The sequence below is a fragment of the Haliotis rubra genome, unplaced genomic scaffold, assembly GCF_003918875.1.
Source record: "Haliotis rubra isolate DU_JTF1 unplaced genomic scaffold, ASM391887v1 Scf70, whole genome shotgun sequence".
Classification (NCBI taxonomy): domain Eukaryota; kingdom Metazoa; phylum Mollusca; class Gastropoda; order Lepetellida; family Haliotidae; genus Haliotis; species Haliotis rubra.
In genome coordinates, this window is record NW_025767413.1 from 143752 (window position 1) to 287930 (window position 144179).

General features: G+C 39.7%; 4 protein-coding genes and 1 long non-coding RNA gene across 7 annotated transcripts; all 5 read left to right on the top strand.

The window, feature by feature from the left end:
• Positions 1-7402: 7402 nt before the first annotated feature.
• On the top strand, positions 7403-23425 carry LOC124258837 (cubilin-like). Of its 2 annotated transcripts, none has more exons than XM_046692927.1 (17): positions 7403-7578; positions 8322-8397; positions 8689-8825; positions 9597-9737; positions 10374-10455; positions 12335-12471; positions 13940-14101; positions 14271-14370; positions 14662-14798; positions 15156-15305; positions 16121-16208; positions 16605-16714; positions 17180-17335; positions 18885-18966; positions 19786-19907; positions 20205-20372; positions 21737-23425. In XM_046692927.1, exons 1-17 carry the CDS (start codon positions 7509-7511, stop codon positions 21991-21993), a joined length of 2175 nt encoding a protein of 724 aa, XP_046548883.1. In that variant the 5' UTR covers positions 7403-7508; the 3' UTR covers positions 21994-23425. The 2 variants fall into 2 exon arrangements, with proteins under 2 accessions (XP_046548883.1, XP_046548884.1); XM_046692928.1 differs by having other exon boundaries at positions 18891-18966.
• A 14129-nt stretch (positions 23426-37554) lies between these two features.
• Positions 37555-57080, top strand: LOC124258808 (cubilin-like). Its single transcript, XM_046692900.1, has 20 exons — positions 37555-37708; positions 40005-40083; positions 40935-41056; positions 41562-41723; positions 42040-42112; positions 42402-42541; positions 45137-45265; positions 45710-45791; positions 46186-46313; positions 46866-47033; positions 47645-47741; positions 48133-48269; positions 48833-48982; positions 49125-49197; positions 49670-49788; positions 51031-51186; positions 51657-51735; positions 52051-52172; positions 54135-54293; positions 54674-57080. Exons 1-20 carry the CDS (start codon positions 37642-37644, stop codon positions 54916-54918), a joined length of 2487 nt encoding a protein of 828 aa, XP_046548856.1. The 5' UTR covers positions 37555-37641; the 3' UTR covers positions 54919-57080.
• Positions 57081-60941: 3861 nt separating this feature from the next.
• LOC124258807 (cubilin-like) lies at positions 60942-80871 on the top strand. Of its 2 annotated transcripts, none has more exons than XM_046692898.1 (20): positions 60942-61118; positions 63713-63791; positions 64358-64479; positions 65667-65822; positions 66104-66179; positions 66465-66616; positions 66895-67023; positions 67439-67520; positions 67928-68055; positions 68745-68912; positions 69668-69767; positions 70258-70394; positions 70895-71044; positions 71192-71264; positions 75897-76024; positions 76464-76622; positions 77248-77326; positions 77681-77802; positions 78737-78895; positions 79100-80871. In XM_046692898.1, exons 1-20 carry the CDS (start codon positions 60977-60979, stop codon positions 79348-79350), a joined length of 2592 nt encoding a protein of 863 aa, XP_046548854.1. In that variant the 5' UTR covers positions 60942-60976; the 3' UTR covers positions 79351-80871. The 2 variants fall into 2 exon arrangements, with proteins under 2 accessions (XP_046548854.1, XP_046548855.1); XM_046692899.1 differs by having other exon boundaries at positions 65673-65822.
• A 26831-nt stretch (positions 80872-107702) lies between these two features.
• LOC124258737 (cubilin-like) lies at positions 107703-121638 on the top strand. Its single transcript, XM_046692819.1, has 17 exons — positions 107703-107779; positions 108297-108418; positions 110003-110158; positions 110600-110675; positions 111698-111849; positions 112137-112265; positions 112704-112785; positions 113173-113300; positions 113980-114147; positions 116252-116351; positions 116891-117027; positions 118237-118386; positions 118536-118608; positions 119586-119710; positions 120252-120410; positions 121037-121115; positions 121473-121638. Exons 1-17 carry the CDS (start codon positions 107736-107738, stop codon positions 121636-121638), a joined length of 2046 nt encoding a protein of 681 aa, XP_046548775.1. The 5' UTR covers positions 107703-107735.
• A 15776-nt stretch (positions 121639-137414) lies between these two features.
• On the top strand, positions 137415-138949 carry LOC124258778. The gene is made up of 3 exons (XR_006893672.1): positions 137415-137576; positions 138267-138366; positions 138901-138949. It is a non-coding gene; the product is annotated as an uncharacterized LOC124258778 (long non-coding RNA).
• Positions 138950-144179: the final 5230 nt, after the last annotated feature.

A 144179-nucleotide genomic window follows, 5' to 3' on the forward strand; every position in this document is an offset into this window, starting at 1 on the left:
CAGTGTATACAAAATGTTGCTATGACTTTGAGGTAAAATGAACCTATTGTCTTGTGGAATTAATTACTCAGTGATAAATATACACCATCCTAAGACTATGCAATTGCAACGTTGTTCGCCTTGACGAGCAATAACTGTCGATATTACAAATAGAGAAGAATCACAAAATGACTGATAATGGTGGGCCGAAACACCGTTTCTGTTTTCAATTTACGAATTGCTCAAACGACCACAACAAACGCACTGCCGGTTGATAACGTCTCGCTGTCATTTGTGACAATACCACACAGAAGAATTGACTCAAATGTTCGCACTATACATGTTGACATTGACACCGTCTTGCCAGGGTCCATCTTTCAGAACATTTGGCCAAAATAATATACAGATTACTCTGTTGATTTAATACCGCCATGATCAACCTTTTACCTCATGTTTGATAACTGGAATTGGTACTGTCAGGGTTGCATCTTACTTCTGAACAGCCAGATTCATTAGCAACGGACAGAGGTTAATATCGTTACCATACCGAGAATTCAAAACAACACAGACAAGCGTTCTCAGACAGCGTTCTGTCAATATTGCAGACCCCAGGCAATGGGTATATTGAAAAGAGCTTCTACAGAATCCAGTGGTGGTTGGGTAGCCTTATGGTGAAAGTGGTAAAACTCACGCTGAAGACCCAGGAATCGATCCCCAATTGGGAACAATGTGTGAGACCATTATTGTTGGAATATTGCCAAAAGCCTTGCCGACAATAAAACCATACTCACTGACTTAGTACCCTGTTGTCACTCACTTACTACCATGCTACCATGCTTTCCAGTGACCAATTCTGAAAGAGTGGAAATACATTGAACGAACGGCAATATCCTTATTGGGTCCACAAAACTCACATTGTAAAACACCGTTGTATTGGGTTTTTATATGGCGAAATTACTCGAAGTTGTCTCGAACTTGACCCCAGCGTAGTCCTTGTTGAGTCATCCCTTTGCAGTCATGTCAAACCGCTGATAACCAAAAGTATTTTCGTAGGTCCCATTTATGTTATTGAAGTAGAAGGTTGGTTATATGTCATCGTATTCGAGGAATTGACTAATTGCATGACACCTTACTGAAGATATAGGCTTACTGACAGTGATCGTACACAGAGTATAGGCTGATTACGTGTCATGGTAACCAAGGGATAGGCTGAGTGCACGTCATCGTAGTCAAGCGTAGGCTGATGACGTGTCAACGTACTCAAGGGAAAGGCTGATTGCATGTCAAGGTACTCAGAGGGAGTTGGGGGTTGTTACCAACTAGCAGTCCAGAGCTCCAGATAAGATTTAGCTCATGTGGGTACTGTACCCACTGTATTTTTTCGGAGTGGGTATTATGAATGTTGAGTGGGTATTTCATTTTCCGTTGCTTTCAAATATGTGCGTATTTCAGTCATATTACTCACCTAAGTATTATGTCATTGAGCAAGTTTACTAAGCAGGTATGTTCTGCCTTATGTCATACCTAATCAAAACCAAGTTAAATATAATGGAAATGATTTCATAAAAATCACTCATCCCATACTGACAGTACAACACTTGTCCTATAAAACAGTACAACTTGGTAGCAATCGATGTCTTTTCATTACGCAACCGATTTTTATAAATATATTCCGTAGGCATTTGTTTTAAACTTTTGCGTATCTAACATTTTAAATGCGTAAATGATACGCAACAATTATTTTTCAGTGCGTAATTGAAAAATTTTCTAAGCGTATTTTACCCGGATACGCAGCTTATCTGGTCCTCTGGACTAGCATTTAATTTGCTCGTTTGTTTGGCCCTGCTTCAGATATTTACTGACTGTCTTCATATAGCTGATCTCCAGTAACCCATGCTTGTCGTAACAGGCGACTAACGGGATCGGGTGGCCAGGCTCACTGGCTTGGTTGACAGATGTCGTCGTATCCCAATTGCGTAAATTGATGCTCATGCTGTTGATCACGGGATTGTCTGGTCCAGACACCATTATTTACAGACCGACGAAGTATAGCTGGAATATTGTTGCGTGCGACGTAAACCTAAACTCACTTACTCACTCATATAGCTGATACATAGCTTTGACGTACACACAGTCATTGAAATCACTCTGTGCAAACTTCAGTAACATACATGTATGTGTACGCGCGCGAGGGTGCGTGCGTATGCGTGTGTGTGTGTGTGTATCCGTATACTGTATTAGATCAGCATGTAATCATGAAACATCTATTGCTGGTGACGTTTCATATTTCAGCTGATCAATATCTTGGTCAATCCCGCCGTTCAGACCATAATGCCGGGTACCAAAGTTCGAATAAGTCACTGTTAGCCCGGTTTACCACCACTTGTAGCAAGGTTCCATGCTTCCATATATTGCACGAAAAAGTATTTGGTTGACATCAACATTTCTAACCTTCTATTTCACGTGTAGATTCTAATTTAGTACTGTAACAGTAAAGAGTTGTTGTCAGGATCTCAGTTGCTTGAATGTAACTGTGTAACATCACATAGATCCACAGAAGTGTCCAAATAATGTATAATCTTTGCACATACATTTCAGCGTTAAATCCATTCATCCATTATCAGAATACAATGCTTGTTTGGATACATTTGATATCTTACTTTATGATACTTTGTCTTATAACAGATCTTGAAAAAGATAAGATAAAGCATGAAATAATAATGACGTAGATGTAAGATAACGTAGATATCTACTTCATATTGTCTATATGTGAGTGAGTGAGTGAATGGGTGAGTTAAGATTTTACGTCACATCGGCAATTTTTCGGCCATATAGTGACGAGAAACATTTGGTTTAACTATGAGAAATATCTGTCTCAAAGGACAGTAAAACATTAGAAAGTTATCACAATTTGAATCTAAAAACTTACCATTTCAATTGATAAAATACTATATTCAACACAAAGATCAACATTACATGTAATACCAATACAATACGAGCTATATACCACCAGTCACAAAAGCCACCACCTTACTGGGGATCATGGGGACTTACAGTACTTTCGCTTCCTCATATTGTCTATAGACATGCGAGCTAACGTTCCATTATACATTATAGTTAACTGTAATCGTACTATATTTCAACATGGTGTCCTCGACAAATTACCCAGTGGGCGAGATGTTAGGAACGTTTATCTACCAGATAGATTGCCAGTGTTGTTGACCTCGATACGGGTGTTACTAAGGCGTGATTCACGTTTTTTCTCCAATATCAAGCTACTAAGTCATTGCACAAGATACGACTGTTCATGTGATTTTCCATATATCCTTCACGAACAGATTAGTGTACACGGTGTGAGATAAATTGGTATGTAACATTGACGCATTATGTTATTGCATAATGAAAAAATGCGTAACGTTCTGTGCATGGTGTGTTTGGTTTTTGCTCAGGTGCTTAATACATGTTGACTGTGTTGATTTTTCCATCACAATGGATAAATACTTCAGTGTTAAAACGGTCAAAGATCTTTTAGTAATGTAAATTATCATTTTATTATTGAGTTTTCAAAAGAAATAGAATTGTTGCATAAATTTTGAAACATGTTAAGTTACTATCGTCGTTGAAGCAGGATGACTATAGATGAAACATTACCAACACGTATATGATGTTTTATCAGTCGCATGACAATTAGTGACGTAACTACCTTCTTTTATGAAATGAGTTTAAAGTTTCAAGGAAAACACGTGAAAAACACAATAAGTGACAAAACGTATGTCCTATGCAATTTCCTATTGATCTATGGCATACGTGCAACACGTTTGGGCCGCTATGATATGGCGTCCAATACAAGCACACGCAGCTGTGGAGCGTGAAGCTAATAACGTTCATATTTATTTTTATTATTTATGTGTATGTATACGTATGTCGTTGTATGTAAATATCCGTTTGAAAATGTACATTGTGCCTACATCATCCTAAAACAATGCAATTACAAGGACACATGAGCAAATATATAATATAATATAATGAATGTGTAGACATGTTAACATTTACGCTATGAATGAGTAAGACAAGCATGTCAGTTTTATAATCATTTAACAGTTATGTTACACTACTTATCTTAATGGGGCGGTGGGGTAGCCAAGTGGGTAAAGTGTTGGCTCGTCACGCCGAAGACCCGGGTTCGATTCCCCACATGGGCACAATGTGTTAAGCCCATTTCTGGTGTCCCCCGCCGTGATGTTGCTGGAATATTGCTTAAGGCGGCGTAAATCCAAACTCGCTCACTAATCTTAATCGGATCATAGCTCAAGTCCGCTACTTGTTGAAACAGTTGTGTTTTAATTTGCACGTGTATCCGACATGTATCACCGGTGAGGCATATGCCGTCTGTTTGCAAACACCGAGTATCCTCACTGTTTCAAAGTCATTAATAACACATGCCTATGATATACTTGGAATCTCATGGTAGAGACGTTTAAATTTTTTTTGAAAGAGTTGTATCACTTATATTTTTCATCACCATGTAACTGTCGAGTCACACTATATTGACAAACAAATGTATAAGAGAGACAGGGTTATTTGCAAAGGTTTCCTTATGCCTATAACGTTTAAATTGTTTTAGTAACTTGGAATGCGTCATAACCATGATCAATGCAGATAGGAGAGGCATTTTGAAACTGAATATCGGCGACCTGGATTTCGATAGCTACCACTCGCACTGCGATAATGACTCGGTTACTATTTATCCTGGTACAGTTACTGACCTCACAAAAATCAATGCTACACGACCTCTGCGTGGTCTACTCATAGTTAGTGGCACGCACGTTTCTCTACTACCCAGCGCACAGTTATTAATCATGCTACGATGTCCTGGCAACAGAAAAATGTAAATGACGACTGCGATGCAGATAAATGGTCTATAAACAAACCTTAAGCTTTTGTATGTCATTGAAAAAAGCTATTTTAGATGGAGTTCTGTCCTATTAAAAAGTAATCGAGATAAATTGTACCATTCGTAAGTACTCAGCTGAATGTACAGCTATATATTCGTAAATCGTCATTATCATTATTATTCATCCTCAGTTAATAGATATAATGACAATTATGTTTGCCTGTCGGTACAAGCGTTCTTAGAATAGCTTGATGATAATGGGGTCACGGTGTGAAGGTCGATGTGAGTCGTTCGAATCACTGCAACTCTTCTTATCAATTATGATCAATTGTCATTCTACCATGGCTACGTGAAATACTCGAATTTGATTGGACAATCAATAAAATTAGACGCTATCAATTAGGATTGAAAATGCGTCTGATTTCACCACCGCTTCACTGCGCACGTATTCTCACGTTACGCGTTCGGTTTCAAATGAAATTTAGAGACTACCAATTCGGTGTAACATTCATCTAGTCTCCAAACACAGCACGATTATCTCCTAAATTATCTCCGTGTTCATTGGTGGCAAGGAGGTTCTTAATAAACGTTGACTGTAAAATAACATCAAATAACTGAAATACTGTTCAAAGGTTGAGTTTAACTAATTCGATTACTCAATGCCATTTAGAAAGTGGTCAAATGCAACATATGTAGTTATATTTGGGATAACACTTTCTTATGATGTCTTTCAGTGGCATTTAGAAGTTGTACATTGATGTCCAAGATATTTTTATGGATTAGTGAGAGAGAATTAAAAGAAGTTTAATCCATAAAATATCTTGGACAACACTTTCTTAGTAAAGTACAAATTCTAGTACTTATTTTGGGTTGAGTCCCATCCGGGATTCGAACCCACACCCTCAGAGTCAGGCATCTAATCGCCTAACCCGCTCAGGAACCGCGACTTCCACAAAAATGGAAGTCGGACAACTGGTAGTCTAGACTGTGGACTTTGTGTACCCCTCTGATAAGTGAAAATTCGCACGGCTCCCACGGCCGAAAGCTGTGATTACATAATGCCACTAAGAAAGTGTTATCCCAAATATAACATATGTTGCATTTGACCACTTTCTAAATGGCATTGTGTAATCATAGCTTTCGGGTACTTTGTGTACCCCTCTGATAAGTGTAAATTGGCACGGCTCCCACGACCGAAAGCTATGATTACACAATGCCACTAAGAAAGTGTTATCCCAAATATAACATATAATGCATTTGACCACTTTCTAAGTGACATACGCTACTTTCTACAAACCTGCCATGTACATGAGTACAATGTGTGAAGTCCATTTCTCCGCCGTGATAATGCTGGAATATTTGCTAAAAGCGGCGTAAAACTAAACTCACTCACTCAGTACTCAGTACAAATCAGTTTATATTGGAGTAGATCAATTTAAGTGATTATGTTCTTATTACAGTAACTCAAAGCAAACACTGTGTTATGCTGGTCACTTGATCCTAAAGAACAGGGGGACTATCTAATTAGGGCTTGGGTCTCGTCACTATATGGCTGAAATATTGCCGGTGTGACGTTAAATGTTAACTCACTCACTCTAATTAGGGGAGTGGTGGCCATGGTTTGGGCTGATTAGGACTGATTGGACTGATATGTTATTACTGATGGGGTGAGCCTTCTCCACCCTCATTCAAGTTTCTGCCAAATGGGGTGTCTGACAAATGGGGTAGCACCCTTACCGCGGTGTCGCTGTAAACACATTGAGTTCAGCATACACATTTAGTTAATGTTAAATATGTCCCGATTTATCAATAGTGCTAATGTCATTTCAAAGTTTCCTTGTCCATCAGGTCGACAAGATAACATATGACATTAGTGAGTGAGTGAGTGAGTTAATATTTAACGTCACATCGGCAATATCTCAGCCATATCGTATGACATTAGTATTTAACGAGCTTGTCGTAACTAGTTAATAAAATGAAACTTTATTGCACTCAAATAAAACAAAACCTCAAGACGAAAATATCAGAGTGCAAAGTAAACTTATGCATACTGAGATAGAATGTGCGATTTCAAATGACGCATCAAATAATATGATGTTTATCTCATCTGTTCACCTTTACCACGATTGGGAATATTACTTTTATCTGGTCACTGGATAAAATAAATTACAAACATGATGGTTATTGACAGAGACTAAACAAATACCCTCTGTATTATCGTAAATAATGGCAAAATAAATCATTAAGCCTGTTTATGCAACTAAATCCACAAAATATTGCATACATCCATTAGGCCTATACGTGACAAAAGCGGACAATATGATTGAATCAATCACTCAAAGATAAACGAAAAGAGGCTCTACGTATACGTTATTGAATTGTTGAAGTTCGAGATACTAAGCTTGTTACTGTATGTTGGTTGAGTGTGTATCTTTGACGGAACACTGTGTCCGTTTTAAGACATTGTCAATATGCGAGTCGCCAAAACGCCGATAACATGCAGCAACAGGACGCAATTGATAACGTATCGCCAACTTGACATTAGTACCGTCATTACAGATGAGGACAAATCGCCTTCACGCTTAGAACCTGTGTTTGTTGCATGTAGATGTAGCTGGAGTTGGGATTTGAACAAATGTTGGGGATATACAAAACGGTAACCATCCTTCTCGGTACCCTGCCACCAATACTTGCCTCAAATACAGGTAATTTTGCACGTTTCTACATGTAGATATTGCCAATGACTGACATTTAATTTACACTGACGACGTGATTGTTCTGTTTGTCTGTTGATAACTCCATCATTTGAGCCATACGACGTGCTGTCGACGTCACGCAGCTACGTACCAGATTCGTTCATGTCTATGGCTCACGTCTGTCATTTTACCAGCATGCTAAAATTCCTTCGCTCTAGTATCTACACGTCCGCATTCCCTTGGACTGGCAACGATATGAGATTATATATCAGGCCTTATATACTGAACAGCTGAACTTATTACTGCGGACAAACATACAATGCAAGTGACATTTGGGTAGTTACGTTTCGTCATGTATGTTCCCGGTTCAAATTCCCTAAGCAACATAGTATTGTAAATGTTTGAGTGTACATAATTCACTCTGGTCACTGCCACGCCTGAAACGTCGCATTTGCTGGCAGAAATGAATAACTGATATTATATTTTCTGCAAAATAAACAAACTTCAGCTTCTCAAATGTACTTCATTTCGAACCACAGATGTAAGATATAAGTGTACTATCAACTTTGGGAAACAAATTGATACAGTGAGAACGTAGCTTTCTTGTATAATACACTCGACAACCCAATGTCTTTATAACTTATCATATCGCTGTTGTAATACCTTTTCAGGTACAAGTATGAAGTGAAATGTAGTTTCTATGGTATTCATACAATCAATCTACCTATAGTTCCAAACTATTGCCTTTATAGAATGCGGCGGAATTCTCACAGCAACATCAGAACTGACAAACCTCACCTTCCCGGATCAACCTCGCTCATTCGGAAAGTAAGTACGTGGCATTGCTCTACTCGAACTCTTTATGGAATCAGTAGTTATATTTTAACTTCAAATATTCTGTTTAAACGTTTCCAACTGTACACTTGCGACGACGAAGTAAGCTTTGAGACGAAATACGTAGACTGGCGCACGTTGTCCAAATAATCCCTTGTGTCTAAAAGGGAAACTTGCTTATGATATTTTATAATATTTGCATTTATATCATAAACAAAGAGATGAACGCGTCCATTATTCCATGCAATACTCAACATTAATAACATGTATTGATCTTGTTTTCAGGCTTTTCTGGTGCTCGTTGATCATTACAGCTGAAAATGAAAACGACACAGTTCAACTGACATCTCGATATTTCAATCGTTACGGATATATCGCAGGCAATGAGTACCTTGAAGTGTATAACGGTAACACCAGTGACGGTACGTACCTACATACATACATATTCCTATCATGTACAACATTATGCCCAATCGTATCATATATCTACACCACTGAAATCCCTTTAAAACACTGTGAGAATTTCAGGATGTGGCATGTCTCATAACATCAACATTGTGTTATCTGTTCCACACTAATTTACGGTTGGAAAAACACTTAGCGGGGTCGTTAAACTCCCACATGCAGACGTTATTTCCCCCAGTTGATAAAAAGTGATCATGATGTATAAACAAATGAAAAATTACAAAGACAGGTCGAGAACTTCCTAATTAACATGCCTTTGAATGTATTGGTCTGTGTCGGATGTCGCCGATGAAGCACGATACACATACCTTTTGGAGAGCGCCTGGTGTCATGACAACTCAATAGTAAGTCATAAAGACAAGGTTACGTGGACAGTGGTAGCATTATGCTATGCAATCCGTTCGACTTTCAGGAACTGTCTGTCCGATGCTAGTCAATTTCCCACTTGTCTGATCCAACTCCATTATTTACAGACCGCTGTCATATAACGAGGATATTGAATAGCAATGACTGAAACTGTTACATATTAGATATCAAATTACATTCATATTTGGATGTATGTAATGGACAATGAAATATTTACGTGCTTTAGGTTGTTTATGCAAATGTATGTCTGTATGTATTTTGCTGTCTGATTACTAATAGTAAATCACCTTTTATTAAATAACAATACATATATAAATAACTAAATGACTAACGTTTAACTTTTGAATCATTTTATCTTTCAGCGGATCAGTATCTTGGGATTTCCTATTTAAAGCAGACAGTGAACTACCAAAGTTCGACGAATTCGCTGTTCATAAAGTTCTACACAACTAATAATAACGAAAACTGGGATGTCTTCATGCTACAATATATTGCACGAAATGGTATTTGACTTACACCTACAATTCCTGCTACATGTACCCATATGTATATCTTAATCCTCGGTAAAATATTGTTAACTCAATTCGTGTATAGGCATTTTGAATTGATGCACATAAGGAAGAGAATTTAAGAATGTCAACTTCTATGTCACGAGGAACATGCTTACATGTACTGCTTCATCAGGTGATTGAATGGAAGAATGCAGAGAGTGAGTGAGTGAGGTGGATTGTACACTGCTTTTCAAAATGTCTTCCAGTAATATCCCCGTGGTGAACCCAAGAAACAGGCTTCACACATACTGGGAATCAAAATCAATTTTTATCGTGATGAGCCAAAGCCTTTACCACACGGCTATTCAAAGTGGTACGTGTTTTGAACACGTGTTTTGAACATTTTTGACAAGAACTGAATTGATTTGATTTATCGTCATACATAACATCTGCTCACAGAACAAGACATGCATGTGACATGGACTGTGATGATACAGTGTACAAAGAATAGGTGATTTACTGCATTTATATGAATGACCACGAACTGTTTTGATTTTGTGATTTTATTGATTTTATTGGACTGTGATGTCGACAGAATGAAACAATGTCAGAATAACCAAACTATATATATTTTTCACATCGATACAGCTGACGACTGCAATAATACGTATGTGGTGTATTACACACCCATGTTCATTCTGTCACCTGGATACCCCGACGCTTATCAGAGGTATGTAAATGTTATACCTACTAATCGTATACAGTGATATCTTGTTTATCTGGACACTGCCTTTCCGTGTTAAATAGTCCTGATTAAAGATGTTGGATTAACGGAAGCGTTGTGCTTGATGTTGTGTTTCTTATTTAAGATGTAAAAAGTAATCAACAAAGGTTTGGTCCAAAGTCCTTGAGTCCAGACAATTTTTAATAACACGGTTTTACTGTATCATAAAGATACCTGGCTATGAAATTCTCGCTACTCGTGGAAGAATATAAATGTGGTATTGGCTGACTACCATCTTGTAAAATCCGATGTCAATCGGTTGGTTGATGTTGCCGTGCCATTAACGTGATGATAAGATTTAAGTCACATGGTGAAATTTTGTAAGAAAAGTCTTGTAACTCGGGAAGTCACTCGCTTGTTACCAGCGGGGTGTATGCGATGTTGTGAGCTGCACGGTCGAGCACACGTACAACGTTGTACACATCCCCAGTGACACACGTACAGCGTGATATCTTACATGTTGTTCACCAATCGCGATTGAGGCATGGGAAGATATACAAGCTAGTTATATCAACGACTACCTAAGGTTACATCGACATATGTCACCAGTGGGACAACTGGATAACAAATGTACGTGACCCACCCCTATTAATACATTATCTAGGTATGTCTTATCCTCGAGTGCTTCTGTCCGAATTTTGATCATTAGAAAAATTATAGATTTATAGCCTTAGAACGTGGTCTTACATTATCATTTCGAAATACCAAATAGCAGTTGCTACGTTGCAAATATAATGACAATAGTTAGGCAATCCGAACAAGGGACATAAGAAACATACCTTAAACACTTGATTGTCTCCTGTGTTTATGTGTGCCAATCACATGCCAGATGTACCTGTATATGGCTTCAGGTACTGAATACATACATTTATGCAAATTGTTTGAATTTCGGCTGCTACCAATTCGGCCGGAGATGCTTACCATAATAACCTTTAATCTGGTGGCGTCACCGAATTCCAGGGGACATTCATATAATTAAAACAGCTGTTGACTTTTACATCATATGGAATCGTCTGAAGACGGGTTATTTTTATTCATAAAAGTCAACAGTTTGTTTAGAGGGTACGTTTAAACATAATAGAAAGGGCATATCAGAATCCGTCAAAGTTAACATGCTTGATATACCTGCACAACCGTAGGCTATTCAAGGAGGGTAAGCTAGTCTTATCCTGATAGGTCAGAGGGAACCAACCCCACTGCATCATCCAACGGATAAGCGCAGCATCAAATTAGTATTAGTTCTTGAGAGGACATTTATGATATCCGCAATTACGGTTTATCAGTCCAGAGTAAATACATTTAGGAGATAGATAAACTGTGTTTGGAAATCAGAGGTATATCACGAAATCATAATAGCTCTAAATTTGATTTAAAACCGAACGCGTAGCGTAGCATTCTACCATAACCGCGTTATTAAGATTATAAAGAGATACACACAGTGTTGGAAAATCAGAGGTATAATACCTGGTTATGTACCTCTGAATGACTTTAATTAACCAATCACAATCCAGTATGTACTGAAGTCATGGTAGAATTTCAATGTATATTACGTCTCGAGTGACTGACAGATGGCAAATAACCAAAGAAAGAAGTTGGTTTCTCGATAACAAGTGCATGTCAACTCTATTGTTGAAACAATGTTACATTATGACTGCAAAGTCATGAACAATGGACGTTGCTGTTTTTCAGCATTTGAGTGTATTTGTCAATATGAGTCGCGGTGCTATGGATTTGCAAACAATTATATTTGCAGTAATTATAGTAACTGCTTCTTTGCAATTACTGAAATTAATAGTTGCCAAGACTATATTTTGAATTGTTTCAGTAACCTGGAATGCTTTATAGTACTGCTACACTGGATAGAGCCGTCAATGCAACCACAACTAGAAGTGGACATCGTAAACTCTGACTTAGATGGAGAATACCCGCACTGCGATAATGCATCGGTTACTCTTTATCAAGGTATGTGACTAAAGTTCACACACATCCGTGACACAAACCCAAGGTGTGGTCTACACAGCGCGATACATTTTTCATTGCAACCAGGAATACCTTGAAAACACATTTTGACATATTCCTATGCTGCATAGTTGACTCGTCATGTTGTACTATGCCGTAGACGATATCTCAGAACTCAGACTATAACTAATGAAGTAGTACCGCTGTTCAATTGTGCTGAAGAGGAATCTAAGCATTGTGATTTTTTTATGAACAATACATATTCGAAACAATATTGGACATCAAAGATATATATTTACACACACACTCAAAAGTGAGTGAGTAAGTTCAATTTTACGCCGCACTCAGCAATATTCCAGCTATATGGCGGCGGTCTGTAAATAATCGAGTCTGGACCAGACAATCCAATGATCAACAATAGAAGCATCGATCTGCGCAGTTAGGAACCGATGACATGTGTCAACCAAGTCATCGAGCCTGACCACCCGATCCCGTTAGTCGCCTCTTACGACAAGCATGGGTTACTGAAGGCCAATATTCTAACCCGGACCTTCACGGGTACACATACTTAAGACACATCTTTGATGTACAATATTGTTTCGTAATAAATGGTTTCTTGTAGGTATGGAAATGGTTTTGCCGCTCTTTGTTGCACAGTTTCTGATGCACAGAATTTGGTATGTGAAGGAAAGTGAAGGCTAAACGCTATTCTACCAATATTAAATCGTCATCATGTTGATGTGTTGAACAGCCTGAAGTAAATATTATTATTCACATTATATACCGACAGTAGTAAAAAATGTGCATACTCTATCACAACACGTGTCTGTTGGTGTGGCATTTAAATGAGAATTGGTGTCTCGATGCCGGATGCTGTCCAGCTACTGAAATGTACCAAATGAAGTAACTTCATTTATCTATCTTCAATTTCTGAGGGTGGTCACGGCTATGTTTGCCTTTGAATGTTTACAATTGTGAAAAATTGCTTCCTGTCGTTCGATTCACATTTGCGGTTAAAAACCTTCGACCTTCTTTCCTATCATGTTGAGCCGACACCCCGTTCACATTTTACCGTTCATCCTTTACATTTCAAATTGTGAAATGAAATACACAATGCCATTTTAGAAAGTTTACTAAGAAAGTGTAATCCCAAATATAGCATATGTTTCATTTCAAAGTGGCTTTAAACCAAACACATTCACAGTTCAGGTTACGCCTGGGGGAATCTTCCATAGTTTTAATAGTTTACAAATTTTGTAATATAGCCCATAAAAATAAACAAAAAAGGTGCCTTACATTTGTGGAAAATTTATTCATGAACTAAGAGCTCAGAAGCGTTTAAACAGCGGTAAGAAATGTGAGCATCTAAATTTCCCGAAAACAATTAACTGTACAGTTAATTTCGAGGAATGATAAACTTTTCAACAACGTAAACTATAGTTTGTGAGGAGTATATATTTTCTGCATCTAGGTGGAACTGGACAGCAGATTGGACAGTTTTGTGGTGATTCTTCAACAACCCCAATTGGTCCGTACTACTCCAACGGATATGTAATGACAATGGTGTTCCAAACCAACGGTGACACAAGTAGTCAGAGCTTCCGAATCCGCGTTTCACACAGTTCACGGAGAGGTTGGTAAATATACCTCAATCACAAAAGTAAACATTACAAACAAAACTAAAACTCACTTCTTAACAGCAAAATATTTGCAATTTAGTTCATGAAAAGTGACACATCTTTGTATCTTTTTATATCGTATATCTTTCTGGCATAATGTGATTGAGTACGTCCATGTTTCAGTGATATATCCCAAATCAAGGGATTGTGGCTCTCAGTTCCTCAGTGCATCCATAAATAGACAGTTCCTACAGTCACCTGGATACCCTGTACGATATAAAGCGTATGTATGCTCCTTTTACCTGCATGCGTACATGTGTATCCTTTCGTTTCAAGAGTGCATGGATACATACTTGCACAAATAACGCATGACTTGTAGCAATCTCGAGTTTACAAAACACATCTGCACTATCAACAAATTAATTTTATAATAGTATAATAATATATATTTTCGCCGTAAAAGCACATACCTGCACATACATCTTCCAGTGTCGTATATGGGGTATAGACGTGGAAGTCAATGTGTTCATGTTCATGTCGATGGTGATCCTACTCAACTTAATTGTTGTTGAAGCAATGAAAACTGTCGGTGGACAATAACGGCTTCGCATCCTAACAAGACCGTGCGCATCGTCGTCATTGACTCGGATATATACACATCAGATGCAACATATATAACCTGCAAACACGACTATGCTTCGGCTTACGACGGCAAGTAATTCTGATATCTATTGCATTTTAAACCATTACTTGGTGGTAATGCCGAAATATGTTCAAAAACAAACACTTTCGAACGTTATGTAAATATATACGAATGAAAGGGTTACCATTCCTCGGTGATCAGACTGCCTATACATCTGTATAAGCGATTGATATTCCCATAATGTTTAAGTATATTCCATCCCAATCTCTTTGTCAAATCAGGGATTCGCAAACATTATGATATTAACATATGTACCTCTTAATTGTCAATCTCTGTCTTCATGCGTTCCTCTCATAGTAACTGGTCATGACAATGACCAATAATTATTCTTTTTACTCTAATATTTAAGTAATTATTCCTTCCAGGACCTTCGATCTTAAATGACACGATTGTTTCGTGGTGTGGCCCATCACTACCGACTCTGCAAAGCACTGGATCAGCTATAACCATTCAGTTCCACACAGAATCGTTTGATAAGCGGAAAGGCTTCAAGCTAGCATATTTTGAAACGGCTGGTATTATGTTTTTTTCATAATTATCAACATTAAAGTAGTCATAATAGATGAAGGAAACGTATTACCTGCGGTTATTTATGATAACAATACAGAACTTTAAGGCAAGTGAGTGGGTAAGTGAGTCTGGTTTTACGCCGCTTTTAGCAATATTCCAGCAACATCACGGCGGATGTAAGGCAAGAAACAACACTAGTGTAATGATATTTTGGGCATCATTATGGTAATGAAAACCAGCCTTTTGAATATCTACGTCAGTGCATAATGTTTGGGAAAGGAAATTGTATTTTTTTGGAAAAAGTAAAAAGTAAAAGGTGGAATTGGAAGAAACCTATTCTGACTCAGCCATCTGTTATCCAAAGTATGGCTATCCAATAGGAAATGTTTGCATGTGTTAACTCTGTCGAAACTCAGCACCCCTTTATGAAATCATCACGGAATTAGTTGTTCCCCAAAAGAAATAATTTACATTTGTATAGTCAACATATCAAATTATACCAATATCTCAGGGCAGTATGATAAAATCAATAAGGGAAAGACCTACCCAGACTGCATCACTAATCTGAATATTGCCTCTCACATTCGTGACACAATGAGATCTTATTAATGTGAACGAAGTAGTTTCATGAGTAGGATAGTAGAGTGGAGTAATATTATCTTAATTCTTCAATAGATCATCAGGGAGGTTTCCAGTATAACGAGGTCCGGTAAAACGAGATTTCACCGTATTGTTCATTGACGCAAAGACACTATGTCACTCATACCAACTGCTTGTCTAGATCCACATCAACTTACTTGATTCACTTACTGTCTTTCAGAACTACGCCAATGTGGCGGGACACTGAATATCAGTATTAATGAAAATGCAACATTGACATCGCCTAACTACCCTGGGCCATACCCAAAGTAAGAAAATATATAGACAAGACAGACGCCATATGATGCTGAACATATTTTAATTTGGAAAGGAACGTATTTTGTCTTTGTTTCAAGTTGTAAACACGAGTAAAACCACCTCTTCCCCAACAAAATCAGAGAAGCAGACTGTCTTCAGGCCAGGGCTTAATGTATGAAGGAATATGGGCAAAGTAACACGTCTCTTGGACCTTCTTGATTATACATCATAGCTACTGTGATGTTGTATGTATTATCATACATAATGCTACCACTACTATCAATCGTAGAGCAATGATGCTTTTGCATGAATTCATTGATGAACGTTTGTAAACATCCTTGCATTCTCTTAAAGTGTTATATTTTTAATGTGCGTTGAATATGGTTACAATGTAATAACAATTTCAGCAACCAGGATTGCAACTGGATCATATATGCGCCAACAACCATGATTATTGAAGCTAGAGTCTGGCATAAAATGTCTGAAACATGCACAGATTATCTGGAAATATACGAAGGTGATTATCATTGTGTCTGATAATAGCACGTCATATTGTTCCAATGTGTGAATTTGTATTTTAACACATGGGTGTACAAATGATAACATGATGTATAATAGAAGCATTTTCATTTTCCACATTCAAGGTTATACAACAGGTGGTTATAAAATTGATATTGCTGCAGGTCTACTGTAATTCATAATGCTTCGTTAGCCCGAGAAACGCTCGTGTGTTAAGATACGAGGCTCATCTGATAATGCTTCTGGTTTTGTATGGATCATATCCGTGCTTATTGGTGTCTCCATTATGACAAAAGTCTCCCACTGATATTTCGGGATGTTTAATCGGTAATAAGCAGACACAGTTCTTATATTTACATTTCGAAGCAGTGATAATGCTTATTCATGAACATATATGTTACGATATCATTCATTTGGTTGGTATTGTTCATCATTGATCTTTGTTAACCGTTTATGATCCAAGGCTTGAAATCCAGTTCATCAAGCTCCGGGAAATTGTGTGGGCATGGGTACCTCAACTACCTTAGTAACGGCCACATCATCACCGTCAGGTTCCACTCTGACACATATTCCCGAAGTCAAGGATTTCAAATGCTTGTCAAGGCGGTACACTTAAGAGGTAATGTGTAATCTCAATTCTAAATGCTGGAAACATTTTATCTATATTTGACAAAGTTTAAAATTGGTAATGATGATGTTACAACAGTATCTAATTAGGAGATAATCCTATTGTGTTTACATTCTGGAAGTGATTATAGTTGGTTGAACGCTGCTAAATGTCAATCACTTCCAAAATGTAAACACAATAGGATTATCTCCATTCTACCGTGACATATGCACCATGAATAAAACGCGTTTTAAATATGCACTCATTACCCTTGCGTAGTGTTTTGACACTACGAGCAGTGAACCGGCTCTCAGAATTAGAAGTGAACAATTTTCAATAACCACTTTTGACTTATGGATCAGACGTTTGGGGATTTCATTCATCGCCTGATGTCGAAAATATACACACTAAATTCTGTAAATTAACTCTGGGGCTGAGTAGAAAAACTCCAAATAATTTTGCAAAATCTATTTTGGCTAGAAATTCTGTCGAGGTGCCACATTATTTAAAAATTGAAACTTTTGGCTTAGATTAATAACTCACGAAAACAACTTGCTATTGAAGAAAACGTATACTTTGCAATATAAAAGGGCAGAGAATGGTAGTGCTTGCTGGGCACTCAATGTTAAATCATGTTGTTTTCTTACGGATTCGCAGAGGTTTGGATTCAAGTACAGAGTGTTGGATGGGCTGATTTACTCTTACATCAGTTCAGGCAAATATGTGTAGACATTGAGAATCAAATCTGGCATGAAAATATTCAATCCTGCTCCAAACTGGAACTGTTCTTTGCTGTGAAAGATCATTTTCAATACCATAACTGGGTTCAATTTATCGATGTAAAATTATTTCAAATAAATATTTTAAATTTTCTTGGATCTAATCACAGTCTTCTAAGAGAAATGGGCAGATATTATAAAATTCAACGAAATGTACGTGTTTGCCCTTTTTGTATTACACCAGTTGTCAAGGATGAATTTCACTTTTGCCTCGTGTGGCCATTTTACCTTCATCTGCGATCCAATCTCCTACCTCAATATCATCACATGTTCCCAACTCGCGAGAAAATGGTCTTGTTATTTTGCTCCACTGATCAAAACATATGCAAGAATCTGACAAAATATATATTTCTCGCTGCTAAGAAACGTGATTCCTTTTCCAAAGGGATATCTGTGAAATAATATCTTAGTTACACTAATGTTCTCAATGTTCGTGTATTATATACAGCGCTCCTGTTACAATTGTACTTATCAGTACCCTGTACCTGTATAATGGGCCGGTGGCCCCTTTACCAGAATAAAATCAACACAATCTATATTTGACAAGTTGACTGATGACCAGTCTCGATTAGCTGACGAAAGATATTTCAGAGATTTGTTCATCCATTCAACGTGGTGAACGCATTCATACACTCACTGGATCAATCACTTTTTGCTTATACAGTTTGCTGATCGTTACTTCTGAAGAGTATCCTAGATTATGTCATCATAATCCTTGCAAAGGCAGATTAGGTTACAAGGCCTTTATTTTCAGAGTGACATCCTGTCATTTGTCTCTTAAGTTTCAGATAAAAGGGAACTTTCATCTATCGTTGGCGAGGACAATAATCTATATTCACCGAATTACCCACTTAATTACCCGACGTAAGTATTCGACGACCTTGCATGTAAATCATCAGTGACATATTACATAATGGAAACATATCGTATGTTCACACTAATGGGTGTGGTTACAGGTTATTGCTGTGCACTTTGCTCACACTTATCCTTCTGGTGATTCACTTTGTTAAGCATTTCAAGGCTGATGGTATTCCAACAAGGTGGGCGGTGGGGTAGCCTAGTGGTTAAAGCGTTGGTTCGTCACGCCGAAGACCCGGGTTCGAATCCCCACATAGGTACAATGTGTGAAGCCCATATCTGGTGTCCCCCGCCGTGATGTTGCTGGAATATTGTTAAAAGCGGCGTAAAACCAAACTCAGTCAGTCAGTCAGTCCAACAAGGTATTCCACGGAGGTATTAAACCATTCAAGGATGATGATGACTATCCCAGTGTCCATTTTGATTTTGTTGATGAATGTTAATATGAAATGTAGGTAAATATGTAATGAATTTAACCCGACTGTCCTTCACCATATCAGTGTATTCCCAGCTTTAGCATAGACACAGTAGTGAGTACGTAAGTGTGGTTTTACGGCGTTTGTAACAATATTCCAGCAATATCACGGATGGGGACAGCATAAATGGGCTTCACGCATTGCACCCATGTGGCAAAATGAACCCTGATCTTCGGCATGGTGCTTTAACCACTAGACTACCCCACCGTTCCACACAGACGCAACATGCTTGTGCTTGTGGCTCATGGGTCCTTCCATGGTATGACCCTGAAAATAGGAGGGAAAATTAGCTGTCATTTTTTTTAGAAGATAAAGAGACCCTACATGTATGTTTTGTTTTTCATTCAAGCAACACTGCGGTAAGCTGGAAGATCACCACTCACCCAAATAACACGATCAAGATCAACGTTCTTGAGTCAAGTATTGAAAAGTCTAATGGTTGTTTCCATGACTACGTGGAGGCGTTTGATGGTAAGTGGCGTGATATCTTTCCACTATATTCTATGCGGTACACATTGCTTACAACGGTAAATGGACAGGTTGCCACTATTGAGAATGAAAGTATGTGATTGCGTGCGTTCGCGCGTGTGTATGAGCCTGTGTCTGTGTTTGCGTTCATGTCTTTGTATTCATTACGGAGATCCATATACAAAAATACTGATTGCACTATGTTTAGGTTACATCCTAACTCCAAGGTAATTCTCCAAAATTACTGAAGGAACATTTGCATTTGATGGAGGAGACCAAACGATATTTGTTCTTTTAAAGGTTCTGACTCTAACGCCAAGTCACTTGGTCGCTGGTGTGGAAAGAGTGAACCAACGAAAACAAGTTCTGGATCAGTTATGTTCCTGAACTTCAAGTCAGACGCATCCAATGTTGATCGTGGGTTCATGATCACGTACACAAACCTAAATAATCATCACAAAAAACCTGGTAAGTTTTCGTCTGTCTAAACACATGTTTGACCTTTGATATCAGGCGACAGATGGGATTTCGACTATGATAGACATTGACGCGAAATTAGTATTCAATATTTAGAGGCAAACAGCTGAGGATGAAATGAAATATCAATATCTTTATCCAACAGCTCTAAATTGGTAAATTATTCCTGGGTGAAACTTGCTGTACAGGTAATTTCGGTAGTAAACTGGTGCCCTTGGATCATTTGGGATGAATATACATCATTTACCACAGAACGCAGGTACAATTTTATTGTAAATACACTCCTGATTTCACGTTCAGTGGAACGTTTCCGATCATAAGGTTATTTGTGAATGACATGATCATTTTACTCCATGTTGGGAGAAAACTCGAGGTGGAAAGAAATAGAAAGAACATTGGCACCATGCCAAAAGGAGGCCGTCAAGTATATACTTACGTATCTAGGCCCTATGAGTGAGTGAGTAAGTTAAAATTGTACATCTCATCGGCAATATTACAGCTATATGGCGATGAAAACAAGGTAATCATTATAATAAAAAATATCTGTCGATTAAGGACAGTAAAACCAACAAGAATATCACAGTATCAAGAATTAAAACTAGCATCTCTCTCTTAAATAGGACAATACATTATATAAACGGGCTGAGTATCGCCAACACCTGAAGGTAGGTCACCATACTAGGGACCATGCATGAGGACTTACAGTACCTTTGCTACCTGCATGGACCCCAGCTGGAGTTACACCATTCCTTCAGCCACTGGCGATTCTAATAATACTTAGCCATTATAAAAACAACAAATATTCTACGATTGAAAAGCTTGGTAGAGCTAAATTGACTTTGAAAGTTTGGGGACTTACTTACCCTCTAAGGAGGACTCTAGGTCCTATGACATGTACCGAAATTACTCCATTTGTACAGTGATTTCCAAAAAGTAGTATCGGCACATTTCAGCGACGTCACAACAAGAGATTTCAAACCTGTTAGAACTAGAGATGTAAATGCAGTTACTGAATATAATGACCCAACGTCGTCAGGGATAACCAACATTTGTTTAGATAAAGGTATACAGATAACGGTATGCACAAGAACTATCTTTGAGAAAAATACTCGTTTATAAATCAGGCATATGATACTTAAGTTGTCCGTAATTATTACTCCTTATAAGGACCTGTTACAAGAAAAGAGACCTTCTATAACTGATCATAGTTGTTACGAAACAATCATGTATTCGGTCGGGTCTCGGAATGGCACTGACAAAACAAGAATCATTATCACTGTGAATATGAGAGTCTCTTATTCATTATTATTTCTCTTATACATTTCTCTTATCTATGCATTATCGATTTATATCAGATAAGAGGCCATCTAAAGATGCAAATGTTGGGGACATCGTTGGAGGTTCGATTGGTGGCGCGTGTCTGCTGACTCTCATACTAAGTGGAATCGGTGTTTGCGTCTACAAACGAGGCCAGCGAAGCGATACAAAAGACGTACCCAGCAAAATTGACAAAGAACCTATCATCGACGCCAAGTCCCCAACCAGAAAGGCGACGAGTTTTACTGCGTCTCCGGAGTACATTAACATGGAAACAGCGTTCTGCAGACTTTAAAAATCACCTCCCCAAAAAACAAAAACAAAAAACAAAAAATAGTTACAAAAATCAACAAACAAACAAAAAGCCAATAACAAAACAAACAAAAACAAATAAAAACAAAACAAAAACCATACCATGGATTCTCCTGTTTATCACAGAACATTTCTGATATGAAGATTATGTTGACAGATTCGTCAAGACACTCTCGGTCTGAGTCCAATGTGAATAGTACAACTACACAAAAAGAGGTGTTAATCAAATGCTTCTATGAACGAGATATAATCTCTGTTTTGTAGAGAATGGTGGGATGGAGCTGGTGAGGATTGTGTCTCGAGTATTTGTCATTAACAAATGGAAATACAGTATAAAAGATATTTACTTTTCAGGAACGCTATCATGCATGCATACAAACATATATATTACTGACATTTATTTTTCTAGTAAACAACAAACACTTTTTTATATACTTTGAGTAAATACGTGCGCTGATTATCGGTCATTCTTTCATATATCTGTCATCGTCTTTACTTTGTCGTTCACGTCCAAATGGAATCGGATGATGTTATGACATCTGATAATCGAGAGCTTTGTGTGATATATATTGAAATGCAAGCTGACAATAACCAGTGATCGTGGTATTTCTATCAAAACCCAAGATAATATACTTTCATGGTTGATTTGAGTTGATTATAATAATCAGGTCAAATGATTAATTCTTTTAATCTCTGTTATCTCTTTTGCTTTTTGCTTCGAAAGCGTAAATGTTATAATTATTATATTTGCATCATTATCGTCAAATTACGTGTTTTCGAACATCCTATGTGTTTGGGCGCCAGTGTTTACTCTGTAACAAGGGATGTTGCCAAGACATTGTCAATACTAGGATAGTGGATACTCAATGCATTATGTGCTGGCGATAAGGCGCCTCACTCTGAGAGTGTGGGTTCGAATCCTGGATGAGACTGAATCCTAAAACGCTCTAGAATCTGCACTTTAATGAGAAACTAGAATCCCAAGTATGACACAAGTCACTTGAATTTCGGCTTGCGTTTAAAATATTGTTGTCCTTTTTAAGCTAGTGAGATGTTTAAAGTTGTTGATGTGGTTGTCGGAAAACACGCAAACGAGGAGACACAGTGTTTAACTTTGTAATAAAGTGATCAGTGAAGAACAACACAGTTTTGATTTGGTTATCAAAGGTTGATGACGTGTAATCATTTATTTATTAAATACAGAACTGCCCATTAACCATTTCTCTATGTATGTGATGTCTGTATAATATGGATACCTTGACGGTGAAAGATTATATTTAAACACACCACAAATGTCTGTTGAATCACAAATGCCACTTCGATCTTTGACATGAACATAATTTGCTGTGATGTATTGGGGCGTTGCTGATATCATTATCCAGATTATATCAGTAAATAAATACAATGTCGTGCAAGAGTGTGTATGTTGCTGCTTGTATTCACGGAAAAGTCATTCCCCAAATTCAGCATGGATACCCCACTTAAACCCATTACACCAGTCCCTACGGGATCTGTCCCGTTCTCTCATTAATGCCATCCGCCCGGCAAGGTAAAACCAACTACCGTTTTTAGTATATCGCAGGCACGGGATCGAACTAGGGAAACACAGCCACCCTATCCAATGCACCACGTACTCTCTTCATTTAGTAACAAGTAAAACCAGAATCGTTGAACTCAGTTGGAACGTTATACATGAATGGCGACATGCGTTTATTCCTTAGATGTATGATACTCACAAGGGATTGCGTATTCTCTTGGGAGACAGACATAATTCCTAGGACACAAACGCCCACTTTGTACAACTTTGTGGCTTCTCTGGCACAGTCACACTTGTTAGAATATGGTAGAAGGAATTCTGCGGAAGAGACATTCGACATCTTTTTGCCACATTTTAGTGAATAATATTCAGCTGTTAGACAATTTATGAAACTATTTTAACGATTGATAATTAAAGTTGACGCGCCATCTTGCTTGACAGTAATAAAAGAACGATTTTAAAATAGATGCTGGGGCAAATGGCGGAAAATATTTTAACAGCCTTCTGACGGCGGCCGGTTATGACCTCTACGCCCCACCCCTCTCTCTCTCAAAATGCAAACTCCTACGATAAGGTGTGCCGTGTGTTCCATGTAAGTCTAACGTTGTGAGAGCGGTTGCTGCCACCCACGTATTACTCCTTTCGTACAGTCAGGCTTTAACTATGTCGCAAACGGGTAATTATTCAAGGCGATAACAGGTATTATCTCTATGCTCCGTGTGGTTGGACAACAGAAACAACGACACAATGTAAACTGTGGCTTAGGAACTAAGATCAATAAAATTCAAAGGGTTTCGGGGTGGGTAGGTATGTGGAAAGCCTAGTAGCCACGTGGTTAAAGCATTCGCTCGTCACGCCGAATGCCCGGGTTCGAAACCCCACATGGGTACAATGTGTGAAGCCCTTTTGTGGAGTGCCTCTCTATGATACTGCTGGAATATTCCTAAAAGCAGTGTTAAACTCACTCATGGATATCTGTCCGGCACATGGGTTGATAGCGATATTAAAATAAGCAACATCACTTCATTGCAAATTTGACTACAGTTTCTAATAAAACAAATCTGCAGGTGAGTGGCAAACATCTGCAATGATGACGATAACAAGCACATTATCTGTCGCATAGTCACGCGCCATATACTACGACAGATTAGTCATCAAGTTCTGTGATATTGTTGCGACAAGTTTACGAAATTAAGACTCTTAAAAGGACATATTTGATGCTTGTTTGTGCACGTTAATGAAACATCCCTGGAATATTTGCCGATTAGTTATTTGCATAATTTCGTAGAGTCTAGACTGAACAGCAAGCTCAGGTTGAAATACGAAATTGATACCAGAAGAAACATAATGGAATAGTGAGTCAGTTTAATTTTACGCCGCACTCAACAATCTTCCAGTGGAATGGCCGCGGTCTGTAAATCATCGAGTCTCGACCGGACATTATCAAGTGATCAACAGCATGAACATCGATCATACGAACAAGTCAGCGAGCCTGACCACCCGATCCCGTTGGTCGCCTCTCACGACAAGCATGGGTTACTGAAGGTCAGTTCTAACCCGGATCTATAGTAGATAATGGAATAGATATGGGGGGTTTCAGAAGGAATGCAAGCTCCAACAGAAAACAAACGTTTAACGTTTCCACTTGTTTCTGTTTTCTGTACATGTACGCATCGCACCAACGCAGTACCGTTATCAAAACACATAGGTTGCCGATAACATACTACAGTCGCTAGGTCGGTATGTCACAATTTTCGCCCCATGAACAACTCCGTGTAAGACATGAACATCGTAATGGTGCTGTACACTGGGCAGAGCTGACGAGGATACATACGATGGCATCACAATTCACTGCAGTCGTGCTCTTGGGTATTCTGTCTCCTGTACTTACCACAAATACACATAAATATACATACATGTAAATTTATATTGACAGCTCAGCCTGTTGCGTAGAGGTCAGGTACACATCATACGTCATGCGACAGCACCAGGACATGCCATCAGCAGATGAACAGTCCTTCGACGTCTTGGTATGGCTGGCATACGAGCCCACAACCCCTTCCCTGGAATGACCTTGACCCGTCTAGACCGTCAACGCAGACTGCAATGGGCACGAGTGCTCTTTACATATTTCAGGCGGTTCGGAGTTCAAATTATTCGACGTAGGTTAGAGCGAGGTTGGCGCCATCATGCGTTCAAGTAGTTCCTCCGTTCGATGGAGGAGGTGCCATGGTATGTGGCCAGAGAACAACAAGACTGATGATCATCCAAGGAAATGAGAATGCAGAGTGTTGAGACCTACTGTGCTGCCCTTTACTCGACAACAGCCAAGTGGAGTAATTTGATGAAATAAACATAAGTTATATTTGAGATTACACTTTCGCAGTAAAGAAGATATTCTAGTACTTTTGTTGGAATGAGTCCCACCCGGGTTTCGAACCCACACCCTCAGAGTCAGGCACCTAAGTGCCAGCACGCAAAGTCAGCCGTCTGAACCCGCTCAGCCACTGAGCCTTCCACTAAGAAAATGTAGTACAGATCACGGTCTTTGTGCACCCCTGTGATAAGTGTAAGTTGGCACGGCTCCCACGGCCAAAAGCTACGAATACACAATTACATAATATTATGATGTGGTCAAATGTAACATATGTTATATTTGGGATTACACTTTCCCAGTAAAGTACAGACTCTCCTGTCTCATTGTGTGACTCTTTATGCACTTTGTGAATGAACTCTGATTTGTGTAGTATTAATTTTAATCCCTTGACTTTCCTTAATGAATTCCTGCAATTGCAAGACCAGCATTATTATGGATTTTCCGTTAAATTATTGGAAAATGAGTTCTGTCCGTAAAACAATTATCATAAATCTCACATACTTCTTTGTTTCTATTATTTGGTCAAAAGAAGTTGGTGATAAGTTTCTTTTTCCCGGTAGTTTAAGTCACCTGGTTACCAATCCACGGAAGTTTTGTTTAAAACAGTTTGTGCATGTGTCCTTTCAGAGCAAGGCAATCACGAGCCAAACTATCCATCATATCTATCTTCAATCTGGTTGCTATGGGTAGAAATGGTTCTCCAGTATGTCTACAGATAATGTGACATAATACACATATAATAAAGGGTTTTGGATTGACACGATGGCACAACACATATATTGGATGAGACATGCGATTGCAAACATCTGAAAATTAAGTGTCCATAAATTTTATTAAAACATACCAGAATGTGAAGGATGTGAAGCAGCAACTTTCGTTGCCTACGCTCACTTTTATGTTGTTAATATGAAGATATGAACAGGAGGTGGTATCAGCCATTTTACCGTACTGCTCAGATTGCCTTACATAAAGAACATAGCAACAACAGGGAGTTTCTAAATGGTTTGATGGTCATGAGTTCACTGTTTTAATGTCGCAATGAAAAAAGGATTACATATTAGTCCATTATACATTTATTCACAGATAAATATTATGAACAATGTTCTCAGCTTTACAACTACAAAACAATTAGAAAAAAGTAAAATGGACTCACTTATATGTCTACTTACAGATCGGAATAAAGCACCATTGTTATATGTACACAGTTTTCCTTTAAGCTAGTTCATATCTTGTTTGACAGATGTTTGTAATTGTCATTAGTTGAGGAAATGTCGAACGCAGCGGTGGCATGGATGCATGCAGAGAGCCTGCTGTTACTTTCACCTTTATTGACACCAGCTACTCTCGCCGCAAATTTGCAGATTGCGGATAGAAGTAGCGGGGTACCCCCGCAATAGTACCCACAATAACAACTGCAACTTTCGGGAAACAGGTATTTGTATCTGTAGTGATAAGCAAAGGAATATCATGTATTAACATTGACCTTAAGGGGAATGCCATTACTATGTTCTGTTAGTTCAAACATAAACTGAAAGTGGCAAATATAGAAGTACATACGCGCCAAAGAGGTAAATAAAGGAAGTACAGAGTCGTGCAAAAAGTATTCGGACGAAATGGCGACCTCGTTTTATTGCGGAATCGCTTCGCAACTTTGAATTCGCGTTATCGGCAATCGCGATGAAAATGACACTGACATTATTTTTGGTAACAGTCATTCATGTGATCCGTCAGGTCACGTGGTTGTGTTGTCGTCTGTTGTCGTCGCGAGAGCATGAACTGAATATGGGTCGAAAAGGTAAGGAACTGACCCCCCCAACATAAAAAAGGTAGTGAAACAATTACTTTTGGAGGGAAAACCTATAAGATACATAAGTAACCTACTTGACGTTCCTCGGTTGGTGAAAGTGAATAGACGTGACACTTTGGCAGATATTACCCAAAATGTCATTGAAAATAGACCTGATCCAGTGGCAAAAAGAACTCTGCAATTTCATTTGCACAAAAAACGATTGTCACAGACGTGTTGCAAAGAAAAGGGTTTTTTGTGAGGGAGATTAACTGAAAGAAGCGGCTTGGGTGGTATAAAGAATAAAGACGATTGACAGTTGATAATTACTGGAGGAAAGTTATCTTTTCTGACGAGAGTAAGTTAATGATTGGACACGATGAGCGTGTTCACATCTGGAGAAAACGAGATGAAGGATGGATACCCGATCTTGTGTCACCCCGATATCACCACCCCGGTATTCAGTTATGATTTGGGGATGCATATCATGGCACGGAGTTGGGACCCTGACACCCTAGAAGATAATTTGTGGCCAGTTATCGCCCGGCATTGTCCTGACGGAGGATGCATTTTTCAACTTTGACAACTCCCCGGTGCACCGGGCGAGATCAACGTTAGTATACATGGCCAGAAATCACATAAATAACATGTCATGGCCTGCTCAAAGTTCAGACATCAATATCATCGAGAATGTGTGGTTATTTCTAAAAAGGAAACTGCAGGGAAGAGCACATCGTATCCATTCTTGTGAAAACCTTGTACACGAAATTCAAGACATTTGGACCTCTATCACGGCCGAATACGTGCAATCCTTGTACAACTTCATTCCAAGGCGGGTTATGAATGTTATCCGACTGAAGGGACACCTAACTAAATGTTAGGTAAGTTTCAGTTCATTGCTCGCATTCTTAGAGAAAATATCTTATGATTTTGAACTACCCACTTCCGGGACTAGCGATAAGACGACGCCATTTTGTCCGAATACTTTTTGCACGACTCTGTACATACACACCCAAAATGCAGATTCAGGAAGTACATATACCCGTGAAAGTCCGGGTTAGAATATTGATCTTCGGTAACCCAATGCTTGTCGTAAGAGGCGACTATCGGGATCGGGTGGTCAGGCTCGCTGACTTGGTTGACACATGTCATCGGTTCCCACTTGCGCAGATCGATGCTCATGCTCTTGAGCACTGTATTGTCTGGTCCAGACTCGATTATTTACAGACCGCCGCTATATAGCTGGAATATTGCTGAGTGCGGCGGAAACCTCAACTCACTCACGCACTCACTCACTCAGGAAGTATATACACACCCAAAAGACAGATACAGGAAGTACATACAGACCAAAGAGGTAGATACAGGAATTCTTTAAAAATCTATTAACTCTTTTGCTGTTTGCTTCGAAGGCGTAGTGGATAAAATGTATTGTGTGCTGGCGATATAGCGCCTCACTCTGAGAGTGTGGGTTCGAATCCTGGACCATAAAGCGTGCTAGAATCTGCACTTTGCTGAAAAACTGGAATCCAAAGTACATGTACAACACATTAGGTTACATTAGGATTTCGGTTTCCAAGATAATCTTGTCCTTTTTTAAGCTAGTGGGGGTTTTAAAGTTGTTCATGAGGTTATCGGAAAACAGAGAATGTTTCTTAAGCGTCCCAAAAACACTAAAAACGAGGAGACACGGTATATAACGTTGCAAAGAGATCAGTGGAGAACAGCACAGTTTTGATTTGGTTATCAAGGTTTAATGATTATGTAATCATTTATTTATTGAATACAAAACTGCCCAGTAACCATATTTGCATGTGATGTCTCTATAATATGAATACCTTGACGGTGAACATTTTGATTTAAGAAAATATCTGGTGTATAGATATGTGATACGGTCATCAGAAACGTCACTTCGATCGTTGAAAGGTACATAATTTGCTGTGATGAATTGTGATGTTGCTGATATCATTATCCAGATTATATCAGTGAATAAATACATGCAAGAGTGTGTACGTTGCTGCTTGTATTCACAGAGATGTGATTCCACAATTTAACATGGGTACCCCACTTACACACCGTAGGAACGCGTACGCCTGGACATCGTTACGCACCAGGAAGTGAACGAGTTGCTATGCTAACGGTGAGTTTGTTTCATGCATTCAGTGTAGCATTTTGTGTTAAAAACAAATTATTATAGACATTTAAGGTATTATATTTCAGGCTGTAAAAATGTAGACACAGAAGATATCCAGTGTCTTTTTATAGCTCTTGATGTGATCGACGAGGAATACATGGGCGACTTTTAGACACCATTCCTTCTAAGAAATAGCAAAATGTTAAACAAAATTATCTACAATTATCATAAAACTAAACAAACAATATGAACAAATGTACATTTTAAAAGATAAATATATGTTTTGATTATATCCAAAATTTCAAAAGATTATAGCAGACGGTTTTTGAGATATAAGCATTTGAAAACAAGTGGTATGATTGCCGTGGTGAACACATTACGCGACCACTCTTTTAGCGTTGGTGAACGATTTCATTGGCAGTGAACGCATTACGTCACAAAATATTAGGTGTTTTCTAAAGGATTTGCTCTTTTACGTTTCAGTTAAACCTCTACAATGCAACCATACACGTGTGACTATATTGTGGGCATGCTTCTCAAAGTTTGTGTGATATCATTACGCATATGAAAGACGAACGTTCATCAGAAAGAATCATTATCAGAAAACTGAAGCTTTGTGAGGTGACTGGGTCACTAAAAGTATGTGAGGAAAGATTACAAACACGTCCCATCTGAGCTTTTCATTGATTGATAAGGAAATAACTGTTGCTCATATCCCAGAGGCATTGAAAATTGTAGTTTAAAGGATGATAGTGAGTGTAAGCCTCCAAGAAAGAAAGACAAGGTTTCCTCGGAATCTGATGAATATGATGCGACCAACATCCATATTTCTCAAATAAGTATAATGTTGCCAGAGGTTTTGAAAGAATTAGATAAACATGGTTTGTCAGAACTTTATGTTAAGTTTAACGAACTGGTTGCACTGAATCAAATTTCAAATCGACAAATAACAAGAATTTAGTAAATTGAGAAATACATATAATACATATAAATCCTTATTTACAGATGGGTCCAAGGATGGTGGCGCAGTGGTTTGTGCCACTGTCATTAGATCCAAACAATATCTTCTCGATTACCAGATAACAGCTCTATTTTCATAGCAGAAGCAAACGCCATATTAACAGCTTTAAAATATATTCAAAAACACCCTAAATACAAACAATATATAATCTATTCAGATTCTCTTTCTTGTCTTCAGGCTATTAAAAATCTTTCTTGTAAGCATCCACCTTTAATTCAAATTGTTGAATTATATAATGATCTTGCTACTGGCCAATGCGATTTGGGTTGTCAGTCCAGATTTGAGGAGGTCATTATGCGACGATGTCGTATTGGCCACACTAGATACACTCATGCATACCTATTGAAAGGTGAGGATCCTCCGTTTTGTATCCCTTGCGATGAGAGAACCACGGTCAAGCATATCTTGCTTGACTGTGTTGAATTCTCCATGATAAGGGATAAATACTTCAATGTGAAAACAGTTAAGGATCTTTTTAACACTGTTAATTTTCATTTAATAATTGTTTTTTTAAAAGAAATTGATTTAATAGATGAATTTTGAAAAATATGTTCTGTAGATAGATGTATTTTAATGTTTGGTAGTTTAGATTAGTAACTTAGATTGTTAGTGGCTGTACCCTCAAAGGGGGTTAAAGTACCGTAAAATTATTGTCCTCCTGATGGGGTGCATAAGTCTCGAAACATTTAAAGTCAACCCCAACAATCGCCAGCGGCTGAAGGGATGATATAAATCCAGCTAGGGTCCATGCAGGTAGCCAAAGTAATATAAGTCCCCATGGTTCCTACTATGGTGATCTACCTTCAGTTGTTGGCGATTTATAGCCCTTGTTTTATACTGTATTGTCCTCTTTAATTGAAATGTGTTAGCTTTGCTTGCTAGTTTTATTCATATGTGTGATTCTCTAGTATGTTTACTGTCCATCGTCGACATGTTTTAATCTTCAAAATGTTTTCTCTCTATATTGTATAAATTGTTTTCGTCACGATATGGCTGGGATATTGCCGATGTGACGTTAAATTATAACTCACTCACTCACTCACTCAAATCCACAAATGCAATATAATGAGCAAATCAAAATGTTCTGGTTGACAGGGTATAAGCTATTTCATGGCAAATATATATCCGTTTCATGTCATGACAGGACAGAAACAAGCGATATGTCACTTACACCCAAAACTTCTGCCTTAAATTTCGTGGTTCCTGACATAAAGACTTTAGAGAGTAATAGTATACTTTCAAGTGAAATTTCACCTGGAATTCTGTCAGATTCTTTAGATATGGTTGCAGAACTACATGGTGGCGAAAATAAAAAGCGTATGATGTTATGTTTTGATGGTAAAACGACCAACAGATGCATCACTGAAGATGAAGGAGATGTTGACCTCTTTGGGTGTGAGCCATCACCAACAGTTGCAGAAATAAGGCAGAGAAGGAAGGAAGAACAGGATCTTTTACAGAATATCATAGAGAGAACCCAGTCGGCTTGGGACAATACTTAGGACGAGCATCAATTTGGTACATGTGTCACAGAGTTACAAGAAGTAATTCGCCTGTTAAGTATGAGAATTAAAGATATGAGGGAAACATTAGTCACAAAGAAACCCTGTTTGGAGAAGTTCAAGATGGTTGATTTGCAAAAGTCTAAGTATCAGTTTGTTGTAAGTAGTATTCAGATCCAAATATATTAAATCAATGAATGCATTTACCAATTGCTTGAACACGAGTTCACAAATTGGAGGAATGTGTGCAAACATGCAAGGAGCTTCTCATCTTTACTGTTCTGGATCAAAAGTTGACCTAGACTGTTTGCATAAATGCTGATGAATCCCTGCACACTTTCAAAAAGGGTTCAACGGGTATTGAGCAGCATATCCTTTTGCAAAGCTCACAGAAGTGGTTTTCAGAACGGGAGAAAGCAAAAGCTACAGGCAGTACCGTCTGTAAAGCGATTGGCTTGGACACGCTGAAGTCAAAGATCCAACACTTCGATAGAGTTATCAACCGTTCATCAAAGGTGGAGATTCCACTTTCAGACAAAAAACGTTTGCAATACGGTACAGACCACGGGCAGGATGCTTGTGCAACAACAGTTGGTGTAGTAATGCCAATATATTATCCACATCTATCCTTCATTGAGGAGGGGTGTTCAACACAACGAGAAGCGCTTCCTAGTTGTGAGTCTCGACGGGTCTATTCGGAAAAGTCACAAAGATAAAGCAGTTTTGGGTATTGAAATCAAATGCCCCTACCCCGACAAGAAATTTACTATTCAGCAAATGTATTTCCTGCAAAAGTACTATGTGGCGCAAGTTCTTGTTCTTGGTTGTACAAAACTTTTGTTCATATGCTACACTGAGGCCACGTCAACCATGTTGAGAATAAAGTTTTCACAGAAATTGTGGGATATCATATGGGATGAACTCCTCAATTTGTATGGAATTGAGCAACCGAAACGTCCAAACAAAGCGGAGTTTGAATATCGATAGGATCAAGACAGCTTTAGCTGAATTTCAGCGTGTAAATGTCACATTAATGTGTGAAGTACCGTCTGTCGTTGCTGAGCAGTGTTCACGTGATCTGATATTAACCATCAGGGCTGAAAAATACGCAGTATTGGGCTGTAAAACATATTTACCTAGTGGCGTAATTCGTACACTCTCAAAATGCAGAGGTCACTGTAACACGTTCACCACCCCTTGGCGTAAGGCGTTCACTAGGTTTTGATACCAGGCATATAAAAAGTCTTATAATTTCCTTATTTCACAATATTAAGTGCTAATATTCAGCAAGTTTGTTTAAATATTGTATGGTATATACATTTTTGTAAAATATTCTCATGAATTGTAATAAAAACGGAAACTAATCATATGTTGCCTCCGTTAGGTCAAGCTGATGCGGGAAATGTTGGCAGCAGAGGTTCGGATTAAGAGCTTATATGGCGTTCTTTCACCTACACCTTTAGAGATGTCTATATTTTTACAGCCTGAAATATAATATCTCAAATGTCTGAAATAATTTGTTTTTTTTACACAAAATGCTACACTGAATGCATGAAACAAACTCACCGTTAGCATAGCAACTCGTTCACTTCCTGGTGCGTAACGATGTCCAGGCGTACGCGTTCCTACGGTGTGACTTAAAAAACCTTACACCAATCCCTAGTGTTATCTCATTATTGCCATCCGCCTGGCTAGGTAAAACCAACTACCGTCTTTAAAGTATATCGCGGCCACAGGATCGAACTGGGAAACACAGCCGCTCTATCCACTACACCACGTACTCTCTTCATTTAGTAACAAGTAAAACCAGAATCGTTGAACAACGACATGAGTGTATTCTTTAGACGTATGAAACTCACTATGGAATGCCTTTTCCCTTGGGAGACCGACATACATGTAATTTGAAGAACACCAACGTCCACCTAGTACACATTGCTTCTTTGGCATGTTCTTATTTTCTTGAATATGGTCGAAGAAACTCTGCGGAATAGGGTTGACATCAATGAGTCACATTTCAGAGAATAATATCGTTCAACTGTTCGATGTGAAGAAACTATCAATTCGTAGAAAGTATTTTACGGATTGATAAGGACAGCCATCTCGCTTGACAGTAATGAAAGTATGACGTTGCCATGGGTGCGGGAGGAAAGATTTGAACAGTTTTCTGACGGCAGCTTGCTATGACGTAACTCAATATATATCACAAGAAAAAGAACAACCGTCGCCTTGATTCTCAACAAGGGATCTTAGAATTACATACACACAACGTACAGGTCAATACAGAAGTAACTGATAAATCACCCGTTTAGGTCCAATTGTAAAGAACCTAATAAGTCCAAAAGGGCTTCAAAATATCCCAAGAGACTAATTATGTCATAATTAAAAGAAACAAAATAACATTTTCTAATCATTTTAGTAAATGTGTTGTAAAGATATTTGGAATTAACGATCACAATATAATGATTAAATCAATGCAGATAAACAGATGTTTCAGTCAATAGCATTTTCCACACAAATGTTGTTTTTAAGTCTGAGTTTTAGTTTTCATAAAGTACATCATCGAGTCTTATACGAATCTTCGTTTGATGAAATGCATCCTGAAACACTGCCGGCAGATACGCATAGTTTCTTCATCAAACAGTGGGGGTACCACGTCCCGACCATATTATCAGCTGATGAATGTTGACACATGCATATGGAGGTGGCACGAGTTACGTCCCTTGTAGGGCACAGATCACTTGACGTTTTCATAAGCTATGGAATAAATCTACGAGTTTTACACAGAAGAAAATCTATAAGTTCAGTATTTTAGAAGAGGTGTCGGATCCAGAACCATGATAATATACCACTAAAAACAATATAAGGCGATATTGATATACATCAATGCATATGAAAGACATAAGCGACACATACATGTGGTACGTGAAGGATACCTCGCCATAAGAGCAGGGACTGTACTCACGTCTTCATGCGTCATTTGTTTGTCAGAATAAACAGTAAGTAGAGCGACTGTATGCCATTCGAAATGTAACTGGACTACCCTGTTCGAAAACGTTTCGAAATTGACAGTAAAATTGTGAAATAAGTATTTATCATGTTGTTCAGTTAATAAAAGTCCGACCTCACCGCCCCCACCTCAACCCATATCATATAGTGTGCCGGGTGTTTCGTGTCAGTCTCAATGTTGTGAGAGTGGTTGTTGCTGCCCACGTAATACTCCTTTGACATAGTCAGGCGTTAACTATGTCGCAAACGGGTAATCACTCAAGGCGATAACAGTTATTTCAGTGCTCAGTGTCGTTGGATAACTGAACCTGCTCTGGCTTAAGAATTAAGATAAATAAAGCTCAAGGGATTTCGGCGGCGGGTGGGTGGTTGGGTAGCATAGCGGTTGAAGCGTTCGCTCTACACGCCGAAGATCCGGGATTCATTCCCCATATAGGTACCATGTGTGAAGCCCATTTCTGACGTCCCCGCCATGATAAGCGGCGTTAAAAATACTCATGGATATCTCTGCGGCACAGGCCTGGATTTCTTGCGCTTTTAAAATAAGCAGCATCACTGAAGAACATCTACTGCAATTCGTTGGTTTCACATTACTTTTCAACTCGCTGTGCGCATGCTCAGAGCGTGTGAAAAATATCCACTGTCATGCTTCCGGTTTGGTCATAAGTTTATCGATAGTGTAAATGCACGCTAAATAAAAGCTGTTATGAATTTTTTTACGTTGTGACAACTGTTCACAGTTGAGTACATACATCCATTTGCCTATGGTTTTCAATAATTGATGTCCTAGTTTGGTTGTAATTCCATCAGGGATGTGTTTGTTCAGTTGTGAGAAGGGGGTGTGCAGGAAGGACGGTGGAGCTTGTTAACATAACTTAGCTATTTATTTAACTAATCCAGGCCTCTGTTTCATAAATCATTTGGGATCAATAATTGTATTCGACATAAAACTATATATTTGTTTTGATATTTGTTTTCTTTGGAGTGTTTACGCTATCGATGAAACATACGGCCTAAACCGGAAGCACGCCAGTGGATACTTTTCACACGCTCTGCGCATGCGCACAGCGAGTTGAAAAGTAATGTGAAACCAACGAATGATGACGATACTGACACAGGCACACTTATCTGACTCATATGCTGGTATGCTGCATACTTGATGCTTGAACGTACTAATCACCAGGTTCTATGATATTGTATATCCTAAGTGCGCATACTTGATGCTTGATTGTACTAATCACCAGGTTCTATGATATTGTATATCCTAAGTGCGTATACTTGATGCTTGATTGTACTAATCACCAGGTTCTATGATATTGTATATCCTTAGTGCGCATACTTGATGCTTGATTGTGCACTTTGATGAAACCTTCCTGGTATATTTGCCGATTAGTTATTTGTATAATGTCTGTGAAACAAGCAACAAGCTCAAATAGAAATTAAAATTTGATGCCGAGACTTTGAGTAAGAAAAACTGAAACACAAAGGAATAGATATAGTTTTCTTTTCAGAAGGAATGTCATTATCTTCCCACAAAGGTTACTTGTCATATCTTCCTAGGAACCTCTGTTCTAATACAGCCATATTCCTCGCTTGTCGTAAAATGCCCTAGCGGCAAAAGAATCGCAACACGAATTATCTCCCTTCCAATCAGAACACGTGTTACATCGACTTAGATCCAACTTGACTAATACAAGCAAATGTGTGGCCACAAATATCCCCTCTCTGTCGGGGACTTGTTTTGATGTGACAGACAAGGCATTTAATGGCTAGCTTGTCCATTGTAAGCGTGGGCGATGGAGACGCCATTGATCCGCTATTACATGACTGAGTTCTGTCTAGAAGAAACGTTTGCGCATCACTTTATTTCCAAGACCTTGCGAATGATCACTTTTGAAACAAAGTCGCTGATTGCACAACTAAATCTGATTGCAACCAATCACGAATCCTGAATACTCGCACAATGAATGGGCCGTATTAGAACAGAGGTTCGTAGGAATATATGACAAGTAACCTTTGTGGGAAGAGAATGAAGGAAAGTAAGGTCCAACAGAAATCAAGCTGTCAAGTTATGTTCAACGTTTCCACCTGTTTCTGTTTTCAGTACACGTACGTGTCGCCCCAACGCAGTACCTTTATCAACACGTGGGTTGGCAGATAACATACCACAGTTGTTAGGCCGATACGTCACAATTTTCGTCCTAATTTCGTATAAGACACAAACACTGTAATAGTTCTGCACATTGGGACGAACTGACGAGGATACACACGATGATATCGCAATTCACTGCAGTCCTGCTCTTGGGTATTCTGTCTCCAGTACTTAGCACAAATACAGGTAAATAGACATACATGTATATTGACAGGGCAGCCTGTTGACAAAGCCTAGAGGTCAGGTACACATCGTTCGTCACAGAACGTGAGTATGAAACCTTGCAATAATTATTATAAGAAAGTAGTGTATTTTCTTTTATCATTCTAAAGGTAATTGGGACAAGAGGAATTATTCTTTATTGTTTCAAAGTTTTATAAGATTGTGTTCATTTCAGCCAGCAAGTTGTGAGATAAGTCATGTGACTAGTAACCTTCTAACGCCTGTCAGGCAGCTTGGGTTATCCGGTTAATAATAATCAGTTTGTGATTACAGCGTCCAGTGAGCAACTAGTCAGATGGATACTAGGCGCTATGTAAATGACTTGATATTATTTGTTATTGTTAAGTTCAGTTTTGTCTCAACATTAACACCTACGTAACATTAGGAAATAAGATATCGAGACAATGACACTTGGTCCTGGGTTCTCCCTCCCCCCCCTGTGTGTAACTCCCCAATTACATGTGACACAAATCCATGGGAGACACTTTATCAGCCTCAACCTCAACCTCACTAACGTTATATACGGCGCAGAGCGGTCACAGGTCGTAAATGTTACACAACACCAAATGTTTTTCAATTGACTTTTATAGTAACCTCTTATTTTTTATCCCCGCCGCGCGTTTAGCGCGAAGCGGGGGTTATAGTATCAGGCTGCGTCCGTACGTACGTACGTACGAATTGGAATATCTTAAGAACCGTTGACTGGATTCTTTTCATATTTAGTACCTAGGTTCATCACAGTAAAAGAAAGGTCCAGTCAGGTTTGGTGACCTTGACCTTCATTTCAAGGTCACAGAGGGACTTTAACGTTTTACCCTTGTCAGCAAGATATCTCAAGAACCGTTCACTGGATTTTCTTCATATTCAACACCAAGCTTTATCTAGGGAAGACGCAGGACCCAGTCGATATTGGTCGATCTTGGTGACCTTCACCTAATTGTCAAGGTCATGGGGACACTCTGAAGATTTCAGCATGTTAAGCTTGTCAGCGAGATACCTCAAGAACGGTTCACTGGATTTTCTTCATATTCGACATCAAGTTTCATCGAGGGAAGCCACAGGGCCTAGTCGATTCCGGTGATCGTCCCTTAATTGTCAAGGTCACAGCGACACTTTAAAGATTTCAGCATGTTAACCTGCATGTAAAGATTGTAAGCGAGATATCTCAAGAACCATTAACTGGACCTTCTCCATATTTGACACCAAGCTTTATCTGGGGAAGGTGCAAGTTTCAGTCGATTTTGGTGACCGTCACATAATTTTCACTTACTTTGAAGATTTCAGCATCTTAAACTGCATGTTAAGATTGTCTCGAGATATCTCAAGAACAGTTCACTGGATTTTCTTCATAGACTTTCAAGACTTCCCTTGAATGGTTTTCAATAAGCAATTTCTTTATTACTATTTTTGCATATTTCATACACTAAGACATTCATGTCAAGGTCAAAGTGAGTCTTGAAAATATTCGTGCGTTTCAACAACTACAGAACAAGATATCAAGAGAGGTTGACTGGTCATGGTTTTGATTACATTTAACTTCATCTTAAATTACGACCTTCACTTTCATTACTTTTTAAGTTTGATTTGATAATTTGCGGCGGGGGATTATGTCACCTTAGTGACAATGCTTGTTTTAAATTATCCAGGCTATCAACAGCCAGTCCATGTACACATGGGTAAAGTCTGGCCTTTAAACTACAGTTAAACACAATTTCTGGCCAACCTGTCCGGCTAACTTTCCGAGCACAGGAAGCTGAACACATCAACCCCACCAAATGCCACCTACTTGAAAATATCTGCACACACATAAGCGTAAGTCATGGTGATAAGAGTGACAGCACTAAATACTTAAAATTGTGTTCAGTAATTACGGGATGGATGTGCTTGTAAAAAACGTAAACATCTCACACTATGTCATCCAGTCACAGCTGTCACATGTCTCTTGAGTTGTTTACACACAGTAGTCGCTCAGGGAACATGTGATTCTGATTTAGTGTAGTGGAACCTAAACGATGCTACTGTCTGTGCCGATTTGCGTCCCTTAGTCCTTGGGGTCCACCAGCCGTTGATGCGAATACCAGATTCATCCCTGTTGCGATCATAGGCCTCCCATACAGTCCATGCTCACTGATTAGTGAAGGCTTCCGGGTTGCTGTGGATTTTTTTAGTTCAAGGATTGAGATAATGCTTCTGTGAACAGTAAACATGGATAGGTTATTTACCAACTGTTTCAATTTTGATATTTTTTTCACTTTTACAGATGCATGTTTTACGGATATCCATCTTTCCAGCGTTATGGAAAATATAACTTCTCCGGGATTCCCGTCGTCGTATGGCCCGTAAGACACGATATTCACTAACTTACAATCGTATGGCCCTTAACGGTCCTTAACACGATATTCAATAACGTAAAGTGTGCAATGTATTTATTAATTGCACGTTCCCTGTGTTATTGGTGGCAAGGGAACGGTCTCTGTGGCCTAAGGGGGGTAAAGCATCTGCTCGATTCGGAAAAGCGTTGGCTGTCCAGATGCTCTCTACCCACAGAACGTGAAAGACGGTATCCTAGTGGTAAAGCAAATGACTGGGGTATTACTCCAGGGTAGTCAAAGCCACCCCACCCCACCCCCAAACCCACCGCACACCCACCCAGCCCTCCTGCAAACTCACATACACGCACGGACAAGATCTCCAAATTTTCAAATCGTCCCAAATCGAGTCGAGCAAGTGGTTGCAATTTGCATGATCAGGTAATATGAGACTAATAAGACTACACCTGACGGATAGTTTGTTTTTCGTACTGATAAATAAATAACCGGTACAAATAGGTAACTATTATCAATTGCTTCAAAAAGCGAAAATGTCTGTCTAAATGAAGTGAAAATGTCAAATAGTTCGAAATAACGTGGAAAAAAACACGATGTGCAAGGCAATATACATTACCAAATATCATGAAGATTTACCTTCATTTGAAAAGGTTTAGCAAGGCCATCAGGCCCAACTGAAACTGTATCGATACAATGGGAAGAAAGAAGACAATGATTAACGACAGGACGTGAAAATCATTACTTCGGTTTTTATTCACATATTTATTGCCAATACTTTACTGAATTTTAGCAGACTTTTATTGATACTTATACCATTTTATTTGCATCCTCATAATGAATATTCCTATTACGTGCTGTTTCAGTAATATATCTTGCGAATGGAGGATTCATGCATCGTCACCGGAACATCTTGTGGGCATAAACTATTTTGCATCCTTGGATTATTCGTATCTTTGCCAACGTGACATTTTGTCCTTCTATGATGGTAAGCATACGTTTTTTGCAAAATATTGCTCAGTAGAGAAGAGTTTTGTGAGATGACATTGTAATTTCGCTGTGTTTGGGAACGTTCAATGTCACCAGAAATCAGAGTAATAAGTATCCATTTTTTGGTTTATCCATCTTTGCAGGGGAGAGGGACTATGACGTACTCGATCCGTTTGAAGATGGAATTTTGAATGCACATTATCGCATAGAAACAAGCTCTCGTGATTCCTGTTGACTCGAAAATACAGATAACTCAAAAGCAATCCTGCAGTATCTGTGCACCTTCGAGTCGATGTGAGATTAGTCCATATTTGAATGTCTGTCTCGAACTAACAGCCTCAAACCAACATTTGGACAATATCCTATACATGCATTCTCTATGTATGCTTGACTCGCCTACATTAGGTAATACAGTGCATCCTCTCAAACAAATTCAAACCTAGTGATGACGGCAACTAAAAATAAGTGAGTTGATCTAATTAGAATACTATTTTCATGACCAGGACCAGATAATTCAAGTGAAATACTGCTGGAGCTGTGTGGCGATGACATTATGGCGAATGTGGGCAGTGTCATAAGCGGTGGACCCACCATGTACATCCATTTTACTACCGGTGCTGTAACTAATGGACTACTTTTTCTGCTAAACATCACTGACGTTGAAAGTGAGTATACCACGAGGAGGGGCATCAGAATAATGAAAAATTGTCTTCCTGGTGCACCAATTTGCGCAATTGAGATTTTAAGTTTCACACGTCGGTCAAACCAACGACTAAGAATCCGTCATAACTCTTGGTGCTTTCATCAGATTGATTCACGGCTCGCGTAATGTGGGGATATCTGCTCATATTTACTCTGAAATGCTGTGATGAAATTGTTAAAAGTGATTTCAGACAGTAGTAACAGTTTCAATTTCCTTTACTGCATATTACAAACTTAGACTGGCTCTGTAATCAAGAATCACATCAATGAACATTGCAGGATGTGACGGGAACTTAACGGCAACTGAGGAAGGAAACTTTACATCCCTTGGTTTGAATAACACCTACTTTACGTAAGTCACACATATTGGTTTGTTACAAATTCTAATAATTCTATAATAATTTTTATTTAAACTGTGTATAAATGTTACAATACCATGTACCCGTTATGTATGCAGATGTTATCTGTACACGGCACTGACAGCTTTTAAAGGCTGATGGCAAAATGCTTTTGGCGAACGATGGTATCTTTAGTGATTAATTAATTGATTGCAACATTCCCTTCTATTTATTCTGATTACGGTTTAAGTTGTTGCTCAATTGTTGTTGACCCGACATGTAAGGCTTATACTTTTGTTTCAGTAACCAAAAATGCACATGGATTATAACAGCGGAAAACGAAAATGATACAGTCAAAGTGACAAATAAAGAACAACTGCGGTCTCTTTCAACTCGGTGCATGCATGATGTCGTTAGTGTTTATGACGGTAACACAACTGAAGGTAAAGCAACATGGCATATAAAGGCATTTGTGTATTCTTAAAGTGTACACAGTGGTCCATTGTATACTGAGAGGTAATAAAAACGCATATGAGGAAGAAATGTCAGATATATTTCTCATATGTCCAAAAATTACATATGGCGGTACAGGAAAAGTCATTGTGATGACTTGTAATCAATACTGTAGTGTTTACAGAGGATTACGGATGCAACAATGTCTTTGCGAGCATCTCCAAAGCAAGTGGTATGAGAACACACAACTGTCAGATGACACATTTCAATACCGTGTGTGTCCTTGCGATTGGGCAACCATGCAAGCCCGGAGTCTGCCAGGCATTGACAAGCACAATCTCCGAATCAAAGCTTGTGGAATGGCTCTCCAGTGAAACTGCAAAGCTTGTGTCAACTTAGCTACAGTTTGGGGAGGATTCAACTGACGTCTCAAACGGCGCCCAAGTTCATCCCACAAATGTTCGATCGGATTAAAATCAGGTGATCGCGAGGGCCAGATCAAGACATCCACATTGTTCTGATGCAAAACGTCCTGTGTTATCCTAGCCGTATGTGGCCTGGCATTGTCGTGTTGGAACACGAGGCGATGTCGTCCGTGTCGACCCACCAATGGCAGAAGCACTGGTTGCAACACGTTGTCAATGTAACGTCGGGCGTTGAGGTTCCCTTGAACAATCAAGTCAGACCGGAAGTTGACGTTAAAATTCTGCCCATACCATAACTCTACCACCACCAAAGCGATCACGCTCAATGACACAAGGCTGAGCAAAACGTTATGATTACGGCGATAGACACGTAGCCGACCATCAGGTAAACTGACGTTGAAACGTGATTCATCTGTGAAGATGACATCTCGCCACTGTCTAGCACCAAGATAGCCTCCAGCAGCCGCCAAACGTTGTCGATTTAGGCGATGTGCATGTGTGAGGATCTGTCCACGATAGGGTCGACGACATCGGATGTGACGTGGAGCAAGGCTACGGCGTACTGTCCGGTCACTGATGGAACGTCCTCTCGTGGCATTTGCAGTCTGAAGCGATTCCGAAGATGGCTAACGACGGTGTACCGATCTTGCCTTTGTGACGTCACTCGAGGCGCTCCCGGACGTGGATGGTCTTGGACACGTCCTGTTGCCCTATGACGTTGCTGGAGCCTCGAAATGGTCATCTGGTGGACGTGGAAGTGATTAGCAACAACTCTCTGTGTTTGGCCAGCATGCAGCATTCCAATTGCTTGGTTTCTTTGGGCGTTGGTCAACCGTGGCATCGTGAATGTGAATGACAGCCATTTCTCAACCTGTGCTTTTATGGGAGCTGAGTGTGCACATTGCACGTGCACCATGGTTTTCTGTTCATCCAACTGCCTTGTCATCGCACATGCTCTTGGGTGCGTTTGAGATGTCACGTCCCTGTGATTTGAAAACGTGGGATTCGAACCTAAAAGTCAGAGCTGTGAATTTCTTAACCATATGTTTTCAGCATATTCTGGTTTTGGAAAGAGCAACATCTCTCAAACGGACGTAGAGTAGAAAGTCCAATATGCGTTTTTAACGCCTCTCAGTACGTCCTGGGGCAAGTACTTGTAGTAATCAGTCAATTAATCACAAACATTTTTAAAACTCATTACAATTACAGTGAAACCTGTCTAAACCGGCACCCCAAGGGACCGAAATAAAATGCCGGTTTTGACAGTGTGCCGGATTAGGCAGTGACGATCATTTTCCAACATGGCTGCCATTTATACTCGTCCATCTCTCATTGCTAAGTTCGACGCCATGGCCATGGGAAGTTGCATTGTCCATGAACAAGGCAATTTTCCTCTTTGTTTAATCATCTGCCTGTTTACCTGCTCCAACCAACCGAGTGGAGTGTATTGGACCTTGATTGGACTGCTCATACCCATGCCGGCTTAGAGCGTTTGATTCACAGCACAATCACTACTTCCTGATTATCTAGCGTGCCAAGATGATTAATTAGTGTATTGGATTATGGTTGCTTGATTGGACTGCTCATACCCATGCCGGTTTAGACAGTGTTAATTTCAGTTAAAATTGCTTGTTGGGACCGAATAGTCGTGCCGGAATACGGAATAGACAGGTGCCGGATAAGACAATGTGTTAATGACCATACTATCGTTGTAAACTGATTTCACTGATTATATTCCGGTGTTATTCATTCGAAATTCATTCTTATACACTCAATGTAATTTGTTTCGTCGGACAATCGAGATTGGTTATTCTTTGCATTTGACCTTAGATATGACTTTATCTTTGATTTTCTGTCAGTTGTGATAGTACAGATGCTGGTCACAAAAACCAAAAACAACAGGGAAATGTTGTTCGGTTCAGGCGTGAGCCACTTAAAATCAGAATGATTATGAGGTCTTCCCTATCACATATAGTATAGAAACAGATATGTGCACCACATTTCGTGTGCACATTATATGTGGTATGTACCCCACCATCACCACCCATCCTCCGAGATGCGCGCGTGCGCGTGCGTGCGTGCGTGTGTGTGTGTGTGCATGCGTGCGAGTGTTAAAGTCGACAACGGTAGCATAAATATAACTAACACATTATACTTCAGCTGGCCAGTTTCTTGGTGATTTGTGTTCAACCGTGAATTGGACATACTACAGCTCAGGTAACACACTGTCGGTGGTGTTTGAGAAATTGACCAGTGAGGGTGTACAGCTGGAGTATACAGCAATACCAGGTACGCTGAACCAGGGGTTGTAGCTACTTTTCCTAAACAATCCAGCGTACAGTGATTACCACTGAAAACTAGTAAATAGAATACGCGGTCGTGGTAACGTGGTTTTGCTCTTATTTTGCTTAAATGTTTGTGATTCCGTTAAACAATAACATTACCACTGATAACTTCAGTTTGAAATGAAAATAAGTGATACTTGTCTCAGACCATTGGTAAAACGAATGTGTTACTGAGGAAGCGAATAATTTGACCAAATAAGGCGGTCGAATTCACATACGATCTTAGTAGTCTATCACCAAAAGCACATTTTTATTAAATCCACAGTATCTTATTCTTCAACCATCTTTATTACAAATATATTACCAATTTTGATATCTCTGCCAGTTTCATATTTTTCGGCTGTAAATGTGGATATCTGATGTTAACATGGATGTATCTTTGTTACAGAAAGGGACTGTAATAGGACATATTACATACGTAACACTCCTATTTATATCCAGTCACCCGGATACCCTGATTCCTATGACAGGTATGTTGAAGCAAGATAGTGCACTTGCACATATACAGTATAGATGTTTCCACAGGAGATTGTTTGTTATGGCAATTTTGCAAAGCATCCTAGGGTTAAGATTGTATCCAAAAGTAATGGGGTTATGCTAACTGTGATAGGGGTTTTGTCTGTGAATTTATATAAAATCATTCATCACACGAATGACCAAAGGTTATGTTCAGCTTGTTATTTTCAAAAGCATTACGTTTAGACACACCTTTATTTGAAGCACGGTTATTTGTTCTGTAAACGTCTCCCCATGGTATACATATTACGACGTAATGTATAATGCTAGATATATGGTAAAGCAAATGCTTACTTATATATGATTACACAATTCGATTGCTGTTGAGTTGTCTTTATATTGTTTCAGCGACCTGGAATGTGTCATAGTAATCATCGACCAGATGTACACACCAAACTTGAAGCTTGATGTCGTTAATGTAGATCTAGAGGGAGACTACCCACTGTGCGATAATGACTCTGTAACCATTTTTGGAGGTACGTGGTCGTGATTTTAACCTTACAAACCATATACATACTTGTAGTTCACAGAACCTAACATTGCAGTGCTCTATAACCAATTATTGATGACTGACCAGGATGTGTTGCACATCTGGTCGTCAAAGTTGACAGATCCCGACCCTACAAACTGATGTGGCAGGCTGGTTTTACACATGTATCCCACGTGTGCATATCACTGTTTATGCCGTATATTCCACCGACTGGAGAAGTTGGTTAATTGCAAGGGTCAACAAAACGTTTAAAACGTGGCCTTCCTCATTTGTTACGTTTTCTGTTTTTGTGTCTGAATGATTCCTGATACCTAGTGTCCTCACTAGTAATTTGTGATTCATATATAATCGTGTCTTTTTCTACCAATTGAAAGTTTTTCAGCGGACCAACGAGTGTGATTAATTATTATCAGCCGTTAACGTTGTATATCTTATAATAAATGTTTCTCCTATACTGTATATGTTTGTCCTATAACATATGTTTCTGGCAGTAGATCTGACTAAAAAGTATATTTTCATGGGAAACTCTCGATCATAGGGGATCGTGGAAAGTATCACCATATTGGCGAGTTTTGTGGAAATTCATCACTTTCTCCGGTTGGTCCCTACTATTCTAACGGAATGATCATGAAACTGGTGTTCAAGTCCAACAGTGATACCAGCGGGGCGGGATTCCAAGCTGTTGTTTCTCATAGTTACAGACGAGGTAAGTTCAGAAGTTATATCAAAAGTGTCACGCTCCAGCAAATAAGCTGATATACGTAAAAAAGGTCAAACCTGGTGTTATTTTTATTATTTTGCAAAACAAAGAAGCGGTCGTAAATATTTTGATTGTGACTTGCAAGTATAATATTTTGTACGTGCGCCAAAACACCACACATATCGTACTCAGATACAACGCTGGCAGCTTGACGTTCCTTGCCAACGTCGACAATTCAGACCATGTTGACTGGTTCACGACATGCCCCGAAATGGTCGACGGGTCCGGATGCCCATAGCACGCAGTCGGTTCTTCATTATGTTCCTGCTGGTGCGGTGACCCAACTGTGTCGATGTTGATGCTGTCACTGAGCAGATGGAAAATGTGCAGGTCATGATTATCTTGTGGGGCCGTCTTCCAGCTTTGAGACTGTGAGATGTCTAGACAGTCTTACTGGCGCGTATCATTTCTCTGATGCTGCTGTTGCTTGTACTGCCGGACGTTCTGGAAATATTGCAACATTCAACAGTCTCGTGCTCCAATAGCATTGTGATGTGTGATTTCTGGATAACGATACTTTCAAGTTGCATAGTATGTAAATGTATTTACTGTTTCAGTGGTACCTTACCAGTCAGAAAATTGTGGGCCCAGATATCTCACTGCAGCCACACATCCAAAATTCCTCAGTTCCCCAGGATATCCTGTACTTCCAAGGTAAGTTCAGATTTCGTTACCTTTTCCGTTTAAAACTAATCAACAACATGTGCAACGTTCATACACAAATTATTTATGAACTGCATTGTGCTTTGAATATTTTAAATGATGTAAAATAGGCTGGTTTTGTTACTTTTTTTGCATTTATTGTCTTTCATAAGTGTCTTGTTCGTTCTCCTTCATTTTGCGATATTTTTTATACCGCATGTCAATACTTTTTCCCAAATTTAACATGCTATATTTCGAAGTAGTGAAGCTTATAAACAGTTTTACTCAGAGGTACTTTGGGGGAAATGTTCATTGACCAGGAAGCACTACCGTCCGAGACACCAAAATCTCCTTATCATGTAACCTACAATACAGTGCCACATTTACACGCTCTTTGTTGTAGCAACGCCGAATGTATCTGGATAATAAAGGCCTCGGACCCAAACATGACGGTGCGGATAGACGTAATTGACTCAAATATTCAGGCTGACGGTCCTTTTCAAATGTTCTGCTTCAGCAGTCGTGTCAGCGTCCACGATGGTAAGTACCTGCCGCCATCAGGAACAGAATAGAAACATTTCCACATAGCTAAAACTTACTTGAACCCTGAGATTTTCAGAGGAAAACATAAATCCAAACAACGTCGGACATGGGCGCGTCCCTCTCAAATATGTTTATATCATGTTACATGCGGATGTATGTTATCTGGTTGATATCACTGTTGTCATAACCTTTTAAGAAACATTAAACGAGGAGCATCTTACTCTGAATATCTGGAGCTACCAAATGTTGTGATTTATTTTTATCCCAGTTTTAATCATGCAAACTGTTTCAGCTCGTGGCGGAAAAGTTGCGTAACAGTGGCTTGAAAATGCTTGACTTTCAACTGTATCCATTTTCTAAAATCTAGATAATAACGTGGAAGTACTGCATTAATTATATATTCAGTGCGGTGCATAAACATCACAGTATAAATCTTCTTAATGAGCGGTTAAATGCTATAATATAATATTCTCCTTAACATGTATACACATTATAATCATACTACTGTTTTATTAAACGAAAAACATTTTTCATTGTCCACTTCCCTGAATGTTTTGCAGGACCTTCGATCTTTAATACTACTCTTATCTCCTGGTGCGGCAGTTCAAGACCGATTCTGCAGAGTAGCGGACCAGCCATAACGGTCGAATTCTATGCAGACAATACATACAATAAGAAAGGTTTCGAACTAAAATATTTTGCAACTAACGGTGAGTGTTTTGCAATTTTATTATGAGAAACCAAAAACGTGCACGTGGAAGACATTAAAATACATGTTGTACTTAAATTCGTTATGGGTTTCACGACGTCTGAAATATATAACATGGAAGTTGAATTGTTAATTCCTTTCAGAGACTGATAGATGTGGAGGTGCAGTCAATATCACGACGGATAAGGAAACGAATTTGACAGTGCCGTACAGACCGTAAGGACACGTATTAATTGTTTAAATCGTAAAGTTACTGCAAACGCGAACATATTACTCACGTTATATAGTGATTTGGTTTGACATACTGAAATATATTGACACGTCAGATTCACTGGACACATGGAACATATGTGTCACACGCTCCAGCGCCGTCTATAGACATTGTATATATGTGTTGGACTAATTAGTCAGTTCTCGTGTTTGCTGCTTTTTGGGGTAGAATCGATCCTTAAATTGGTTCAGTTCGTAGCTTCAATGATATCTTAGCCACACTGTATAAAAGTTAAAATAAAACAGTTAGTTTTGCAACACGTATATATGGTGTTTGATTGAATTTGCATTAGAAAAAATACAATTTGAGAAACTGCAATTTTGCATAGTCACAGTCAAACAGTTTAATAATGTTACTGATGCATATATCGCTGTATACTTATGGGCGTGAACAATGCTGAATGTTTTATATATTCAGTTCCCAAGACTGCGTTTGGACCATACGTGCCCCGACAAACACAAACATCCAGGTTACTGTGACTGTTTTGAATGGGATTACCTCGTCATGCAGCGTCAATTACCTGGAAATTTACGATGGTGAGATTTCATGTACACCTATTTCTTTCAAACAGACTTTGCCGTCAAGGAGTTTCATTCTTTTCAATTCGTCCACAGTAAACTTATCCTTTCTACGCCAGCCGACCCAATGAATCGAAATGATGGTCAGATTAATTGTGTGGATAGTTTCTCAGTATGCCGCATCACTGATAAGTATGTTCTTCAAGGTACTAGCAATTACGGCTCCGAAAACGCGACTAATGATACGTATGTCACCTGTAAACGAGATTGTAATTTGCACTTACATCTTTTTTCCTGTTCCAGCTAGGGTCCATGCAGGAAGCAAATGTACTGTAAGTTCCCATGGTCCCTAGTATGGTGATCTACCTTCAGTTGTTGGCAATCTATAGCCTGTTTTTATCCCCCGCCGCGCGTTTAGCGTACGAACTGGAATATCTTAAGAACTATTGACTAGATTCTTTTCATATTTAGTACCTAGGTTCATCACAGTATAAGAAAGGTCCCAGTCAGGTTTGGTGACCTTGACCTTCATTTCAAGGTCACAAGGGGACTTTAACGTTTTACCCTTGTCAGCGAGATATCTGAAGAACCGTTCACTGGCGTTTCTTCATATTCAACACCAAGCTTAACCTAGGGAAGGCGCAAGGCCCAGTCGATTTTGGTCACCTTCACGTAATTGTCAAGGTCATGGCGACACTTTGAAGATTTCAGCATGTTGAGCTGCACGTTAAGCTTGTCAGCGAGATACCTCAAGAACCGTTCACTGGATTTTCATCATATTCAACACCAAGCTTTACCTAGGGAAGGCGCAGGGCCCACACATACACTAAGACATTCGTGTCCAGGTCAAAGTCAGTCTTGAAAATATTTACGCGTTTGAACAACTACAGAACAAGATATCAAGAGAGGTTGACGGGTCATGTTTTTGTTGACATTAAACTTCATCTTAAAATACGACCTTCACTTTCATTACTTTTTAAGTTTGATTTCATAATTTGCGGCGGGGAATTAAGTCACCGTAGTGACAATCTTGTTTACATTGTATTGTCTTTCATAGTTCAGATGTTTTAGATTTTCATGCTAGTTTTACATTATAACTGTGTTTTACATTTTACTGTCCTTTGCAGACAGGTAAGTATATTCTTTAAATTTATTTTATTCATATGTAAATATACACCTTTCTCAGTCATGACATCATTGAAATACTGCTGATGTGACTTAATTTTTACTCACTCACACACTCTATTTACCTGTATTCAGGTAAATACGACAACAGCACTTCAACAACCCACGGGAAATGGTGTGGTGACTCCAACGTCGACTTCATCAGCTCCGGAAATGTCATCACCGCCAGGTTCCACACCCGCGCAGCTAACAGAGGATTACAAATGAATCTTAAGGCTGGTCACTTTAGTGGTACGTGGGTGTTCAGTGTCATGAATACGTGAGCGAACTAGGTTTGGCACCACTTTGAACAGTATTTTAAGTAATGTAAGATTCTGACAGGAATGCCGTAAGCAGCAGAGAATTCTGACAGTTAAAGGAAAGTATAACACCGATTGTTTTTTTCTGCATATTCAAATATGTCGATGTTAGCGCACGACGTCAATAGCTCTATGCTAGGAAAAGAGTGAGTGAATGGGTTTAGATTTACACCGCTTTTAGCAATATTCTAGCAATATCGGTGCGAAGGGACACCAGCAATGTGCCCATGTGTGGAATTGAACCCGGGTCCGTGGCATGACGAGCGAACGCTATAACCACTGGACTACCCCTTATCCCGCTAATACAAGTAATTGAATAAAAAGCAAATGTGGCAAAATATCTGGATACTGCTTACAGATACAAAACAAAATTAATGTATAATATTATAATTTATGTTTCAGCTTCAGTGAAGAAGAGTCTGTCAGCTGATTATTGGAACCAATACATTACTTCCCCAAATTATCCATTTAATTACCCGAGGTATGTATTTGCGTATAGTAAGCCACTGAAGTTGAAACGCAAGAGCTGAAAATATAGACGAAGGAAGAAGAATACATATGTAAATCAACATACAATTTCCAGTATTCTATACCGATCGCAATGGCAAACAATAACACCATAATTACATGATTCCTTCTTGCAAAACATCTTTACACGTGTGGCTTAACCAGACGAGAAACGAATGATTTTTATTTCGAAATTCCTATGAGTCTTATATGCATGAAAAGTCTGTTTCTCAACAAGTTCAATTTGATGATGAATGAATTTGACCTAAGTTCACATGCTTCTTTCAAGTAATGTCGAGTCAACGTGGAAGATTGACGCAGGTGCAGGTTATCACGTGTACATCAACGTTGTCGTCTCAACACTGGAATACTCTGATGGTTGTCAAAGTGACTACATGGAAGCGTTTAACGGTATGATTGCTATTTGCATTTGCTTGAGGTCACATTTGCTAAGTGTCTTATGTACACAGTAATGATCATATTACTTTTTAAGCCCATTGTGTGAATCAACGGTTATCAACATCTTACGAAAAAGACACATAATAAGTTCAATTGGAAAACGAGATTCATTTACAGTTGCGACCATTTTAAATGACACAGAGAACCTGGTTCAGGACGAAGCTTGTCCAATGCATCCAAATCTCGGGTTGAAGACAGGTGCTTAGTTTCTCGGGTAACAATGTTCCATTTCTAACGAATGACCAACCTGTTTCTTACGATGATCTAAGACACAGTTTTGTCAACTTACGTCGTCGTCCGTATAGTTGTGAACAAGTTGATATCCTGTGGCTGCAGGTTGTCAACACGATGAAGAACAGCAACATCATGTGGTAGTCTTTGGCCCAAACATCCTTCGGTTTTATATACGATGTCGTATTTGAAGAATAATGACAATTATTATGGTTATACAACTTTTTTATTCTGTGGAGGCGACGTTTCGACATAGGTTCGTATGTCGTTGATGCACTTGCTTGACAACGACATTAGAACCTTTGTCGAAACGTCGCCTCCACAGAATAAAAGAAGTCCAGCATCACTTGCTTGACAACGACATTAGAACCTATGTCGAAACGTCGCCTCCACAGAATAAAAAAGTTGTATAACCATAATAATTGTCACTATTCTTCATCAACTCAACTTCTAAAATGCCCATCAAAGAACATGTCGTATTTGGTGAAGATAACGTCATCTGTCACCTTTGCATTTACATTGTCACTTGCTTGTTTTGGCTTGTTGTTAACGTCGCCCTTAGCAATATTCCATCTGGGCAAGACAGTCCTGTGATCAACAGCATGAACATCGATCTACGTAATCGAGATACGATGACATGTGGTGACATCAGGTGTTCAGGAAAAGAGTGTAACAGTATCCTGCCCTACCGGTGGCAGCCGGAACAAAATCATACAAAAAGAAGTCTAATGTTCATCTGAAAATGTACACGGGTACATAGGTTACATAACAGTGAATGTTTAAGAATTGATAAAAATACCAAGGGTGAAATAGCACACTTTGCAATTAATGTTAGTTCCATACAGAAATGTCCATAATTACAGTCATTGTCTTGGAACAGGCCTCGGTTCTTGAATCTAGTATAATGTTGGAAGTTCGGTGGATATTCGGTGATTCAGACACAAACCGCACAAAACTAGTTGAATAGATACAGGTGAGGTCGATAGAGGGGTCGAATCTGTCCAACCCGAGCGCCCGATTTTATATATAGAGGGAGAGCGTTCTGGAACCTGCCCCACGCAGAAACGTTTCTAACGGTCAAACCACCAACGTTCGTGTAAACAACAAGGTGTGGAGATTTTCAAAATGATCGTAAAAACATCTGGAATGCTCTACTCACTTTTCGATCGAGCTCGGCAGTGATAAATATTTTTATATTTTGCTGTGACACTGACAATTACTATAATATATTCACACAAAATCTGTTTATAGATGTACGTGTGTGTATACATGTAACATGTAACAATGTATACATGTACGTGTGTGTGAGTGAGTGAGTGAGTGAGAGAATTCTTAAGAAGTACTCAGTCTGGTATTCTGTCATGGTCTCTTTATACAAATGTATAAATGTACGTGTAAGTTGGTCGGATGGGTGTGTGTGCGCGCGTGCGTGCGTGTGTGTGTGGAAGATCTGAAGAGTAAACACATCCTAAGAAACAAACACTGGGCTCTTACCCAATTGATAATATAAGTGCTGAAATGGAATTCATAAAGTGTACTCAGTCTGTAAGTCTGTCGTGAGCAGGACAATTCATTTTAAACTAACGTGACCATCGCCATTTCGTGCTGCATGTATTCAATGTTATAGCATTGCAAGACATTTGAACAAAACGTTATTTGGTGAATGTATTTCGAATCCTGTAGGCGCAGACTCCAGTGCCCCCTCTCTAGGACGCTGGTGTGGAAGCAGTGAACCAAGCAAAACGAGTTCAGGCTCTCTCATGTTCCTGAAATTCAAGTCGAATTCCCATACAGTCGACAGAGGTTTCAGGATCTCATATTCTGCAGAGATGGACCTTATTGGTACGTTCTCATCAAAGCGTAACTGATCACGCATTTGTTCACGTAGTTACGGCTAAACACGTTCATAAATAACAACATGTACAAAACAGTTCCGACGAACATGTACATCTATCCATGATTAAAATACCTGGCTGAAACGTTTCATTTGCTGAAATTGATTTTTAGGAATTCGATATGACCGTTTACAATTCGCGACTATATGCACTAGTAACTATGTAACTACTAACCTCGTTAGTCAAATATGTTCCCGTCACGATATGGCTGCAATATTGCCGATGTGACTTTAAATAATAACTCACTCACTCACTCACTAACATCGTGGGAAACTCACAAATATTATTATGAACTATTGCCTTATACGTTGCAACACTTCTTTCCAGACTTTTCAAGTCCCACAAGTACCTGGAGAGTGAAAGCTATAGTTGGAGCTTCCTTAGGGGGTCTAAGTGTTGTATTAAGCGTACTGGGCGCAATATGTAGAATTTGGGCGAGATCATCCGCTGCCAGCAGTCAACCGGTCGCCAGCAACAATACAGACCAGAGACCTATGGACGCAATCATTCCCCCAGCAACGTACTCCAGTCCATCAACGTTCAATATGGAACCTGCGTCAACCAAATTTTGAATACCCTCAGAGAGATTTGTATTTAAAATGTAGGGAAAAGGAAAGTATCAACCCATGCGTGGTGGTAGCTAATTTAAAATAACAAACAAACATTTCTTAGATGGCGATGTGTAGTATACAGTTACAATAAATGTGCATTCTATGTGAGTTATATCAACGAGTATCTCACAACAGATGACCTGCGCACGGCGTGCTTATATTCTTCAATTTCCAGGCACACAAAAATGAACGGAGTGTCCGTTTGAGTTGGGTTCACAGATACCAGTCATCCTTAATAGAGAATATACCTACCGCTAGCACCAATGAACGCCTCCTCAATGTCGGCAGCCTCGTTTTGACGTTAATAGGATTTCGTTGCGGCTCGTCCTTCCGTGCAATTGATGACTCGTCCTGTTCCGGCAGTTAGGACGATCCCAATGTTTATGGTTAGCGGGTGGGGTCGGAGAAGATGAAAAAGTCTATCCGGTGATCATGATGCTATGAAACGAAATCTTTGACCATTCTTGCAATATATGCAATAATGCAGTCGTGGTGGTTCTTCTTGTCGTTGGCGTACGACTGTAAAACCACGGGTTCAAGAACATCATCTCTATCGGATGCCCCGGACGATTGTACGTGCCCACAATTGGTTGCGACATATTCCGGCATCGTATGAATGCACTTCTTGAAAGCAGCTCGCTAATTCTTTCTACCCCAGAGGGACATACACCCGCGCACGACCATCATTACGGAGTGAGCCGAATATGTTGTGCAAGTAAATAGCACTGGATATGCCAGCTTTGAACTGTCCTTCGACATTGATGTTCATTTGGTCAAGACCATTCAAAGGAAAAAGCGGTAGGTCCGAATGCCTACGAAATGGAGTGGTGGAAGTGCCTTGACTTCGCCGTAACGCCGGTGTTGTTTCAATTGCTGTGACGAACATGCTGAGCAAATTCGTAGTGCGCGAGTTCCTGCCATTCCGTATCGGAGATATAACAGGACGCCAGAAATGGGCTTCACACATTGTACACATGTGGTGAATTGAACCCGGGTCTTCTGCGTGACGAGCGAACGCTTTCACCACTAGGCTACCCCACCGCCCCTACAAGCATAATAACGTATTGATAACGTTTGTAATATTTTAGTTCAATTCCATTTGCATATGTATACTTTCTCTTACCCGACAAGTTACAACAACCTCTTTGTTCCAATCCATTAGAAAATTTGAAATTGTAACAATTTGTCAATGTAAAATAATTCTGATTATGAACTGACTTGACACTTAACTTGAAACTGATTTGAAACTTTCTATTAGTAGTTGAGTCTAAAGATATTTTTATTTTAATTTGTATCTTGTCTGTGATTTTGGAAATAAACGGTGAGAATCTGTACTGCCGTATGCTTAAAATTATTTGATAAGGGCTGTGTCCTGTGATCCACAATTTCTTGATGGTGATATGAAAGGACAATTTACATACATCCATTCTGACTAGTTCATAATGCAGAAACAATATTTTGATTGACATCTGTGGCATTTATGTTTCTGAGAGTATTGAAGATCAATGTGCATAGTAACTGTAACATGTATCAGTGTTTTGTGTGAGCATTTTGTTGCAAGAAGACATGGTGACGATCTGTAAGTATGATCCCAGTCAGCTTCTGTAACTGACATTAGGAGCAATATCGGACGCAATGAAGTTATAAGCCAATGCATTTCGAGTCTTCGTAGAATTTTAGGGTACTGCAAAATCCTTACTGCGTGTATCGGAATTATAATGTTTAGTTGTGCACGTTGAGGTGCATTTACTTTATATTTGTATGTGTAACATTTTTACGCCAAACGCCTACTGATAGAGTTTCTATAACAACTGAAGTTAAGTCCATTCTAGCTTGGAACCCGATTCATAGGACTTCACATTTCAGTTTGCAGGGTCCAGTAACGTGTACCCTCTATCTCACGACAAAAACGTTTCTGATAACAATCAGGCAAGATGGCATCAGAGAATGCGATTACATAATGCAAGAGAAGTTAATCACAGTGAGATTCGGTCTTAAACATAATTCAATTGTAATAATCTGCTATATTGTATGGTCAAAAATTTGGACAGGATTCGCATTATTTTGCAAGAACATCAAGTTTGTATATATTGTATAAACAGATTAAACTTATTTAATTGTCATTTCTTACTTATATGTCAGTATGACCATGAAATGAAAAACTCATGGAACAGTTTACACTCAGATTTGACAAAAGCGGGTACCATAGGATTATAGGATTTTCCATCACCGATTATCATACAAGTATTTTGATCTGGACAAAGGATCGAGGATATGTCAAATAAAACACTCCGACTGGAATGTTGTGACATAAATGGCCTTGAGTGTATTGACATATTTCGAATACTGCTGATTATGTCCAATGTATTAGACTATAAAATCCAATTCGTATACCAGAAATGGGCTTCACACATTGATTCCATTTGGGGAATCGAACCCTCCGGTATGACGAGCGGACGCGTTGACCACTAGGCTACCCCATCGCCTCACACACAAAAAGAGTTCAGTTGATGACTAAAGTGTAGGTAGAGCTTATTACAACTATACGACACAACATCATATTCCAGTTGTTTTATTGACTTGTAATTTCTTTTGTGACTGCGTGCATTACCGGAGAGGTATTTATATAAACTACCGAGTAAAGGAATTCAAGTAATTGTATTAAAACCAAAACAACGCAACATGGTCCCGATAACAAGTAAGTTGTCTGAAAACTTCGTGCATCTTTCAAAACGTTAAACACGCAATTGTGGGACATTGGTCAAATGATTGTAGTATGTAGAAGCATGTAGTCACACACACACACACACACACACACACACACACACACACACACACACACACACACACACACACACACACACACACACACACACACACACACACACACACACACACACACCAAAAAAAACAAAAACAAAAAACACACTACGAATATGCAAAGACTTCCATAACGACACAGGGCGATGGGGATGGCCAATATTGGGACTTCACAGCAGCATCTGGCCACAACCTTTAACTGCAGCCAGGCCATAATCAGCAAACTGATAAATCGCTATGAGCAAACAGGTCAGATCCAAGACCACCTAAGATCGGGAAGACCAAAAGTCATGATTCCGGCGATACCACGAGAACGCTCCATGAAGCAGATCCATACCCGGAACAGATTCGTTTAAGACAACAGCCGTCTAACCTACTCAGGCACCGCGAGTCCATACCACGGACTTTGTGTACCCATCTAATGAATGTAAATTGACAACGTTCTCTCGGCCAAAAGTTATGAATACACAATGCCATTAATAAAATGTAACATATGTTATATTTGGGATTAAACATTCTAAGTAAAGAATCCCCTGTCTCATGGCTTGAGATGGCTTGTGAAGGTGTCATAACCTAATCCTTGACAATATATCCGTCGTAGGCACTGCAGTCCCGGAGGTTTCCCCTAAGGTTGTGAACAGCGCCTGGTGTGGCTGTGCCACCCAAGTCTGGAGTGACAGCCTTTGTTGCAGTTGGTGCAGACGAAGCAGGAAGACTGGGAAGACGTAGAGGCTGCTCACTGTTTGCGGCATGGTCGTTTCTCTGCTGCCGGCTGGGTTCTCTCCTCCTCCACTTGTCTGATTCCACTCTGCACCATTTGACGCCAACGGTGACGGTCGTCTTTCCCAGGCATTAGGGTCAATGATGCACCCTTTCATGTTGCGTTTGGACACATCCTTGAACCAGGCGTCCTGTACCAGTGGCAAGTTGGCCGTAGAGTAGGTCCATGGGAATGCACCCATCTTCCATGCGCCTTACATGACCGATCCACCGTCTCTGACTCAGCATGGCGAATGTGCTTGGGATTCCAGCCCCCGCCAGGGAGAGAGAGAGATGGCTTGTGAAGGTGGCAGGATTTTCGTCCAGCTCCTATTACTATGGAATAAATCTACGAGTTCAACACAGGAAAAGAGTTCTTTAGTCTAGAAGAGGTGTCACGATGAGCTTGATACCCAGGTTAGCAGGGTACGGAGCTCATCGTAGAAGTGGTCCTTGATGTCTTCTGAACTACTTAGAGTAGGAGCATTGATGCTGAAGATGTTGACAAAATCTGCAGCTGTAGCCAAGTGGATTGACAATATACGTTCTATGCCACCTGTTGGGGCTTCACTGAAGCCAGAAGGCTGTTCTTTACTGTAAAGTCAACTCCGTGTATTCGTGGTTCATTGGGTTCTTTCCCTTTCAACAAAACGTGTAGTTTTCTTCCCTGAGAGATCCACCAGGGGTTCTTGGAGGGCTGCAATGCTCACGTTGAGTCTTGTAAGCTCCCTGTCTATGATAGCAGTCTTCCTGGAGTCTTATACCTATGCAAGGTCGTCTGAGATTCCTGAGCACATGCTTCTCAAATTCCAGCTTGCAAAACGAAGTGCTGGAAACTTCTTTGGTTTTCTTCAGTTGCCTGGTGCGATGTTTCCGCCTGCTTGTCATGCCTAAACATTTGATCTCCAAGCACCCGTTGTAGCAGGCAGACATTGGCGAGTCAGCACCATACTGGCTGGGGGCTGCCCAGCTCGAGGTGGGCGGTAACTGACCAGTGGGACTGGATGGTCCCTCCCACCGTCGGAGACAACCCGTGGCGTAATCTCATCCAATCGAGTGTGGACTTATAACTCGTAACAGAAATGTTGTCTCCCGTGTTGGTGCTTCGCTGTATAAATAAAGCTGGAGTGACCTCTCCAGGGCGCAAGCCTGACCGAAAAATATTGAGGTGCTGTGTTGCCCATGCATAAATATCTCCCTCTTGGCCTCGCCAGTCGGCTCCAAAGGAGTCGAGGGCACGACGTTTGTCACTGGTTTGGCTGAAGGAGCTGCTGGAAAGAAGTAAGAAGCTGACGTCTGACCGCCTTAGGATTTTCAGGATTTCCCTCTGGGTTTACTCCCGTAGCCTTTCCTTCTCCTGAGGGTGTCCACAAGGCAGCGGAGCCATCGTCCTATGGCCGGGGCACGGATGCTGGATGCTAGAGGGTCCATGGACCCAGGGTCCTCGCGCCACCAGTCTATCCAGCACTCCTAGGCATTTCGTGGGTTATACATCAGACTTGTTCCTTGTCCTAGATGAACGGCCTGCCAAGGGTCCCATCCACCCGGGGTTTGGAATAAGAGATTTTCTTCTCCTTGGCAGATTCGCAACCAGGGTTGCCGGCTCAGCCCACCCGCCCAGTTATACCGATGGGTACTCGGTTGCGCCAAGACAGCATTTTTTTGTGGAAACAGGGACGCCACGGGAAGGCGTTGCTGTGGGCACTGTAAGGTAGGAGAAGCCATTGCAATAGCTTTACAGCCTGGCGACAAGACAGTGGCTATGCGGCGATGACTTCACCTGGAAAGGAGAGGTGATCGAGTTGCACATCACTTCCCTCTAGTGACCGGAACGTCTGGCACCAGACCGGTATGTATATGAATGACATAAGCGACACTTGTACGTGAATCACAATCTCTGTCGCCATGAGAGCAGGGACCGTCCTGAGGTCTTCATACGTCATTTGTTTGGCTGAATAAATAGACACTAGAGTGACAGTATGTATTGCGAAATTTAGGTGGACGTTCTGCTGATAAAACTGTCGACACTGGTAGTGATATTGCGAAATAACTATTTGTCATAGTCATAACTCTCTCGTACGAGCGATACTCACTCTCTTACGCAATCGATAAGGTGCGTTGGGAGTCTCATGTCAGTCTCGATGTTCTGAATGTGGTTGTTGCCGGCAACGTATTACTCTTTTCATTTTCCCAGACTCAGATGGAAATCTGAAACTGATGCCGAAACTGTGAGCCAGAAAAAATGAAACAAAATGAATAACATTGTTTTTCCCCCGAAAGAATGTTAGCACTAACAGAAAACTGTCATGTTATTTTTAACCTTTCCAACTGTTTCTGTTTTCAGTACATGTATGCATCGCACGAACACAGTATCTTTATAAATAAACACTTGAGTTGGCTGATAACATTTGCTAGGCCGATATGGGACAGATTTTGCCCCATGAACAACTCTGTAGAAGAGGAAAACACCTCAATATCATTTATACGGCGGGTAGAGCTGACGAGGATACACACGATGGCATCACAAATCACCGCATTCCTGCTTTTGGGTATTCTGTCTCCAGTACTTTCCAATTATACAGGTAAATCGACGTATCAGGCTGTTGATAATGCATAGGTGTCAGGGTGACATTGTTCGTAATAGAACAGGATGATTGTAATGATTATTAACCTTTTAATAATTGTTATTGAACCTTATGATCCTTAATACAACCATGTTGTGTATTTATAGCATTATTCTGGAGGTATTTTGGACAAGCGAAATTAACGTTTATTGTGAATTCTCAAAGTCCTATCGGACTGGTGTACATTTCACTTTGTTTGTTTGTTGTTTAACGCCTCACTCAGCAATATTCCAGCAATATGGCGATCTGTAAATAATCAAGCCTGGACAAAACAATCCAGACATCATGTATATTGCTCTACGTAGCTTGGATACGATGGCGTGTGTCAACAAAGTCCGCTAGCCTGACCATCCTATCCCGTTTGACGAGTTCAGTATTTGTAGATACGACAATAACTAAGACATGCCCTAGGTCCTCCCTCCGTGCTGTGCATAACTCCCCTTATACATGTGGCACAAATCCTCGAGATACAATTTATCAGCTTTATCAAATGTCTCCGATCACGTTCAATGGGGAACGGAGCGGGAACTAGCCCAAAGGCGATGTTAAGGCTTGTTCGGCTTGACCTGATCAAATGCATACTAATGAATTGCATGACCGTGTCACAGCTGGTTGTGTCTATTATTGTGAAGGGGTGCACCTTTGTCAGTTGATTGTCAACATGTCCGAACAGCCGAGACAAGGTCGCCGTTTCACACCTCAGTGTCGAGAAATCGTCAGCAATATCCCAACTTTCTTAAAATGAAGCTACGAACATATTGGAGTTGAACATTAAATAGAAAACGTAATAATTGAACTGGGTGTAGAGAGTGACAGTGAGAGTGAATTGGATTGTGAACGTACAGTACAACCAGAAATTATTGAGAATTTAAAGATTGTATTTTTTTATATTTCTTTCACTCATTACTCACGTTTGAAATGTGAATATTAGTAGAACACAACCCCAGATTCAAAGACAGGTGAACAGTTAGTATTTTGTCAAGTCACCATGGGCAGCAGTGGAGGCTTCAATGCGGCGGGGCATACTACTGATCAAAGAAGTTTGAAAGTCGTGGTCTATGCTGTCCCAATATCGGACCACCTCTTCTTTTATTTCAGCAATATTTGTCAGATTTTTCTTATTGACACTTTCCTTCATACGTCCCCAAACATTTTCTGTTGGATTTAGGTCAGGGCTATAGCTTGGCCAATCTAATAATGTCATATTTTGGGTCCGAAACCAGGCCTGTGAATGCTTTGAACGATGTTTTGGGTCGTTGTCCTGGAAAATTCAAACATTTCCAAAAAACACGTGAGCAGATAGAAGTAAAGTCGCTCGAAAATATCTGTGTACCGCTCACTGTTCATATTCCCCTCAAATACACAGAGGGGCGTTGCCCCTAACACAGATATGGCACCCCACACGTCAAATTTCGGACTGTACTTTGGGCGCTGATACAAAGGTTTTTCAGTTTGTTTGGTCCAGAATTTCAGTGTATTAGGAAACAGCAACAGAGAACTTTCATCTGAGAAAATCACATTGTCCCAGTTAAAATTTCTATGCTGTAAGCACTAGTTCAACCTTCGCTCCTTTTGTTCAGGTTTCATGATCGGTGATGGAATTCCTCGACTTTTCTGCCAAGCCATTGCATGCAGCTCAGCTCTAATTGTCTCCTTACAGACACCCACAGTTCCTCTATCAATCATATCCAGCCTTAAGTTTTCTAAACTCCTTCGTTTGTTTTAAGAAACTAGAATACCAAGCTGCCTTCTGTCACCGACAGTCAATTTTCTGGACCTACCTGCGCCTCCCTGGTGCTCAAGTGCCATATTCATTTGCAATATTCAAAACACGATAAACAGTGGACAAATGGATGCCTATTCTACTTGAAATCACTTTAGCTGATCTGATGTCATTGTTATAATACTCTAAAATCAACTTCCTCTTCTCTAAATCATCCATACTGAGGATCACTGAAAATGTCGTCTGCTAGCAAGTAAACAAAGGGGGATAACTCTTCACAAACTAATGAAAAAGGATTAACGGAGTTGTCTCTCTTGAATGAAACCAAGCACTTGATAGCTGGTCAAGGTTGTTTATACTAGAAATCCAATTAAACATATTCCTAAAATTCTCAATAATTTCTGGTCATACTATAACTGACGTCGGTACGTTGTAAAGTTAGTAAACCAAACTAGATAGCATATGACTGTATAAACAACTCAATAAAACATGAAATGATTGGGTTTTTTCAGAAGTGTTGTTTTCCGGGACAAGTTTTGTAACGAATCCATGCATGCATGTTTTGCACGAACGCAACATTAATAACCATCTTTGCTCCCCTATTTAATGAAGTTAACTCGACCTGCCGTTTGTGCAATTTGACCTGCCGGGTCATGCATATGTAGAGTAGCTCAGGTCAAGCTGAACGAGCTTGCATCACCTAGCCTTTTGGATACAACCAGTCGCTGATGCGAATTCCAGAGTTAGTTGTAATCATGCTTCTGTGTGCAGTAGACATGGAAAGGTAATTAAACCCAACTGAAAAAAGTGTTATCTTAATTTCATACAGATAGATGCTTTACTGACATCCATCTTTCCGGTGTTATGGAAACCGTAACATCTCCGGGATTCCCGACGTCGTATAGCAGGTGAGATAAGATATTGAATAACGAAGAGCATGCAATGGAAACAAGTCGCAAAAGATCCATCCTCTCACGTTTCCTATCACACTTGTTATTGGTGGCACGGGAACTGCCACAGTCACCTCGGGTATAGAGCATCTGCTCGGCATTGGTTATAACACAGGATGATCTATACCCAAAGAACTTGGAAAAGTGATATGACTCAGATGAAGTCAAATAGTCGTGTATGTCTGCGTAAACCGGACAAGCAAGATATTCCATCATTAAATGTGAAAAAACACTTTGTGCAAGGCATTGTATATTATGAAATGAAATAAAGACTTACATTCAATAGTAAAATCAAACTATAGCAAGGCCATCAGGCCCACCGTCATCCCAACTGAACTCCAATAAGTAAGAAATAGTGCAATGAGTTAGTTAGTGAGTTAATGTTTATCGTCACATTAATGCAATGAATAACGAGGGGACGTCCCAAACATTTATCCACATGATTGCATTTGAGGAGATCTCTGCATGAACGTAATGCCTGTTTATTTCGATCGTTGTGATGGTTAATCCTACTGTTGTTTCAGTTATGTAGCTTGCCTGTGGAGGATTCATGCATCGTCTCCGGAACATCTTGTAGGCATAAACTATTATGCATCCTTGGAAAAGTCAATTTATTGTCGAACTGGCATTCTGTCCTTCTATGATGGTAAGCATACCGTTTGCAAATGCGTTAACATTGGATTTTCTTGGGCTTAAGATACTGCAATACTGCTAAAATGTAATGAGTTTTCAAAAGGGACAGGGACTGATCCATGTGGGAGGTAGACTAATAATCTGATACAATATGATAAGAGGTCTTGTGTGATCATATTTATATTATTGTTTTCGAGAAAAATCAATGTCACCAGAAACCAAACAGCAATAAGTATCCATTTATTCTGTCAAGGTTAGTCGTGTATCAAAGGTCTACACAGAAGAGACGTTAACAAATGTAGGATAAACGTGGACCAGAGCATATATATTCTGGATTCTATCATGTTATCTATTAAATAAGGTCGATTGAATTTTACGTTAACATCTAAAATACATTCCTTACTCTTCCAAGACAAAGTCAAGAAAATCCAAAATGTCTGACAAAATATTCATTAGTTGACTTCACTTAAAAGTTAGGTCAGACCACTGCTCAAGTGGAATGCACGTTTATGATATGAATGAGTGAGTGGGGAATGTTTACCAGCAATAGTGCCACTACCCATGATATCCAAAATGGCCTTCACACATTGCACTTTTGTGGAAAACAGAACTCGGATATTCGACGTGACAAAAACAACCCTTCAACTTCTTGGCTATCAGTATGATCTCAACAACTCTAGATGGACAGACAGTTCACAAGTAACAATAGATGTTATAACGACATATTGCCATTCAGCTCACGCATAACAGTGTTGACAACAAAACTCAGAATAATGTACCTTGAAGAATGGTCCCGCATGTTCATGATGAAATCCCTCATTAGTCTAAACATTGAACAGACGCCCCCAATGTTCATCCTCCAATAGTTTGATTGTGTCGCAACAAATTGTCATGTTTTTTGTCATGATCGATGATGGTTGAACGCAGAAAAGCACTTTTCCAGAGACGATGCACTATGACGGACACATTCTGTTTGAATGTGGAACTTTGATACATGTTATCGCATAGAAACAAGCTCTCCTGGTTTCTTTTCGTTTTTATAAGCTTTTGAGATCATATCCTAACAATGTGTTTTTTTATATGTGTTGGATCGCCTACAAGATTTTATACAGTATAATCTCTCGAACAAATGCAAATATAGTGATGGCTGAGAATATACATGAGTGAGTTGGTCTAACTGCAATGCTATTTTATGACAAGGATCAGATAGTTCAAGTAAAATGCTGCTGCGGCTTTGTGGGAGTATACCGAAAATAGGCAGTATCATAAGCAATGGACCCACCATGGATGTACACCTGCTTACCGGTCCTGCAACTGGTGGAATGGGTTTTCTGCTGAACGTTACTGACGTTGAAAGTAAGTATACCACAAACAGAAATATTAGCGAGAAAAAGAGTGTTTCTGGTGTAGCACTATGCGCAACAGAGGCCTTAAACCATCGAGTGCTTTCGTGAGATTGGTTCACGGCTCGAATATTTTAGGGATACCTTCTCATTCTATGATAAACCTGTTAAAGGCGAACATAGAAATATACTGTAATAAAAGTTTCAATGTCCTTTACAATAAATGGCGAACTTTAACATTCCACTGGCTTTGTAATCCAATGATATTTAGAATCACATCAATGAACATTGCAGGATGTGACGGAAATTTAACGGCAACATCCGAGGAAGGAAACTTAACATCCCTTGATTTGACCCACTCCTACTTTTCGTAAGGCAAACACACTGTTTTGTTACAATTTCTATTATATATTAATTTTAATTGAAACTATACACAAATGTCAAGACACCATTTACCTGACGGCTGTAAAAGTTAACGGCAAATTTCATATTGTCAACGATGACATCTTTACTGATTAGCATAGTGTGCAACAATTTCTTGTGATTATTCTTAGTGTTATTCTCGTTATGCCACAGTCAGTAATACATTGCTATGTAGTTATACTATTGAGTTTATCTGCTGACCACACATGTAAGGCTTATACTTTTGTTTCAGTAATCAAAAGTGCACATGGATTATAACAGCGCAAAACGAGAATGAGACTGTCAAAGTGACCAATATATTCACAAAGGAAGGCGAATTTGGGGATTTTTCAACTCAGTGCAATCATGATGTCGTTCGTGTTTATGACGGAAACACAACAGAAGGTGATGTGGTGTAGAATAAACTGACATTTTATATATTCCACCAAGTGTACATAGGAGTCCATTGTAGCTTTCGTCAAGGAACACGTAGTTATCACATACACACTAGATTAATCAAAACCATTTGGAAACTGATTACATTTGGTAAGATTCCTGTATCACGCTAAAAGGATTCTTTTACGCGAAATTTGTAAAATTTCGTCGGACAACCGGTTATTCTTTCACTTTGACGTGTTAAAATTGACACTGAAGGCATATACAACTAACTCATCATACTTCAGCTGGCCAACTTCCTGGGGAATTATGTTCAACCGTGGGTCGGACATACTACAGCTCGGGTAACACACTGTCGGTGGTGTTTGAGAAATTGACCAGTGAGGGTGTACAGTTGCAGTATACTGCAATACCAGGTACGTTGAACCGGAGGTTATTGCCACTTTTCACCTATCCAGCCTACCACAACTACACATTAGCGGTAACGTGGTTTTCCTCCTGAAATGTAAATGAATTCGCTTAAATGTTTAAAATCTTTCAAATAATAACATTTCAGGCGACAAAAGCCTAAACTGAACCAGTATATATACCATTGGTAAAACGGATGTGTTACTGAGAAATCAATACATTTATCAAATCTACAGATGATCGTACTGGTAGTATTCTGTCAACAAAAGCAATTTCTTTTTTTTATCAAATCCACAATGCCTTATTCTTAAACCATCTTTATAACAGATACAATAATTATGAATTTTGACATCTCCGTCAGTTTCATTTTTTTCTCTTCAAATGAGGAGATCTGATGATAACATGAAGGTGTCTTTGTTACAGAAAGCGACTGTAACAGGACATATTACGTAGGTAACGATCCTGTTTATATCCAGTCACCTGGATACCCTGATACCTATGGCAGGTACGTTGAAGCGAGATAGTGTACTTTCACATGGATGTTACCAGAGAGTAATTTTTGTCATGCAGATTTGGCGTCCGAGGGTTCAATTTATATTTCTTGATCGAAAGGGAGCGGATTAGGATAATTGTAATAAGTGTCAATGAATTTGTTAACAATACATTCATCACAAGAATGACCAAATGGTATGTTGTTATTTTCAAAAGCAAAAGCATATGATTCAGACATCTTTCTTTGAGGCACAGTCAGTTTTCCCATGTAAAAATATCACGATAGTATATGAATTATGATGTCATGTATAAGACTACGTACATATATGGTACAATTATTCAAATCGTTGCATTTCCACTATATTCGTATATGTGAATTCACTCTTTCATTCCTTCTGAGTTATATTTATATTGCTTCAGTGACCTGAAATGTGTCATATTCATCTTCGACCTGATGGACACACCAAACTTGAAGCTTGATGTCGTTAATGCAGACATAGAGGGAGACTACCCACAGTGCGATAATGACTCTGTAACCGTGTTTGGATGTACGTGATCATGATTTTAATGTTACAAACTGTTTACATGCATGTAGAATTTAACATTATTGTATTATTCATGGTTGAGCAATTATTCATGGTTGACCAGGATGTGTTGTACACTTTTCTGAACAATATTACACCAGTCCATTGTACATCTGGGGTCGTTTCACAAAGCGATGGTAGCGCTAAGATGATCGTAACTCCCATACTTTAACAAAGGCTTACGACAATCGTAGCTCTACGATCGCTTTGTGAAACCGGGCCCTGGTTGTACAAGCCACCAAAAACGGACCCTAATAAGGGATGTGGCAGGCTGGTTTTCACATGTATCCCTAATATACATAATAATATGTAGGTCACTGAGTATGCCATATATTACATCCACTGGAAAAGCTGGTTCATTACAAGGGTCACAGCGTGATCTTTCACATTTGTTACGTTTGTTGTTTCTGTGTCTGAATGTTGACTGATACCTAGTGTCATCACTGATTATTAGTGATCCATTCATAAGATTTTCGGCATTGAATCTGTTTCGGCAGAGAACCGCAATTGATTAAATATTCACTGATGTCAACGTTTTGTATGAAGTCCTTTTCTCCAATATTATATAATGTATATTTCTCCCATATCATATAGATTTGTTCCTCATAACTTTCACTAAGAATGTTTCCTGAATCTTAATCTGTCGGTCCTAGGGAATTATGGAAGTTATCATCCTATTGGCAAATTTTGTGGAAATTCATCAATTTCTCCGGTTGGTCCCTACTATTCAAACGGAAGGAACCTGAAACTGGTATTCAAGTCCAATAGTGATACCAGCGGGGCGGGATTCCAAGTTGTCGTTTCTCATACTACACGACAAGGTAAGTTCAGAGGTATCATCAACAGTGACGCGATTCAACTAATACGCGGATATGCACAAGAAAGTTCACACCTTGTGCTTTGGGATTAATTTGCATAACAACGATAATATATTTTGTAAAGTGTATTGATTATGACTTACAAGTGCAACATTATGTACATGTTGCCAAATGCCAAAACACGACACATATCGCACCCAAATGCAACGCTGCCTGCGCCTCATGTTCCAAGCCTACGTAGACGATTCGATGCTGACGGGTTCATGACATGATGGGGCCGGATGCTCATAGCACGCAGTCGGTTCATCAGTGTGGTCCAACGGATTTGAAGTTGAAGACATCACTGGCCAGTCTTTTTGATACGTATCATTAGTATGGCAATATGGCTGTTTATAGCCCTCATTTGCTTGTTCTCTCTTCACTGCTGATAAGCGGGGCATTGTGATGATAGTCCACTCACAGCACTTTAAAAGGCTACATGTGTTTTGTGGCAACATGTACAAAATGTTTGGATGTCACAATCAAAGTACTTAACATTTACCTTCTTTTTTTAACATATTCCCCAACACCAGGGATGTATTTTCTTTCATATACATCACTTTCTGTCTGGGTGCTTTCTTCTTTGTTAGCGTTGAAAGAACAGTAATAGTAAATTTGAAATATTCATGTACAATTTAAGGACTCCGTTATATTCATAGCATTCTATAGTTTCAGCGAGATATTCAAGTCACATGTTTGGACTTGTATTAATGTTTCAGTGGTACCTGACCAATCAGAGAATTGTGGACGCAGATATCTCACTGCAACCGCATATCCAGAATTCCTCAGCTCCCCAGGATATCCTGTGCTTTCTCCAAGGTAAGTTCAGATTTCGTTACCTTTTCATTTTACAAAGTAATTAATACACACATTATTCTGCAAACTCCATTATGCTTTGACAAATCAAAACTGTTCAAAATTAACTGTGACTATTTTAACACTAGCATTTTCTGCACATAACCTTTGATAAGTGTCTTTTTTTGTTGACCATCATTTTGCACTCTCTTGTAATGCTTTTCAAAAATGTAGACTGACATATATATATGTTTATTTTGAAGTATGTTCAAGGACATTTCCATTGCCCATGAAGCATTAAAGGCTTAGACTCCACAGTTTAGAGTCCTCCATGCGTACCAGAATGTTATGAATCTGTGATTTTCCTGATTCTTGTTTTATCAGCACCACAACCATACTGCTCAGTCTTACAAAAGTAAACCTAAGTATACATCTGAAATCTTACTAGGTACTTTGTGCTGACGTTATATATTACCCTGCAATACAGTGGTTCGTTTACTCTTTTTTATTGTAGCAACGCCGATTGTATTTGGATAATAAAGGCCTCAGACCCAAACATGACGGTTCGGATTGACGTAATTGACTCAGATATTCCAAATGATCCTATTTTCATTAGACAGTGCGGTCAAAATCTTGGTCTTCTCTACGATGGTAGGTATCCGTTGTCATCATTAATTTAGTACACGGACTTTGTAGAACAATGTGAACAATTTGGGGTTTTCTTACTTCCCATACCAATTACTGAACTCAATAATTACCTCGTAGCTAAACCTTACTCAAACCCTGAGATTTATATGAGAAAACATAAATCCAAATAAAGCAGGACATGGGTGCCCCCTTTTCGAATATAAATCATGAAATGTTACATGGCCATGCGTGTTATGTGATCCATACCTGTTGTGATAACCGATTAAGACACATTTCATCAAAAGAAGCGTTTAACACTAAACGCCTGTATCTACCAAAAGCGTTAAAGCGTTTGCTCGCCACGCCGATGACCCGGGTTCGATTCCCCACATGGATACACTGTGTGAAGCCCATTTCTGATGTTCTCCGCCGTGAAATTGCTGGAATATTGCTAAAAGCGGCGTAAAAGCTGTCTTTATAGTGAAAAGTCATTTTCATTTTCAACCTGTCTTAATGTTTTGCAGGTCCTTCGATGTTTGATAAGTTTCTCCTCTCTTGGTGCGGCAAGACATTGCCGAGTCTGCAGAGTACTGGACCGGACATAACAGTTAGATTCAGAGCGCGCGATGCGCATAATATGACAGGCATCAAAGTGAAATATTTTGCGACGAATGGTGAGTGTGTTTATTCTGAGAATTCATACTTGGAAATGGAAGAAAATGAAATGATTAAACATATAATATGAGTCATAGCACTGGTGTACACTTAAGAATCTTTACTCAAATATATCAAATGGATATTGTATTGTTAATTCCTTTCAGAGCCGTGGAGCTGTGGAGGTGCAGTCGATATCACGACGGATAGGGAAAGAACTCTGACAGCGTCATATGAAGGGTAAAGACATGTAATAATAATTTGTTCTTATACCTTAAATAATTATAAACTCATATTGTAAATGTGACGTTATGTTTGCGTGAAAATATTGTTCCCATTATATAGTGATTGAGTTTTGATCTTCAGTAAACCATGCTTGCCGTAAGAGGTGACTACCGGGATCAGGTGGTCAGGCTCGCTGACTTGGTTGACACATGTCATCGGTTCCCTAATGCTTAGATCGATGCTCATGGCGTTGATCACTGTATTGTCTGGTCCAGAGTCGATTATTTACAGACCGCCGCCATATAGCTGGAATATTGTTAACTGCGGCGTAGAACTAAACTCACTTACTCAATTGAGTTTCGACCTAATGGAATATATTGAATCGTCGGGTTCACTTGACACATTAAAAATAATGACATCTTTCACATAAGAACGCCCTCTACAGAAATAGAAAGTGATGGACTAATGAGTCAGTTCAGGTGTATATCCTTTATCTTGGACTAGAGGAGTAATATTCCTATTCACAAGAAGGGTTATACAAGTGATGTTAGAAACTACAGAGGTGTCACATTAAATAGTTGTTTTTCGAAGCTCTTCAGGGCTGTGTTGACAAATCGTTTAAATGTTTGGGCTCAGAATAATAAGATTATATCGGATGTTCAGTTTGGTTTTAAAGGGGGCTCACTCTACAGTTGATGCAATGTTTATACTTAGTACACTCATCAGAAAGTTTATCTCAGAGAAGAAAAGATTTTACTTTCGAAGGCATTTGATAGTGCATATATAGAAATGGAATGTTATGTAAGCTATTTCAAAAAGGCGTGAAAGGTAAAATGCGGTTGATTATTAAATCTATGTATTCCGAGGGAAAGTCGTGTGTCAAGGCTAACTCTACACTATCTGAGTTCCTGAGTATTGGAGCAGGCATCAAACAGGGCGAGGTTATGTCACCTATTTTGTTTTCTTTCTTTTTGGAAGATCTTGATGATAAACTTAAGGCAAATACCGAGCACGGTATTACTGTTGACTTTGTTAATCTGTTTCTCATTTTATTTGCTGATGATATGGTTGTTGTCTTTGAAACTCCCGAAGGATTACAGTGTCATATAAATTGCTTGCAAGAGTATTGTGCAGAGTGGGGTTTGCATGTCAATATAAGTAAGACTAATGTTACGGGTTTCGCGCAAGGGTAAAATAAGAGATAATGAGTTTTGGACGATTAAAGGTCAGGACTTGGAAATTGTGGATCATTTTAACTATCTCGGTTATCATATTTCTTACTCTGGATCTTTTACATTTGTTCAGAAAACTCTTGCAGGGAAGGGCCTGAAGTCTATGAATGTTTTGTCTTCTCACTTAAAGGTCACATGCAACGTAAAACACAACTTTGCAGATTCTGATACCTTTCGGTATGGACTTACCGAAACAAATCATCAAAAATGCAAATTCAACTTATAAAGTTGAAAAATAACGTGATGAAAAACCCCGCGCGAAATCGTAGTTCAAACGATTCACTAATTTTCCCCCAGCGCTTGGGGGAATTGAAGTGGTTTCAACAGCTGGGCTGCGCTCATAGCACATGCGCAGTGAAATAGGTTCGCGGAGCTTGGAAGCGGGTTGTCCGGTGAATATTCGGTGAAGACTTTGGTGTGAGCTATTTTTCTAATGTTTTGTTGATATTTCACAGGCGCGAGCTTTTTATATGTTATTACAGTAAATTACCGATTTAACTGTTTATATAATTTAATTTGTCTATTTCACCACGAGTTTTTCTCAGTTCGATACTTAAAAGCAATGTCATTATTTAGCGTCGAAAGAATTTCTAACTGTGATATATACTGAAAGCCATTAAAAATGCAATTTGACATTCATACTTTCTTTACTCACACTAATTTCAACATATATAAACCTAACTGGCAGATATGTTTTAAGTGAACATCTGTGAATAATTTCATCTGAAAATGTCCAGTCAACAACAACATCAGTGACGCAACAACGAAATCACACAAAGGAGGGGTAACTTGCAGTCAATATCGGGTGTGTCCACCGTGCGCTGCAAGACATGCTCGCAGTCGTTGGGGCATTGAAAGACACACATTTCTAAGGAACAGCTGTTGGATGGTCTGCAGCCTCTGATGGTCTGTGGTCTGATCATGACACCACCCCCTCCAAAACGATCATGTTCAAGAACACAGTTTGGCGCAAGTCTTTCTCCTTTACGTCGATAAATCTGTTGACGTCCATCTGCAAAGGATAAGTTAAACCTGGATTCATCTGAAAAAATGACATCTGGTCATGTCCTGTTGCCAAGATTGGCCCCATTTACTGCCCATCGCTGTCTGGCAAGTCTGCGGCGATGCAATAAGGTTGGACCACGGTACGGGTGACGACACCGGATGTTGAAGGCAGCAAGGCGTCCTTGCACCTTTTGGGCGCTGAAATGACGTTGACTTGTTCCCAATTGTCCTAATCATCGACCATACCGATAACCTGATTCCTTTCGCCTTGTGTCAAGTGTGGCATTTTCTCAAAGTGATTGAGTTCTACAATTCCTTGTGCTTTTACAGGGCCTGGGTGCAGGTAATGCATGAGCACAACGTGTTTCATGAATGTGGTTGTGTTTACGAGAAATGTCAAAGGTTCAGTTTTAAGTATCAAAGTTCATGTGAGAGGAATGCTCCGGGATTCGAACTCGAAATGGGCCAGAATAACAGCCTTTTATCCCTACATCCTCTGTATCGCAGGAAAAAATCTTCAATAGAACTTTTGTAAGTTTCAGGACAACAAATACCAATTGCGTTTTTAATGGCTTTCAGTATAGATATGTCGTTGTCACAGACAAAACTCAAAGTCTGTTTTATTGACACCTATGTGTCTGCCTGCCCGTCTGCTAATGACAATATTCAATACACAATTTCAATCACTGACCACATGCAATTTGAACTTAACACCTATCAGGCTATACACCATAAACAAAACGCATTGATTTATGGCCCGAGTTCGGTCTCTGTCACATTATGTAATTACACAGACAGGCAGGTGTGATACTTGTACACATGACATGTTATGATGTCTGTTGATTGCAAAATGTTATAAACAAAAAAATGAGCATGTATTTACAAAACCCAACATCTCTATATATACACACACAATGAGCCGTGAGGGCACCTGCAAATGAACCAGCCGTTACACTTGAGTGCACACCCACCCGCTCTGACTGGGTTCGGTATCCCGGCTGCGTCGTTTCTTGGGAAGTAAACCCAAGTACAAAATATTGCACTTTTGATGTTTTTTCATAACCAGCAATGTATATTATATGTCATGAATAAGTGATAATTGTGTTTTAATTATGTTTGATTTTTTTGGTTGCATGTGACCTTTAAGGCGTGGAGTTTTCTCACCCAAAACATTTTGTCAACTCTTTGATTCTTTCGTAACGAGTACCCTTAGCTATGGTTGTGAGATATGGGGCTTAAATTATGCACCGGAAATCGAAAACGATAGATCTTAGGTTTTGTAAGAAAATACTACATGTATATCCTAAAGCATCAAATGCAGCAGTTTACAGTGAACTTGGTAGAATACCATTGTACGTAAATAGATATTGTAGAGCTTTACGTTACTGGTTTAAATTGTTATACACTGAAACCATGGTCCTGAAAGCTGCATATAACATATAATAATTCTATTGTGAAAAAGGTGTAAAAGAATTCGTGTTACTCAGTGAAGGAATTGTTCTGTAAAAATGGTTATGCATATGTTTGGCTAGAACCTATTCTGTTGACTGCATTTCATTTGTAGCCTCATTTAAACAACGCATGAATGATAATTATATGCAGAAATGGCGAAGTGAGTTCGATAAGAGTAGTAAACTTATATTGTATTCGAAAGTTAAACAGGTGTTTGAATATAACTCTTATCTTAATTTGATTCCACAGAATCTACGATGCTATCTAACAAAGATTAGAATATCATGCCATAAGCTACAAATTGAAATAGGACCTTACAAAAAACATAGATAGAAATTTGAGATTTGTGAATTTTGTCTGTCATCTGGTACACATGTCATAGAGGACGAATACCATTTCTTGCTTGTGTGTCCAAATCACCATACAAACAGAGTAAAATATATGGATAAATATTACTGGGAACCTCCAAATGAATCTAAATTAATAGAGCTGTTGCAGTGCAAATCTGAATTTTGCATTGTTGTACATGTATTTGGCTAAGTATATTAAACTGTGTTTGTATAAATAATAAGTCCAGCCTCCATTGTCTGGCACAAATGTAAATCTTTGTAGAAAACAGACGAGGGACGGTTAGTCCAAGTCTTTGAAGCAAATAAACACTTGTCTTGTCTTGTCTTGTCCTGATCCCTAAACAGTTATGGGCGTGAACATATTGCTGGTGTTGTTTTTATATGCAGTTCCAGAAACTGGCTTTGGGGGCAGGCAACGAAATGGAAGTTGTCCTGATACACATTGATTAATGTTAAAACTAATCAGAGTCAGTTTCGCAGCGGACATATGACGTTTTATAGAAATAAGTTTCGCATATTGACACATATTGTCAGCTTAGCATTGTAACATATTCTTATGTCACTCTATAGTTATGCGCGTGAACAATATACTGTTGAATGTTTTATAGATGCATTTCCAAAGACTGCCTTTGGACCATACATGCCCCGACAAATACGACCATCAAGGTTAATGTGGATGCTATAATATATTTTACTTCTTCATCATGCAACGTCAATTACCTGGAAATTTACGATGGTAAGATACATATTTCATGTATACCTATTTCTTTCAAACTGATTTTGCCGACAAGAGTTTACAGTTCGTCCCCAGCAAAAATGTCCTATTCATACCAGCCGACCTAATGGATCACTGATTTGTCTGATACTACTTCCATTATCTACAGCCCGCCTTTGTATAATTGACAAGCAGGTTTACTCAAGAAAACAAATATGGAGACTGTTACTAATGTTTTAATTCTGATAGCTGACTGAATATGTACGTTTATGTACGTTAACTTTGTTTAAGTTAGTAACTATCGAGACAGGGATATGCAGTTGATAAAAGATATTCCATACACTGACGAGAGGTACCATAAAACCACATGTCAGTTTCCACAAGATAATGGTGTGTTTGTGTTCTGTAACTGTAAACGAAGTTGGAGTTGGCAAACTTACCTCTGTTTACCTGTATTCAGGTAATTACGACAACGGTACTTCAACAACCCACGGGAAATGGTGTGGTGACTCCAACGCCGACTTCATCAGCTCCGGAAATGTCATCACCGCCAGGTTCCAGTTCAACGTATCCGTCGGTGGAATGTTAACAATGATTCTTAAGGCGGGTCACTTTAATGGTATGTCAATGTTCAATGCCATGAGTTAGTGAATGAGTTAGGTTTGGCAATACTTTGAACAGTATTTTAAGTCAGATTCTGAGGGATGGCGAAAACAGAAAAGATTACAACTTCAGAATTTAAGGAGCTTAAGATGTTGATTACAAACCAGGAATATCATAATCAGGGCAATGTGGGACTCGAATTCAAGAGGGGCAGGTCCTGACAGTTAAAAGACGCATCTCTGTATGGTGAATTGCTAAGTATTAAACCAGTTGGCTTCCTCCATTTACATTGTGTCGATATTAGCGTATGACCTTGAGAAACATTCGAAGCGCAGGTCTAGGTGGCTGCTATGAAAAGATGCGTCTGGTGAATTGAATGCAGGTAACAAATTATATGCTCTGACGCCAAATATCAATGGTTTTCTGTGCAACCATGTGGAAACATAATTATACCGAGGGAAACAAATAAGGGAACATCACATCATCGAAATGTCCTTCTGTATATTCTCAGATTTTCACCTGCAGTGCAATCCAAACATTATATGAAAATCTTACATTTCTTACCCTCAGTATAATTACGCTTTCAACTGGATACTGATCACAGATAACATACAGCATGAATGTACGTTTTTATGTTTCAGCTTCACGGAAGACAAGTCTTTCAGCTAGCAGATCTTATAAATACTTTACTTCCCCAAATTATCCATTCAGTTACCCGAGGTAGGTATCCGAGTTAGTACGTCACTGAATGAGCTCAAAACATAGAAGAAGGAAGAAGAATACAATTGTAAATCTCCAATGTTCTATACCAATCGCAATGGCAAGCAACATCACAATACATGTACATGATTCCTTCTTACAGAGCACATTTACATGTGTGGCTTCATCAGAGAAACGAGAAAACGAATAACATTTATCATCAAAATTAGTGCTTATTGTTTATTGCCATCGAATTTAGAAAATGACATCCAGGATGTCTAATTTTGTGAAGTCTTATATCCATGAAAATCTATTTCTGAACAAGTTTAATTTGGTGAGGACTGCATTGACCTAACTTGCCTTACTTCATTCAAGTAATTTCGAGTCAACATGGACGATTGAGGGAGATGAAGGTTATCACGTTGGTATCGGAGTTGTCTTCTCAAGCCTGGAGAAATCTGATGGTTGTCAACGTGACTACATGGAAGCGTTTGATGGTTTGATTACTAATCACATCTATTTGACTAACAATCCATGAGTCCCGAAATGTTTCATGTGCGGTGATGATGATATTACTCTTGTGTATGTGTGTGTGTGTGTGTGTGGAAGGGGTGTTGGTTGGTAAGTTTCATTTGCAAATGCAACCTGTGTATTTAATACGGTTGTGGATATCTCTTAATGACATGGATGACCGGGTTCAGACAGGCGAAACTTGTCCACTTTATCCACTTCAAGGGTTAAAGTAAGGTGTTTGTTTCACAGGCCCTCGTGTTTTTGCGAGAATTACGGTTGAAAATGTATTTTTGAGTTCAACACAGTATAATATAGCATTTCCAGTCGGGGCTCATTTAAAAATAATTTTTTTTAAACTGTAATCTTCGCAAAGACACGAGAGTCTGTGGTTTGTTTCTGGGTATACTGTGTTTCATTTTTCTGGAATGGCCAAACTGTTTATTTATGATTATCTAAGGCACGAAATACACAATGCCATTTAGAAAGTGGCCCAATGTAACATATGTTATATTTGGGATTACACTTTTTTTGTAAAGTACAGATTCTAGTACTTTTGTTTGTTTTGTTATACCAACCCAACAAAAGTACTAGAATCTGTAGGCGTCTGACTTTGTGTGCTGGCGATTAGGTGCCTGACTCTGAGGGTGTGGGTTCGCATCCCGGATGGGACTCAACCCAACAAAAGTACTAGAATCTGTACTTTACAAAGAAAGTGTAATCCCAAATATAGCATATGTTATATCTAAGGCACGTTTTTATCAACTATTACCATCGGCCTTATAGTCTTGAACAGGTTGATAGCCTGTGACTGTGTCTGTTGTCAATGATGAATACATCTTGCAGTAGGTTTGGGGGATTCGAATCCTCAAGAACAGTGCAATTGACCATAACGTTAATGGGTGATTGTATTTCATGTAGGCGCAGACTCCAGTGCCCCCTCTCTAGGACGCTGGTGTGGAAGCAGTGAACCACGCATAATGGCTTCAAGCTCTGTGATGTTCCTGAAATTCAAGTCGAATTCCCATACAGTCGACAGAGGTTTCAGGATCTTATATGCTAAGTACAGGTATAATACTGGTAAGTGTACACATAGGTAACCAAATTCATAAATATGAAACAGGTCCGACATACATCTAGCTGAAGCTGACATTTAATAATTCGATATGACTGTTTTCAACTGGAGAACATATGCGCATGTAACTTTGTAACTATTAACCCATTAGTGTGGTAACTCTAAATATGATGAATGTTTGCCTTTTACGTGTAAATACCTATTTCCAGAATTGCCAGACACCACAAGCACCGGAAGACAGGGGGTTATTATTGGATCTTCCGTAGGTGGTGTTTGCCTGCTACTTATCATAGTAGGCGCAATATGCGGAATTGTTTGGAGGACATCCGCTATCAAAAGACAGCCGGACGCCAGCAACAAGGCGTGGACCATGAGTCAGAGACCTGAGGACGCTATCATTCCTGCAGCAACGTTCTCCAGTCCAGAAACGTTTAATTTGGAATCTAAGTCAAGCAAATGAACGTACCTCTGAGAGGGATTTTGTATAAAAAATGTCGGGAATAGAAAGTATCGATGTATGCCTTTTGGGGCTGAAAATACAAACATTGTTCAGCAATACAGGCACAGGTACAATACATGTAGATGGTTCTACGGGCAGTTTCGATAATTGGTATCTCACAACGATGACAGATGACGTCCTAGAAGAAATCCCCAATTTCCAAGCACACAATGATGAACTGAGTTTTGTAGGCATTGCCATAGGTTGAGTTGCTCACGTCTGACATCCTCAGTAGCGAATATACCCACCACTAGCACTAATGGACGCCCTGACTCCCAAATGTCGTTATGACGTTATTTGAGATGATTCGACAGCCGCTCATCAACCGGCGCAGCTGATTCCTGTTCTGATTTCAGTGAGGACGTCTCCCTATAAGCTAACCTTAAATGTTTTCAGTGCGGATTGAATCCGGTGATCACGATGCAATGAAACAAATCCTTGACATCCAGCTCCTTCGGTATTTATGTTTCTGGGAGTATATTACATGTTTCAGTGTTTGGTGAGAGCATTTTGTTACATAAAGACTGAAATTATTTTATTATTTTCTTATCGTTCTCTACAGGGGTGATATTAGGGAAATATTACTTATTATAGTATAGTAAAATGTACCACCTACTTCGTACAAAAAGAGATTTGTGACAACACTTAAACATGACCTATCTACATAGTGTCAAAGGATAATGTTACATAAGCCAAGTGGGATGCGTGTCACAGTGCCATGTCGGTCTTGAAGAACGTTTATTCAATTGTGCAAGAATCGCCACAACATTGGCTCGAGATATATTGAAATACATGTTCTAATCAATGTGACATTTTCTTTTGTTCGCCACAAAGTAAATATTAAAGTTAGTAAAATTAAACAAAAGTCAGTTATATTGTAGGGTAAAAATGTGGACAAGATAAGCATTATTTTTAATTAAAACAACGCATGTATCACTCACTCAGTAGTGTATGAAATAAGGCCCATCCGACCGTCCGAGACGGGCTAGATTTCTGACGGACAGTCTAAATTTACAGCTAGCCAGCCCGATGGTCTGGTAAATAGTTTAGATATCATGTTCCATACATCTGAGTAAATTCACCATATCTTAAGATCTATTTTTAAATTGAGCGTTACATTTAGACCTGGCAATTACTGTTTGAACATTGAACTATCGTATCGCAAGCTGAAAGCACTGCGTTAACATATATTATCGTTAAAACAGCGACACCTATCGATGCGCGGAGTAAATACGTGTCTCAGATTCATTACATTATTCATTAGAAACTAAAACTTGAGACCAAATTGTCTGGTCTGGTTAAATCCACTTCGGGCTGGTAACATTTTGAAGTTACCAGCACGGATGTCTGGCTGGCTTTTTTGGCTTATTTCATACACTAATTTGTGTATTTTGTGATTAACATGGTATTGAAAATCATTTAATTATCATTTCTTAAATGTATGTCAATGTGACTGTGAAATAAATAATTCATGGAACAATTTATCCTCAGATTTAATAAAAGCGGGTACCATAGGATCGTTTGAACGAGTTATTTCCATCGATGATTAGAAAACGTATTTTGTCCTGGAGTCAGAATCGAGAATGTGTCAAATAAATCACCCAGACAAGAATGTAGAGAATTGATTATCCATGAGTGAGATAGACACATCTCTGGAGCCCGTCTTCTTCCAGCGGTTCCATATGCGAGGGTACTGATGATTATTTCTGTACATGTCCAATTTATTGGACCATAAAATCAAATCCATACTTCTAAATTACGGGATCCTCAACTCTGTACTTCATAAAATTCCTTAGAAACCACAATCGTTAATGAAACGAATTCTGCATCCAATCGGATGTTTATTAAAAGTCAAATTAGATACAGGACGTGCATGAACAACAGAGATGTAGATACAAGAAGTACATACACACCCAAACGTTAAATACAGGAAGTTGATACACACCCAAAAGGTAGATACAGGAAGTACTTACACACCGCAAAAGGTAGATACAGGAAGTGCATACACACCGGAGAGGTAGATACAGTAAAGTACACATACACGCAAATTGTAGATGCAGGAAGTACATACCCACTCAAAAGGTAGATACAGGAAGTACATACACACCAAAAGGTAGATACAGGAAGTGCATACACACCGGAGAGGTAGATACAGTAAGTACACATACACGCAAATTGTAGATACAGGAAGTACATACCCACTCAAAAGGTAGATACTGGAAGTACACACACGCAAAAGGTAGATGCAGGTAGTGCATACTCTTCAAAAGACGGATACAGGAAGTACATGCGCACCCAAATGTAGATACAGGAAGTACATACACACCACACAAGGTACATCCAGGAAGTACATACACATGAACACGGTAGATACAGGAACAAGACGCAATAAGTAGAGGCAGGAAGTACATGCACATCCAAAAGGTAGATACAGGAAGTACATGCAAACTCAAAAGGTAGATGCAGGAAGTACATACACAATCAAGTGGTAGATGCAGGAAGTACATACACACCCAAAACATAGATACAGGAAGTACATACACAATCAAGAGGTAGATGCAGGAAGTACATACCCACCGGTAAGGTAGATACTGGAAGTGCATACACAAGGGAGAGGTAGGTACAGGAAGTACATACACACTCAAAAGATAGATACAGGAAGTACATACACAATCAAGAGGTAGATGCAGGAAGTACATACCCACCGGTAAGGAAGATACTGGAAGTGCATACACAACGGAGAGGTAGATACAGGAAGTCCCTACACACCCAAAAAAGATAGATACAGGAAGTACATGCACACCCAAAAGGTAGATACAGGAAGTACATACACACCGGTGAGGTAGATACAGGAAGTGCTTACCCATCGGAGAGGTAGATACAGGAAGTGCATACCCACCAGAGAGATAGATACAGGAAGTACATACACACTGAAAAGATAGAGAGAGGAAGTATACATACACACCGATAAGGTAGATACTGGAAGTGCATACACACCGGAGAGGTAGATACAGGAAGTACATACACACCAAAAAGTAGATACAGGAAGTAGATACACACCCAAAAGATAGATACAGGAAGTACATACACACTGAAAAAATAGATACAGGAAGTTCATACACACCGGTTAGGTAGATACTGGAAGTACATACACACCGGAGAGGTAGATGCAGAAAGTACATACACACCCAAAAGGTAGATACAGGAAGTAGATACACACCCAAAAGATAGATACAGGAAGTACATACACACCGGAGAGGTAGATACAGGAAGTGCATACACACCGTAGAAGTAGATACAGGAAGTATATACCCACCCAAAAGGTACATACAGGAAGTACATGCACATGCAAAAGGTAGATACAGGAAGTACATACACACCTAAAAGCCGATATAGGAAGTACACAAGCACACGCAAAAGGTACATCCAGGAAGGGTACACACCAAATGGAAGATGCAGGAAGTACATACACATCCAAAAGGTAGATACAGGAAGTACATACACTAGCAAAAGGTAGATACAGAAGTACATACCCTTCAAAAAGACAGATACAGGAAGTACATGCGCATCCAAAAGGTAGATACAGGAAGTACATACACACCGGAGAGGTAGATACAGGAAGTACATACACACCCAAAAGATAGATACAGGAAGTACATACCCAATCAAGAGGTAGATCCAGGAAGTACATACCCATCCAAAAAAGGTAGATACAAAAGTACATATCCACCCAAGTGATAGATAACAGGAAGTACATGCACACCCAAAACGTAAATACAGGAAGTACATACTCACCCAAAAGATAGATACAGGAAGTACATACAGACTCCAAAGGTAGATACAGGAAGTACATGCAAACCAAAAACGTAGATACAGGAAGAACATACACACCGGGGAGGTAGATACTGGAAGTGCATACACACCGGAGAGGTAGATACAGGAAGTCCACGCACACGTAAATGGTAGATACAGGAAGTACATACACAACCAAAAGGTAGATACAGGAAGTACATACACACGCAAAAGGTAGATGCAGGTAGTGCATACACACTGGAGAGGCAGATACAGGAAGTGCATACACACCGGAGACGTAGATACAGGAAGTGCATACACACCAGTGAGGTTCATACTGGAAGTGCATACACTCCAGAGAGGTAGATACAGGAAGTAGATATACACCCAAAAGATAGATACAGGATGTACATACCCACCCAAAAGATAGATACAGGAAGTACATACACACGGTAAGGTAGATACTGGAAGTGGACACACACCGGAAAGGTAGATGAAGGAATTAGAAACACAGCCAAAAGATAGATACAGGAAGTACATACACACACCAAAAGTAGATACAGGAAGTACATACACACCCAAAAGATAGATACAGGAAGTACATACCCACTGAAAAGATAGATACAGGAAGTACATACACACCGGTAAGGTAGATACTGGAAGTGCATACACACCGGAGAGAGGTAGATACAGGAAGTACATACACACCCAAAGGTAGATACAGGAGAAGATACACACCCAAAAGTTAGATACAGGAAGTACATACACACCGGAGAGGTAGATACAGGAAGTGCATACACACCGTAGAAGTAGATACAGGAAGTATATACCCACCCAAAGGTAGATACAGGACGTACATGCACATCCAAAGGAAGATACAGGAAGTACATACACACCCAAAAAGCAGATATAGGAAGTACAAGCATACACAAAAGGTAGATACAAAAGTACATGCTCACCGAAAAAATAGATGCAGGAAGTACAACACAGGTAGATACAAAAGATACATCCAAGAAGGGTACATCCAAATGGAAGATGCAACAGGTACATACACACCCAAAGGTACATACAAGAAGTACATACACACGCAAATGGTAGATGCAGGAAGTGCATACACACCGGATTGGTAGATTCAGGAAGTGCATACACACCGGGGAGGTAGATAAAGGAAGTACATGCTCACTCAAAGGTAGATGCAGGATGTACATACCCTTCAAAAAGACAGATACAGGAAGTACATGCACACCCAAAAGGTAGATACAGGAAGTAGTACATACACACCCAAAAGGTAGATACAGGAAGTAGACATACACATGAAAACGGTAGATACAGGAAATATACGCATAAAAGTAGATGCAGGAAGTACAAGCACATCCAAAGGTGGAAACAGGAAGTACATGCACACCCAAAGATAGATACAGGAAGTACATACACACCCAAGAGGTAGATACAGGAAGTACATACCCATCCAAAAGGTAGATACAGGAAGTACATATCCACCCAAAAGATAGATACAGGAAGTACATGCACACCCAAAACGTAGATACAGGAAGTACATACCCACCCAAAAAGATAAATACAGGAAGTACATATCGACTCAAAGGTAGATGCAGGGAGTACATACACACCCAAAGGTAGATACAGGAAGTACATACACACCGGTGAGGTGGATACTGGAAGTGCATACACACACCGAGAGAGGTAGATACAGGAAGTAGATATAGTCTCAAAAGATAGATACAGGATCTACATACCAACCCAAAAAAGACAGATACAGGAAGTAAATACACACCGGTAAGGTAGATACTGGAAGTGTACACACACAACAGGAATGTAGATACAGGAAGAACATACACACCCAAAAGGTAGATTGAGGTAGTGCATACACACCGGATTGGTAGATTCAGGAAGTGCACACACACCGGGGAGGTAGATAAAGGAAGAACATGCCCACACAAAGATAAATACAGGAAGTACATACACACCCAAGAGGTAGATGCAGGAAGTACATTACCATCCAAAAGATAGATACAGAAAGTACATATCCACCCAAAACATAGATAAACGAAGTACATGCACACCCATAACACAGCCAAAGATAGATACAGGAAGTAAATGCACACACCCAAAGGTAGATACAGGAAGTACATACACACCGGTGAGATAGATATTGGAAGTGCATACACAAAGGAGAGGTAGATGCAGGAAATACAAACACACGCAAAGGTAGATTGAGGGTAGTGCATACACACCCAGATTGGTAGATTCAGGAAGTGCATACACACACCGGGGAGGTAGATAAAGGAAAAACATGCCCACCCAAAGATAAATACAGGAAGTACATACACAATCAAGAGGTAGATGCAGGAAGTACATTACCATCCAAAAGGAAGATACAGAAAGTACATATCCACCCAAAAGATAGATAAACGAAGTACATGCACACCCATAACACAGCCAAAGATAGATACAGGAAGTACATACACACCCAAAAGTAGATACAGGAAGTACATACACACCGGTGAGATAGATATTGAAAGTGCATACACACCGGAGAGGTAGATACAGGAAGTACACACACACACAAATGGAAGATGCAGGAAATACATACACACCGGAAAGGTAGATACAGGAAGTGCATACACACACAAACGATAGATACAGGAAGTACATATCCACTCAAAAGGTAGATACTAGCAGTACATGAACAACAAAAGGTAAATGCAGGTAGTGCATACACACCGGAGAGGTAGACACAGGAAGTGCATACACACCAGAGAGGTAGATACAGGAAGTGCATACACACAAGTGAGGTAGATACAGGAAGTGCATACACACCCAAAAATAGATACAGGAAGTACATACATAAAAGGTTGAAAGGTAGATACAGTAAGTTCATACCCATCCAAAAGGTAGATACAGGAAGTACATACCCACCCAAAAGATAGATACAGGAAGTACATACCCACGGCAAAGGTAGATACAGGAAGTACATACACACCCAAAGATAGAATACAGGAAGTCCATACACACCCAAAAGATAGATACAGGAAGTACATACCCACCCAAAAGGTAGATACAGGAAGTACAGCACACAGCCAAAGGTAGATCCAGGAAGTACATACAAACCCAAAGGTAGATGCATCAAGTACACACACAGAAAAGGTAGATACAGGAATTATAGACACACCAGAGGGGTAGATACAGGATGTGCATATACATCTGGCAGGTAGATACAGGAAGTGCATATACACCCAAAAGTTAGATAATGGAAGTACATACACACCAGAGAGATAGATACAGGAAGTACATATCCACTCAAAAGGTAGATACTAGCAGTACATGGACAAACCAAAGGTAGATGCAGGTAGTGCATACACACCGGAGAGGTAGATACAGGAAGTGCATACACACACACTAGAGAGGTAGATACAGGAAGTGCATACACACAAGTGAGGTAGATACAGGAAGCACATACACACCCAAAGATCAATACAGGAAGTACATACAGACCCAAAAGGTAGATACAGGAAGTTCATACCCATACAAAAGGTAGATACAGGAAGTACATATCCACCCAAAAGATAGATACAGGAAGTACATACCAACCCAAAAGATAGATACAGGATGTACATACCCACTCAAAAGGTAGATACAAGAAGTACATCCACACCCAAAAAGATAGATACAGGAAGTGCATACACACCGGAGAGGTAGATACAGGAAGTACATACACACCGGAGAGGTAGATACAGGAAGTACATACACACCAAAAGTAGATACAGGAAGTAGATACACACCCAAAAGTTAGATACAGGAAGTACATACCCACTGAAAAGATAGATACAGGAAGTACATACACACCGGTTAGATAGATACTGGAAGTACATACACACCAGAGAGGTAGATACAGGAAGTACATACACACCCAAAAGTAGATACTGGAAGTAGATACACACCCAAAAGATAGATACAGGAAGTACATACAAACCAAGAGGTAGATACAGGAAGTGCATACACACCAAAAGAAGTAGATACAGGAAGTATATACCCACCCAAAGGTACATACAGGAAGGAAGTACATGGAAAAGGTAGATACAGGAAGTACATACACACCTAGAAAGCCGATATAGGAAGTACAAGCACACGCAAAAGGTACATCCAAGAAGGGTACATCCAAATGGAAGATGCAGGAAGTACATACACACCCAAAGGTAGATACAGGAAGTACATACACTAGAAAAGGTAGATACAGGAAGTACATACCCTTCAAAAAGACAGATACAGGAAGTACATGCACACCCAAAGGTAGATGCAGGAAGTACATACACACTCACAAGGTACATCCAGGAAATACATACACATGAACACGGTAGATACAGGAACAAGACGCAATAAGTAGATGCAGGAAGTACATGCACATCCAAAAGGTAGATACAGGAAGTACATGCACACCGGAGAGGTAGATACAGGAAGTACATACACACCCAAAAGATAGATACAGGAAGTACATACACAATCAAGAGGTAGATCCAGGAAGTACATACCCATCCAAAGGTAGATACAAAAGTACATATCCACCCAAGTGATAGATAAAGGAAGTACATGCACACCCAAAACGTAAAACAGGAAGTACATACACACCCAAAAAGATAAATACAGGAAGTACATACAGACTAAAAAGGTAGATACAGGAAGTACATGCAAACCCAAAACGTAGATACAGGAAGTACATACACACCAGGAAGGTAGATACTGGAAGTGCATACACACCGGAGAGGCAGATACAGGAAGTGCATACACACCGGAGAGGTAGATACAGGAAGTGCATACACACCAGTGAGGTTCATACTGGAAGTGCATACACACCAGAGAGGTAGATAAGGAAGTAGATATACACCCAAAAGATAGATACAGGATGTATATACCCACCCAAAAGAGAGAAACAGGAAGTACATACACACGGTAAGGTAGATACTGGAAGTGTACACACACACCGGAAAGGTAGATACAGGAAGTAGATACACACCCAAAGATAGATACAGGAAGTACATACCCACTGAAAAGATAGATACAGGAAGGACATACACACCGGTAAGGTAGATACTGGAAGTGCATACACACCGGAGAGGTAGATATAGGAAGTACATACACACCCAAAAGGTAGATACAGGAAGTAGATACACATCCAAAAGATAGATACAGGAAGTACATGCACAAGGGAGAGGTAGATACAGGAAGTGCATACACACCGTAGAAGTAGATACAGGAAGTATATACCCACCCAAAAGGTACATACAGGACGTACATGCACATCCAAAGGAAGATACAGGAAGTACATACACACCTAAAAAGCAGATATAGGAAGTACAAGCATACACAAAAGGTAGATACAGGAAGTACATGCTCACCGAAAAAATAGATGCAGGAAGTACAAGCACACAAAAGGTACATCCAAGAAGGGTACATCCAAATGGAAGATGCAATAGGTACATACACACCCAAAAAGTACATACAGGAAGTACATACACACGCAAAGGTAGATGCAGGTAGTGCATACACACCGGATTGGTAGATTCAGGAAGTGCATACACACCGAGGAGGTAGATAAAGGAAGTACATGCCCACTCAAAGGTACATACAGGAAGTACATACACACACGCAAAGGTAGATACAGGAAGTGCATACACACCAGAGGTAGATACAGGAAGTGCATACACACAAGTGAGGTAGATACAGGAAGTACATACACACCCAAAAGATAGATACAGGAAGTTCATGCACACGCAAAAGGTTGATACTGAAAGTACATCCACACGAGTTAGGTAGATACTGGAAGTGCATACACACCGGATAGGTAGGTACAGGAAGTACATACCCACCCAAAAAATAGATACAGGAAATACATATAGACCGAAAAAGGTAGATACAATAAGTTCATACCCATCCAAAGGTAGATACAGGAAGTACATACCCACGGAAAAGATAGATACAGGAAGTACATACCCACGCAAAAGGTAGATACAGGAAGTACAAGCACACACAAAAGATAGAAACAGGAAGTCCATACACACCCAAAAGATAGATACAGGAAGTACATACCCACTAAAAGGTAGATACAGGAGTACATACACAGCCAAAAGGTAGATCCAGGAAGTACATACAAACCAAAAGGTAGATGCATGAAGTACACACACACACAAAAGGTAGATACAGGAATTATAGACACACCAGAGGGGTAGATACAGGATGTGCATACACATCTGGCAGGTAGATACAGGAAGTGCATATACACCCAAAAGTTAGATAATGGAAGTACATACACACCAGAGATAGATACAGGAAGTACATATCCACTCAAAGGTAGATACTAGCAGTACATGCACAACCAAAAGGTAGATGCAGGTAGTGCATACACACTGAAAGGTAGATACAGGAAGTGCATACACACCAGAGAGGTTGATACAGGAAGTGCATACATACAAGTGAGGTAGATACAGGAAGCACATACACACCCAAAGATAAATACAGGAAGTACATACAGACCCAAAAGGTAGATACAGGAATATCATACCCATCCAAAAGGTAGATACAGGAAGTACATATCCACCCAAAAGATAGATACAGGAAGTACATACCCACCCAAAGATAGATACAGGATGTACATATCCACTCAAGAGGTAGATACAAAGGAAGTACATCCACACCCAAAAGATAGATACAGGAAGTACATACACACCAGTGAGGTAGATACTGGAAGTACATATCCACCCAAAAGTAGATACAGGAAGTACATACACACCCAAAATGTACATACAGGAGTATATTCACACCCAATAGGTAGATACTGGAAATACATACTCAACCAAAATGTACATACAGGAAGTACATTCACACCCAAAAGGTAGATACAGGAAGTACATACACACCCAAAAGGTAGATCCAGGAAGTACATACACACCCAAAAGGTAGATCCAGGAAGTACATACACATGCAAAAGGTAGATGCAGGAAGTGCATACACACCAGTGGGGTAGATACAGGATGTGCATACCCATCCAAAAGGTATATACAGGAAGTACATATCCACCCAAAAGATAGATACAGGAAGTACATACCCACCCAAAGATAGATACAGGAAGTACATACCCACCCAAAGATAGAGACAGGATGTACATACGCACTCAAAAGGTAGATACAAGAAGTACATCCACACCCGAAAGATAGATACAGGAAGTACATACACACCGGTGAGATAGATACAGGAAGTGCATATACACCAGTGAGGTAGATACAGGAAGTGCATACACACCAGTGAGGTAGATACAGGAAGTACATATCCACCCAAAAAGTAGATACAGGAAGTACATACTCAACCAAAATGTACATACAGGAAGTACATTTACACCCAAAAGGTAGATACAGGAAGTACATACACACCCAAAATGTAGATCCAGGAAGTACATACACACGCAAAAGGTAGATGCAGGTAGTCCATACACACCAGTGGGGGTAGATACAGGATGTGCATACACACCAGGGAGGTAGATACAGGAAGTGCATACACACCCAAAAGGTAGATACTGGAAGAACATACACACACCAGAGAGGTAGACACAGGAAGTGCAAACCCACCTGAGTGGTAGATACAGGATATGCATACACACCCAAGAAGTAGATTCAGGAAGACATACCCACCTAAAAGGGAGATATAGGAAGTACTTGCTCACCCAAAGATAGATACAGGAAGTACATACACATCTAAAAGGTAGATATAGGAAGTACATGCTCACCCAAAAGGTATATATAGACCTACATAGACACCCAAAGAAGGTACAGGAAGTACATACACACCCAAAGATACATACAGGAAGTACATGCAAACCCAAAACGTAGATACAGGAGTACATACACATACAAAGATAGATACAGGAGTACATATCCACTCAAAGGTAAATACTAGCAGTACATGCACAACCAAAGGCAGATGCAGGTGAGTGCATACACACTGGAGAGGTAGATACAGGAAGTGCATACACACCAGTGAGGTACATACAGCAAGTGCATACTCACAAGTGGAGGTAGATACAGGAAGTACATACACACCCAAAAGATAGATACAGGAAGTACATGCACACGCAAAAAGGTTGATACAGGAAGTACATACACACGAGTTAGGTAGATACTGGGAGTGCATACAGACCGGATAGGTAGGTACAGGAAGTACATACCCACCCAAAAGATAGATACAGGAAGTACATACACACCCAAAAGGTAGATACAGGAAGTTCATACCCATCCAAAGGTAGATACAGGAAATACATATCCACCCGAAAGATAGATACAGGAAGTACATGCATTCCCAAAACGTAGATACAGGAAGTACATACCCACGGAATAGATAGATACAGGAAGTTAATACCCACTCAACAGGTAGATACAGGAAGTACATGCACACCCAAAGATAGATGCAGGAAGTCCATACACACCCAAAAGATAGATACAGGAAAGTACATACCCACTGAAAAGGTAGATACAGGAGGTACATACACAGCCAAAAGGTAGATCCAGGAAGTACATACACACCCAAAAGGTAGATGCAGGAAGTACATGCACACACACAAAAGGTAGATACAGGAATTATAGACACACAAGAGGGTAGATACATGGTGTGCATGCACACCCAGGAGGTAGATACAGGAAGTGCATACACACCCAAACGATACATACAGGAAGTACATGCAAACCCAAAACGTAGATACAGGAAGTACATACCCACGGAATAGACAGACACAGGAAGTACATGCACACCCAGAGGTAGATACAGGATGTACATACACACACAAGAAGTAGATTCAGGAATGACACACACGCCGAAAAGGTAGATGAGGAAGTACATACCCACCCAAAAGGTAGATACTGGAAGTACATACACACCAGAGAGATAGATACCGGAAGTACATACACCCAAACGATACATACAGGAAGTACATGCTAACCCAAAAGTAGATACAGGAAGTACATACCCGCCCAAAAGATAGATACAGGAAGTACGTATCCACTCAAAAGGTAGATACTAGAAGTACATGCACAACCAAAGGTAGATGCAGGTAGTGCATACACACCGGAGAGGTAGATACAGGAAGTGCATACACACCGGAGAGGTAGATACAGGAAGTGCATACACACAAGTGAGGTAGATACAGATAGTACATACACACCCAAAGATAAATACAGGAAGTACATACAGACCCTAAAGGTAGATACAGGAAGTTCATACCCATCCAAAGGTAGATACAGGAAGTACATATCCACCCAAAGATAGATACAGGAAGTACATACCCACCCAAAGATAGATACAGAAAGTACATACCCACTCAAAAGTAGATACACAGAGTACATCCACTCCCAAAGATAGATACAGGAAGTGCATACACACCGGTGAGGTATAGACAGGAAGTGCATACACACCAGAGAGGTAGATACAGGAAGTACATTAACACCCAAAGGTAGATACAGGATGTACATACACACACAAGAAGTAGATTCAGGAATCACACACACGCCGAAAAGGTAGATAGAGGAATTACATACCCACCCAAAGGGTAGATACTGGAAGTACATACACACCAGAGAGGTAGATACAGGAAGTACGTACACACCCAAAAGATAGATACAGGAAGTACATACAAACCCAAAAGTAGATACAGGAAGTACATACCCACCCAAAAGATAGATACAGGAAGTATATATCCACTCAAAAGGTAGATACTAGCAGTACATGCACAACCAAAAGGTAGATGCAGGTAGTGCATACACACTGGAGAGGTAGATACAGGAAGTGCATACACTCCCATAGATAAATACAGGAAGTACAGACCCACCCAAAAGGTAGATACAGGAAGTAGATACCCACCCAAAGATAGATACAGGAAGTACATACCCACTCAAAAGGTAGATACACAGAAGTACATCCACACCCAAAAGATAGATACAGGAAGTACATACACACCCAAAGGTAGATACAGGAAGTGCATACACACCAGTGAGGTAGATACAGGAAGAGCATACACACCACCCAGGAGGTAGATACAGGAAGTACATATCCACCCAAAAAGTAGATACAGGAAGTACATACACACCCAAAATGTACATACAGGAAGTATATTCACACCCAAAAGGTAGATACTGGAAGTACAGTCACACTGAAAAGGTAGATACAGGAAGTACATACACAGCTGAAAGGTAGATCCACCCAAAAGTACATACACACACCCAAAAGGTAGATGCAGGAAGTACATATCCACTCAAAAGGTAGATACAGGAGGTACATACACAGCCAAAAGGTAGATGCAGGTAGTGCTTACACACCGGAGAGGTAGATACAGGAAGTGCATACACACCAGAGAGAGGTAGATACAGCAAGTGCATACACACAAGTGAGGTAGATACAGGAAGTACATACACACCCAAAGATAAATACAGGAAGTACATACAGACCCAAAAGGTAGATACAGGAACTTCATCCCCATCCAAAAGATAGATATGGGAAGTACATACCCACCTTAAGATAGATATAGGAAGTACATACACACCCAAAAGATAGATACAGCAAGTACACACACACCGGTGAGGTAGATTCAGGAAGTGCATACACACCAGTGAGGTAGATACAGGGAAGTACATATCCCCAAAAGGTCGATACAGGAAGTTCATACACACCTAAAATGTACATACAGGACGTATATTCACACCCAAAAGGTAGATACTGGAAGTACATACTAACCCAAAATGTACATACAGGAAGTACATTCACACCAAAAAGGTAGATCCAGGAAGTACATACACACCCAAAAGATAGACGCAGGAAGTTCATTCACCACTCACAAAAGGTAGATACAGGAATTATATACACACCCAGAGGGTAGATACAGGATGTGCATACACACCAGGGAGGTAAATACAGGAAGTGCATACACACCCAAAGGTAGATACAGGAAGTACATACACACCGGAGAGGTAGATACAGGAAGTGCATACCCACCTGAGTGGTAGATACAGGAAGTGCAAACACACCAGAGAGGTAGATACAGGAAGTACATTCACACCCAAAAAGGAAGATACAAGATCTACATACACACCCAAGAAGTCGATTCAGGAATGACATATCCACTTAAAAGGGAGATATAGGAAAACATGCTCACCCAAAAGATAGATACAGGAAGTACATACACACTCAAAAAGATAGATACAGGAAGTACATGCACACACAAGAGATACATACAGGAAGTACATGCAAACCCAAAACGTAGATAAAGGAAGTACATACCCACCCAAAAGATGGATACAGGAAGTACATATCCACTCAAAAGGTAGATACTAGCAGTACACGCACAACCAAAAGGCAGATGCAGGTAGTGCATACACAACGGAGAGGTAGATACAGGAAGTGCATACACACCAGAGAGGTAGATACAGGAAGTGCATACATACAAGTGAGGTAGAGACAGGAAGTACATACACACCCAAAAGATAGATACAGGAAGTACATGCACACGCAAAAGGTTGATACAGGAAGTACATACACACGAGTTAGGTAGATACTGGGAAGTGCATACAGACCGGATAGGTAGGTACAGGAATTACATACCCACCCAAAAGATAGATACAGGAAGTACATGCACACCCAAAAAGATAGATACAGGAAGTGCATACACACCGAAAAGAATAGATACAGGAATTACATACCCACTGAAAAGGTAGATACAGGAAGTACATGCACACCCAAAAGGTAGATCAGGAAGTAGAAACACATCGTCGAGGTAGATACTGGGAGTGCATACACACCAGGGAGTTAGATACAGGAAGTATATACCCACCCAAAAGATAGATACAGGAAGTACATACACACCCAAAAGGTATATACAGGAAGTGCATTCCCATCCAAAAAGGTACATACAGGAAGTACATTCACACCCAGAAGATAGATACAGGAAGTACCTGCAAACCCAAAACGTAGATACAGGAAGTACATACCCACCCAAAGATTGATACAGGAAGTACATACACACCCAAAAGGTAGATAAAGGAAGTACATACCCATCCAAAAGGAAGATACAGGAAGTACATATCCACCCAAAAGATAGATAACGGAAGTACATGCACACAAAAAACAAAGATACAGGAAGTACATACCCACGCAAAGATAGATACAGGAAGTACATACCCACAAAAAGGTATATACAGGAAGTACATGCACACCCAAAGATAGATACAGGAAGTGCAAACACACCAGAGAGGTAGATACAGGAAGTACATACACAACCAAAATGTAAATACAGGAAGTATATTCACAACCAAAAGGTAGATACTGGAAGTACATACACACCCAAAATGTACATACAGGAAGTACATTCACACCCAAAAGGTAGATACAGGAAGTACATACACAGCCAAAGATAGATACAGGAAGTGCATACCCACTCAAAAGGTAGAGAACACAGAGAAGTACATGCACACCCAAAAAGATAGATACAGGAAGTACATACACACCGGTGAGGTGGATACAGGAAGTGCATACACACCGGAGAGGTAGATACAGGAAGTGCATACACACCAGTGATTCAGATACAGGAAGTACATATCCACCCAAAGGGTAGATACAGGAAGTACATACACACCCAAAATGTACATACAGGAAGTATATTCACACCCAAAAGGTAGATACTGGAAGTACTTACATACCCAAAATGTACATACAGGAAGTACATTCACACCCAAAAGGTAGATACAGGAAGTACATACACACCCAAAAGGTAGACGCAGGAAGTACATGCACACATAAAAGGTAGATACAGGAATTATATACACACCAGAGGGATAGATAGAGGATGTGCAAACACACCAGGGAGAGAGATACAGGAAGTGCATACACACCCAAAGGTAGATAAATGAATTACATACACACCAGAGAGGTAGATACAGGAAGTGCATACCCACCTGAGTGGTAGATACAGGAAGTACATACACACCAGAGGTAGATACAGGAAGCACATTCACACCCAAAAGGTAGATACAGGACGTACATACACACACAAGAAGTAGATACAGAAATGACATACACACCGAAAAGGTAGATACAGGAAGTACATACCCACCTAAAAAGTTGATATAGGAATTACATGCTCAGTCAAACGATAGATACAGGAAGTATATACACACCGGTGAGGTAGATACAGGAAGTATATACCCACCCAAAAGATAGATACAGGAAGTACATATCCACCCAAAATGTATATTCAGGAAGTGCATACCGATCCAAAGGTAGATACAGGAAGTACATAGCCACCCAAAAGATAGATACTGGAATACATGCAAAACCAAAACGTAGATACAGGAAGTACATACCCACCAAAAGATAGATACAGGTAGTACATATCCACTCAAAAGGTAGATACTAGGAAGTACATGCACAACCAAAGGTAGATGAAGGTAGTGCATACACACCAGAGAGGTAGATACAGGAAGTGCATACACACCAGTGAGGTAGATACAGGAAGTACATATCCACCCAAAGGGTAGATACAGGAAGTACATACACACCCAAAATATAGATACAGGAAGTACATACACACGCAAAGGTGGATACAGGAAGTACATACACACGAGATAGGTAGATACTGGAAGTGCATACACACCGGAGAGGTAGATACAGAAAGTGCATACACACCAGAGGGTAGATACAGGAAGTGCATACACACCAGTGAGGGAGATACTGGAAGTACATATCCACCCAAAGGGTAGATACAGGAAGTACATACACACCAAAATGTACATACAGGAAGTATATTCACACCCGAAAGGTAGATACTGGAAGTACATACACACCAAAATGTACATACAGGAAGTACATTCACACCCAAAAGGTAGATACAGGAAGTACATACACTGCCAAAATGTAGATTCAGGAAGTACATACACACCCAAAAGGTAGATGCAGCAAGTACATGCACACACAAAGGTAGATACAGGGAATTATATACACACACCCAAAGGTAGATACAGGATGTGCATACACACACCAGGGAGGCAGATACAGGAAGTGCATACACACCCAAAAGGTAGATACTGGAAGTACATACACACCAGAGAGGTAGATACAGGAAGTGCATACCCACCTGAGTGGTAGATACAGGAAGTACATACACACCAGAGAGGTAGATACAGGAAGTACATTCACACCCAAAGATAGATACAGGACGTACATACACACACACAAAGAAGTAGATACAGAAATGACATACACACCGAAAAGGTAGATACAGGAGTACATACCCACCTAAAAAGTAGATACAGGAAGTACATGCTCCACCAAAAGATAGATACAGGAAGCATATACACAACGGTCAGGTAGATACAGGAAGTATATACCCACCCAAAAGATAGATACAGGAAGTACATACACACCCAAAATGTAAATACAGGAAGTATATTCACTCCCGAAAGGTAGATACTGGAAGTACATACACACCCAAAATGTACATACAGGAAGTACATTTTACACCCAAAAGGTAGATACAGGAAGTACATACACAGCCAAAATGTAGATTCAGGAAGTACATACACACCCAAAGGTAGATGCAGCAAGTACATGCACACACAAAAGGTAGATACAGGAATATATATACACACCGGGGGTAGATACAGGATGTGCATACACACACCAGGGAGGCAGATACAGGAAGTGCATACACACACAAAAGATAGACACTGGAAGTACATACACACCAGAGAGTTAGATACAGGAAGTGCATACCCACTTGAGTGGTAGATACAGGAAGTGCATACACACCAGAGAGGTAGATACAGGATGTACATTCACACCCAAGAGGTAGATACAGGAAGTACATTCACACCCAAAAGATAGATACAGGACGTACATACACACACAAGAAGTAGATACAGAAATGACATACACACCGAAAAGGTAGATACAGGAGTACATACCCACCTAAAAGTAGATATAGGAAGTACATGCTCACTCAAAAGATAGATACTGGAAGTATATACACAACGGTCAGGTAGATACAGGAAGTATATACCCACATGATGTACATTCACACAAAAAAGATAGATACAGGAAGTACATATCCACCCAAAATGTATATTCAGGAAGTGCATACCGATCCAAAGGTAGATACAGGAAGTACATACCCACCCAAAGATAGATACAGGAAGTACATATCCACTCAAAAGGTAGATACTAGAAGTACATGCACAACCAAAGGTAGATGCAGGTAGTGCATACACACCAGTGAGGTAGATACAGGAAGTGCATACACACCAGAGAGGTAGATACAGGAAGTGCATACACACCAGTGAGGTAGATACAGGAAGTACATACACACCCAAAATGTACATACAGGAAGTATATTCACACCCAAAGGTAGATACTGGAAGTACATACACACCCAAAATGTACATACATGATGTACATTCACACACCAAAAGATAGATACAGGAAGTACATATCCACTCAAATGGTAGATACTAGGAAGTACATGCACAACCCAAAGGTAGATGCATGTAGTGCATACACACCGGAGAGGTAGATACAGGAAGTGCAGCGAACACACCAGTGAGGTAGATACAGGAAGTACATACGCACCCGAAATATAGATACAGGAAGTACATACACACGGAAAAGGTAGATACAGGAAGTACATACACACGAGATAGGTAGATACTAGAAGTGCATACACACCAGAGAGGTAGATACAGAAAGTGCATACATACCAGAGGGGTAGATACAGGAAGTGCATACACACCAGTGAGGTAGATACAGAAAGTACATATCCACCCAAAGGGTAGATACAGGAAGTACATACACACCCAAAATGTAAATACAGGAAGTATATTCACACCCGAAAGGTAGATACTGGAAGTACATACACACCCAAAATGTACATACAGGAAGTACATTTACACCCAAAAGGTAGATACAGGAAGTACATACACAGCCAAAATGTAGATTCAGGAAGTACATACACACCCAAAAGGTAGATGCAGCAAGTACATGCACACACAAAAGGTAGATACAGGAATTATATACACACCGGGGGTAGATACAGGATGTGCATACACACCAGGGAGGCAGATACAGGAAGTGCATACACACACAAAAGATAGACACTGGAAGTACATACACACCAGAGAGTTAGATACAGGAAGTGCATACCCACTTGAGTGGTAGATACAGGAAGTGCATACACACCAGAGGTAGATACAGGAAGTACATTCACACCCAAAGGTAGATACAGGAAGTACATACCCACTCAAAGGTAGATACAGGAAGTACACGCACACCAAAACATAGATACAAGAAGTACATACACACACAAGAAGTAGATACAGGAATGACATACACACGGAAAAAGTAGATACAGGAAGTACATACCCACCTAAAAGGTAGATACAGGAAGTACATATCCACTCGAAAGGTAGATACTAGAAGTACATGCACAACCAAAGGTAGATACAGGATGTACATACACACACAAAAAGTAGATACAGGAATGACATACGCACGGAAAAAGTAGATACAGGAAGTACATACCCACCTTAAAGGTAGATACAGGTAGTACATATCCACTCGAAAGGTAGATACTAGAAGTACATGCACAACCAAAGGTAGATGCAGGTAGTGCATACACAACGGAGAGGTAGATACAGGAAGTGCAGAACACACCAGTGAAGTAGATACAGGAAGTACATACACACCCAAAATATAGATACAGGAAGTACATGCACACGCAAAGGTAGATACAGGAATTACATACACACGAGTTAGGTAGATACTGGAAGTGCAGACACAAAGGGGAGGTAGGTACAGGGAGTACATACCCACCCAAAAGGTAGATACAGGAAGTACATATCCACCCAAAAGATAGATACAGAAAGTACATGCAAACCCAAAGGTAGATACAGGAAGTACATACCCACCCAAAGATAAATACAGGAAGTACATACCCACTCAAAAGGTAGATACAGGAAGTACACGCACACCAAAAAGATAGATACAGGAAGTACATACAGACCGGTGAGGTAGATACAGGAAGTGCATACACACCAAGGAGGTAGATACAGGAAGTGCATACACAACAGTGAGGTAGATACATGCGTACATATCCACCCACAAGGTAGATACAGGAAGTACATACACACCCAAAATGTTCATACAGGAAGTATATACACACCAAAAGGTAGATCCAGGAAGTACATACACACCCAAAAGGTAGATACAGGAATTATAGACACACCAGAGGGGTAGATACAGGATGTGTATACACACCAGGGAGGTAGATACAGGAAGTGCATACACACCAAAAGGTAGATACTGGAAGTACATACACACCAGAGAGATAGATACAGGAAGTGCATACCCACCTGAGTGGTAGATACAGGAAGTGCATTCACACCAGAGAGCTATACCAGGAAGTACATTAACACCCAAAAGGTAGATACAGGATGTACATACACACACAAGAAGTAGATACAGGAATGACATACACACACCGAAAAGGTAGATACAGGAAGTACATACCCACCTAAAAAAGTAGATATAGGAAGTACATGCTCACCCAAAGATACATACAGGAAGTACATGCAAACCCAAAACGTAGATACAGGAAGTACATACCCACCCAAACGATAGATACAGGAAGTACATATCAACTCAAATGGTAGATACTAGAAGTACATGCACAAACAAAGGTAGATACAGGTAGTGCATACACACCGGAGAGGTAGATACAGGAAGTGCATACACACCAGTGAGGTAGATACAGGAAGTACATACACACCCAAAATATAGAAACAGGAAGTACATACACACGTAAAAGGTAGATACTGGAAGTACATACACACGAGTTAGGTAGATACTGGAAGTGCATACACAGCGGGGAGGTAGGTACAGAAAGTGCATACACACCAGAGAGGTAGATACAGGAAGTGCATACACACTAGTGAGGTAGATACAGGAAGTACATGTACACCCAAAATATAGATACAGGAAGTACATGCACACGCAAAAGATAGATACAGGAATTACATACACACAAGTTAGGTAGATACTGGAAGTGCATACACAGCGGGGGAGGTAGGTACAGGAAGTACATACCCACCCAAAAGATAGATACAGGAAGTACATACAGACTCAAAAGGTAGGTACATGAAGTTCACACCCATCCAAAAGGTAGATAGAGGAAGTACATATCCACCCAAAAGATAGACACAGGAACTACATGCAAACCCAGAAACGTAGATACAGGAAGTACATACTCACCCAAAGATAAATACAGGAAGTACATACCCACTCAAAAGGTACATACAGGCGGTACATATCCACCCACAAGGCAGATACAGGAAATACATACACACCCAAAATGTTCATACAGGAAGTATATACACAGCCAAAAGGTAGATCCAGGAAGTACATACACACCCAAAAGGTAGATGCAGGAAGTACACACACACACAAAAGGTAGATACAGGAATTATAGACATACCAGAGGGGTAGATACAGGATGTGCATACACACCAGGGAGGTAGATACAGGAAGTGCATACACACCCAAAAGGTAGATACTGGAAGTACATACACACCAGAGAGATAGATACATGAAATGCATACCCACCTGAGTGGTAGATACAGGAAGTGCATACACACCAGAGAGGTAGATACAGGAAGTGTATACACACCAAAAGGTAGATTCTGGAAGTACGTAAACACCAGAGAGATAGATACAGGAAGTGCATACCCACCAGGGAGGTAGATACAGGAAGTGCATACACACCAGTGAGGTAGATAGAGGAAGTACATATACACCCAAAAAGTATATTCAGGAAGTGCATACCGATCCAAAAGGTAGATACAGGAAGTACATATCCACCCAAAAGATAGATACAGGAAGTACATGCAAACCCAAAACGTAGATACAGGAAGTATATACCCTCCCAAAAGATAGATACAGGAAGTATATATCCACTCAAAAGGTAGATACTAGACGTACATGCAAAACCAAAGGTAGATGCAGGTAGTGCATACACACCGGTGAGGTAGATACAGGAAGTGCGAACACACCAGAGAGGTAGATACAGGAAGTGCATACACACCTGTGAGGTAGATACTGGAAGTACATATCCACCCAAAGGGTAGATACAGGAAGTACATACACACCCAAAATGTACATACAGGAAATATATTCACACCCAAAAGGTAGATACTGGAAGTACATACACACCCAAAATGTACATACAGGATGTACATTCACACCCAAAAGGTAGATACAGGAAGTACATACACATCCAAAAAGTCAGATCCAGGAAGTACATACACACCCAAAAGGTAGATGCAGCAAGTACATGCACACACAAAAGGTAGATACAGGAATTATATACTAACCAGAGGGGTAGACACAGGATGTGCATACATACCGGGGAGGTAGATACAGGAAATACATACACACCCAAAAGGTAGATACTGGAAGTACATACGCAGCAGAGAGGTAGATACAGGAAGTGCATACACACCAGAGAGGTAGATACAGGAAGTACATTCACACCCAAAAGGTAGATACAGGATGTACATACACACTCAAGAAGTAGATACAGGAATGACATACGCACCGAAAAGGTAGATACAGGAATTACATATCCACCCAAACGATAGATACAGGAAGTACATATCCACTCAAAAGGTAGATACTAGAAGTACATGCACAACCAAAATGTAGATGCAGGTAGTGCATACACACCAGAGAGGTAGATACAGGAAGTGCATACACACCAGTGAGGTAGATACAGGAAGTACATACACACCCAAAATATAGAAACAGGAAGTACATACACACGCAAAAGGTATATACTGGAAGTGCATACACACCGGAGAGGTAGATACAGGAAGTGCATACACACCAGAGAGGTAGATACAGGAAGTACATACCCACCCAAAGATAGATACAGGAAGTAGATGCAGACCCAAAAGGTAGATACATGAAGTTCATACCCATCCAAAGGTAGATAGAGGAAGTACATATCCACCCAAAAAGATAGATACAGGAAGTACATGCAAACCCAAAACGTAGATACAGGAAGTACATGCACACCCAAAAGATAGATACAGAAAGTACATTCACACCGGTGAGGTAGATACAGGAAGTGCATACACACCAGTGAGGTAGATGCAGGAAGTGCATACACACCAGTGAGGTAGATACAGGCAGGATATATCCACCCACAAGGTAGATACAGGAAGAACATACACACCCAAAATGTTCATACAGGAAGTATATTCACACCAAAAGGTAGATACTGGAAGTACATACCCAACCAAAGATAGATACAGGAAGTACATACCCACTCAAAAGGTAGATACACGAAGTACATGCACACCCCAAAAATAGATACAGGAACTACATACACACCGGTGAGGTAGATACAGGAAGTGCATACACACCAGTGAGGTAGATACAGGAAGTGCATACACACCAGTGAGGTAGATACAGGCGGTACATATCCACCCACAAGGTAGATACAGGAAGAACATACACACCCAAAATGTTCATACAGGAAGTATATTCAAACCCAAAAGGTAGATACTGGAAGTACAAACACACCCAAAATGTACATACAGGAAGTACATTCACACCCAAAAGGTAGTTACAGGAAGAACATACACACCCAAAATGTACATATAGGAAGTATATTCACACCCAAAGGTAGATACTGGAAGTACATACTCACCCAAAATGTACATACAGGAAGTACATTCACACCCAAAAGGTAGATACAGGAAGTACATACACAGCCAAAAGGTAGATCCAGGAAGTACATACACACACCCAAAAGGTAGATGCAGGAAGTACATGCACACACAAAAGGTAGATACAGGAATATATATACACACCAGAGGGGTAGATACAGGATGTGCATACACACCAGGGAGGTAGATACAGTAAGTGCATACACACCCAAAAGGTAAATACTGGAAGTACATACACACCAGAGAGGTAGATACAGGAAGTGCATACCCACCTGAGTGGTAGATACAGGAAGTGCATACACACCAGAGAGATAGATACAGGAAGTGCATACCCACCTGACTGGTAGATACAGGAAGTACATACACACGAGAGAGATAGATACAGGAAGTACATTCACACCCAAAAGGTAGATACAGGATGTACATACACACACAAGAAGTAGATACAGGAATGACATACACACCGAAGAGGTAGATACAGGAAATACATACCCACCTAAAAGGTAGATATAGGAAGTACATGCTCACCCAAAAGGAAGATACAGAACTACATACACACCCAAAAGATAGATATAGGAAGTACATACACACCCAAAAGGCAGATACAGGAAGTACATACCCACCCAAAGATAGATACAGGAAGTACATACCCACTCAAAAGGTAGATACAGGAAGTACATGCACACCCAAAAGGTAGATACAGGAAGTACATACACACCCAAAAGGTAGATACAGGAAGTACATACACACCCAAAAGGTAGATACAGGAAGTACATACACACCCAAAAGGTAGATACAGGAAGTACATACACACCCAAAAGGTAGATGCAGCAAGTACATGCACACACAAAAGGTAGATACAGGAATTATATACACACCAGAGGGGTAGATACAGGATGTGCATACACACCAGGGAGGTAGATACAGGAAGTGCATACACACCAGGGAGGTAGATACAGGAAGTGCATACACACCAGTGAGGTAGATACAGGCGGTATATATCCACCCACAAGGTAGATACAGGGAGAACATACACACCCAAAATGTTCATACAGGAAGTATATTCAAACCCAAAGGTAGATGCTGGAAGTACAAACACACCCAAAATGTACATACAGGAAGTACATTCACACCCAAAAGGTAGATACAGGAAGTACATACACAGCCAAAAGGTAGATCCAGGAAGTACATACACACCCAAAAGGTAGATGCAGCAAGTACATGCACACACAAAAGGTAGATACAGGAATTATATACACACCAGAGGGGTAGATACAGGATGTGCATACACACCAGGGAGGTAGATACAGGAAGTGCATACACACCCAAAAGGTAGATACTGGAAGTACATACACACCAGAGAGGTAGATACAGGAAGTGCATACCCACCTGAGTGATAGATACAGGAAGTGCATACACACCAGAGAGGTAGATACAGGAAGTGCATACCCACCTGAGTGGTAGATACAGGAAGTACATACACACGAGAGAGGTACATACAGGAAGTACATACACATCCAAAAGGTAGATACAGGAAGTACAAACACGCAAGAGGTAGATACAGGAATGACATACACACCTAAAAGGTAGATATAGGAAGTACATGCTCACCCAAAAGGTAGATACAGAACTACATACACACCCAAAAGATAGATACAGGAAGTACATACACACCCAAAAGGTAGATACAGGAAGTACATACACACCAAAAAGGTAGATACAGGAAGTACATACACACCAGAGAGGTAGATACAGGAAGTACATACACACCCAAAAGGTAGATACAGGATGTACATACACACCCAAGAGGTAGATACAGGAATGACATACACACCTAAAAGGTAGATATAGGAAGTACATACACACCCAAAAGATAGATACAGGAAGTACATACACACCTAAAAGGTAGATATAGGAAGTACATGCTCACCCAAAAGGTAGATACAGAACTACATACACACCTAAAAGATAGATACAGGAAGTTCATACACACCAAAAAGATAGATACAGGAACTACATGCACATCCAAAAGGTAGGTACAGGAAGTACACACACACCAAAAGACATATATATGAAGTTCATACACTCCAGATTGGTACGTACACTCTCGAAAGGTAGATAAAGGTATTAGATATACACAAAGACTTAGATACAGGAAGTACATATAGTATGACCAGAAATTATTGAGAATTTTAGGAATATGTTCAATTGATTTCTAGTATAAACAACCTTGACCAGCTATCAAGTGGTTGGTTTCATTCAAGAGAAACACCTCCGTGAATCCTTATCTCATTAGTTTGTGAAGAGTTATCCCCTTTGTTTACTTGCTAGCAGACGACATTTTCAGTGATCCTCAGTATGGAAAATTTAGATAAGGGAAGTTGATTTTAGAGTATTATAACATCTGATCAGCCAAAGTGATTTCAAGTAGAACAGGCATCCCTTTGTCCACTGTGTACATGTGCAAAGATCAGTGACACTGCACAACGTGTCGCCATAGGAGAAGGGACTATCCTCTGGTCTGCATGCGTCAGTTGTTCACCTAAATACATAGAAACTAGAGCGACTGTGTGTGTTTTAAAGATTTAAGAGGATTTTCTGCTCGTAAAGTTTCGACATCGGCAATAAAGTTGCGAAATAACTATTTGCATGTCGCACGAACACAACACCCTCATAAATAACTTGAGTTGGCTGATAGCGGTTGTTAAATCGATAAGGCACAGTTTTCGCCCCATGGACAACTCTATATAAGAGGAAAAACACTGTACACTGGACAGACCTGGGGCAACATACAATGGTATCACAATTCACTGCAGTCGTGCTCTTGGGTATTCTGTCTCCAGTACTTTCCACAAATAAATCAGGTAAATCGAGATAGCCACAGGTAGATCAGGCTGTTGATAATGCGTAAATGTGTTCGTAAGAGAACATGATTATTGTAATGATTATTGAGCCTTTGTTATAGTTATCGAACCTTATTATCCTTAATACAACCAAGTAGTGTATTTTGTTGTATTATTCTGAGTGTATTTCGGACAACAGGAATTAACACGTATTTTCCATTGTGAATTCTCAGAGTTTTATGGATACATGTATTTTATATATTTCACTTTGTCTCTTTTTGTTTAACGCTGCACTCAGCAATATTCCAGCTTTATGGCAGTCGGTAAATAATCTAGTCTGGACAGGAAATCAGGTAATAAACATCATGATCATCGCTCTACGCAACTTCGATACGATGACCTGTGTCAACAAAGTGAGCGAGTCTGACCACCACATCCCGATAGTCGCCTCTTAAGACTAGCTGGGTTTGATGAAGACCAATTCTATCCGCTGTGTACATTTTAAGTCAAAGCGAGTTCAGTAATGGAGATACGACATCACTAAGGTACCCCGAGGTCCTCACTACCTGCTGTGTGCTTCTCCCCTCATACATATGACACAAATCCACGGGAGAACATTCATTAGCTTTATCAAATGTCTCCGAAACATTCTATGGGCTCAGATCATCGACAGAAGCGGCACTGGTCGAAAGGCGATGTTACCTTTTGTGCCCAGTGGCATCACCTAGCTTTTGGATACAATCAGTCATTGATACGAATTCCAGAGTTACCCGAGTTGTAACCATGCTTCTGTGTGCAGTAGGTATGGATGGATTATTGAACCAACCTAAAAATGTGTTATCTTATTTTATTTTCAGATGATTGCTTTACGGACATCCATCTTTCAGGTGTTATGGAAACGGTAACATCTCCGGGATTCCCGACGTCGTACAGCAGGTGAGACACGATATTCAATAACGAAGGGCGTACAATGCAATCAAGTCGCAAAAGATTCATTCTCTCACGTTTCCTATCATAATTGATATTGGTGGCAAGGGAACTGTCTCTGTCGTTTCGGGTGTAGAGCATCTGCTCGGCATTGCTTATAACCCAGGATGATCTATACCCAAAGAACTTGGAAAAGCGATATGACTCAGATGAAGTCAAATAGTCAAGAATGTGTGAGTAAACCGGAAAACATTTCATCTTTACCTTTGAAAACACACCTCGTGCAAGGCATTGTATATTATGAAAAGAAATAAAGACTTACATTCAATTGTAAAATCATACTATAACAAGGCCACCAGGCCCATCGTCAGCCCAACTGAAACTCCAATAAGTAAGAAATAATGCAATGAATAATGATAGGACGTCGAATTGTTTTATTCACATAATTGCATTTTGCAGACTTTTACATGGACGTAATGCCTGTTAATTTCGATCGTTGTGATGATTATTCCTACTGTTGTTTCAGTCATGTATCTTGCGTGTGGAGGATCCATGCATCGTCACCGGAACATCTTGTGGGCATAAACTATTATGCATCCTTGGAAAAGTCGTTTTATTGTCGAACTGGCATTCTGTCCTTCTATGATGGTAAGCATACCGTTTGCAAATGTGTTAACAGTGGGTTTTCTGGGGCTTAAGATACTGCAATACTGCTAAAATGTAGTGCAGTTCGCAACAAGGACAGAGACTGCTCCATTTGGGAACTAAAGTAATGATCTGATAAAATATGAGGTCTAGAAACGAGGGATTATGTGCTCATATTATGATTAGTGTTTTCGAGAAATATCAATGTCGCCAGAAACCAAAAAGCAAAAAGTATTCATTTTGTCTAACAAGGTTAGTCGTGTATTAAAGTCTACACAGAAGAGACATTAGTATGTCAAGGTCACGTTTTTAACAAATACATATAGGATGTATAGGATGAAATTAGACCAGTGCACATATATTCCGGATTCTTTCATGTTATCTGGTTAGAGCGTCCGCCCGGAGAGCGGAAGGTCGCGGGTTCGATCCCCGACCGTGTCCTACCAAAAGACGTTAAATTATGGTACTTGTTGGTCCCTGCCTGGCGCTCGGCATTAATGGGTACAACAAGGACTGGTCGGCTCGGAGTGAGTATAATGTGTCTGAGTGGGGTATTCATGCTTCACTGCGGCATAGTATCTCATTGGGCTGGCACTATAAAACCAGCTTCAGTCTGGGCTAGTACAAGCAGCCGCACATACACATACACACGCATGCACGTCTTCATATGAGCGAAATATTCTCAAGCACGACGTTAAACCCAATTTCACCTCACCTCACCTCATGTTATCTATTAAATCAGGTTGATTGAGTTTGGCAAACATCTTAAATACATTCCATATTATTCCATAGTTTTCTCATGACAAAGTCAAGAAGACCCAAAGTGTTTGCCAAAATACGGATATGTTGACTTCACTTAAAATTTAGTTCAGCCCCCAAAAGACCACAGCTTTAGTGGTGTGCAAGTTTATGATATGAATGAGTGATTGGGAAATGTTTTGTTCGGCTGTTGACAATATTGCAATAGTGCCACTAACCATGACACCAGAAATGGCCTTCACACATTGCACTTTTGTGGAAAATAGAACTCGTGTTTTCGGCGCAACCAAACCACTCGGCTATCAGTATGACGTCATCAACTCCAGAAGGACAGACATTTCACAAATAGCAATAGATGTTATAACTACATATTGCCATTCAGCTCACCTGTGTTGACAACAAAACTCAGATTAATCTACCTTGAAGAATGTCCCCGCATGTTCATGATGAAAGAAGTCATTAGTCGGAACATTGAACAGACGCTCCAATCCTCTAATAGTTTGATTGTGTCGCAATTGTCATATTTTTTGTCATGATCGATGATGGCAGAACGCAGAAAGGCAATTTTGCCGTGACGGTGCACTATGACGAACACATTCTGTTTGAATGTGGAACTTTGATGCACATTATCGCATAGAAACAAGCTCTCGTGATTTGTTTTCGTTTTTATAAGCTTTTTAGACCATATCCTAAACATGTATTTTTTATATGTGTTTGCTCGACGACATGATTTAATACAGTATATTCTCTCGAACAAATGCAAATATAGTGATGGCTGAGAATATACATGAGTGAGTTGGTCTAATTGCAATGCTTTTTCATGACAAGGATCAGATAGTTCAAGTAAAATGCTGCTGCGGCTTTGTGGGAGTATACCGAAAATAGGCAGTATCATAAGCGATGGACCCACCATGGATGTACACCTGCTTACCGGCCCTGCAACTGGTGGAATGGGTTTTCTGCTGAACGTTACTGACGTTGAAAGTAAGTATACCACAAACAGAAATATTAGCGAGAAAAGCGTGTTTCTGGTGTAGCCTAATGCACAACAGAGGCCTTAAACCATCGAGTGCTTTCGACATATTGGTTCACCGCTTCAATATTTTTGGATACCTTCTCAAATATAATCTAGCATTCTATGATAAATCTGTAAAAGCCGAATACAGTTATATACCGTCATAACAGTTTCAATGTCCTGTGGTTAAAGCGTTGGCTCGTCACGCCGAAGACCCGGGTTCGAATCTCCAGATGGGTAAACTGTGTGAAGCCCATTTCTGGTGTCCCCCGCCGTGATGTTGCTGGAATATTGCTAAAAGCGGCGTAAAACCAAACTCAGTCAGTCAGTCAATGTCCTTTACTATAAATGACGAACTTTAACATTCCACTGGCTTCATAATCCAAGAATCACATCAATGAACATTGCAGGATGTGACGGGAACTTAACGGCAACATCCGAGGAAGGAAACTTAACATCCCTTGATTTGACCCACTCCTACTTTTCGTAAGTCAAACACATTGTTTTGTTATAATTTCTGATATGCAGACTCCAAACTTTCGTCATGGTGCAGCAGTTGTCATCAACCCGTGTTCGCAGATAAAGCAATCCTTCCTTGGTCGGTTTTGCTCTGTACCTAATATAAGATATCGATGTAATCCATATCTTGGTACTTTTTTCTCATGGGCTTAGATCATTCTCACCTATGGGAATAGGGCGTGTCTGCACTGTCATAAGTTATGACTTGATAGATTGTGAGGCCAGTCTTGTGCTACATGCAGAGATGATCGACACTCCGCTTACTGACCTCTACTCTATGAGCAATTACGTCAGTGAAGTGTTGATTTCCGATTACCTCCATGGTTTTCGAAGCGTTCTGCTCCTAAGTCCTTTCTCACCTTTGGTAAGTTAGGGAGATTGGTACTGAACGTTTAACTAGTTGAGCAACCGGGCTATTCCCTCTTTCACCGCCTTCCAGCGTGTGTCTGTGGGGGGTAGTTTCGAAGCAGGGACTGGCCGGAATACCGTGGTCACCTGATAAAGCGCGGGGCGGCGGGGCCTACTTGCCAAACTGCGTCCTTTGTGGACTGAAAGTTGCGGCTGAAAAACACATTAATTCGGGAGCGCCCTCTCCCTAGACTTTTTGTGCTGTGTAAGCCAAGGGGTTATCTGAAGCAACCCATCACAAAATGGAGTTAGCATATCGGTAGTTGGTTGACAGGTACTGCTATCGGGGTGGGGGCAGATGTCGGGGGGTCAGAGGCCAGATAACTTTTGAATCAACCTAGCCTACAGCACGTTTCCACACATGGTCGTAGAAGAAGAAGAGAGGTTAAGAAAGTTAACGGCAAAACTTATCTTGTGAACGATGACATCTTCAGTGATTGGCCATGTTTGCAACATTTTCTTTTAATTATGCTTAGTCTTTATTCCCGCTATATCACAGTCAATAATACATTGCTACGCAATTATTATAATGAGTTTGTTATCTGATCACCCCACATATGAGGCGTATACGTTTGTTTCAGTAATCAAAAGTGCACATGGATTATAACAGCGCAAAACGAGAATGATACTGTCAAAGTGACCAATATATTCTCAATGGGAGACAAATTGGGGCATTTTTCAACTCAGTGCAACCATGATGTCGTTCGTGTTTATGACGGAAACACAACTGAAGGTGAGGTTTATGTGGTATACACTGACATTTTATATATTTCACCAAGTGTACATAGGAGTCCATTGTAGCTTTCGTCAAGGAGCACGTAGTTATCAGATACACACTCGATTAATCAAAAACATTTCAACACTGATTACATTTGGTTAGATTCCTGTTTCACGCCAAACTGACTCTTTTACGCGAAATTTGTAAAATTTCCTCGGACAATCGAGACTGGTTATTCTTTCACTTTGATTATTTAAAATAGACACTGGATGCATAAACATAACCAACACATTATACTGCAGGTGGCCAGTTTCCTGGGGAATTATGTTCAACTGTGGATCGGACATACTACAGCTCAGGTTACACACTGTCGGTAGTGTTTGAGAAATTGACCAGTGAGGGTGTACAGTTGCAGTATACAGCAATACCAGGTACGTTGAACCAGATGGTAAAACCACTTTTCACCTATCCAGTCTACCACAACTACTCATTAGATACACTGTAATGGTAGCGCGGTTTTCCTCCTAAAAATGTGAAATGAATTCGCTTATATGTTAAAAAGTCTTTCAAATAATAACATTGCCACTTATATTTTAGGAGACAAAAGCTCAAAGGTACCCAGCTCTTAGACTATTGGTAAAACGGATATGTTACTGAGAAACCGAACACTTTTATGAAATATGGCGTTCGAACCCACATACGATTATACTACTAGTATTCTGTCAGCGAAAGCATTTTATTTCAAATCTACAATGCCTTATTCTTCAACCAACTTTATTACAGATACAGTTTGACATCTCTATCAGTTTCATTTTTTTCGTCTTCAAATGAGGAGATATGATGTTAACATCACGGTGTCTTTGTTACAGAAAGCGACTGTAACAGGACATATAACATAGGTAACGATCCTGTTTATATCCAGTCACCTGGATACCCTGATTCCTATGGCAGGTATGTTGAAGCGAGATAGTGTACTTTCCCATGGATGTTACCAGAGAGGAATGGCTGTCATGCAGATTTGGTTCATTATATATTTCTTGATCGAAAGGGAACGGGTTAGAATACATGTCAATGATTTTTGAAAAAAACCATTAATCACAAGAATGACCAAATAGTATGTTGTTATTTTCAAAAGCATATATTAATATTCAGGCATCTTTCTTTGAGGCACAGTCAGTTTTCCCATGTAAAAATATCACGATAGTATATGAATTATGATGTAATGTATAAGACTACGTACATATATAGTACAATTATTCAACTCGTTGCATTTCCACTAAATTCGTATATGTGATTTCACTCTTTCATTACTTCTGAGTTGTATTTATATTGCTTCAGTGACCTGAAATGTGTCATATTCATCTTCGACGTGATGGACACACCAAACTTGAAGCTTGATGTCGTTAATGCAGATATAGAGGGAGACTACCCACAGTGCGACAATGACTCTGTAACCCTTTTTGGAGGTACGTGATCATGATTTTAACGTTACAAACTGTTTACATGCATGTAGTTTGTAGAATCTAACATTATTGTATTATAACCAATTATTCATGGTTGACCAGAATGTGTTGTACACATAAATTCTGAACAATATTACACCAGTCCATTGTACATCTGGGCCCGTTTCAAAAACCGATCGTAGCGCTAAGGTTATCGTAACTCCCATACCTTAACATAGACTTAAGACAAACGTAATGCTACGAACGCTTTGTGAAACGGGGACCTGGTTGAACAAGCGACCAAAAACGGACCCTAATGAGGGATGTGGCAGGCTGGTTTTCACATGTATCCCTAATATACATAATAATATGTAGGTCACTGTGTATGCACATATATTACATCCACTGGAAAAGCTGGCTGATTACAAGGGTCACAGCGTAACCTTTCACGTTTGTTACGTTTGTTGTTTCTGTGTCTGAATGTTTACTGATACTTAATGTCATCACTGATTATTAGTGATCCATTCTTAAAATCTTCGGCATGGAACTTATTTCGGCAGAGAACCGCTATTGATTAAATATACACTGATGTCAACGTTTTGTATTAAGTCCGTTTCTCCAATATTATATAATCTATATTTCTCGGATATAGTTTTGTTCCTCATAACTTCAACTTATCTGAATCTTAATCTGTTGGTCCTAGGGAATAATGGAAGTAATGATCCTATTGGCAAGTTTTGTGGAAATTCATCAATTTCTCCGGTTGGTCCCTACTATTCAAACGGAAGGAGCATGAAACTGGTTTTCAAATCCAACAGTCATACCAGCAGGGCGGGATTCCAGGTTGTGGTTTCTCATACTACACGGAAAGGTAAGTTCAGAGGTATCATCAACAGTGACGCGATTCAACTAATACACTGCTATGCACAAGAAAGCACACACCTTGTGCTTTGGGATTAATTACCAAAACAACGATACAATATTTTGTAAAGTGTTTTGATTATGACCTACAAGCGCAAAATTATGTAAATTTTGCCAAATGCCAAAACACCAAACATACCGTACCCAAATGCAACGCTGCCAGCGCCTCATGTTCCAAGCCTACGAAGACGATTCAGTCGATGCTGACGGGTTCATGACATGCCCCGAAATGGTCGACGGGTCCGCATGCTCAGAGCACGCAGTCACTGGCCAGGCTTGTTGATGCGTATCATTAGTATGGTAATATGGCTGTTTGTAGCCCTCATTTGCTTGTTATCGCTCGGTTTACTCCCAAAAGTTAGACGTCCTAAAGTCAGACGTCCCAGTTGTCAGACAAGTTAATCAGGCGTGAATGTGATTACAACCTAGTCTCACCCACTGATATATATATATATAATGAACCTGTCCCATACAGTAACGAGATGGTTTTCACATTTGTACAGAAATACTTTGATCAGAATGGTAATGTTGACTGGCTTACTCAATCAATCACTGGGTTCTCCAAATGTGTTTTCACAATGTTCAAACGGCAAATGTATCACTTGCTAAATCCAATAATGCTAACTCTTCTGATCTCAAGCACATTCTAACAAACCCCAAATTAATTAAACCACTCACTAAATATCTTATTCATACAAATTTATACCAAACAATCTAGCAACAAAACAATAATACAATAATTCCACTTTTTACCATTTTAAAAATTGTTCTGAATATGTATATATGTTCTTTTAACTTTTCAAATGAGTTCTCTCTTTTTATCAACTTCATTTTTTAACCTTTTATATGTTCATCATTATTCACTTAATAAACATGTTTTTAAACATGGGTTGGTTGTAGAGCAACATATTAACAAAATACAATCAAATTAAACAGGTTTCTGTCCTCAAACAATAACAATAACCATTTATTACACTACATATATATTAAATTCCAAATCTCTATTACTCTTTACCTATTTCATATTATTTTTGTTTTTTACCTTAGTTGTGCGTGCGACGCTAAATAAAGCAAATAACTAACTAAGGGTTGAGAACAAACGATGGTCTTCAGAGAGTAGAATACGTGAAGTCACATAAGGGTACTCCTCAGGTATTCCTTCAAGGCCACACATACACCAAGAACAGGGGAGTCAGGGGAGAGTTTGTTCACTGGCGATGTGGCAGACGAAGAGGGTCTACAGGGAAACTGAGAACAGGCTGATGCGTCTGCAAGAGAGACTGCGTGCAGGAGGGGTGACAAACATGGAGTTCCTCGATTCAGTTGGGCATTTGCTCAGACTTGGTTGATATTCTTGCCTGTATAGTGAAAGATGTGAAATGTTAAATCTTGAATGATTTGATTGACCATTTAAATTATCTTATTAAATTAACTTACTTTATTTAAGGCCAAATAAAGTCATTACAAAGTCATCCATAGATCATTTATAATTATCCTGTTAAAATGACTTATTTGGTTTTATGTCAAATAAAGTCATTGTCATTATCCATAATCTCTTCTCTTTGTGTTTGGGTTAGTACATTTGGACTAGTCCATTAATTAACGAAGGTAACAGTGTAGTGAACCTCAGTGCAACCAACCATAACCTTTGTTGTTTTAACGCGTCTAACTTTTTGGGACGTCTAAGTTTTGGGAGGACACCTATTGCTCCGCTGCTGATAAGCGTAGCATTGTTATGATAGTCCACTCACGGCACTATAAAGGCTACATGTGTTTTTTGGGCAACATGTACAAAATGTTTGGATGTCACAATCAAAACACTTAACAATTACCTTCTTTCTTTTCATATTCCGTAACACCAGGGGTGTATTTTCTTTCATATACATCAGTCTCTGTCTGAGTGCTTTTTTCTTGTTAGCGTTGAAAGAACAGTAATAATAAGTTTGAAATGTTCATGTACACTATTCAATTTAAGGACTCCGTTAAATTCATAGCATTCTATAGTTACAACGAGATATTCAAGTCACATGTTTGGACTTGTATTAATGTTTCAGTGGTACCTGACCAATCAGAGAATTGTGGGCCCAGATTTCAGACTGCAACCACACATCCAAAATTCCTCAGTTCCCCAGGATATCCTGTGTTTTCTCCCATGTAAGTTCAGATTTCGTTACCTTTTCATTTTACAAAGTAATTAATACACAAATTATTCTACAAACTGCATTATGCTTTTACAAATCAAAACTATTAAAAAATTAACCGTGGCTATTATATTTTTGCGTACAACACAAGCATTTTCTGCACATATCCTTTGATAAGTGTCTTTTTCGTTGATCACCATTTTGCACAATCTTTGAAACTGCATGTAATGCTTTCCAAAATGCAGCATGACATGTCTCGATAGAGCACAGACCATATATATGTTTAGTTTGAGGTAGGTAGACGGACATTTTCATTTCCCAGGAAGCATTAAAGGCTGAGACTCCACAGTTTGTTGTGAGTTGTTCATGCGTACCAGAATGCTAAGAATCTGTTTCCTGATAAAGATTCTTGCTTTCTCATCACCACAAACGTACTGTTCAGTCTTACCAAAATAAACCTGAGCATACATCTGAAATCTTACTAGGTACTTTGTGCTGCCGTTATATATTAACCTGCAATACAGTGGTTCGTTTACTCTCTTTTTATTGTAGCAACGCCGATTGTATTTGGATACTAAAGGCCTCAGACCCAAACATGACGGTTCGGATTGACGTAATTGACTCAGATATTCCAACTCATCCTATTTTCATTAGACAGTGCGGTCAAAGTCTTGGCCTTCTCTACGATGGTAGGTACATGTTGTCATCATTAGTTTAATACACACGGACTTTTTAGAACAATGTGAACAATTTGGGGTTTTCTTACTTCCCCATATCAATTACTTAACTCAAATGATTTCTAACACTTACTCAAACCCTGAGATTTATATGAGGAAAACACAAATCTAAATATAGCAGGACATATGTGAAAGTGTGAAATATCTGTTGAAGTAAGTTCGGCCTAACTACAGTCTCAGTGGTAGGGAGATAGGAAACGTTAAAAAAGGATTTTACTGAGGAGATATGAGTGCAGAAATGAGCAATGCAGTTTTTATATAAGTCCGAAGAGACTTATTTGGAGCAGACCATGGCTTTATGCAAATTAGTGTGCGATGATATTGTATAACAAATGTTACTTTTTGAATGTCCATGTTGAAATTAGACTTAGCTTCATAATAAACGATAGCAGACGTAACAAAAAACAACTTTAATATTGAAAATATTAAGGATATAGATACCACTGAGTCTCACTATCACTATAAAAAGAAACAGGAAGGAGGGGTCGTCTCAAAAGCAAAATCAAGACGGGTGTTTATGACGGTAGTTTGGGTCGGGCTTGGGGGATAAAGATATTAGCTAAGATTAGATAATCAGTAGAGACATATTCAATACACATGAAAAAGCACCAAAGATATTTGAGATGACCCCTTGTGTCTGTGGGCAGCACGTGCATTTCATGCCAAGTGAGTTGACGGTCCGTCATCATACCTGGCTGAGCGACCTAATTGCCATCTATAGTCTGATCTATTGTTTTGAGCAGCTGTTCGTATTTTTTCTAAGTTTTGCCCGATTTTACGAGTAAACATGCTTTTCTGGATATCCTATTACGCATCTCACTGAACGCCCAGTTAGGCCGATGTTGGCTATTTCATATATGCTATTTGCAATTGTGTAACTTTTAGGGACACAGAGTAACAGCCTAAAACCATTGTTTTCCATTTCCGACAGTACTTTAAACACCTGTTTCTACCAAAAGCGTTAAAGCGTTTGCAAGTCACGCCGAAGACCCGGGTTCGATTCCCCACATGAGTGCAATGTGTGAAGCCCATTTCTGATGTTCTCCGCTGTGATATTGTTGGAATATTGCTGAAAGCAGCGTAAAAGCATAATCGCTCACTCGCTCGCTGTTTTTATAGTGAAAAGTCATTTCATTGTCCACCTATCTGAATGTTTTGCAGGACCTTCGATGTTTGATACGTTTCTCCTCTCTTGGTGCGGCAAGACATTGCCGAGTCTGCAGAGTACTGGACCGGACATGACAGTTAGATTCAAAGCGCGCGATGCATATAATATGACAGGCATCAAACTGAAATATTTTGCGACGAATAGTAAGTGTTTTATATTTCTGAGAATAAAAAAACATGTAAATGGAAGACAATGAAATAATTAAACATATAATATGAGTCATAACACTGGTTTACACTTAAATATTCGCTCAAAAATATGACATGGAAGTTGTATTGTTAATTCCTTTCAGAGCCGTGGAGCTGTGGAGGTGCAGTTGATCTCACGACGGATAGGGAAAGAACTCTGACAGCGTCTTATGAAACGTATAGAAATATATTATTAGTTTGTTCTTATACCTTTAATAATGATAAACTCAAATGTGATTGAGAATTGATCTTCAGTAAACCATGCTTGTCGTAAGGGGCGACTAACGGGATCGGATGGTCAGGCTCGCTGACTGGATTGACACATGTCATCGGTTCCCGATTCTGGATTGTCTGGTCCAGACTCGATTATTTACAGACCGCCGCATAGCTGGAATATTGTTGACTGCGGCGTTAAACTAAACTCACTTACTCAATACAGTTTTAACCTATTGGAATATATTGACTCGTCGGGTTCACTTGACACATTGAAACTAATGACATCTGTCACATAAGAACGCCCTGTACAGAAATTGAAAAGAAGTGATGGACTAATAAGTCAGTTCACGTGTTAGCTGCTATATGAGATATAATCGATCCAAAATTTTAATATCCATGTATTCCTTGGTTTCTATGACGTGACGATGTATTTTACAGTTCATAGCTTCCATGATATCGTAGCCCAACTGTTACTAGAAAAACATGACAGCCAACCAAACGGAAATTGATCAGATACAATTGATTAGAACGCAAAACCAAAACAAAACAAGAATCAGTTTCGCCACAAAGATGTGACCTTTCATTGCATTCTGAAAAATACAGCAATTAGTCACGGTTTAGTAATGTATATATTCCTGATCCCTTAACAGCTATTGGCGTGAGCATGCTGCTGGTGTTGTTTTTATATGCAGTTACCGAGACAGCCTTTGGGGGCAGGCAACGAAATGGAAGTTGTTTCGATACTCACTGATTAATGTAAAACTAATCAGAGTCAGTTCCGCAGCGGACATATGACGTTTTATAGAAGAAAGTTTCGCATTTGAGAAAAATAAATCTGAAAAAAATGCAATATCATATTGTGAGTTTAGCATTGTAACATATTCTTATGTCACTGTATAGTTATGCGTGTTAACAAGATACTGGTGAATGTTTTATAGATACATTTCCGGAGAATGCCTTTGGACTATACATGCCCCGACAAATACGACCATCAAGGTTAATGTGGATGCTATAAATCATTTCCCTTCATCATGCAACGTCAATTACCTGGAAATATACGATGGTAAGATACATATTTCATGTATACCTATTTCCTTTAAGCGGATTTTGACGTCTAGAGATTACAGTTCGTCCCCAGCAAACCTATCCTATTCATCTACAGCCCGCCATTGTATAATTGACAAGGAGGCACCCAGTAGGATGTTACTCAGGAAAACAAATATGGAGACTGGTACTAATGTTTTAGTTCTCATAGCTGACTGAATATGTACGTTATGTACGTTAACGTTGTTTAAGTTAGTAACTATCGAGACAGGAATATGCCGTTGATAAGATATATTCCATACACTGAAGACAGGTACCATAATACACACGTCAGTTTCCACATGATAATGGACAAAACGAATCTAACTTGTACATCAGCCCAAATTACACATCAACTCGACGTTTACACGACAGACGTGAACAGTCGTTAAATGTCAATGCTAACTCGTCATCAGTCATAGTCATACTGCCTCTGAGAACTTTGGAAAAGCGACTAATGGGACATATATCACCTGTAACTGTTGGAGTTTGCATTCTTACCTCTGTTTACCTGTATTTAGGTAATTACGACAACAGTACTTCAACAACCCACGGAAAGTGGTGTGGTGACACCAACGCCGACTTCATCAGCTCCGGAAATGTCATCACCGCCAGGCTCCACTTCAACGTATCTAACAGAGGAATGTTTAGAATGATTCTTAAGGCGGGTCACTTTAGTGGTACGTCAAATTTCAATGCCATGAGTTAGTGAATGAATTAGGTTTAGCACTATTTTGAACAGTATTTCAAGTCAGATTCTGATGGATGGCCAAAACAGAAACGATTACAACTTCAGAATTTCAGGAGCTTAATATGATCATAATCAGGGCAATTTGTGATTTGAATTCAGAGGGGAAAATCCTGACAGTTAAAGGGCGCATCTCTGTATTGTGAATTGCTAAGTATTAAACCAGTTGGTTTCCCCCATTTACATTGTGTCGATGGTAGCGTATGACCATGAGAAACATTCGAAGCGGCACAGTTACAGGTGGCTGCTATGAAAAGATATGAGTCTGTTAAATTGAATGCAAGTAACATAGTATATGCTCGGACGCCAAAATATCAATGACTTTCTGTGCAACCATGTGGAAACGGAAATATACTGATGGAAACAAATAAGGGAACATCACTTCATCGAAATTCTCAGATTTTCTTTAACCTGCAGTGCAATACAAACATTGAATGAAAAGCTGGAAACAAGGATCACTTCTACTCACATGCCTTCCCCCATTTCTTTCCTACGGTATAATTAGACTTGCAGATGGATACTGATAACATGCAAAATTAGTGTATGTTTATGTTTCAGCTTCACGGAAGACGAGACTTTCTGCCAGCAGATATTATGAATACTTTACTTCCCCAAATAATCCATTCAATTACCCGAGGTATGTGTCCCAGTATAGTACGCCACTAAATGAGCTCAAAACATGGACGAAGGAAGAAGAATACAATTATTGTAAATCTCCTATGTTCTATACCAATCGCAATGGCAAGCAATAACATATTAATTACATGATTCCTTCTTGCAGTGCACATTTACATGTGTAGCTTCATCAGTGAAACAAGAAAACGAATAATATTTATCGTCAATATTATTACTCATTGTTTGCTGCCATCGAATTCATAAAATGACATTCAGAATGTCTACTTTTGTGAAGTCTTATATCGATGAAAAGTCCGTTTCTGAACAAGTTTAATTTGGTGAGGAATGCGTTGACCTAACTTGCCTTACTTCATTCAAGTAATGTCGAGTCAACATGGACGATTGAGGGAGATGAAGGTTATCACGTCGGTATCGGAGTTGTCTTCTCAAGTCTGGAGACATCTGCAGGTTGTCAAAGTGACTACATGGAAGCGTTTGATGGTATGATTAATATTTACACCTATTTGAGAACCCATTTACTATAATGAATCCCGAAATATTATATGTGCAGTGATGATGTTATTACTCGCTTGTGAGGGTGTGTGGAAAGCAGGAATCATTTGCAGTTGCAACCTTTGTTTCTAAAACAGTTGTGGAAACTTCTTCATGATATGGATAACCGGGTTCAGACAGGCGAAACTTGTCCACTTTATCCACATCAAAGGCTAAAGTAAGGTGGTTTGTTTCTGGGTGTACAGTGTTTCATTTCTCTGGAATGGCCAAACCGTTTTTAATGATTATCTAAAACACGTTTTCAACAACTTGTGTCATTGTCCTTATAGTCTTGAACAGGTTGATAGCCTGTGGCTGTGTCTGGTGTGAAGGATAAATACATCTCAGGGTCATTCCAATCCGCTAGAACAGTGCAATTGACTTAAACGTTATTGGGTGATTGTACTTTGAATCCTGTAGGCACAGACTCCAGTGCTCCCTCTCTAGGACGCTGGTGTGGCAGAAGTGAACCACGCATAATGGCATCAAGCTCCGTGATGTTCCTGAAATTCAAGTCGAATTCCCATACAGTCGACAGAGGTTTCAGAATCTTATATGCTAAGTACAGGTATAATCCTGGTAAGTATACAGGTACTTGTACACTAAGGTAACCATATTTATAAATATAAAACAGCTGGCATTTAAGAATTTGATATGACTGTTTTCAACTGGAGAAAATATCCGCCTGTAACTTTGTAACTATTAACCCATTAGTGTGGAAACTCTAAATATGATGAATGTTTGCCTTGTACGTGTAAATACCTATTTCCAGAACTGCCAGACACCACAAGCACCGGGGGACTGGGGGTTATTAGTGGAGCTTCTGTAGGTGGTGTTTGCCTGCTACTTATCATAGTAGGCGCAATATGCGGAATTGTTTGGAGAAAATACGCTATTCAAAGACAGCCGGACGCCAGCAACAAGGTGTGGACTGTGGATCATGGACCTAAGGACGCTATCATTCCTGCAGCAACGTTCTCCAGTCCAGAAACGTTTAATTTGGAATCTAAGTCAAGCAAATAATGAACGTACCTCTGCGAGGGATTTTGTATATAAAATGTCTGGAAAAAGAAAGTATCGCAGTATGCCTGTTGGTGGCTAAAACAACAAACATTGTTCAGCAATACAGGTACAGGTACAATACATGTAGATGGTTCTTTGTGCAGTTTCGTCAACTGGTATCTCATAACGATGACAGATGATATCCTAGAAGAAATCCCCAATTTCCAAGCACATAATGATGAATTATTTTTTTTTAGGCATTGTTATAGGTCGATATGGCGCACATCTGACATCCTCAGTAGCGAATATACGCACCACTAGCATCGACGGACGCCTTTACTCCCAAATGTCGTTATGACGTTATTCGAGATGACGAGATTCGATAGCCGTTCGTCACCCGGCGCAGCTGATGCCTGGAATGATTTCATCGAGAACGTCTCCCTATAAGCTAACCTTAAACGTTTTCAGTGGGGATTGAATCCGGTGATCACGAAGCCATGAAACAAATCCTTGAGATCCAGTATTGCAATATGCAGCTTAATGATGTAGTGCTGGTTCCTGTTGTTGTTGAATAGTAACAGCACGCTTACGGGTTCAAGAACTTCATCTCTTTCAGGACCTTTGGTTGTGATATATTCCGGCATCATATGAATGCACTTCTTTGAAAGCAGCCTCGAGCCAACATATACCCGAGAGCACCCATCATTATTGATTAAGCCGAATATGCTTTGTTAGATAATATCACTTCATCTGCCTGTTTTGTACTATCATGTCTTCTTTGTGGTTGTCAGAAATGCCCATACTGTGACAAACATCCCTTATAAGCATTACGACTGCTGTTTTAAGCCAAATAACGTTCTGCTAACGTTTGTAATATTTTAGTCAAATACCATTTACATGTGTATACTTTCTCTTACCCGACAGTTTAACCCCTTTATCCAATCTCTTTGAAAATTTGAAATTGTAACAATTTGTCAATGTTAATCTGGTTGTGAAATTATTCTAGGATTAAACTGACTTGCCGCTTACATTTTCACAGTGCCAGGTCAGTCTTGAAGAGCATTGTTTAAATTGTGAAGATATTGACCATGCAAGAATCGGCACATCATTGGCTCGAGATATATTGAAATATATATTCTAATCAATGTGACATTTTGTTTTGTTCGACACAAAGTAAATATAAAAGTTAGCAAAATTAAACAAACGTCAGTTATATTGTAGAGTAAAAATGTTGCACGTGCAGTAACACATTGCAAGTCCATAGGCCACCATCAATGACGTCACGTCGCCTGGCACCTGCATGAGCGTTTGATTGTCTCCAATACTTGCTATGTTCACACCTTTATTTATGTATAAAGACACTGTCTGTCTATCTTTATAGTTTCTTTATGTGGCCAGTATATTAGCATTAAAACAGCGACACCTAACGATGCGTGGAGTAAATATGTGTCTCAAATACATTACATTATTCATTATAAACTAAAATTTGAGACAAAATTGTCTGGTCTGGTTAAATCCACTTCGGGCTGGTAACTTTTTGAAGTTACCAGCACAGATGTCTGGCTGGCTTTTTGGCTTATTGCATACACTAATTTGTGTATTTTGTGATTAACATGGTATTGAAAATGAATCATTTAATTACCATTTCCTAAATGTATATCAATGTGACTGTGAAATAAATAATTCATGGAACAGTTTATCCTCAGATTTAATAAAAGCAGGTGCCATAGGATCGTTTGAACGAGTTATTTCCATCGATGATTATGAAACGTATTTTGTCCTGGAGTAAGGATCGAGAATGTGTCAAATAAATCACTTAGACATGAATGTAGAGAATTGATCATTCATGAGTGTGATAGACACATCTCTGGAGCCCTTCTTGTTATTGCGGTTCCATATGCGAGGGCACTGATGATTATTTCTTTATATGTACAATTTTTTGGATCATAAAATCAAATCCATACTTCTAAATTACGGGATCCTCAACTCTGTACTTCATAGAAATTCCTTAGAAACCACAATCGTTAATGAAACAAATTCTGCATCCACTCAGGTGTTTATTAAAGTGTCTACTTAGATACAGTACGTATATACACAACACAGAGGTAGACACAGGAAGTACATACACACCCAAAAGGTAGATACAGGAAAAGCATGCACACCCAACATATAGATACATGAAAGTACATGCACACCAAAAACTTAGATACAGGAAGTACACACACACCCAAAAGGTAGATACAGGAAGTACATGCACACCCAAAAGGTAGATACATGAAAGTACATACACACCCAAAAGGTAGATACAAGAAGTAAATACACACCCAAACGGTAGATGCAGGAAGTAAATGAACACCAAAAGGTAGATACAGGAAGTACATGCACACCCAAAATGTAGATACTTGAAAGTACATACACACCCAAAAGATTTAACAGGAAGTAAAAACACACCAAAATATAGATACAGGAAGTAAATGAACACCAAACGGTAGATACCGGAAGTACATACACACCCAAAAGATAGATCCAGGAAGTAGATGAACACCATCAGGTAAATACAGGAAGTAAATGAACACCAAAAGGTAGACACATGGTAGTACATGCACACCAAGAATTTAGATACCGGACGTACATACACACCCAAAAGGTAGATACAGGAAGTACGTACACACCCAAAAGGTAGATACAGGAAGTACATGCACACCAGAGAGAAAGATACAGGAAGTGCATACACACCGGAGAGGTAGATACAGGAAGTGCATACACACCAGAGAGGTATATACAAGAAGTACATACCCACCGGAGAGGTAGATAGAAGTACATACCCAGCCACAAGGTAGATACAGGAAGTGCATACACACCAGAGAGTTATATACAAGAAGTACATACACACCGGAGAGGTAGATACAAGAAGTACATACCCAGCCACAAGGTAGATACAGGAAGTGCTTACACACCAGAGAGGTATATAGAAGAAGTACATACCCACCCACAAGGTAGAAACAGGAATAACATACACACCCAAAAGATAGATACAGGAAGTAAATGAACACCAAAAGGTAGATACAGAAAGTACATACACACCCAAAATGTAGAAACATGAAAGTAAATACACACCCAAAAGATTTAACAGGAAGTAAATACACACCAAAATGTAGATACAGGAAGTAAATGAACACCGAAAGGTAGATACCGGAAGTACATACACACTCAAAACATAGATACAGAAAGTAAATAAACACCATCAGGTAGATACAGGAAGTACATACACACCCAAAATGTAGATACATGAAAGTACATACACACCCAAAAGATAAATACAGGAAGTAAATGAACACCAAAAGGTAGATACAAGGTAGTACATGCACAACAAGAACTTACATACAGGACGTACATACACACCCAAAAGGTAGATACAGGAAGTACATACACACCCAAAGGTAGATACAGGAAGTACAGACACACCAGAGAGAAAGATACAGGAAGTGCATACACACCGGAGAGGTAGATACAGGAAGTGCATACACACCAGAGAGGTATAAACAAGAAGTACATACCCACCGGAGAGGTAGATACAAGAAGTACATACCCACCCACAAGGTAGATACAGGAAGTGCATACACACCAGAGAGGTATATAGAAGAAGTACACACCCACCCACAAGGTAGATACAGGAAGTACATACACATCAGAGAGGTATAAACAAGAAGTACATACACACCCACAAGGTAGATACAGGAAGTACATACACACCGGAGAGGTATATACAAAAAGTACATACACACCCACAAGGTAGATACAGAAAGTACATACACACCAGACAGGTATATACAAGAAGTACATACACACCCACAAGCTAGATACCGGAAGTACATACCCACCCACAAGCTAGATACAGGAAGAACAAACCCACCAACAAGCTAGATACAGGAAGTACATACACACCAGACAGGTATATACAAGAAGTACATACCCACCCACAAGGTAGATACAGGAAGTTCATACACACCCACAAGGTAGATACAGGAAATACATACACACCAGACAGGTATGTACAAGAAGTACATACCCACCCACAAGGTAGATACAAGAAGTACATACACACCCACAAGGTAGATACAGGAACCTCATACCCACCCACAAGGTAGATACAAGAAGTACATACACACCATAGAGGTATATACAAGAAGTACATACACTCCAGAGAGGTATGTACAAGAAGTACATACCCACCCACAAAGCAGATACAGGAAGTACATACCCACCCACAAGGTAGACACAAGAAGTACGTACACACCAGAGAGGTATATACAAGAAGTACATACACACCTGGGAGGTCTATACAAGAAGAACATACCCACCCACAAGGTAGATACAGGAAGTACATACACACCACAGAGGTCTATACAAGAAGTACATACACACCAGAGAGGTATATACAGGAAGTACATACCCACCCACAAGGTAGATACATGAAGTACATACACACCAGAGAGGTATATACAAGAAGTACATACCCACCCACAAGGTAGATACAGGAAGTACATACACACCGGAGAGGAAGATACAGGAAATGCTTACCCACCCACGAGGTAGACACAGGAAGTACATACACACCGGAAAGGTAGATACAGGAGGTACATTCCCACCCACAAGTTAGATACAGGAAGTACATACACACCAGAGAGGTGTATACAAGACGTATATTCACACCGGAGAGGTATATACAAGAAGAACATACCCACCCACAAGGTAGATACAGGAAGTACATACACACCGGAGAGGTAGATACAGGAAGTGCATACCCACCCACAAGGTAGATACAGAAGTACATACACACCAGAGAGGTATATACAAGAAGTACATACACACCCACAAGGTAGATACAGGAAGTACATACACACCAGACAGGTATATACAAGAAGTACATACACACCTACAAGGCAGATACAGAAAGTACATACACACCAGAGAGGTATATACAAGAAGTACACACACACCCACAAGGTAGATACAGGAAGTACATACACACCGGAGAGGTAGATGCAGGAAGTGCTTACCCACCCACGAGGTAGACACAGGAAGTACATACACACCGGAAAGGTAGATACAGGAGGTACATACACACCAGAGAGGTAGATACAGGAAGTGCATATCCACCCACAAGGTAGATACAGAAAGTACATACACACCAGAGAGGTATATACAAGAAGTACTTACACACCCACAAGGTAGATACAGGAAGTACATACACACCGGAGAGGTATATACAAGAAGTACATACACACCCACAAGGTAAATACAGAAAGTACATACACACCAGACAGGTATATACAAGAAGTACATACCAACCCACAACCTAGATACCGGAAGTACATACCGACCCACAAGCTAGATAGAGGAAGAACATACCCACCAACAAGCTAGATACAGGAAGTACATACACACCAGTCAGGTATATACAAGAAGTACATACCCACCAACAAGCTAGATACAGGAAGTACATACACAGCAGACAGGTATATACAAGAAGTACATACCCACCCACAAGGTAGATACAGGAAGTTCATACACACCCACAAGGTAGATACAGGAACTACATACCCACCCCACAAGGTAGATACAAGAAGTACATACACACCAGAGAGGTATATACAAGAAGTACATACACACCAGAGAGGTATGTACAAGGAGTACATACCCACCCACAAAGCAGATACAGGAAGTACATACCCACCCACAAGGTAGACACAAGAAGTACGTACACACCTGAGAGGTCTATACAAGAAGAACATACCCACCCACAAGGTAGATACAGGAAGTACATACACACCAGAGAGTTATATACAAGATGTACATACACACCTGGGAGGTCTATACAAGATGAACATACCCACCCACAAGGTAGATACAGGAAGTACATACACACGAACGAGGTATATACAGGAAGTACATACCCACCCACAAGGTAGATACAGGAAGTACATACACTCCAGAGAGGTATATACAAGAAGTACATACCCACCCACAAAGGTAGATACAGGAAGTACATACACACCGGAGAGGTAGATGCAGGAAGTGCTTACCCACCCACGAGGTAGACACAGGAAGTACATACACACCGGAAAGGTAGATACAGGAGGTACATACACACCGGAGAGGTAGATACAGGAAGTGCATACCCACCCACAAGGTAGATACAGAAAGTACATACACACCAGAGAGGTATATACAAGAAGTACATACACACCCACAAGGTAGATACAGGAAGTACATACACACCGGAGAGGTATATACAAGAAGTACATACACACCCACAAGGTAGATACAGAAAGTACATACACACCAGACAGGTATATACAAGAAGTACATACCCACCCACAAGGTACATACAGGAAGTTCATACACACCCACAAGGTAGATACAAGAAGTACATACACACCAGAGAGGTATATACAAGAAGTACATACGAACCAGAGAGGTATGTACAAGAAGTACATACCCACCCACAAGGTAGATACAGGAAGTACATACCCACCTACAAGGTAGACACAAGAAGTACATACACACCAGAGAGGTATATACAAGAAGTACATACACACCTGGGAGGTCTATACAAGAAGAACATACCCACCCACAAGGTAGATACAGGAAGTACATACACACCAGAGAGGTATATACAAGAAGTACATACACACCGAGAGGTACGTACAAGAAGTACATACACACCCTCTAGGTAGATACAGGAAGTACATACACACCAGAGAGGTATATACAGGAAGTCCATACACACCAGAGAGGTATATACAAGAAGTATATACACACCAGAGAGGTATATACAAGAAGACCATACCCACCCACAAGGTAGATGCAGGAAGTACATACACACCGGAGAGGTAGATACAGGAAGTACATACCAACCCACAAGGTAGATACAGGAAGTACATAGACACCCAAAAGGTAGATACAGGAAGGAAATACACACCAAAAAGGTAGATGCAGGAAGTACATGCACACCAGAGAGAAAGATACAGGAAGTGCATACACACCGGAGAGGTCGATACAGGAAGTACATACACACCGGAGAGGTAGATACAGGAAGTGCATACCCACCCACAAGGTAGATACAGGAAGTACATACCCACCCACAAGGTAGATACAGGGAGTACATACACACCCAAAAGGTAGATGCAGGAAGTACATGCACACTAGAGAGAAAGATACAGGAAGTTCATACACACCGGAGAGGTAGATACAGGAAGTGCATACACACCTGAGATATATATAAAAGAAGTACATACGTACCCACAAGATAGATACAGGAAGTATATACACTCCCAAAAGATAGATACAGGAAGTTCACACACACCAAAGACTTAAATATGAAGTTCATACACACCAGCGAGGTAGACACGGGAAGTACGTACACTCTCGAAAGGTAGATGAAGGTATTAGATACACACAAAAGACTTAGATACAGGAAGTACATACAGACCAAAGGCGGAGATACAGGAAGTGCATGCACACTAACAGAGGAAGGTTCATTAAGTACGTGCATACCTCAACCATGATGGGTTTTGTTTAAGTTTGAGAAAGTACTCGGTTCGGTGATTCTTACTGAAACTTGGATTTATGAAATGCTTCCTGAAATTGATACGCCTCTGCATGTGTTTTGGGGTTTTACAGAGTGAAATATTTGTGAGCTAGGACCCTTAATTCTCAATGCTATCAGTCAGTGTCAATTAACACCTCCCTATGTCGGCGGATCTTACGTATGTACATGTGCAAAGATCAGTGACACTGCACAACGTGGCGTATTGCCCCTATGTATAAAACCTGACTCACATTATCAGCCAGGGAGACGAGACGAATCAGAGAGACGTTCTCCAGTCTAGTAGGCGGTAACAGAACATCGACAGAAGCGAATGCATTGTGCGGCCTCTCTAACGACTACGTCGGCGATTGGCAACTCGGGCCGATGTGCGTTCTGTCACGTGATTACTATCAACTTGTACCATTTCGACCACTATTCCCCGACCATAATAAACATGACTGCTGTCGTCTTCAACTATACAGCTGACCTTTGTCTTCCATCCATCCGTCAACCACCCTGAACTACCACCCGAGAGCATCCCTAACGAACGCTCTTGGTCATGTATATGAAAGACATAAGCGACACATATGTGATACGTGAAGCACAAACTCATGTCGACATAAGAGAAGGGACTGTCCTCTGGTCTGCATGCGTCAGTTGTTCATCTGAATACAAAGAAACTAGAACGACTGTGTGTCTTTACAACTTTAGGGGCATTTTCTGCTCGTAAAAGTTTCGACATCGGCAATAAAGTTGCGAAATAACTATTTGCATGCTGCACGAACACAACACCCTCATAAATAACTTGAGTTGGCTGATAGCGGTTGTTAAATCGATACGGCACAGTTTTCGCCCCATGGAAAACTCTATATAAGAGGAAAACACTGTACACTGGACAGAGCTGTGGCAACATACAATGGTATCACAATTCACTGCAGTCGTGCTCTTGGGTATTCTGTCTCCAGTACTTTCCACAAATACAGGTAAATCGAGATAGATACAGGTAGATCAGGCTGTTGATAATGCGTAGATGTCAGGGTGACATTGTAAGTAATAGAACATGATTATTGTAATGATTATTAAGCCTTTATTATAGTTATCGAACCTTATGATCCTTAATACAACCAAGAAGTGTGTTTTCTTGTATTATTCTGATGGTACTTGGGACAAGAGGAATTAACACGTATTTTCCATTGTGAATTCTCAAATTCTTATGGATATTTGTGTACATTTCACTTTGTCTCCTTTTTGTTTAACGCTGCACTCCAGCAATATTCCAGCTTTATGGCAGTCGGTAAATAATCTAGTCTTGGCAGGACAATCAGGTGATAAACATCATGAACATCGCCCTACGCAACTTCGATCCGATGACCTGTGTAAACAAAGTCAGCGAGCCTGACCACCACATCCCGTTAGTCGCCGACTAGCTGGGTTTAATGAAGACCAACTCTATCCGCTGTGTACATTTTAAGTCAAAAGCGAGTTCAGTATTTGGAGATACATGACTAATGTACCCCGAGGTCCTCCGTACCTGTTGTGTGCTGCTCCCCTCATACATGTGACACAAATCCACGGGAGAACATTTATTAGCTTCATCAAATGTTTTGGGTCTCAGATCATCGACAGAAGCGGCACCGTTGTAATCATGCTTCTGTGTGCAGTAGGCATGGAAAGGTTATTGAACCAACTGAAAAATGTGTTATCTTAATATTATACAGATGATTGCTTTACGGACATCCATCTTTCCGGTGTTATGGAAACCGTTACATCTCCGGGGTTCCCGACGTCGTACAGCCGGTGAGACACGATATTCAATAACGAAGAGTGTACAATGCAATCAAGTCGCAAAAGATTCATTCTCTTACGTTTCCTATCAAAATTGTTATTGGTGGCAAGGGAATAGCTACTGTCTCTGTCATCTCGGGTATAGAGCATCTGCTCGGCATTGGTTATAACCCAGGATGCTCTATACCCAAAGAACTTGGAAAAACGATATGACTCAGATGAAGTGAAATAGTCAAGTATGTCTGAGTAAACCGAAAACCGGAAGACATTTCATCTTAACTTTTAAAATAAACCTATTGCAAGGCAATGTATATTATGAAATGAAATAAAGACTTACATTCAATTGTAAAATCAAACTATAGAAAGGCCACCAGACCCATCGTCAACCCAACTGAAACTCCAATAAGTAAGAAATAATGCAATGAATAATGATAGGACGTCGAATTGTTTTATTCACATAATTGCATTTTGCAGACTTTTACATGGACGTAATGCCTGTTTATTTCGATCGTTGTGATGATTATTCCTACTGTTGTTTCAGTAATGTATCTTGCGTGTGGAGGATCCATGCATCGTCACCGGAACATCTTGTGGGCATAAACTATTATGCATCCTTGGAAAGGTCGATTTATTGTCGAACTGGCATTCTATCCTTCTATGATGGTAAGCATACCGTTTGCAAATGTGTTAACAGTGGGTTTTCTGGGGCTTAAGATACTGCAATACTGCTAAAATGTAGTGCAGTTCGCAACAAGGACAGAGACTGATCCATTTGAGAACTAAAGTAATGATCTGATAAAATATGAGGTCTAGAAACGAGGGATTATGTGCTCATATTATGATTAGTGTTTTCGAGAAATATCAATGTCGCCAGAAACCAAAAAGCAAAAAGTATTAATTTTGTCTAACATGGTTAGTCGTGTATCAAAAGTCTACACAGAAGAGACATTAGTATGTCAAGGACACGTTTTTAACAAATACATATAGGATGTATAGGATGAAATTAGACCAGGGCATATATATTCCGGATTCTTTCATGTTATCTGGTTAGAGCGTCCGCCCGGAGAGCGGAAGGTCGCAGGCTCGATCCCCGACCGCGTCGTCACGATATGGCTGAAATATTGCCGATGTGACGTTAAATTTTAACTCACTCACTCACTCCCCGACCGCGTCATACCAAAAGACGTTAAAATATGGTACTTCTTGGTCCCTGCATGGCGCTCGGCATTAATGGGTACAACAAGGACTGGTCGGCTTGGAGTCAGTATAATGTGTCAGAGTGGGGTATTGATGCTTCACTGCGGCATGGTATCTCAGTGGGCTGGCACTATAAAACCAGCTTAAGTCTGGGGTAGTACAAGCAGCCGCACATACACATACACACGCATGCACGTCGTCATTTGAGCGATATATTCTCAAGCACGACGATAAATCCAATTTCACCTCACCTCACCTCACCTCATGTTATCTAGTAAATCAGGTTGATTGAGTTTGGCAAACATCTTATATACATTCCATATTAGTCCATAGTTTTCTCATGACAAAGTCAAGAAGACCCAAAGTGTTTGTCAAAATACTGATATGTTGACTTTACTTAAAATTTAGTTCAGTCCCCAAAAGACCACAGCTTTAGTGGTGTGCAAGTTTATGATATGAATGAGTGATTGGGAAATGTTTTGTTCGGCTGTTGACAATATTGCAATAGTGCCACTAACCATGACACCAGAAATGGCCTTCACACATTGCACTTTTGTGGAAAATAGAACTCGTGTTTTCGGCGCAACCAAACAACTCGGCTATCAGTATGATGTCATCAACTCTAGAAGGACAGACATTTCACAAATAGCAATAGATGTTATAACGACATATTGCCATTCAGCTCACCTGTGTTGACAACAAAACTCAGATTAATCTACCTTGAAGAATGGCCCCGCATGTTCATGATGAAAGAATTCATTAGTCGGAACATTGAACAGACGCTCCCATCCTTCAATAGTTTGATTGTGTCGCAATTGTCATATTTTTCGTCAAGGTGGATGATGGCAGAACGCAGAAAGGCATTTTTGCAGTGACGGTGCACTATGACGGACACATTCTGTTTGAATGTGGAACTTTGATGCACATTATCGCATAGAAACAAGCTCTCGTAATTTGTTTTCGTTTTTTATAAGCTTTGTATACCATATCCTAAACATGTATTTTATATATGTGTTTGCTCGCCGACATGATTTAATACAGTATATTCTCTCGAACAAATGCAAATATAGTGATGGCTGAGAATATACATGAGTGAGCTGATCTAACTGCAATGCTATTTTCATGACAAGGACCAGATGGTTCAAGTGAAATGTTGCTGCGGCTTTGTGGGAGTATACCGAAAATAGGCAGTATCATAAGCAATGGACCCACCATGTATGTACACCTGCTTACCAGTCATGCAAATGGTGGAATGGGTTTTCTGCTGAACGTTACTGACGTTGAAAGTAAGTATACCGCAAACAGAAATATTAGCGAGATGAAGCGTGTTTCTGGTGTAGCACTATGCGCAACAGAGGCCTTAAACCATCGAGTGCTTTCGACATATTGGTTCACGGAATATAATCTAGCATTCTATGATAAATCTGTAAAAGGCGAATACATTTATATACCGTCATACCAGTTCCAATGTCCTTTACTATAAATGACGACCTTTAACATTCCACTGGTTTCATAATCCAATGATATTTAGAATCACATCAATGAACATTGCAGGATGTGACGGGAACTTAACGGCAACATCCGAGGAAGGAAACTTAACATCCCTTGATTTGACCCACTCCTACTTTTCGTAAGTCAAACACATTGTTTTGTTATAAGTTCTGTTTTATATTAATTTTATCTGAGGGCTTTTAAAAGTTAACGGCAAAACTCATCTTGTGAACGATGACATCTTCAGTTATTGGCCATGTTTGCAACATTTTCTTTTAATTATGCTTAGTCTTTATTCCCGCTATACCACAGTCAATAATACATTGCTACGCAATTATTATAATGAGTTTGTTATCTGATCACCCCACATATAAGGCTTATACTTTTGTTTCAGTAATCAAAAGTGCACATGGATTATAACAGCGCAAAACGAGAATGATACTGTCAAAGTGACCAATATATTCTCAATGGGAGACGAATTGGGGCATTTCTCAACTCAGTGCAATCATGACGTCGTTCGTGTTTATGACGGAAACACAACTGAAGGTGAGGTTTATGTGGAATACACTGACATTTTATATATTCCACCAAGTGTACATAGGAGTGCATTGTAGCTTTCGTCAAGGAGCACGTAGTTATCAGATACACACTTGATTAATCAAAACCATTTCAACACTAATTACATTTGGTTAGATTCCTGTATCACGCCAAACTGACTCTTTTACGCGAAATTTGTAAAATTTCCTCCGACAATCGAGACTGGTTATTCTTTCACTTTGATTATTTAAAATCGACTCTGGATGCATAAACATAACCAACACATTATACTGCAGGTGGCCAGTTTCCTGGGGAATTATGTTCAACTGTGGATCGGACATACTACAGCTCAGGTTACACACTGTCGGTAGTGTTTGAGAAATTGACCAGTGAGGGTGTACAGTTGCAGTATACAGCAATACCAGGTACTTTGAACCAGATGGTATAACCACTTTTCACCTATCCAGCCTACCACAACTACTCATTAAATACACTGTAGTGGTAGCGTGGTTTTCCTCCTAAAAATGTGAAATGAATTCGCTTATGTTATAAAGTCTTTCAAATAATAGCATTGCCACATATATTTTAGGAGACAAAAGCCCAAAGGTATCCAGCTCTTAGACCATTGGTAAAACGGATATGTTACTGAGAAACCGAACACTTTTATCAAATATGGCGTTCGAACCCACATACGATTATACTACTAGTGTTCTGTCAGCGAAAGCATTTTTTTCAAATCCACAATGCCTTATTCTTCAACCAACTTTATTACAGATACAAAATATATTAATTTTGACATCTCTATCAGTTTCATTTTTGTTTTCGTCTTCAAATGAGGAGATATGATGTTAACATCATGGTGTCTTTGTTACAGAAAGCAACTGTAACAGGACATATAACATAGGTAACGATCCTGTTTATATCCAGTCACCTGGATACCCTGATTCCTATGGCAGGTATGTTGAAGCGAGATAGTGTACTTTCCCATGGATGTTACCAGAGAGGAATGTTTGTCATGCAGATTTGGCGTCCGAGGTTTCAATTTATATTTCTTGATTGAAAGGGAACGGATTATGATAACTGTGATACGTGTCAATGATTTTTAAAAAAAACCATTAATCACAAGAATGACCAAATAGTATGTATTGTTGTTATTTTCAAAATCATATTATAATTCAGGCATCTTTCTTTGAGGCACAGTCAGTTTTCCCCTGAAAAAAATATCACGATAGTATATGAATTATGATGTCATGTATAAGACTACGTACATATATGGTACAATTATTCAAATCGTTGCATTTCCACTAAATTCGTATATGTGATTTCACTCTTTCATTACTTCTGAGTTGTATTTATATTGCTTCAGTGACCTGAAATGTGTCATATTCATCTTCGACCTGATGGATACACCAAACTTGAAGCTTGATGTCGTTAATGCAGATATAGAGGGAGACTACCCACAGTGCGATAATGACTCTGTAACCCTTTTTTGGAGGTAAGTGATCATGATTTTAACGTTACAAACTGTTTAAATGCTTGTAGTTTGTAGAATCTAACATTATTGTATTATAACCAATTATTCATGGTTGACCAGGATGTGTTGTACACATAAATTCTGAACAATATTACACCAGTCCATTGTACATCTGGGCCCGTTTCAAAAACCGATCGTAGCGCTAAGGTTATCGTAACTCCCATACCGTAACATAGACTTAAGACAAACGTAACGCTACGAACGCTTTGTGAAACGGGGACCTGGTTGTACAAGCCACCCAAAACGGACCCTAATGAGGGATGTGGCAGGCTGGTTTTTCACATGTAGCCCTATGTAGTTCACTGAGTATGCCATATTACATCCACTGGAAAAGCTGGTTCATTACAAGGGTCACAGCGTGATCTTTCACATTTGTAACGTTTGTTGTTTCTGTGTCTGAATGTTGACTGATACTTAATGTCATCACTGATTATTAGTGATCCATTCTTAAAATCTTCGGCATGGGACCTATTTCGGCAGAGAACCGCTATTGATTAAATATACACTGGTGTCAACGTTTTGTATGAAGTCCGTTTCTCCAATATTATATAATCTATATTTCTTGGATATAGTTTTGTTCCTCATAACTTCAACTTATCTGAATCTTAATCTGTTGGTCCTAGGGAATAATGGAAGTAATGATCCTATTGGCAAGTTTTGTGGAAATTCATCAATTTCTCCGGTTGGTCCCTACTATTCAAACGGAAAGAGCATGAAACTGGTATTCAAGTCCAACAGTCATACCAGCGGGGCGGGATTCCAGGTTGTGGTTTCTCATACTACACGGAAAGGTAAGTTCAGAGGTATCATCAACAGTGACGCGATTCAACTAATACACTGATATGCAAAAGAAAGCACACACCTTGTGCTTTGGGATTAATTACCAAAACAACGATACAATATTTTGTAAAGTGTTTTGATTATGACTTACAAGCGCAAGATTTTGTAACTTTTGCCAAATGCCAAAACACCACACATATCGTACCCAAATGCAACGCTGCCAGCGCCTCATGTTCCAAGCCTACGAAGACGATTCAGTCGATGCTGACGGGTTCATGACATGCCCCGAAATGGTCGACTGGTCCGCATGCTCAGAGCACGCAGTCACTGGCCAGGCTTGTTGATGCGTATCATTAGTATGGTAATATGGCTGTTTGTAGCCCTCATTTGCTTGTTCTCGCTCCGCTGTTGATAAGCGTGGCATTGTTATGATAGTCCACTCACAACACTATAAAGGCTACATGTGTTTTGGGGCAACATGTACAAATGTTTGGATGTCACAATCAAAACACTTTACAATTACCTTCTTTCTTTTCATATTCCCTAACACCAGGGGTGTATTTTCTTTCATATACATCAGTCTCTGTCTGAGTGCTTTTTTCTTGTTAACGTTGAAAGAACAGTAATAATAAGTTTGAAATGATCATGTAGTTACAACGAAATATTCAAGTCACATGTTTGGACTTGTATTAATGTTTCAGTGGTACCTGACCAATCAGAGAATTGTGGGCCCAGATTTCAGACTGCAACCACACATCCAAAATTCCTCAGTTCCCCAGGATATCCTGTGCTTTCTCCCAGGTAAGTTCAGATTTCGTTACCTTTTCATTTTACAAAGCAATTAATACACAAATTATTCTACAAACTGCATTATGCTTTTACAAATCAAAACTATTAAAAGATTTACCGTGGCTATTATATTTTTGCGTACAACACAAGCATTTTCTGCACATAACCATTGATAAGTGTCTTTTTCGTTGATCACCATTTTGCACAATCTTTGAAACTGCATGTAATGCTTTCCAAAACGTAGCATGACATGTCTCGATAGAGCACAGAAAATATATATGTTTAGTTTGAGGTAGGTTGACGAACATTTTCATTCCCCAGGAAGCATTAAAGGCTGAGACAGTTTGTTGTAAGTCGTTCATGCATACCAGAATGCTAAGAATCTGTTTCCTGATAAAGATTCTTGCTTTCTCATCACCACAACCGTACTGTTCAGTCTTACCAAAGTAAACCTGAGCATACATCTGAAATCTTACTAGGTACTTTGTGCTGCCGTTATATATTAACCTGCAATACAGTGGTTCGTTTACTCTCTTTTTATTGTAGCAACGCCGATTGTATTTGGATACTAAAGGCCTCAGACCCAAACATGACGGTTCGGATTGACGTAATTGACTCAGATATTCAAACTCATCCTAATTCCATTAGACACTGCGATCACAATCTTGGCTTTCTCTACGATGGTAGGTACCTGTTGTCATCATTAGTTTAATACACACGGACTTTTTAGAACAATGTGAACAATTTGGGGTTTTCTTACTTCCCATATCAATTACTTAACTCAAATGATTTCTAACACTTACTCAAACCCTGAGATTTATATGAGGAAAACACAAATCTACATATAGCAGGACATGGGCGCCGCACGTTCGAATTAATTTATGACATATTGCATGCCCATGCGTGTTACATGATTCATATCTGTTGTCATAACCGATTAAGACACATTTCATCAAAAGGAGCGTTCAACACTAAGAGTACTGTCGGAAATAGGAAAAACTGTTTTTTTCACATTTATATCTTCAATTTAGGTAGTTAATATGTGAAAGTGTGAAATATCTGTTGAAGTAAGTTCGGCCTAACTACAGTCTACGGGAGATAGGAAACGTTAAAAAAGGATTTTACTGAGGAGATATTAGTGCAGAAATGAGCAATGCAGCTTTTTTTATAAGTCCGAAGAGACTTATTTGGAGCAGACCATGACTTTATGCAAATTAGTGTGCGATGATATTGTAGAACAAATGTCACGTTTTGAATATCCATTTTGAAATTAGACTTAGCTTCATAATAAACGATAGCAGACGTAACAAATAACAACTTTAATACTGAAACTATTAAGGATATAGATACCACTGAGTCTCACTATCACTATAAAAAGAAACAGGAAGGAGGGGTCGTCTCAAAAGCAAAATCAAGACGGGTGTTTATGACGGTAGTTGGGGTCGGGCTTGGGGGATAGAGATATTAGCTAAGATTAGATAATCAGTAGAGACATATTCAATACACATGAAAAAGCATCAAAGATATTTGAGATGACCCCTTGTGTCTGTGAGCAGCACGTGCATTTCATGCCAAGTGAGTTGACGGTCCGTCGTCATACCTGGCTGAGCGACCTAATTGCCATCTATAGTCTGATCTATTGTTTTGAGCAGCTGTTCGTATTTTTTCTAAGTTTTGCCCGATTTTACGGGTAAACATGCTTTTCTGGATATCCTATTACGCATCTCACTGAACGCCCAGTTAGGCCGATGTTGGTTATTTCATATATGCTATTGCAATTGTGTAAGTTTTAGGGAGACAGAGTAACAGCCTAAAACCATTTTGTTTCTATTTCCGACAGTACTTTAAACACCTGTTTCTACCAAAAGCGTTAAAGCGTTTGCAAGTCACGCCGAAGACCCGGGTTCGATTCCCCACATGGGTACAATGTGTGAAGCCCATTTCTGATGTTCTCCGCCGTGATATTGCTGGAATATTGCTAAAAGCAGCGTAAAAGCATGATCGCTCACTCGCTCGCTGTTTTTATAGTGAAAAGTCATTTAACTGTCCACCTATCTAAACGTTTTGCAGGACCTTCGATGTTTGATACGTTACTTCTCTCTTGGTGCGGCAAGACATTGCCGAGTCTGCAGAGTACTGGACCGGACATGACAGTTAGATTCCAAGCGCGCGATGCACATAATATGACAGGCATCAAACTGAAATATTTTGCGACGAATGGTGAGTGTTTTATATTTCTGAGAACAAAAAACCTAGGAAATGGAAGACAATGAAATAATTAAACTTATAATATGAGTCATATCACTGGTTTACACTTAAATATTCACTCAAATATATGACATGGAAGTTGTATTGTGAATTCCTTTCAGAGCCGTGGAGCTGTGGAGGTGCAGTTGATCTCACGACAGATAGGGAAAGAACTCTGACAGGGTCTTATGAAAGGTATAGATATATATTATTAGTTTGTTCTTATACCTTTAATAATGATAAACTCAAATGTGATTGAGAATTGATCTTCAGTAAACCATGCTTGTCGTAAGGGGCGACTAACGGGATCGGATGGTCAGGCTCGCTGACTGGATTGACACATGTCATCGTTCCCGATTCTGGATTGTCTGGTCCAGACTCGATTATTTACAGACCGCCGCATAGCTGGAATATTGTTGACTGCGGCGTTAAACTAAACTCACTTACTCAATACAGTTTTAACCCATTGGAATATATTGACTCGTCGGGTTGACTGACTAATGAGTCAGTTCACGTGTTAGCTGCAATATGAGATATAATCGATCCAAAATTTTAATATCCATGTATTCCATGGTTTCTATGACGTGACGATATATTTTACAATTCATAGCTTCCATGATATCTTAGCCCTACTGTTACTAGAAACAAATGACAGCCAACCAAACGGAAATTGATCAGATACAATTGATTAGAACGCAAAACCAAAACAAAACAAGAATCAGTTTCGCCACAACGATGTGACCTTTCATGCATTCTGAAAAATACAGCAATTTGGGATAGTCACGGTTTAGTAATGTATATATTCCTGATCACTTAACAGCTATGGGCGTGCATGCTGCTGGTGTTGTTTTATATGCAGTTACCGAGACAGCCTTTGGGGGCAGGCAACGAAATGGAAGTTGTTTCGATACTCACTGATTAATATAAAACTAATCAGAGTCAGTTTCGCAGCGGACATATGACGTTTTATAGAAGAAAGTTTAGCATTTGAGAAAAATATATCTGAAAAAAAATGCAATTTCATATTGTCAGTTTAGCATTGTAACATATTCTTATGTCACTGTATAGTTATGCGTGTTAACAAGATACTGGTGAATGTTTTATAGATACATTTCCGAAGACTGCCTTTGGACCATACATGCCCCGACAAATACGACCATCAAGGTTAATGTGGATGCTATAAATCATTTTCCTTCTTCATCATGCAACGTCAATTACCTGGAAATATACGATGGTAAGATACATATTTCATGTATACCTATTTCTTTTAAGCGGATTTTGCTATCAAGAGTTTACAGTTCGTCCCCAGCAAACCTATCCTATTCATCTACAGCCCGCCATTGTATAATTGACAAGGAGGCACCCAGTAGGATGTTACTCAGGAAAACAAATATGGAGACTGGTACTAATGTTTTAGTTCTCATAGCTGACTGAATATGTACGTTATGTACGTTAACTTTGTTTAAGTTAGTAACTATCGAGACAGGAATATGCCGTTGATAAGATATATTCCATACACTGAAGACAGGTACCATAATACACATGTCAGTTTCCACATGATAATGGACAAAATGAATCTAACTTGTACATCAGCTCAAATTACACATCAACTCGACGTTTACACAACAGACGTGAACAGTCGTTAAATGTCAATGCTAACTCGTCATCAGTCATAGTTTTTCAATGCTATCCAAAGTACTGCATCTGAGAACTTTCGAAAAGCGACTAATGGGACATATATCACCTGTAACTGTTGGAGTTTGCATTCTTACCTCTGTTTACCTGTATTTAGGTAATTACGACAACAGTACTTCAACAACCCACGGAAAGTGGTGTGGTGACACTAACGCCGACTTCATCAGCTCCGGAAATGTCATCACCGCCAGGTTCCATTACAACATATCTAACAGAAGAATGTTTAGAATGATTCTTAAGGCGGGTCACTTTAGTGGTACGTCAAATGTCAATGCCATGAGTTAGTGAATGAGTTAGGTTTAGCACTATTTGGAACAGTATTTCAAGTCAGATTCTGAGGGATGGCCAAAACAGAAACGATTACAACTTCAGAATATCAGGAGCTTAAGATGATGATGATAACAAACCAGGAATATCATAATCAGGTCAATATGTGATCTGAATTCAGAGGGGCAAATCCTGACAGTTAAAGGGCGCATCTCTGTATTGTGAATTGCTAAGTATTAAACCAGTTGGTTTCCCCCATTTACATTGTGTCGATGGTAGCGTATGACCATGAGAAACATTCGAAGCGGCACAGTTACAGGTGGCTGCTATGAAAAGATATGAGTCTTTTAAATTGAATGCAGGTAACATATTATATGCTCGGATGCCAAAATATCAATGACTTTCGGTGCAACCATGTGGAAACGTAATTATGCTTAGGAAAGCAAATAAGGGAACATCACTTCATCGAAATGTTCTTCTGTGTATTCTCAGATTTCCTTTCACCTGCAGTGCAATACAAACATGGAATGAAAATCTGGAAACAAGGAACACTTCTACTCACATGCCTTCCCCCATTTCTTTCCCACGGTATAATTATACTTGCAGATGGATACTGATAACATGCAAAATTAATGTATGTTTATGTTTCAGCTTCACGGAAGACGAAAGTTTTAGCCAGCAGATATTATGAATACTTTACTTCCCCAAATTATCCATTCAATTACCCGAGGTATGTGTCCCGAATAGTACGTGACTAAATGAGCTCTAAACATAGACGAAAGAAGAAGAATACAATTATTGTAAATCTCCTATGTTCTATACCAATCGCAATGGCAAGCAATAACATCATAATTAAATGATTCCTTCTTGCAGTGCACATTTACATGTGTAGCTTCATCAGTGAAACAAGAAAACGAATAATATTTATCGTCAATATTATTACTCATTGTTTACTGCCATCGAATTCATAAAATGACACCCAGAATGTCTACTTTTGTGAAGTCTTATATCGATGAAAAGTCTGTTTCTGAACAAGTTTAATTTGGTGAGGACTGCGTTGACCTAACTTGCCTTACTTCATTCAAGTAATTTCGAGTCAACATGGACGATTGAGGGAGATGAAGGTTATTACGTTGGTATCGGAGTTGTCTTCTCAAGTCTGGAGACGTCTGCAGGTTGTCAACGTGACTACATGGAAGCGTTTGATGGTATGATTAATATTCACACCTATTTGAGAACCCATTTACTATAATGAATGCCGAAATATTATATGTGCAGTGTTTTGTGAGGTTATGTCGAAAGCAAGAATCATTTGCAGTTGCAACCTTTGTTTCGAAAACAGTTGTGGATACTTCCTCATGATATGGATAACCGGGTTCAGACAGGCGAAACTTGTCCACTTTATCCACATCAAAGGTTAAAGTAAGGTGGTTTGTTTCTTGGTGTACAGTGTTTCATTTCTCTGGAATGGCCAAACCGTTTTTAATGATTATCTATAAAACATTTCAACAACTTGTGTCATTGTCCTTTTGGTCTTGAACAGGCTGATAGCCTGTGGCTGTGTCTGGTGTGAAGGATGAATACATCTTGGGGTCATTCGAATCCGCTAGAACAGT

What these genes read in the sequence shown, in the direction of transcription:
- LOC124258807 (XM_046692898.1), top strand. Translation starts at nt 60,977, where the DNA reads ATGAACAACTCTGTAGAAGAGGAAAACACCTCAATATCATTTATACGG. An exon ending in TGACGGAAACACAACAGAAG is followed by an intron (nt 66,617 to 66,894) that starts GTGATGTGGTGT and finishes ATCATACTTCAG; the next exon opens with CTGGCCAACTTCCTGGGGAA. An exon ending in CTCTGTAACCGTGTTTGGAT is followed by an intron (nt 68,056 to 68,744) that starts GTACGTGATCAT and finishes TGTCGGTCCTAG; the next exon opens with GGAATTATGGAAGTTATCAT.
- LOC124258837 (XM_046692927.1), top strand. Translation starts at nt 7,509, where the DNA reads ATGTTGGGGATATACAAAACGGTAACCATCCTTCTCGGTACCCTGCCA. An exon ending in ATCGGTTACTCTTTATCAAG is followed by an intron (nt 12,472 to 13,939) that starts GTATGTGACTAA and finishes TTCTGCATCTAG; the next exon opens with GTGGAACTGGACAGCAGATT. An exon ending in CAAGGCGGTACACTTAAGAG is followed by an intron (nt 17,336 to 18,884) that starts GTAATGTGTAAT and finishes TTGTCTCTTAAG; the next exon opens with TTTCAGATAAAAGGGAACTT.
- LOC124258737 (XM_046692819.1), top strand. Translation starts at nt 107,736, where the DNA reads ATGGAAACGGTAACATCTCCGGGATTCCCGACGTCGTACAGCAG. An exon ending in GCAGTATACAGCAATACCAG is followed by an intron (nt 112,266 to 112,703) that starts GTACGTTGAACC and finishes TCTTTGTTACAG; the next exon opens with AAAGCGACTGTAACAGGACA. An exon ending in GAAATATTTTGCGACGAATA is followed by an intron (nt 118,387 to 118,535) that starts GTAAGTGTTTTA and finishes AATTCCTTTCAG; the next exon opens with AGCCGTGGAGCTGTGGAGGT.
- LOC124258808 (XM_046692900.1), top strand. Translation starts at nt 37,642, where the DNA reads ATGATATCGCAATTCACTGCAGTCCTGCTCTTGGGTATTCTGTCTCCA. An exon ending in AGTACTTAGCACAAATACAG is followed by an intron (nt 37,709 to 40,004) that starts GTAAATAGACAT and finishes TCACTTTTACAG; the next exon opens with ATGCATGTTTTACGGATATC. An exon ending in AAAATATTTTGCAACTAACG is followed by an intron (nt 48,983 to 49,124) that starts GTGAGTGTTTTG and finishes AATTCCTTTCAG; the next exon opens with AGACTGATAGATGTGGAGGT.